The sequence below is a fragment of the Equus przewalskii genome, unplaced genomic scaffold (assembly GCF_037783145.1).
Source record: "Equus przewalskii isolate Varuska unplaced genomic scaffold, EquPr2 ChrUn-13, whole genome shotgun sequence".
Classification (NCBI taxonomy): Eukaryota; Metazoa; Chordata; class Mammalia; order Perissodactyla; family Equidae; genus Equus; species Equus przewalskii.
Window position 1 is genome coordinate 13946232 of NW_027228750.1, and position 144179 is coordinate 14090410.

General features: G+C 34.8%; 2 protein-coding genes across 9 annotated transcripts; both read right to left on the reverse strand.

The window, feature by feature from the left end:
* Positions 1-54618: 54618 nt before the first annotated feature.
* LOC103555033 (pancreatic alpha-amylase) lies at positions 54619-90641 on the reverse strand. 2 transcript variants are annotated; one of them, XM_070608074.1, is made up of 11 exons: positions 90504-90641; positions 62486-62699; positions 61981-62127; positions 60713-60910; positions 60080-60310; positions 59285-59418; positions 58390-58512; positions 58196-58295; positions 56405-56523; positions 56168-56293; positions 54619-54842 (listed from the first exon to the last, which is right to left on the reverse strand). In XM_070608074.1, exons 2-11 carry the CDS (start codon positions 62651-62653, stop codon positions 54653-54655), a joined length of 1536 nt encoding a protein of 511 aa, XP_070464175.1. In that variant the 5' UTR covers positions 62654-62699; positions 90504-90641; the 3' UTR covers positions 54619-54652. The 2 variants fall into 2 exon arrangements, with proteins under 2 accessions (XP_070464175.1, XP_070464176.1); XM_070608075.1 differs by lacking the exon at positions 90504-90641 and adding an exon at positions 70578-70916.
* RNPC3 (RNA binding region (RNP1, RRM) containing 3) lies at positions 63496-118088 on the reverse strand. 7 transcript variants are annotated; one of them, XR_011536809.1, is made up of 17 exons: positions 117499-118088; positions 116042-116089; positions 111356-111474; positions 110362-110445; positions 109854-109965; positions 108710-108778; positions 107409-107551; positions 103500-103625; positions 100379-100530; positions 97670-97828; positions 96498-96592; positions 96351-96409; positions 93990-94122; positions 93146-93217; positions 92041-92096; positions 91396-91467; positions 90361-90580 (listed from the first exon to the last, which is right to left on the reverse strand). XR_011536809.1 is itself a non-coding variant. In XM_008526368.2 (15 exons), exons 1-14 carry the CDS (start codon positions 117691-117693, stop codon positions 93158-93160), a joined length of 1554 nt encoding a protein of 517 aa, XP_008524590.1. In that variant the 5' UTR covers positions 117694-118088; the 3' UTR covers positions 90361-90580; positions 93146-93157. The 7 variants fall into 7 exon arrangements, 3 of the variants coding, with proteins under 3 accessions (XP_008524590.1, XP_008524589.1, XP_070464174.1); XR_011536810.1 differs by lacking the exons at positions 91396-91467; positions 92041-92096 and adding an exon at positions 63496-63513 and having other exon boundaries at positions 90504-90580; XR_011536808.1 differs by having other exon boundaries at positions 90361-91467.
* Between the last annotated feature and the right edge of the window lie 26091 nt (positions 118089-144179).

Genomic DNA, 144179 nt, shown 5'->3' on the forward strand with positions numbered 1-144179 from the left:
TAAGCTTGTTCACAGTGGAGCTTGTTCTCTCAGAGCACTTCTTGGAGCCTCACTTCAAACTGTTAAGAAGTCAAGACTAGACTAATTTGGAGGATGAGATCATGTAGCTGTTTTAGCCCCAGCTCAGCTCCCACTTGAATGAAGCCACCTGAGTGATATCAGTTATACCACATGGAACAGAACAGCCAATCAACTGATTTAAGTCTACCCACTGAATCATAAGAAATAAGTGCTTGCTCTTATAAGCTAGCAAGTTTTTTGGGTGTTTATTTCACAGAAATACATAATTGAAACAGAAATTGATAATACACGAAAGTGAGATGCTGTCATCATAAGAATATAAAATACGTATTGTGAGATAACAGAATAAATACATATATATGTATGAGTTTCTGCCCTCGGTTCCTGGCACAGAGCTCCTAAAACATTTGTAATTTCCTAAGTGGCAAGAGCACTAGGAGCATCTTTTTTGTTCTAATGAGGTGACTCTGAATGGGCTCCTGGGAGAGGGCTTACCAGAAAGACCAAGACATGATTAGAAGGTTGGAATTTTCGGCCCTTCCTCCCTCCCCACTACTTCATGGAGTGGAGAGGGGCTGAAAATGGAGTTAATAATTGATCACACCTGCATGAGGAAGCCTCAGTAAAAGTCCCAAGAACACAAGCTTTTGGGGAGCTTCCAGGTGGGTAAACACATCCACACAGGGAGGGTGATGCACCCTAGCCCCATGGGAACAGAAGCTCCTGCCCTGGGAACACTCCCAGACCTTGCCCTTGTGTATCTGTTCATCTGTATTCTTTATCACATCCTTTAATAAACTCGTAAGTGTACATAGGTGTTTCCTTGAGTTATATGGGCCATTCTAGCAAATAATTGAATCCAAGAGGGAGGAGGTCATGGGAACTTCTGAATTGTAGCAAGTCAGACAGAAGTGAAGGGTAACCTGGGGGCTTCCACTTGCAACTGGCATCTAAAGTGGGGAGCAGTCTTGTGGACTGAGCCCTCCACCTGTGGGATCTGATGCTATGGCCAGGTAAACAGTGTCAGAATTGAATTAAATTGTAGGACACCCAGTTAGTGTCACAGAGAAATACTCAGTGTGGGAAAAAATCTTCATACATTTGTTGACCAGAATTGAAGTGTTTAGTGTAAGTAGTAAAGGAGACTGACTGGAAAGAAAAATATAGGAGGGGAAAATTGGTTGGTTTTTCCTTCCACATGTGGCATTGGCTTTGGGACTAAGCATTAGACAAAAGCCTAAAGGGTAGAAAGGAGACTTTTAGCAGAGGCTGGAGGAGCAGTGAGAAAATTGCTATTGGAGGCTTGACAATGGTGGACTTGGTTTATGTACTAATAGAAAATTAATGAGAATAATGACCTTGGTGACTTGGAAGATAAAACATGTACCTAATAACTTTGTGATTATCGCTAGGATTTCCAGACAGGATGTTAAAAGTGCCAATTGGCTTCTTACAGGTGCCTCTGATAAGGTTTTGTAGGAGAGCGATAAATGAAAGAAGAAACTGTTTGGTTTTCAAGCAAAGCTTAATGAAATTATTTCCAACCCAAGAGTGGCTGACTGAAAATATAAAATTGTTTTTTATCCCCAGCTTCTCCAGTGGATAAAAGGTTATCAAAGTAAGAAAATGCCTCAGGTTAAAATAAAACTCAGGGTACTAACAGTAAAATGTGGTTTCAGAGTAAAGATTAAATCAAGGCTGTGATTGCAAGACCCTTTGTTAGGACCTATGAAAAATTCAAAGTGTTTCTTCTCAGATCCTCCCAGCTAGACCAAAGACTCCTAAGAATTTTAAGGATGTTGTCTCAAAGCACACTAACCCATATTTCAAATTAGAAAGGGATCTATCTTGAAAGTATATGTCCCTGTGACCTTTCTCTAATGGAGTGGATTACAATCTGATATATAGAAGGCCCATAAAATGTTAAAAGGAATTGTAGTACTGGAAGCACTATCAGCTTAGACTAAAAGGGGCAGAGACAGTTCAAACTGTTCGGGTTCTCAACTTTCTGGAGGAGGAAACAGACTGAGAAAGCTACTCAGCTATAAGCAAAGGCAATTTTTTACTGAAAAAGAGTGGAAAGTGAAGGGTCCAGAGAGTTGAGTGGGGAACAACTCCCCTATAGAAGAAGTGGACCTAATCAAGAAACATTCCCTGGCCCTGGAGCAGGACAACTGGTGGCACGTGCCTGACTACTGGATTTCAGAATTTCTATCTCATCATTTCCTCTTTTCTGAGTGGGAGTGTCTAGCATGATTATCTTCTTTCTGTCTAACTATTTTATGAATGGTGTATAGAGGGCAGGTAACTTACTCTTCCAGTGTATAGCCTCTGCACCCAACAACTTTATCCAGGTAACCGTACCTAAGAGATCACACTGAGAATTATTTAGATGTGGGCTCTTGAACTTCAGGCTTAGACATGATGACATAATGGCATGAGACTTTTGGAATTTTGGAAAGGGCGTGAATTTATTTCACATGTGGGAGGAATGGATGATCAGGGACCAGAATAAGTCATGGTAGAATGTTAAATGAGCCAGGATTCCATCCCTCATGTAGTCTCCTCCCACAGTGAACCTAGGCTTGGTCCTGTGACTTGCTCTGGCCAATGGGATATTTGCAAAAGTGATGCAAGCAAAGCATTGATAAGAATTTGCATATTGGAGGTTGTTGTATGGAATGCCCTCACTAAGAATTTTGTCACCTAGCTGTGAGTTAGTACAGACTAGACTGCTGAAACAGTAGAAGTCACAGGGAGATAACCCCTAAAGGAAGAGAAACCATCTTGGCCCTTCCATCCCAGACAAATGCCAGCTGAATGCAGCCACATGAGTAATATCAGCCATATCACATGGAGCAGTAAAACCACCCAGATAAGCCCAGTCAACACACAAAATAATTGGAAGTAATTAATTAGTGTTTAGTCTCTACATTTCAGAGTGGCTTGTTACATAGCAGTAGATAACTGAAACAATTTATTTTGAAAGACTCCTTACACGGAAATCTTGTTAGTCTCCTATATATTACCCTAAACTACTTTAAAGAAGTCAAATTAGGCTAATTCTTTTAGTTTTTCCTGCTAAGTTATAAGAAAGTGCAAGTGTAACCCCTAATGATCTAAGCAGGATTTTCCTGAGCTTTCTACATAAAGAAATTCATTGATAAATTGAATATCTGGCATGCAATATTTTTTGCCAGATCTGCAAATGATTTGTGACCCCTTTACCTGATAGAGGTGATCATTACAATACTGACAGTGTCGAAGTGATGTTAGTTAACTCAGAAAACGTGTTAGGCATCCTGCCAAAATACCAGTGTCTGACTAATGATTTTGATCATTTTTAAGTTAAATTGTATCGTCACCTTATGAAATCTTATTAGAATGTATTGTAAATTTCTTATTTTTAAGAGATTTCTTGTTTGAAAATTCTAAGTGTAACATAACTCAATGTTGGAAATAATATTAAAAAGCCAAATAAATTGCATGTTTTAAAATTTACGTTAATTTTATTCTAAGGATATCAGAAAACACTGAAAGATATTTTACTATGATCTTATATTATCAACTTGACATTCAATTTCATATAAATTCAGTTTTAACAGAAGAGTTATTTGAACTGTTTTAGTTTATTTGTTTGTTGATCTAATTGAGTACTAAGTCCCAGAAAAAAGCAAACCCAAGAACAATGCATCAGTTCAGTTATAATCCATGGAAAGTGTTATTTCGTGACTTTATAAAATAATGTGACCATCCACAATAAGAGATTCAGAGAATATTTGGTACACATTCCAAAATGTAAGTCTTTATGATTTTTAGTAAAGTATTGCTTAAATAAAAACATATTCCAGATTTAATATTTCATGTTAGTCTTTATAAAAACTCAACTAGTTGAAATTATTAATAAGGAAACAATTATGCCAGCTATCAAAATAAATCCTTCAATTATCTGCTGCTACTTTCAAAAAAGCTCAGTTAAGTTTAATTTACCTTCTAATTACAAATAATTTATTTTTAAATAATATGTTAATAAAAATCAGCAGATAGTTAAACAAGAACACAATGACATCTTGAAAATCTGTATCTGAACAATGATCTGAATCTGAACAAAAGCCTCGATGGTTATGCTTGGTATATATCTGAATGCTTTAAAGATGTGATATATTTAGATGTTTGCATTCTTATCTCTAAATTTGGAATAGCATTACCTGCTGTGTAATTACCTATGCTAGCTAATGAGATAAGAGAAATAGAAAAGTTTTGTATACCACAAAAATTCATTGTTCTTCAAATGTAAAATGCTATCATCATCACACACAATAAAACTCCTTAATAACTATTTCAAAAATGTTACTTGTTTGAATATTTTATAAGACTCTTATCTTTCTTTGTGTACCCCAAAGTGGTAAACACATCATTTTCTCTCATGTGGCAGTTTATCTTTTTTTATAGAAAAGAAGGGAGGTAGCATTCAACTGAAAAGAAGAATCAGACCCTTTGAAGTCAGAGAGCTCTGACACATTGATCTTGGACAAGCTTTCCACTCTTTTGAAGCTTTATTGCACCTACATAAGAAAAGAATGGACAGATAATGTCTATGAAGCATATAGCCAGCACCTGCTGGAAAGTAGGTACCCAACAATTATTAACACTTTTTCCTCATTTGCCTTTCCACATGAGATGCTGAGGGTGGATTTCATGAGTATCTCTACTCATATTTTGAGGTTGAGATGCAGCTAACTCATCCTGGTCAAGATGTTACCAAGAAACTAACAATGTAGGCCCTTAGGTTTCTTTAAATACATTTGTGAATCATCTATTCAATTCTTAGTAGTTCTTTCAGGACTCAAAAGTTTTTCTCTTAGCCTTCCCTAATGTCCAAGTTTGAGTTAAATATCCTTCTTTATATTTTCATATCATTTTGAGTTTATTCCTAGGAGAGCACTTTCAATATTGTATTGTAATTACTTGTTTTATTTCTCTGCTTCTTCCCAACTCTTATGTCTTATGCATCATGGTACTCCAGTGCCCAGCACAATGCCTAGCAAAGAGAAATACATATTTGTTAAATGTGTAGATGTTTAATTATTCTATCAGTGTTGTTTTCACCTCAGCATAAAGTCCAACTCCTCTCCTTCCATTTACATCCAAATACAGTCTCTGTGTAAAGAAAATTTACCCAATCTTTGCCTCATCCTACCTGAAGTGGTCAGGGCTTCTGTGGACTCCTTCTAGACTGCCCATGTTTGAATTTCAGATCTAATGTTTACTAGCTGTGCAAATTTGGGGAAGTTACTTAATTTCCATGTGCATTACTTTCCTCGTATATAAAATGATTGTAATTGTCATAGTAGCTAATCATAGGATTCTGTGAAAATTAAGAGACTTACACACACAAGTCAACTAGTACACTTAGGACACTGCCTGGTACAAAATAAGTTGGCTATATTTACTCCCATATACTCTTCTGATGTCACCAATCTTAATCTAAGTTAAATATAAGTGGGACCGTCCTACATTTAATGACTTAGTTTTATTTATAAGTCATTTAATCCTAAAGCAACAACAAGAGATATATTTTTGGCAAGAGGCTCCAGCAGATACAGCTTTTCTTGTGTGTATGTGTCTGTGGATCTGTGTATATATACATGTAGGCGCTTTTCAATCAAGGGCTTGGGAAATAGGATATAAATGTGAAAACTACTGTTCCAGAGTTGTAAAACTGTAGTCATGGTTCTAGGAGTCCTCTAATAAACTGCTATAAAACGTAGTTTTGTTTTGGACAAACCAACACAATTTGGAAATATTAATAAAATATATTTTTAAAAAGAGGGTTTAATTAAATCACCCCGTCGACTTAGTCTATTATAAATATTTCTATTAATCTCACTCTTACAGTGTTATGAGAGTGAGTATCTCTGGGGGAATTTTTATAGTATTATGATTATGACTTTACTATGCTTTCTACTTTTCTGTTTTAAATACGACTGTGTCTACACATGCAAAGTAAGGTGGATAACTGAGGCAAGTATCTGTATATTCTAGATTTAAAAACTCCTTTCACTTACATAGATCGCTGCACTTCAATGCAGGAGACACAAGCCACATGTGGCTATTGAGCACTTGAAATGTGGCTGGTGGGTTGAGATGTGCTGTAAGTGTAAAATAACTACCAAATTTTGAAGACTTAATACGAAAAAAGTGTAAAATATCTCATTAATAATTTTATATTGATTAAATATTGAAAGGATATTTCAATATACTAGGTTAAATGAAATACATTATTAAAATTAGCTTTGCTTTTTTCTTTTCCTTTTTTTGTGTGTGAAGATGATTGCCCCCGATCTAACATCTGTTGCCAATCTTCCTCCTTTTGTTTGAGGGAGATTGTTGCTGAGCTAACATCTGTGCCAATCTTCCTCTATTTACGTGGGATGCTGCCACAGCATGCATGGCCTGACGGGTGGTGCTAGGTCTGCGCCTGGGATCTGAACATGCGAACCCCGGGCTGCCAAAGCAGAGTGCACAAACTTAACCAGTACACCACGGGGCCAGCCCCTCTTTTTCCTTTTTTTGATGTGACTACTAAAACATTTGAAATTACATATGTAGTTCACATTATTTTTCTGTTGGATATCACTGATCTAGCTAGTTTAAGTGAAAAATTTTTCTATTGTTGGTTGAGAAAGAGAAACCGCCAATTATCCATTTTACCTTGTGAGTATAAACACAATCTGAACTACTATTGTATTTCTTTCTAAAGCTAGTGTTCGACACAGAGTCAAATAATTATACATGTTCTTAAGCTGTACTAAGTCTAAAAGGGCAAGCAGTCCAACCCAGATACTTTTATAATTATAAGGCCCAGTCTAGTGAATGTTTCCCAGATTTATACCCCTAATGTTTTCCTTTAATTTCTAATCTATGCTGTTATCAATCCACACATATATGCAGACATATGTAAATGAAGAGAAAAAGAAGGCTCTTCCTTCCATTAGAACGACAACTAATAAGTGTAGAAGAATCAGAAAAATCACCATCATTTTAATGGTTATTTAGGCAAGAATGAATCATCAATAAATACTAAAATGAGTGAGTAAAAATTTGCTGAGGACAAGTTATTTAAGTAGACATACAAGTGGCAAACTACTTACTCATTATAAAGGAAAAAATAGTAATTTTACAATGGAGAATCCTAATGAAACACCACGTTAGCCAAGTGATGAAAGCAAACGTCACCAGTAATGGAACGAATCAACATTATGTTAATATGATGCAAAGAAAAACACAGAATCTTTTCTGTGATAGCCCTGCTCAAGATGCAAAAATTGAATTTAATCATGAAGAAACATCCAATAACCCCAAAGTAGAAACACTCAACAAAAGAACTGGCCTATATTCTTTAAAATCTTAGAAGTCATGAAAGACAAAGGAAGGCTGAGTAATTGTTGCAAGAACCCAAGAGACATCACAACTATATGCAACATGTGATTCTGGACTAGATCCTGGACACGAGGAAAAACTTTTGTTTTTTTGGCTATGAAGTAAGTTATTGAGGTAATTGGTGAAATGTGAATGGAGTCTGAATTTGTTGGTAGTTTTGTATCAACATCAATTTTCAGATTTTAGTGCTCATACTGTGATTACATACAACTGTGTCCTAGTCTTTTAGGAAATATTGAAGTATGCAAGAATAATGGGTAAAATCACAACTTACTACTCTCATTTGCTTCAGACAAAAACATTACACACATACACATATATAGACACACACACATACAGAGAGAGACAGAGACAGAATGATAAGGCAAATGTGGTAAAATGTGGACATTTGACGTTTTACCTGGGTAAACTTTTTTACCTTTGCTCTTTATCCATAAGTCTAAAATTATTTCACAACAAAAAGTCCTTAAAGCACTTTAGCATCCAAGGTAAACGTTAGGAAAGTGGGAAGAACTCCTTCTCTGAGATAGGAGAGAAGTTCCATGGATAGACAGGAAGCACCTAATGGTATACAAATATTCTGAAAAGTATTAGATCGGTTTGATTTCCTTTGCTTAAGCTCCCGCAATGCCCTTAGCTCTCTTCTTGTCTGATCATATGCAAAGGTGGAAAAAGCTGCTCTTAAAATGCTTTTTCCTTGAGCTAAAAAAAGAAAGAAAAGTCCTACTGAGTTTTCCTTTTTGATCAGCCTCAGTCAGTTCAAATAAAAGCGGCTGTTTCCAAGGCAAATAGCTGACTCCACAGCCGTCCTCACTTCCTTACTGTCGCCACAGTGTTTTGCAAGGGCTTCTCCATGCTCTTCGTTCTCATCTTTTGAAAACATTTGTGGGATTAGAATAAATATGTAAGTGCTTTTGGGAGATTGTCTTTTGCTTACTTTTTAGATTTTGCATCTCTGGAATTATTTTACCTTTTTGAAACATACTTTCAGGCAGAATTTATAAACTCTGAACCAAATACCCACTTATTTTATCTTTACCTTTAGAGCAATCTTTCTTTGTTATAGTTCCATCACCATAAAATAAAGTTGCATCTGAAAACAGAAACTAAACTAACAAGCATGATAAAGTTATCAACATAACCCCATTAAACCTTTTATAAATTCCCTGTTATTTGAAACCAACTAGAATTCACTCTTTTGTTATTAAACATTTTATTCAAAATATTGCTCAACTTGCAGTATTGAGAGAAGAAACATGAAAAGTTCTCAGATGTACATTAAATTCTAATAAAACAACAAAAAAATCCAAAAATGATTCTAAATTAGATAATTCAAAAATCTGGGTCCAGAAATAATTCTAAAATAGATAATGAAAGTCCTGTGTCTGAGGACATTACCTGGCCTTGTGACACTAGACAGATCATTTGGCCTCTGGACCTCAAACATAAAATTAAGACGTGGGAGCAGATCTCATGCTTTGATTCATTGCTCTATACGTAATTTGAAGAGTCTTAAAATGTCTTGAAAAATTGTCTAATTCTAATTTATATTATTAAGGCTCCAAATGCTTTAAATTCCCAGACTTTACAATTCCTTTCCTCGCGCTTTGTTATTCAAGAAATAACTAATTATCAAACTATTTTATTTTAGTGACACAAACAGAATTTTGTGCATTGCTCTATACATAAAATGTAATGGAAAAGCGGCAGATGACTTACAGTTCAGTTCTGGAGGTACAGTATTCCCAGGGACCCATTTACTAAATCAAACTCTGCTGCTGTGATGTTTTCTGTACGGCACAGAAGACTATAAACCTTCAGTGTCCTTCATTTCTAATTCATTTGACTCACCGTTTTCTCACTTTTATTCAACAGGGGAAAACAAAACCCAAACTTCTTTAGTACTAATGTTATTCCTTAGTAGATGCAAAAATAGTTTTGACATTTTTACCCCATCAAGAGCGAGAACAAATGAATGTTACAGAATGAAAAGAGATGGCCCATACTATATAACTTCTCACTGAAAGGAAAACAAAGAAATCAGGTTTCATTTTCAAAGGGAGGGATTCCCTTTGGGGAAGGTCATAGTCAGGGTTTTTATTTTTTTAATTTGAAATAAATTTAAAATAAGTTAAACTTTTTATTTGTAGGTAACTATAGATTCATATATAGTTATAGAAATAACACAAAGAGATCCTGTGTACTTTTTATCCACTTTTCACCAAATATAACATCTTGCAAAATCATAATACGATATTACAACCAGAATATCAATATTAGCATGTCAAGAAGCAGAACATTTCTATCACCTCCATGATCTCTCATGTTGCCCTTTTATGGCCACATTCACTTTCCTAGATCCTTAACCTTTGGCAACAACTAATCTGTTTTTTATTCTATAAGTTTTGTCATTTCAAAAATGTCTTATAAATAGCTTTTTCTCACTCAGCATGATTCTCTGGAAATTTATCCAGGTTGTTGCCTGTATCAACAGTGTATTTCTTTTTATTGCTAAGTAGTATTCCAGTTCATGAACATATCACAATTCATTTAAGTATTCACCCACTGAAGGACAATCTGGGTTGTTTTTTGGCTATTAGGAATAAAACCGAGGTAAACATTAGTCTACAGATTTTGTGTAAATATAAGTCTTCATTTCTCTAGGATAAATGCCTAGGTGTAAAATTGCCGGATCATGTGACAGTTGCTTGTTTGGTTTTATAAGAAACTAACAAGCTGTTTTCAAGAATGGCTGTACGATTTTATATTCACATCAGCAATATATGTGTGATTCAGTTTTTCTGCATCATTGCCAGCATTTGATGTTGTCATTATTTTTTATGTTAGCCATTTTTATAGGTATTTAGTGATATCTATTTGTGGTTTTAATATACATTTCCCTAGTGGCTAATGATGTTGTACTCTTTTCCTGTGCTTATTTACCCTCTGTATCTTCTTTGGTGAAATTTCTCTACATGTCCTTTGCCCATTTTCTAATTGGAGTTTTTTTGGGGGGTGGTGGTGTTGTTCTCTTGAGTTTTGAACATTTTTTTATTTATTCTACATAATAATACTTTCTTGAAAATGTGGTTTGTAAATATTTTCTCCCACTCTGTAGCTTGCCTTTTCATTCTCTTAATGGGGTCTTTTCAGAGCAAAAGTTTTGAATATAAATGAAGCCCAGTTGATCAAATTTTGTTTTCATGGATTGTGCTTTTGATGTTATGTTTAAAGACTCTATGCCTGACTCTAGAGCCTGAAGATTTGCTCCTAATGTTTCTTTAAAAGTTTTGTATTATTTTACATTTAGATTCTTTATCCATCTTCAGATAATTTTCTTTTTGTTTTTTGTCACCTGTGGATGTCCAGTTGTTCCAGCACCATTTGTTGAAAAGGCTAGCTTTCCTCCATTTAATTGCCTTTGCATCTTTGTCAAAAATCAGTTGGGCATATTTGGGAGGGTAAATCTCTGGATCCTCTATTCTGTTGCATTGAATAGATATTAATTGTGTTTATCCTTCTGCCAATATGATAGAGTCTTGAATAATGTAGTATATAAAAAGTCTTGAAATCAGATAGATGATTTTTCTCGCTTTTTATTCTTCTTTATCAAGATAATTTTCAGCTATTCTAGTTCCTTTGGCTTTCTGTATAAATTTTAGAATAACATCATTATATCTATGAAATATGGTGCTGGAATTTTGATAGGAATTGTGATAAATCTGTTATCAATTTTGAGAGATGGGCACGTTTACTATTTGGAATCTTGCAACTCCTGAATACGGTATGACTTTCCATTTATTTAGATATTTTTTCTAGCTATTTTATTAGCACTGTGTAGTTTTCAGCACACACGTCCTGGACATGTTAAATTTACACAAGTATTTCTTTTTTTGTTTATTTTATAAGAATAATAACTTTATTATTTCATAATGTGTTATATGCTAATTATTAAAATTTAACCAGTACAGAAAAGCACAGAAGTATAGAAATCAACACATTGCTCAAAATTCTACCAGGCAGAAATAACCCAGTGTTAAGTCTTATTTAACAGTAGTCGAGGCATCTCTCTCTGAACAAATGTGAATGCAAGAATAGATATATACATAAAAAATAACATTCAATGTTACATAAACAATTCTATATCAATAACTTTCTAAGCATTTTACATCATCTCATTTAATCTTCACAAATGCCCAATGAGATTGGAACTATTGGTATCTCCCATTAAACAGTGAAATCGTAATGTTAAACTGAAAAAAGTTAAATAATTAAGGAAAGCGAGACTGGGAATGAATAGATAGTTAGTTAGGAAAAATTAACTTTATAAGAAGGAAATTACAACATGCATGCTATTTTACAATAAAAAGCATTGAATTTTACTTGAATTTAAAAAAAGAAAAAAATTAAATTGAATCAAAGGAGTTATTAAATTTCAGATAAGTATATCTTTGTCAAAAGAGATATTAGTTCCTGAAATATTGCTGTAAAGTTAAAGGAAGAAGATTATGAAAGTTGTTAAGTGTTTGGCTTCATATTTTTCCTTAACAGCGTGTTTTGGTTTGGGACAATGTATACATATGAATGATGAGGTGAATAGCCTACTTACATTTTCTCCTTCTAGCATGCTCCACTCCCCAGTTTTTGTTGCTTATTTCAGTTTTACTTGCCAAGATTTGCAACATTTACATTTTGTTCTGAAACTATGATTCCCCTGGAAGTTTAATCTTAATTACATGTTGAGATGGATTCAGATCACCAACATTTTTCTTTAACAATTACACATGGTTTTCCATTTTAAATTTTCTTGCCCACTTGTTCATTGCTACTACATAGAAATACAACTGATTTTTGTATGTTTATCTTGTTTTCCATGGCGTTGCTGAACTCACTTATTAGTTCTAGAAGCTTCTTTTTTATTTGAGGAAGATTAGCCCTGAGCTAACTACTGCCAATCCTCTTCTTTTTGAGCTAACATCCGTGCCCATCTTCCCCTACTTTGTACTTGGGATGCCTACCACAGCATGGCTTGCCAAGCAGTGCCATGTCCCCACGATGGATCCAAACCGGTGAACCCCAGGCTGCCAAGAATCGGAATGTGCGAACTTAATAGCTGTGCCACTGGGCCGGCCCCCTCTAGAAACATTTTTGGTAGATTCATTGGGATTTTCTATATAGACAATCATGCCATACGCAAATAAGGGCAATTTTATTTCTTTGTTTCTGATTTGTATGCCCTTTCTTTCCTTTTCTTGCCTTACTGCACTGGCTACAACTTTTAACACCATGTTGGATAAGAGTAGTTAAATGACCATCCCTGCCTAGTTTCTAATGTTAAGGAGAAAGCATTTCATCTCTCATCATTCTGTATGCTAGCTGTAAATTTTTGTACATGTTTCTTATCAAGTTGAAGAAGTTCCTCCTCTATTCATATTTTCTGAGATTTTTCTCACAAATAGGTGTTGAATTTTGTCAAATGTCTTTTCTGCATTGATTTATATGTCCTCGTGATTTTTCTTCTTTAGCTTGTTTGATATGGTGTATTACTGTGATTGATTTTCAAATATTGCACTAGCTTTGCATCCTTGCAATAAATCCCACTTGGGCGTGGTGTATAATTATTTTTATGTATTGCAGAATTCTATTTGCTAATGCACTATTAAAGACTTTTGTATCTATATTCGTGATGGATCTAGGTCTGTAGTTTTGTTCCTTTTTTTTTTTGGTACACTTTTTTGTCTGGCTTTGGTATCAGGGTAATATTACCTTCAAAAATAAAAATTGGGAAGTATTTCCACCTCTTTTGTTTCTGGCAGAGATTGTGTAGAATCAATGTTAGTTCTTTAAATATTTGTTAGAATTGTTCAGTAAATTTTGGAAGTTTTATAATTATAAATATAATTGCCATAATAGTTATAGGGCTATTCAAATGATCTACTTCATATTTGGTGAGTTGTAAATTGTTTTTTAGAAGCGAGTCTATGTTGTCTAAGTTGCCAAACTCATATATGTGGAGTTGTTCATTGTCTTCCCTTATCCTTTGGATGCCTACATGTCTGTTTCCTTCTCTGTTTGATTCCTGATATTAGTAACTTGTATCTTTTCTTTTTTCATTTTCAGCCCTGCTATAGTTTGTCAATTTTATTGATCTTTTCACAGAACTAGCTCTTGAGTTCTTTGATTTTCTCTACTGACATTGACTTCTGCTTTTATATTTATTATTTCCTTCTTTTTACCTGCTTTCATTTTAGTTAGATCTTTTTCTAGGTTCTTGAGATTGGAGCTTACATTATTGAATTGAGAATTTTACCTCTCAGCACTGACTTAGCTTTGTCCCATGAATTTTGATGCATTGTATTTTTATTTTCATTCAGTTCAAAGTTATTTTTAAATTTCCCTTGAGACTTTCATTTTGCCCCATGTATTATTTACCTGTGTTCTCTTTCCAAATGATTGTAGATTTTCCTGTTATCTTTCTGCTATTAATTTCTAATTTGATTCCATTGTGTTCAGAAAATACACTTTGTATGATTTCAATTATTTTAAATTTGTTGAGGTCTATTTTATGAATGACGATATGGTCTACCTTCCATGGACATTTTCAAAGAATGTGTATTCTGTTGTTGGTTGGGTGTTCTATAAAGGCTGATTAGAACATTTTGTATGATGGTGGTATTGAATTTTTCTATATCTTCTCCGATTTTCTGCCTATTTTTTCAATCAAGTGTTGAAGGAGGGGGTAAAGTCTACAACTGTAATTGCACATGTGTCTTTTTCTCCTTCAGTTATATCAGGTTTTACTTCACATATTTTGCAGATCTGTTCTTTGGTGCATACACATTTAGATCTGCTGTTTCCTCTTGGTGTATTGACACTCTTACTATATAATGTCCCTCTCCACCTCTAGTAATTTTCTTTCCTTTGAGGTGTACTTTATCTGATATTAATATAGCCACTCCTGTTTTCCTTTAATTAATATTTGCATGATATATATTGTATTCATTTTTTTTTACTTTAAGATACCCTGCACTTTTTATTTGAAATGAGTTTCTTATAGATAAAAAAGAGTTTGGTCATGTTTTTTAATTCATTCTGCCAATCTATGGCTTTTACTTGATATGTTTAGACTACTTACATTTAGTGTAAGTATTAATATGTTAGAGGTTAAGTTGGTCAATTAATTTTTGTTTTCTGATTGTTCTCTCTGTTTCTCATTTCTCCCAATTGTCTCAATTCAGAGACTCAAGAAATTGTTTCAATTTTTTCTCCCTTACTGTGAGTCATATGAACCTTTTTTAGAATTTTATTTTGATCCATCTATAAATTTTTTAGTCTATCTCTTTATGTAGTTTTTTGTAGTGGTTACTCTAGGTATTACATTTTATCAGTGCAGTATTCAAATGTTACCTCTTTTGTTGTCCCTTTACTCTCCTCCACTTACAATATAATTATTTTAAATATTCCTTCTACATATATCAGATGCAAGTTCTGCTAAAAGTATCCAACATAATTTTAAAAATTCAAAAGGAAAAGAAAAGCCTAGTGTATTTATCCTTATTTTTGACTTACTATGTTATTCCTTCCTTCTTGTTGCTCTAAGTTATGTTATTTTATTTGTGTTTAGAGAACTTCCTTTAGCTATTCTTCTAAGGTACATCTTCTGGTGACAAATGCTCTTAGTTTTCTTTCATCTGAAAATTTCTTCTCCTTCATTTGTGAAGGACACTTTTGATGGGTATGGGACTCTGGATTGTCAATCCTTTTCCTTCAGCACTTGAAAAATGTTGTATCACTTCCTTTAACCTCCATAGTTTCTGATAAGAAATCCACTGTCATTATAATTATTTTTCCTTCTATAAGTAAACTGTCATTTTACTCTGGCTACTTTCAAGATATTTTCTTTAGTTTTCAGAAGTTTAATTATGATGTGACTTGGCATGTATTTCTATGAGTTTACCTTGTTTGGGGTTCACTCACCTCCTCTAATTTGTAGGTCTATGTCTCTTATCAAATTTAGAAAGTTTTAAGCAAATGTTTATTTGAGTACATTTTTGACCTTTCTTTTTCCTCCTCTTCCAAAACCATAATGACACAAATATTAGATCTTTTGCCCCATAGGCCCCTGAGTCTCTGTTCATTTTTTTTTAAATCAGTCCATTTTCTCTTTATTATTAACATTGGGAATTTCAATTGTTCTAGTTTCCTGTCCTTTGATTATTTTTCTATCCTCTCCCTTCTGTTTTTTGAACTGATCCACTGAGCTATTTCTTTCAGTATTGCATTTTTCATTTCTAAAATTTCCTGTTGGCTTTCTTGTATAACATCTAATTCTTTGCTAAGGTGTTCTCTTTTTAGATTTTGTTGCTTTAAGACTCTTTCAAGAAAAGTTTTAGTTTTGTAGCAAATTAGAGAGGAATATACAGAGATTTCCCATATACTCGCTGACCCCACACTTGTATAGCATCCCCATTATCAAAACCCCACCAGAGTGTACATTTGTGGCAAGCAATGAATCTATATGAACACATCATAATCATTCAAAATTCATAGTTTACATTAGAGTTCACTCTTGGTGTTATACATTCTATGGGTGTGGACAAATGTATAATGACATGTATCCATCATTATAGTACCATACAGACTATTTTCACTGCCTTAAAACTTCTCTGTGTTTCAGCTATTTATACGTGCCCCTGCTGGTTCCTGGCAATCATTGATTCTTTTTTAATATTTTATTTTCTTACACCAATTTTAGGTTTATGGTAAAACTGAGGGAAACAGAGAGTTCCCATATACCCTTGTTCCTACACATGCATAGCCTCCTCTTTTATCAAAGTCATTCACAAGAACAGTACCTTTTTTACAAAGGCTGAAGCTACATTGACACATTATAATCACCAAAAGTCAGTAGCTTACCTAATGGGGTTTGCTCTTGGTGTTGTACATTCAATGGGTTTAGATAAATGTATAATGACATATATTCATCATTATAATACAGACAGCTTACTTTTACTGCCCTAATATTCCTCTATGCTCTGCCTATTTATCTCTTCCCACCCCCACCACTGGAAACCACAGATCTTTTTACTGTCTTCATGGTTTTTCCTTCTCCAGAATGTCATATAATTAGAATCATACAGTATGTAGTCTTCTCAGATTGGCTTCTTTCACTTATTAGTATACATTTAAGTTTCCTCCATGTATTTTCATGGTTTGATGGTGCTTTCACTTCTTTTTAGTGCTGCATAATGTTCCATTGTCTGGATGTACCACTGTTTATTTATTCACCAACTACTGAAAGCCATCTTAGTTACATCCAAGTTTTGGCAATTATGCACAAAACTGCTCTAAACATAGATGTACAATTTTGTGTGTGTACATAAGTTTTCAACTCCTTTGGGTAAATACTCATGTGGTAAGAGTATGTTTAGTTTTGTAAGAAATTGTCAAACTGTCTTCCAAAATGGCTGTACCATTTTGCATTCCCACGAATGATGAATGAGAGTTCCTGTTGCTCCACATCTGCATAGCATCTGGTGTCATTAGTGTTCTGAATTTTGGCCATTCTAATAAGTATATAGTTGTATCTCATTGTTTTAATTTTCATTTCCCTGATGACATCGTGTGGAACATCTTTTCATATGCCTACTTATCATCCATATATCTTCTTTGGTGAGGTATTTGTTAAAGTATTTGGTCCGTTTTTTAATCAGGTTTTTCATTTTCTCATTGTTGAGTTTTAATTTTTTTTTGTACATTTTGAATAATAGTTCTTTATCAGATATATTTTGCAAATATTTTCTCTCAGTCTGTGGTTTTTCTTCTCTTTCTCTTAACATTATCTTTTGCAGAGCAGAAGTTTGTAATTTTAATGAAGTCCAGATTATCGATTATTTCTTTCACGGATCATTCCTTTGATGTTGTACCTTAAAAGACATTGCCATATCCCAGCTCATTCCAGTTTTCTCCTATATTATCTTCTGGAGCTTTACACTTAGTTCTATGATACTCTTTGAGTCAATTTCTGAGAAAGGTGTAAGATCTGTGTCTATATTCACTTTTTTGCAGGTGGATGTCCAGTTGTCCTAGCACCATTTGTTGAAGAGACTATTTTTGCTCCAGTATATTGCCTTTGCTCTTTTGTCAAAGATCAATTGAGCACATGTATGAGGGTCTATTCCTTGGTTCTATATTCTGCTCCATTGATCTATTTGGCTATTCTTTCCTTAATACCACACTCTCCTGAATACTGCATCTTTATAGTAAGTCTTGAACTCAGGTAATGTCAGTCCTCCAGTTTTATTCATCTCCTTCAACACTGTATTGTCTGTTCTGGGTCTTTTCCTTCTTCATATAAGGTTCATATAAATTTTAGGGTCATTTTGTCAATATTCACAAAATTACTTGCTGGAATTTTGTTTGAGATTGCACTGAATGTATAGATCAAGTTGGTAAGAACTAACATCTTAGCAATATTGAGTCTTCCTATCCATGAACATTGGATATCTCCATTTATTTAGTTTTTTTTATTTTGTTCATCAGTTTTATGGTTTTCCTTTTACAGATCTTGTACATATTTTGTAGGATGTATATCTAAGCATTGCATTTTGAGGGGTGCTAATATAAATCATACTGTGTTTTTAATTTCATATTTCAGTTTTTCATTGTTGTTATATAGAAAAGTGATTGATTGTATGCATTAACCTTATATCCTGCAACCATGTTATAATCACGAATTAGTTCCAGGAGATTTTTGTTAATTCTATCAAGTTATCTACATATACAGTCATATTATCTGTGAACAAAGATGGTTTCTATTTCTTCCTTCCCAATCTGTATACTTTTTATTTCCCTTTATTGTCTCATTGCATTAAGTAGGACTTTCAAAACGATGTTGAAAAGGACTAATGAGAAGGGACATACTTGCATGTTTCTGATCTTAGTGGAAAAGCTTCTAATTTCCCACCATTAAGCATGATATTGGCTGTAGGTTTTTTCTAGATGTTCTTTATCAAATTGAAGAAATTCTCTTCTATTCCCAATTTACTGTGAGTTTTTGTCATAAATTAATGTACAACTTTGTTAAATACTTTTTTTGTATCTACTAATATGATAATAGGATATTTTTTAGCCTGTTGATGTGACGGATTAAATTAATTTTTTTTATTGTTGAACCAGCCTTGCATGCCAAGGATAAATCCCGTTTGGTCCTGGTGTGTAATTCTTTTTATACATTATTGGATTTAATTTGCTAATATTTTGTTTAGGATTTTCAAATCTATATTCATGACAGATATTTATCTATAGTTTTCTATTCTTTAATTTTTTCAGCTTTGTCTTATAACCCAGAATGTGGTCTATCTTGTTGAATGTCCCATGTGAGCTAGAGAAAAATGTGTATTCTGCTGTTATTGGATTGAGTAGTCTATGGATGTCAATTATATCTAGTTGGTTGATGGTGTTGTTGAGTTTAACTATGTTCTTACTGATTTTCTTTCTGCTGGATCTGTCCATTTCTGATAGAGGGGTGTTGAAGTTTTCAGCTATGATAGTGGTTTCATTTATTTTTCCTTGCAGTTCTATCAACTTTTGCCTCACTCATTTGGAGCATTCTCTTTTTTTTTAATTTAAGTATGTTTTATTATTTTGTTTAAGCATTTTTATCATGGCTTCTTTAAAATTTTGTCAGATGATTCTAAAATTTCTGCCATCTCACTGTTGACATCTATTGACATCTTTTTCTTAATTAAGTTTAGGTCTTTCTCATTCTTGGTATGCTGACTGAATTTTTGTTAACCTAGATGTTTTTGTATTATGTTATGAGACTCTGGAATTTACTTAAGTTTTCTATTGTAACTGGATTTTCCTGAGACCACTTTGACAGGTGAAGAGGGAGTTCTACAATGGAATACCCACTGGAGTATCTGCCCTACTGGCAGATGGAAAGAGTTTGGTTTGATCATCCTGAAGCTGGGTGATAGTATATAAGTATTCCTTAGATTATTGTCTCTGTTTTTGTTTAGAATTTTCGAATTTTTTTTGAGTTTTTGAATATTTTAGAAATTTCTATACTAAAAATTTTTAAAAATAAAGAAATAAATTAGAGATAAACAATGAAGAATAAAATTAAAGAAATAAAGAATAATATCTACATTGAAGTATATTTTGTTTATCAGAACCTAACATATTCACTGAACACTCAAGGAATAACTAAATAAAATAAAATGTCTACACCCAAAAAATATTCATATTGGAATTTCAAAGTGAAAACCCCATAAATTTTTAGGCTATGTTGAGAACATTAACCTCATAGAGAAGCTTTAGTAGATAAGTTTAAAAATGATAAATCTTGACCTTCAAAATATGAAAGCCTAGCAAGGAGAAGAAACCTCTTGGTTTTTATGTAAAAATCATCTTGTTCTTTAGTTTAACTTACTTTGCCATAATTTCTAGGGGTGGGGAATGTCAGTATGACAACATAGTTAAGATGTACTTAATGCAAAATGAAATTGTCTGGTTTTTGTTCTTTCTCTTATTAAAGTTTCATATTAATGGCCTGTCACCTTAAAATATATGCTTAAAAATGACACATTTTAGTCTTGAACTTTGGATAAACTCATATTACAAGACACTTTACTACTTATTTATAGTTTCTCCTGCCCTTTCAAAGTAACAAATTTCCTACAAGCATATTTAGAGACTTTGGATTAGGTATATATTAGGAAGTAGAAGGTACCTTAGCAATTATGTCATTCAAAGTCTTCATTTTACAGATAAAATCATTTAAATCCTACAGAGGATGTATCTGTGATCATTTGTACAACTTCCTCTTTCCCAGCTTTCCTGGGAACTTTTCATTCATTCCATCCATAAAATTTCTACTTCCGTGTTCTTAAATTATTTCATTTTATCCTTGGCCACAGTTGATTGTTCCAGAAGTTGGTATCTTTACAAAGACTGTTAGATTTTGGTAAACTCTAAGTTATAAAACTGTTAGCAGCTGTGTTTTCTATAATTTAGTAAAAAACTTGTTAGCATTAAGAGAGAAGACAGAAGCTGATAAAGACAAACAGAGATGGGAGCCCCAACAGGACTCAAGTCTCTGACCTCTAAGGCCCTGAACCTCTGTCCAATGCTTGTTTATTCCGTTAGCTATCCCAATATCCCTCAAATTATTTCCTCTTTTGCTTTGACTAATCTAAATTTAGTCTATGTCATTGCAACACAGAGAAACCTAATTAACATAATGCTATGAAGTTTAAGTGACTTACCCAAGGCTTCAAAACCAGTTCAAAAGTTGTTTTGGAAGCCAGATATTCTCCCAGCCCAGTAATAGGCACTAATAAATTCTTGTGGGATCAAATAGACTGTAATATATTAAGTTTTCTAGAAGTAGTTTGATACACTTCATATGTATTTATGACTAATATGTTTCACTGTCTTCGGTAGAAGTTTGTCTCAATGAAATAATATACCATATTTGTAAATTTTTTTTTTAAAGATTTTATTTTTTCCTTTTTCTCCCCAAAGCCCCCCGGTACATAGTTGTATATTCTTCGTTGTGGGTCCTTCTAGTTGTGGCATGATGGGACACCACCTCAGTGTGGCCCGGTGAGCAGCGCCATGTCCGCGCCCAGGATTCGAACCAATGAAACACTGGGCAGCCTGCAGCGGAGCGCAAGAACTTAACCACTTGGCCACGGGGTAACTTTTAACAAAATTGGGCAGCTGAAATGACATTATGTCTGGAATTTGCTTTAAAATACTGCAGCACAAAAAAGTGGAGAGGTAGCAATATATAAAAGAAGATTAGCAACATAATAACGATTGTTAAAGCTGGGATATGGGCAAATGGAATTCATTATACTATTTGTTCTTCTTTTGTGCATGTTGGAAATGTTTCATTATAAAAAATTATAAGAAAAAGTATATCACAGTATCTGGCATATTATAAGTTTTCATTAAATACCGGCTATCTCTAGCCCCCAAAGCCCAATTTTAAGGAAGAAAATAGACAGAAATGAGACTAGTCAATAGAGGTAGGGGTCACACTTGCCAACTCTGAATACATTTATTTCCTGAATTGTAAGTGATAGAAGGAATTTTAAAGTGCAGATCTCTTAATAGCTAGTTCCAAAATCTATCCACTTTTCCCTTCTCTTTTACCATTTGACCATTTGACAATTTGACAACTTCTATGATACATTTTTATTGCATTTTATTGCAATTTCACTTTTTGACTCACATTTTTATGGGTATAGGAAATGAAAACAGTTTATTTGTAAAAATGGGATTCTTATCCCTTGTACTTTGGTACATTTTAAGTTTATGGATTTTTCTTCTCAAACTTCTTTGTTGTAGCTAAATTTAAATGAAACTGGGGAAATTCTCAAACTGTATTCACTTGGGAAAAAGATGTATAAATGCATATGCAGTATATTTTTATTTTTCTTCAGAGTTTTGTTTTGCTTCTTAAAAAAGCCAAGAAAAGAAGAAAAACCTCAAATGCTAACAGTAGGTATCAATCTAGAATACCAAATTATACAATTCAAGGAGCCACCATTCAGACTGTGTGACTGGATAGTAGAGCTATATTGATTTCTATTTATTTGTGTATCCTTTTGTATTCTGTACACATGTTCTTAACTAAACAGGTATTGCTTTTGTAATCAGAAAAAATGTATAAAATTTTAAGCGAAGATTTCTGCAATGTATTTCTTAAAAACATATTCCAATCTGGGTAGCAAGATAATTTTGATTGGGATAGAAAATCATCCAAACAGATCTGAGAGGAGATCAAAACCAGTACAGAGAGGACAGAAATCTATTTCTTTCCTCAAGAAGAGAGATGGCAAAATTCAATGGAATCCCATAAGAATGAGAACTTAAAGACAGTTGAAAAATTCCTCAAATGCCCCCGAGTGACAACAGATAAAGGGCCTGGCCATGCCATCTGTGAAATTGCCCTGCTCCCATCATCTGCTACTACCGCTGTCGCCTGACAATCAAACTGAATTTATGATCTTCCCCTCCAAACTTGTCCTTTTGTCAAGCAGTGGGGGGAATAGGAAGAAAATGGCACCAACTCAGCAAATGCCACCAGCATCCATCTTGTACAAGCCAGAAACTTAGGAAACATCTTTCACAACTTAGGAAAGAATCTTTGACAAACATCTTTGACAACTCACTTGTCTTTATCAAGTCTTCTACCAAATCCTGCAGATTTTATTTCCTACATACCTGTCCTTGAATCTATGGACATCACACCATCACCAGCTACTGCTATTCTCAACTAAACCACTATCAGCCCTTGCCTGGACCACTAACTCGTCTCCCTACATTAACTCCAGCCCTCTTCTATTCTGCAACCAAGGTAATTTTTCAAATACAAATCTGCTCTTGTCACCTTCTCAGCTTAATACTCTTCATTGCCCTCATAATAAAGACCAAAGTCCTTAATATATTCCACAAGGCTCTGTATGGCCATATATTGAAGTGATAAAGAAAAGAAACAGACAACTTTATATAAAATGATCTCAGTTTTACAAAACTTTCTCAAAAATTATATACGCACACACGTATATGTATATATATGCTCAGGAAATTCTGTCTGTGTATGTGCATGTGTGTGTGTATACACATATACATTATACACATATATATGAGCGTGAGAAACATGAGCATGCAGAAAAGTGTGCAAGGCTATTTGTTAATTGGGCTGAGGACAAGGAGATAAGGTAAAAGGAAAAAGTTAATTGAAAAGAACATGGGGAAAATAGAGAAAAGAAAAAACTTGAAAGAAAGCATATTTTTTTAAATAAAATAACATTTGTATATGACCCCACTTAAACAAATGGATACTTTCATGTATATGTTGAGGGAGTCTTGCCAAAGAATGATCACTAAATTGTTTACAGTGGTGGTTGTTTGTTGATGGGATTTCACTAATTTTTATTGTCCTTTATACTTCATTGCCTCTCTTTTTTACAATTGGCATTTAGTATATATATAAAATTAGAAAAATGTATGTTATTTTCATTTTCAAAAAGTAAAATACATGGAGTCTGGAATCAGAATATCTGGATTCTCATCCCAGCTCACTGTGTGCTATTGGACAAATCATCATATCAGGATGAGGGCTGAAGCTGATTCTGCTGGTTTTCTCTTCAGTAAAATGAATATAGTAAATAGTATCATTGAAATGGGGTCAGTGAGACAACTGAATGATATAATCCAGTATATCTCAGTCCTGGGTGTTGAGAGTGATCATTAAATAATAATTACTATTATTATTTTAAGATAAGAAAGAATTTGGGTTCAGTGAGAGAAGCCCAATAGAAGTGGCCGCACATGGTGAGACACTGGTACCTGCCAGGGAGGAGTAGAGGTTAGTCAGCTATTCAGACTGGTCTTCATGATTGTGTTGGTTTTCTGTTGCTGTACAACAGATTACTACAACTTACTGGCTTAAAACAATGCTCATTTATTATCTCACAGTTCTGTAAATGAGAAGTCTAACACAGTGAGATTGGGCTCTCTGCTCGTTGTCTCAAATCAAAGCTAAAATTAAGGTTTCATTTGAGCTGCATGCTCATCTGGACCTTAGGGCTCTCTTCTGAGCTTATGTGGCTGTGACAGGATTCAGTTTCCTGCGGTAATGGGACTGAAGTCCCTGTTTCCTTGTTGGATCACCAAGGCACCACTCTAAGCTCCTAGACTCCACCAATATTCCCTGCATATGGCCCTCTCAATCTTGGAAACCAGCAATAGAGGATTTCCCTCACATCAAATTCCTCTCTCACATCAAACTCTTTCTTCAGGAAGAGCTCAGTCCCTTTTAAGGGCTCACCCAATAAATCAGGTCTACCCAGGATAACTTTGCTTTATTAAAGTCAACTGTGCCATACAACATAACTTAATCAGGGAGGTGACTATCCCATCGTATCCGCAAGTACTTACGTGAGGAGAGAGAATCTTGTGGGACCATCTTGGAATTTGGCCCAACACAATGATATTCCATTGTCTTAGACTGTTTTACTTATTTGAGGGTCAGATATTGAGATTTTTCTATTCTAGTAATTCTTCTGATGGGATGATAAGCCATTTACTAGGGTTTGGTTTGGGGCTTGTAAAGATAATGTAGTCTCTTGACAGCACTCTTGGTCACTGTGACTACATCAGTGTACTGGGGGAGACAGGTGGGAGAAGAGGTAGTTACTTCCGTCTAAGCTTAATTGTATGCCTTTTATCTTGGCTTACAATATCTTCTATGTTTATAACTACATAATATATACACAAGTACTGACAATAATTTCAAGAAACAGCAATTTTCCAAATTTCAATATAATTTTACTTACCTCCATGTTCTCCTTTCTCTCCCTCACTTCTTCCACACAGAAAGATGCAGATAAGAGGGAAGTTTTTGAAAGGTAAACATATATTAATGTTAACAGCGACAAATATAAGCCTGGTATATAGAAGCATCTGTAAAGTGCTCATACAGGACTTGAAAATAAAGAAAATAATTCTAGCCTCTGAAAGTTAAACTCTATGATCAGAGGAGAGATATAATCTTGTAAAATAAACATTTTATCTGAGTTTAGATAAGATCATCATAATAGGTGGCTGAACACATGAATGGATGAGCAATGGCTTAAGCCATACTCTTCAAGCTGAGTGCCCTGTTACGGGCTATGTGTCCGTGGTATATGAGTCCATCCAAGAGAACAGCAACCCAGAGCGTGGATATATTATAAAGTAAACTATAAAATGTGTAAACATATTTAAGTTATATTCCTAGAATTCAAGGTAAGTTATTTCATGCTATATCCCCAAACTCTGTCTATAGAAGCATGTAGAGAAAAAGTTTGGAAGCCCTGCTTAAGCCTAGGCCCAGACTGATGCTCTCTGCCTCGCCCTATCTGTACCTATCTGTGCTCACAGAAGTACTTTGGCTGTGTCACTCAGCCAGCTATCCCCAGGGGGCAAGCACACCCCAGCGTGAGAAGTTAGAGTAGGCTAAATTATTACTCTGAAAATAATGCAATCTCCAATATTAAGAAGATTCAATGTTTGTACATCTAAGGCTGAAGTCAGACCTAAAATATGCTGAATTTACCAAGCTAATGCTCCTTGGTGAATAAATCCCCTTAGTGGCCACAGTCCAAATATTCTGATTCCTCAACTTCTACGTATTTCTTAGATGTTCTAGGTTTTAAATTGATTAATGAAAAACAGCACTGGGCATCCAAAAGTTTTAATCAGTTCGGTAAAGCCAGATTTCAGGCATTGTCTAATAATAGCACCCCAAATTCATGTTTAGTAAATATCTACTACAGGTTGCTCATTATTATGAAAAAAAAAGCAACTACCTCTCTATATCCACGATGTATAAAAATTCATTCATTTCTTGAACAAATATTTCTTGAGATACCAATTATGTGCTGAATGGTTGAGACACTGAAGATGCAGCAGTGAACAAAACAATAATCTTGCTCCTGTGGAGTTTGTAGTCTAGTGAGGGAGACAGACAGCGCACAGTCCACATCTGCCATGCCGGGGCACCGGTAAAGGGTGAGGAGTAATCAAGGAAGGGGCTCTCCGACGAGATGACTTCGCGCAGGAATTTATAACTTGAGGATTTTGTCTTTTCATTTATAATATACACTCTTCTTCTCTTCCTCCTCTTCCTCTTCCTCCCTCTTACTTCCAAATGGCTAGTAAAAGAATATTCAGAGGACTGGCTCATTGCCGATTAACTGCTGCAAGTATGCTTATGCAACTGGCACCCTGTCCATGCGTGCTAACCTGACCAAATCATGCGTTAAATCCCAAGACAGATATGCAAGCTGTTTATACACGGCAAGCAGGTTTGCTCAGAGTTTGAGATCTAACTTAATTATTCCTTAAGAATACATAATTTGCTAAGCTTAAAAGCTGCTGCACTATTCTTTCTAAAACTGTGTTTTTAAACTAATTGTACTCTCTTGGAAACTGCAGGCAGAAAGGTTGTTTTTAGTAGTTTTCTTTTCTTCTTAGACTTGTGAAGATGACTGTTTGCCTTTAGCCAACTTTTATCCTTATTAGTCTTCCTGGCTTGCTTAACGAGCATCACCTCTCACCTTTTGGCTTCTGTAGCTCAGAGACTTTATTCTGAGGAGTACTGTGTTCATGTAAAAAATGATACACTGTTATTATAATTATAGCTAAAGGAAAGATGATAATATATACGGTGAAAGGTAAATGAACATTTCTCACAGAGAATATAAGAGCGTGTGATGTTATGTTACTCGGTTTTGATTTCGACTCTGGGCATATGAGATGTACCTTCGTAGTAAGTTCTATAGCACTGACTTCTTTCCAAAATACGTTTGGAATCTTATGCCTTTTCTTTTTCCTAAAAATAATAGTAATTATTAACCTCATAGACAAAAGTTGATTGTCACACCCTAATAATGACACTTAGTAAAACTGAATCAATTATTTTTTTAACAAGTCAATAAAGAAATGGAAATCAAAAATAAAAGTATTATGGTCGAGGGGCTGGCCGGTGGTACAGCGATTAAGTTCCCATGTTCCACTTCAGTGGCTGGGGTTTGCCAGTTTGGATCCCGGGGGCATACATGGCACCTGTTGGCAAGCCATGCTGTGGTAGGCGTCCCATGTATAAAATAGAGGAAGATGGGCACAGATGTCAGCTCAGGGCCAGTCTTCCTCAGCAAAAATAGGAGGATTAGTAGCAGTTAGCTTAGGGCTAATCTTCCTCAAAGGAAAAAAAAAGGGATAATGGTCTAAAATATGTCTGACAGCTCATTATTTTCCCTAAGGACATTAGATTAGGTTAGGATATTTAAATTCAATCAAAGCTGGATGGTTGAGACAGGGAACTTCACAGACTTTGATGAAAAAAAAAAAACCTGCAAAAAATTGTAGCTAATAGGCAACACTAATTGTGGATGCTTCCCTTTAAAAGTTTATCTGAGATCTAAGATTCCTTAAGGTAGTATGAAATATTTTCAAAACATTTTAAAAGTTCACCCAAAAAATGAGAAACGGTGGGTATAGTCTCATATTTGAAACAGCAGCGCCACCTTGTGACAAGATATTTCAATATTATTCTGCTCCATATTTCCTTATTCTTAACCAACTCTGTTGACCTTAACATACAAAAATATGACGAGGAAAATAATGTACTTCGTTTTCTTCAGGACATTTTAAAATCACTTATTAAAGAAAAAAATTCGGTTTTGCTTTATTTATTAACCAGTAGCTAACATCATCATTTTTAAGCAGCTACTATATTTAAAACATTTTCCTAGTCTTTACAGAAATTTGTAAAAAATAGTCATCAGTTCTGACCACTGCTGTTGAGAAACGCATAACCAAATAGAAAGAGTGACAGAACCAGGCTCAAGAAACATTTGGCAAAAAAGTTAAATAGCAGAGAATGGCGTTTGTCAGCGTACCGCAAACCAGGAAGGCATCCTGGAGAAGAGAAAACATTTCTATTCTCTCACAATTCTTTGCTCAGAACGGAACAAATATTTTCACAGAGGCTAGTTGGAAAGAACATTCCCTTTATCGTATCTAACGTTTTGTTTTGCTCTATATTCCTACTTCACTTTTCCAGAGATAAAAAGTACAAATTTTTTTGAAGATTTAAATCTTTATTAAAAAAATATAAAAAGGACCAATACAGCGGAATTCTTTTTGTGCTGGAGGCCTACATTAATGGCCACTATTGAAACTTAGTATTGAATGCCTACTAGACAATAAAAGGAATACCAGGCATATTTATCTTCCTCATGTACAAGTTATTTTCACAAAACTTGAGCTAATAAGCAAGAGAAATTGCCCATTCCCCCGTCCTAAGCTCTGACTCTATCACTCTCCTCTCTGTGGCGCTAGCCTAGACTATTAGTCGGACTGCAGAGCCCTAATTCCAGAACACTCAGGAGAGAGGAAAAGGAAGCGAAACCAATGAAAACCATGGCTAGTTCTTCTCTTCCACACCCCACTTAACAGTATTGTAATTTAATCTTTTTCTACAATATCTAATTTGGCAAACAAATCATCATTATAAATCAATCAGCAAGAGTAAAGGAGTAAGAAAATTGGGCAAAGAACTATTTTTTTCTTTAAATTTTAAGCACTTTGGAAACAGAGAACCTTGTTGGAGGCTTAACAATGATAAATATTCATTAAATTAAATTTTTAATTATTTTATCCAGGCTCTTAATTGCAGTATATTTCAAAATTCTTGGAGTCCTTTTATTACACTGGCAATAGGAAAGTTAGCTATCATTAGCCCTACAGATAGTTGAGTGTCTCCTCTAAATCATTCTTTTATGGCAAATAGATATTTTTCAGACATTGAATTGTCTTGTAATTCATGTCTCATCATAACTTTAAAATAATCTAAGAGGACATTTCCCCCCTAAAGACTGCTAAATATAAACCCCTTTCCTAAATCTACTGATAATTTAACACAGAAAATTAAAGACAAGTGTCTTTTTCCCCTAGGCTAGAATAAGTGGAAATGAGAGAGATTAAAGAAGAAATTCCTCATTACATAAGTTGTAAGAAAATAGAACATTTTTCCCCTGGAAATTGTACGTTGATGAGCCACTTTCCCTCTTGACAATAAAAGACATTCATAAATCAAAAGCATAAAAAAAAAAAGCCAATATACAACCTAAGAAGACAAGAATGAAGCTGAAGAGTGAAGAATTAGGGCTGGTTAGAATTACTCCAATTTGAATTTCCCTATAATTTGTTTTTATTGGTTTTTACTTATACCAGAAAATATAATATATTTACTTAATATCTAGCTTTTTTCCCGTCAATATAAAAATTCAAATGTAAAAGGGTAATGTATAAAATTCAAAAATTTAAGGCTAAAATAAAATTTCAGCTTATTTTTAATGTCTTTTGAGAAAAGAAGTAGAGAAACTTTTTTTAGCAGTTTAACGTTAACAAAGATTTTAGATTTCTATTTCAAAATTTAGCCATGAGCAATCCGATGTGTCACATATAATCCTTAAATATATTTTCAGGGTGAACATAATATCAAATGTAAAGACGAAAGTAAGAGAAAAACTTGGACAAAATCAATACAATTTTCTTTAGTTTTGAACCCTTTTGTGTGTGCAAATATGTACTTACAAACATAAAAGAATATTGTCTCATATATATTACATATAATTCGTTATATAAATAAGTGTAAGATTAAAGTAAATGAAATTAAAGTGAATAATCCTGGACACATTTATAATGCCAAAATAACATTAATATAAGAAAGCAGTACGTAATAATGATTATAGCATAAATGAACTTTTCATTATTAAATTAGTTATTTTTCTATGAAAAGTGTTATTATGCAACATGGAGTGGGATGGATTGAAATTGGCAGAGTTAAATAATGAGATGGAGCTTCATACAATGAGTTATAAGAATGCTGGAATCTATCACGTTAATTCAGTGCTCTGTTTAGACAGTGCTGACCATCTACGTTGTCACCTAAAGCAATCCTTTTACGAAATGGTAATCAAAAGATAGCTTCTGGGGCTCGGCTGCGTGTCCGAGTGGTTAAAGTTCCATGTACTCCGATTCAGCGGCCTGGGTTCGTGGGTTCAGATCCTGGGTGCAGACCTACTCCACTCACCAGCCATGCCTGGAGGTGTCCTACATACAAAAAATGGAGGAGGATTGGCTTAGATGTTGGGTCGGGGCTTATCTTCCTCAAGCAAAAGAAGAGAAGGATTGGCAGTGGCTGTTAGCTCAGGGTAAATTTTCCTCAGCAAAAAAAAGTAATAATAAATAAAAGATAACTTTTGCTCTTTGTTCTTTCTGAATGTCAACGTAACTTTTACCAGCTAAAGAGGGTAAATATTCACTACCAGATTAACCTTTAAGATATGTTAACAGAATGATATTTTAGATTCATGGTAGCATACTAAATACCTTTTATAATTAAAAATAGCCATTCATAAACTTCCTACACTTCCGCCAGAATATGAAAGCTACTTTCTATGTAGCACAGTATAGATGTTGTTGAATAATAATCAGTAAACTTTAAACATGAGAATTCTGTGTGAAAGCATATGAATGTGTGTATATATTTGTATTTATATAAATATATGTACATCAACTATATATTTATAATTTATAGGGAGAAATGGTGGGGGTAAATTATTTGGAGAAAATACTTTTTTTGGAAGGTAGAGATGACATGTGGAGGAAGGTGTGACAAACCAAAGAAAGAGAATAAACCAAGACTGTATGCAAGAATCAGTATTTTTCAATGTGGACAAAAAGTACATGCATCTTTTCACTAGATTTGTCAATTTTTGAATTAACTAACAAATTTCATCTTAAAATTTCAGAAATTAATCTATAAATTTAACCTAAATATTGAACAGTGTCATATTAGTCATATCGATATTGTCATGACAAAACCCTTCATCAAGCATTTTATGGCAATATTTCCTCATGTGAATGGCTCCGATCTTACTTTGTTTCACTTTACATACTTAAAAAGTGTTCAGTTAGTGCTAACAGTTGAGAAGAGCACCACAAGTTTTGTTAAAACTTTCCTTCCTCTTGTTTGCCCCCTACGTATTACACTTCAGATCACTCTTCTCATCTTCTCACTGATTCACTTATTCCCTCAACTTGACAAACAATTACAAAGCACTTATGATTTACAAGACAAGCTCTCTAGGTTTGAATAGGTGTCCAATTTACCGGGAAGCCAAAACTAAACAAGTAATTACACAATCAATTATTTCCTACTGTACAGAGAGAAGGAAGGGGGAATGGGGTGGGTGGGAGGGCATGTGAAGACCATGCTCTGCAGAGGGAGAAGCAAGTATGAAGGGCCTGAACTGGGAAAAGAAAAGGGTCTTTTTAAGTAAATAAATGAAAGCCAATGAGACTGAAACATTAGAGGTAACCTGGTCGAGATTGTAAAGAGCTTGCAGTTGTACCGTGGGTTTACGTCTCTATCTTAACAGCAAGGGGAAACCACTGAAGATCTTCGAGCAGCAAAGGATACGGCAGATTTACGTTTCTGAGGCACATCAGTCAAGTCTTAATAAAGCCAGGAGGCACCACTTCTTAATCATTAGACTGAGAACAGTCATGTCAGTGTATGAATAGGTACCGATTTGATGTCTCTCCCAGAAATTAACTCGAGATAGCATTAGTTAGAATTATATAACTCTAGGTTATAGGTGTTAATCAAAAAATTATTAAAAGTACACTATAAGAATAGAATTAAAAGGAAATGTCTCTCTCCCATTTTCATATTTTCCATATGTATTAAGCGCCTACTAAATCACTTAGAATAAGACTAGAGGAGGAAGAAATAACTTTCATTCTCCCCCTCCCCACCCCCCACCCAAGCCCGGTTCCCTGTGCGTTCCCTGTGGCAGCATTCCTTGTGGCAACGAGATGCTCTTGTGGTTTCCAGCAGCCTCCAGAAATTTTCTTCTTGGCTGCATTGGTAGGCAGCTCTCATGTTTCGCTGAGCGGCCTCCAGCAAGCCTCTTCTTCACGGCAGGGCAGACGGGGATGGCGAGCCTGGATCTGCAGCAACTGAACCACCTCCTCCGAGGAATGAATCTCAGCTTTGGGAGAGCGGGGAGAAGGAGAAGGGGCTCCTTAAATTCTGAGTTTATTCACAGTCCAAATTTCCCTCAGTCCTAGGAGTGGCAGCATATCAAATTTGCCCTGTGGGAATCACTTCTGTGGTTACCGTCTCCTGACTAGAGCCTGACTGATACAGGTGCAAAATGTAGTAAAAGCAATAAACAGCCATTGTTTGAGGGAAGTTTAAAAGTTGGAAAATAGAGGGGGAAAAAGCATCAATATTAACAAGTGGAATCATAGAAGGTTATTTTTAACTTTTAATTTTTCTTTTTCTGTATCATTATATACTCACATTTATATTATATTAATTTAATTTAATCATCTGTTTTCTCCTTATTATACATTATCTTTGCCCACAGACATTGTATATTCTTGAATCCACTTTTTGATGACCGCATAGTGAGTCATTATAAAGGTAGATTTCAATTTATTTAACGAATTTTCTCTGTTCTTTTAAATTTAGTCTGCTTTCAATTATCTTAAACTTTAAATTGATCCTTTAAGAGATAACATAAGTATCTTTATAACTGTATTAATTTATTCTTGGATAATTATTTCTCTCTCTCAATTTGACAACAAGTGTTTTAGTGACTACTGTGTAATTTTAGGTAGAAGAATGAACTCTATGAGCTTTGGCATCTATTTTTAGTAAGAGATAACATTAAACACTTTTTTCTCAATATTATAACCTGAAATATTTAAAATCTTATAAAATCGAATAGTTCTAGAAAAAGAGCTGGCATTCATCAAACTGGTTTCTAACATGTGACCCTATCGCTGATGGAGTTGCTTCTGTTATAGCTTTGCAGTTTTTTCATGGTACTTGAGCTTTGTCTTTGCTTTCATTTTCTATCCCATCTCCCCTTAAGGCTCATCATCCACATCATACAGTTACCGATCGACGGAAAGCCAACATTTATTTGTTCCAAGTCTTCTACTGAGGTACTTTGTGTAGACCTGCTTTCCTAGGCTTTTTGCTTCTCTTTAACTTTTTCAAGCTATAATTTCTTCACTTGAAAAACAGGAGTTTGGGGCTAATAAGATGATAACCAGTATATCTTCCTGTTCTAATATTCCATGATTCTAGATCCTGGCCTCCTGCTGCAATCAATTTCTTACCAGAATTAAACATGAAATCGTCTAAAATTCAAGAGATTATAATATAGAGAACTCTAATAGATCTCCCTGCCACTTAATAAAAATATCTGGCTCTGAAACTAAAAAAAAAAAAAAAAAATCAACCCTGAAAACTTGTCTTTCTTTTTAATTAAATTCTATCTGTAATAAATAGTTGCTGCAATTTTTCCTGTTGGAGCAAAGGGTTATTTGAATATATCAAATATTTAAATCTATATTAGCATCCTATATCTAGGCAAACCAGTTCCTTCTACACTAACTTATCCAGGTAAGAGCAAAAAGTAATTTCAAAAGTCATATTTAGTATAATTGGATGTATTCACAGCACAGCTGCAAATCTCTCGAAGTTGTTATAAACCATGCAGAACTACTTCCTTGTGACAGTTTGTTGAGCATTTAAATGGAAATCAGAGAACCTAAGCTATCTATTTCAATTCAGCTAGCAATTCTGCAAAGCTTAAAAATCTAAATGCCACAGAACTGTGAAAACACAACTACCAAAAATTTATACAATTAAATTGAAATCTATAAAAACTATAGTTTACAAACATCTACTAATCTCCTTGTAAACATACACTTCTTTTCAAAATCATTTAAGCTTTAGAATGCCCATATTGTGCATATTGTCTTCAAATTGATGTTCTGATAGAATTTAAAGTTGATTTTTAAACATGGGTATTTGAAATTCTTTATCTTTCTCACGTGATTCGATTCTCAGATAGGAGGTTTCTGGTTGCCACGCTCAACTGACACTGCCAACGTCACCAGTTGTCTCTACAACCTTTCTGCCCCAAATGTCTCCTTTGACTCTTTTTCCTTATTTTAGCTTTTTTGTTTTTGTTACACTAGATCCTAGTTCTGACCTCCATAGCCATTTCTTATCCCCTTTATTTCCTTACCCTTTTCTTCTCTTCCTTCCCTTCCTCTCCTCTCTTTTCACTCTATAAACATAAGTAAAACTCCACATTAGGCCTCAACTCCCACTTATACATTGAAAACTCTCAAATACATATATACAGTGAAGATTTTTCTTATAAAGTCTGAATCTATATTTCCCACTGCTCACTGAATATCACTACCTGGAAACTCATGTGCTCAAATCTAAATTAATTGTTATTTTTATCCCATTTCATTCACCACCAATTCTTTAGTCTTTATTCAATTCTTTATTCACCTTCAATTATTCTTTACTCATATTCGCCGTGTGGCACCATGTATCTCCTAAGCTAACTCAGAAATTTAGAGATCCTTCTTAAATCCTCTTCTCCATCTATATTTCATTCATCAGAAAACACTCTCATTTCCACTTCCTGAATACCTTTAAGATCATTTCCTTAATTTCTATCATCACAACACTCTCTATATTCAAGTTGTCTCCATCTTTCACTAGCAACATCATGACTAGTTTCTTCATCTCATCAAAATCAGCTTCCTCACTAAAAATACAATAAAAACACAATACTTTCTCTCTCATGCCTTTTTTACAATGGTTCCTTGTAATCTCCCTTAACAAGTCATAGATATAGTAAATATCTATGAAAACATAGAAGTCTCTCCAGAACTAAAATATCATTTGTTGAGATTTTTTATTATAAAAGTATATTAAATTTTGTCAAACGCTTATCTGTGTCTATCAAGATGACCATATGGTTTTTATCCTTCATTCTGTTAATGTGGTGTATCACATTTATTTACTTGATACGTTGGATCATCCTTCCATCTCAGGTATAAATCTCATTTGATCATAGCATATGATCCTTCTAATGTACTGTTAAATTTGGTTTACTAGTATTTTGTTGAGGATTTTTGCATTTATGTTTATCAGGGATATTGACTTGTAATTTTCTTGTCTTGTAGTATCACCTGGCTTTGATATCAGAGTAATGCTAGGCTCATAAAATGAGTTTGGAAGTGTTCCCTAATCTTCTATTTTTGGAAGCGTTTGAGAAGGATTGGTATTAATTCTTTTTTTAGTGTTTAGTAGAATTCACCAGTGAAGTCATCTGGTCTTGCGTTTATCTGTGTTGGGAGATTTTTGATTACTGATTCAATCTCCTTACTTGTTGTTGATATAATCAGATTTTCTGTTTCTTCATGATTCAGTCCTGGTAGGTTGTGTTTCTAGGAATTCATTAATTTCTTCTAGGTTATCTAATTTATTTGCATGTAATTATTCATAGTTGGTTTTTATGATCTTTTGTATTTTGTGGTATCAGTTGTAACATCTCTTTCATTTCTGCTTTTTTTGTTGCAGTCTTCTTTTTCTCTTAGTCTAGCTAAAAGTTTGTAAATTCTGCTTATCTTTTCAAAAAACAGCTGTTAGTTTCATTGACTTTTTCCTATTGTTTTTCTAGTCTCTATTTCATTTATTTTTGCTCTTATCTTTGTTATTTTCTTCCTTCTTCTAACTTTGGACTTAGTTTGTTCTTTTTTTTCTAGTTCCTTGAAATGTAAAGTTAGATTGTTTTTTGAGATCTCTCTTTTTTTCTTAATGTAGGCATTTATCACTATACTCTCCCCTCAGAATTGCTTTTGCTGTGTTCTATAATTTTTGGTATATTGCGTTTCCTTTTTTGTTTGTTTCAAGATATTTTTGATATCATTTTGATTTCTTTTTTGACCCACTGGTATGGTATGGAACCACAAAGACCCCCTAAATAGCCAAACCAATCTTGAGAAAGAAGAACCAAGCTGGAGGCATCACACTTCCTGATTTCAAACTATACTACAAAGCTATAGTAACAGTATAGTACTGGCATAAAAACAAGGCCATATACCAATAAAACAGAATAGAAAACCCAGAAATAAGCCCACATATATATGGTCAAAGGATCTTTGACAAGAACACCAAGAACACACAATGGGGAAAGGATAGTCTCTTCAATAAATGGTCTTGGGAAACCTGACATCCACACACAAAAGAATGAAACTGGACCCCTATATTACAGCAATCAAAAACATTAATTCAAAATGGGTTAAATGTAATTAATTCAAAATGATCTCAAATGTAAGACCTGAAACCACAAAACTTCTAGAAGAAAACATAGGGAAAAGCTCCTCTATATCAGTCTTGGCAATGATCTTTTGGCTATAGCACCAAAGCACAGACAACAAAAGCAAAAATAGAAAAGTAAAGCTAAAACCACGTGAAACTAAGAAGCTTCCGCATAGCAAAAAAAAAAAAAAAAAAAAAATCAAGTAATAAAAAGGCAACCTACAGAATGAGAGAAAATATTTGCAAACTGTATATTTGATATAGTGTTAATAACCAAAATATATAAGGAACTCTTACAACTCAACAGCAAAGAAATAAATAACCTTGTTAAAAAAACGAACAAAGGACCTGAATAGACATTTTTCCAAAGAATATATACAAATAGCCAACAGATACATGAAAAGTTGCTCAACATCACTAATCATCAGGGAAATGCAAATCAAAACCACAATGAAATATCACTTCACATCTGTAGCATGTGTATTGTCAAAAGAAAAGAGATAACAAATGTTGGATAGGGTATGTAGAAAAGAGAATCCTTATATACTATTGATGGGAATATAAATTGGTACAGCCATTATGGGGAACAGTATGGAAGTTCCTCAGACAACTGAAACGAGAACCACCCATATGATCTAGCAATCCCATTGCTGGCTATACATCCAAAAGAGATCAAATCAGTATCTTGAATTGATATCTTCACCTCCCTATTCGTTGCATCTTTACTCACAATAGCCAAGATATGGAAACAACCTAGGTGTCTGTCAATGGATGACTGGATAAATAAAATATGAGATGATATGAGATATATATATATATAAAGGATTATTATTCAGCCATAAAAAAGAAAGAAATCCTGCCATGTGTCCAACACTTTGTTGCTGCTGGCTCAGTTTAGGAGTGGTGATTTATTTCAAGATGCAGTGGGCTCAAAAGACTTTAGTTCACACGATCTTGAATAGGCTACCAAAATGTGGTCCAGATGTCATTTTGGGCTTTCCTGCCCCTTGAGAGCTAGATAAGACTTGATAAAATTCTCAACCCTACTTACTTTGGAAATCCAAAGTCATCAAGGTTTCTGTTGATGGGTGGTAAGCAGAGAATAGGTTCATATCTCTTGGTCATCTCACAATGTTTCACTGGATTTTCTAATTCTCTTCCCTCTTTAGTCCCTAGTTTTATTTCCTTTTCTAGAAAAAAAAAATCCTCTCCTTAGCACAGATCTAAAAAATCATGTTTACCCTTGAGGTCTTGTCTCAGAGTCTCACTCTCTATCCATCAGTGGCTTTTCAAGAAATCTTCTGAAAGAGGAGCATTTTATCTGATAGAATTCAGATGCCAGATGCTAAAATAATATATTTCCACCTTCTCATAACTGTCTTATTACTCAACTTCTATGATTTATTTCTTATTTTGTAGCTGTAAAGTAGGCTCTGTGGCAGACCCTGTCAGGTACCATAAATATCATCTTGTCAAGCATCCTGAGACCTATAGAGGAAAATGACTTTTCCAGGATTGCACTATTAGTTAGAGCCATAGTGTAACTTGAGCCTCTGAATACTCCGAGCTGCACTGATATTCCAGATAAATGCAATCATTATTTAGGCAACTTACGGAAAGAATTTTCTTCATTTATTCAAATGATAAAGATTCAAAAATGTAATATGGGAAGATTTTAAATGTATATATTTCATTTGAATATTGCAACCGTGATAGTAACCACTCGTGGACCAGATATTCCTTGTGAGTTTACATTAGAAAAGTATTTATGTATGCCCACAATTTATTACTTTTTCAAATTATAGATCAAAGTGCCACATAGTAATACGATTGCTAAATTAAATTTATCAGTACTGTGAAGTCAATTTTTATATGTTTACATTTTTCATGCAATATACATAAATTCAATTTTATAAAATCAAAAACTTAGAGATGTTTCAATGCAGACCATCCATTGAAGTAATTAAATTAAATTGGTTTGTGTCTACCTAAACTTACACAATTACATTATTTACCTATTCTTTCTAGTCAGATAAGAAGGTTTTATTAGAAAACTATAATTTGTTGCACATTTGTCGCAGGCACTGTACCCTATATGTTAGCACAGTTTTATAACTTCTCTGTGAGTTAGCTATCGTTTACCCTTATAAGCCAAGAACACTAAGGTTAAGTAAACTTCCCACAGCCACACAACAAAGTAGCAGGTATTGAATTCAAACCCAGGTCTATCTCACTCCGAAACCCAGATTTTTACTAATGCAAAAATTGATTCTTTCTTTTCAATTATCAATATTCTTGTACTATTTATATCTATTTGCATGTAGGTTGTTTTCCAGAGGTTGCATGCTAGTATCCAGTAAAGAACTACATTTTCTTTCAATTACTCACTCATCAATTCATTCAACAAATATTTAACACCTATTTTGTATCAGAGAGTATATCAAGTGCAAAAAATTTAATGTATTCTTATATATAAATAGATACGTGAAAGATTTGTCTTTGTAATAAGATTTTATTATTTTATGAGCTTTTCTCAAATTACATATTTATTAAAATAGATAACTTAAAATACTATTTATGCAGGGGCTGGCCTGGTGGCATAGTGGTTAAATTTGCCTGCGCCACAACAGCAGCCCGGGGTTTGTGGGCTCAAATCTCAGGTGCAGACCTATGCACTGCTCATCAAGCCTTCTGTGGTAGCATCCCACATACAAAACAGAAGAAGATTGGCACAGATGTTAGCTCAGCAACACTCTTCCTCGAGCAAAAAGAGGAAGACTGGCAACTCAAGGCCAATCTTCCTCACAAAGGAAAAAAAGAAAGAAATATTATTAATGCAATAATAAATTTTGAGAAAAATCATTCTAAGCTGTCTGAGATAGTTTCCCCCTTGGAAACATTGCCAATTCCTCACTTAAAATTTTTCCTCCAAAATCTCTGGAATAATGAGAATACAGCCTTGCCTGGCCTGTACATGGACTTGCTTTCCCAATTACACTAACCATATTTTCTTAGCTTTTTTGACTGTCCTTAACATATTGTTTCATACTTGCACAGTATTCATCTTGAAGCAATAAAATCTAGGACAAGGGCTGCAGGAAGACTCACCCTAATTGGCAATATGTCAGCATTTTTCTGGGTGACATGTAAGGATGGACTTGGCAGCAATAAAAGTATGAGCATACCTGATCAGCAACATGTAAAGCATCCACATAACACAGATGATTTAACTCTATAAACAACAAATATTCCTAGGATAAATCTTTTTCTCTAAATAAAGCTGCCATTTTTTTTCTTTTGCTGAGGAAAGTTTTTCCCTGAGCTAACATTTGTGCCAATCTCCCTCTATTTTTTACTATGTAGGCCACCAGCATAGCATGACCGCTAACAGAGCGGTGTAGGAGCTGAACCCAAGCTGCCAAAGCAGACCGTGCTGAACTTAACCGCTAGGCCACTGGGGCTGGCCCCAATGCTGCCATTTTTTTAAGTTTAAAGCTTACATATTAAAATACAGGGGCTGGCTCCGTGGCTGAGTGGTTAAGTTCGCGCGCTCCGCTTCAGCGGCCCAGGGTTCGGATCCTGGGCGCGGACATGGCACCGCTCCTCAGGCCACGTTGAGGCGGTGTCCCACATCCCACAACTAGAAGGACATGCAACTATGATATACAACTGTGTACAGGGGGGGTTTGGGGAGATAAAGCAGAAAAAAAAAAAAAAGATTGGCAACAGTTGTTAGCCCAGGTGCCAATCTTTAAAATAAAATAAAATAAAATACAGATTTGACTTTAATAATCTACCAATGATGAGCTAAATGATATAAACCTGTTCCAAAATGTGTTATGCCTTCAACTAATTTGATGGGAGAGGGACAGTCAAGAGCAACAGACACCTTCTTGGACCTGCTTTGATTTGTGCCTAAACTTTTAGGAGTTTTCAGAGAAATGCTTGAATTTGGGAATGGACTAGAACATACACTAGGGCCTCCATATTGGCCTATACACCTCCTTATACTCAAAGACAAAGTGATATAAGATATTACCTGAGACATTTAAGAGAAAGGGAGAATACAAAATCCTTATGGGGATAATTCTAAGATATCTCCGAACATCAGTGTCACCATTTTATATGGAAAAAGAACAATTATATGGAAAAAGAAAAAAGTTATATAAAAGAAAAACAGTTATATGGAAAAAGAACAGTTGTCTCACATCTACCCCTGGATGATCCACCATGTAGATAATCATCCTCGCTGCCTCTAACTCTGTTGCAGTCCACTACTCATATCCCTGCTTGTTACCTTCCAGAATTCTTTCAAAAACTGCTATCCCATCCACCCAAGTGGGGGGGTATGAGAACTAGCCACACTTGCCTTTTACTCCCCTGAACATTTATCCTCACCATGTATATTTCAATCATTATTGATGGTTGGGAGAACTGAGTCAAAAATAGGAGAGGAGAAATTCAAGACAACGAACTTGATTTCCCACATAGTCCATGGAAAAAGCACAGAACAGATAAACACAATACAAAGTTTCCTCATGGACATACCTCATACCTAAAGACTATGCCTATCACCAAGTCTACTCTTCTCTGGGAGTGCATATTTCTTCAAAGTGCCGTAGTACAGATCTATAACACTCATGAGTAAAATTCAGCTCTGCTCATCTTGTTGGTTGCGCTGTAGAATACATGTGTTTCCAAATCCTCAATGTGCGGTGGGACACCGATGCCCAGAATTTTCCGAAGTCTAATTGTAACATTGTGGGGAGACTACAGCAGGATTGCCTAGGTTTTAACCTGAGATGGACTATGCAATAGGCAAATCAACCTATGCTTGTGGCTTCAGAAAAGCTGAAATGGGGAAAAATATATTTTGGAAAAATATTATATTTATATTTTTAAAAAGAAAAACATTGAAATGTCACAATACAAAACTTGGAACTCTTGAAATTCTTTGCTTTTATATTCAATTTAGTGTTTTGTTGCTTTATTATTACAAAGGTAGGTGGGTTTCAAAATGGTTTTAATAGTTAGTGACTCTAAAAGCGGGAATCTACCACTAGCTTTGGCACTCTAATTCAGGTGACCTTTGATGTTTAGAAATAAATGTGAGGTAAAAAATAAGGATTCTTCTATTTTTTGCTAGGTGATAATCTGTTATGAAACCTTTCTCTTTCTTTCTTTCTGTCTGTTTTAGATATTATGTATTGACTTCTAAATGTAAAAGATTAAAATTTTGCACTCTAATACATCCCTTACACATGCACATTTTCCATTTCTCCTCCTTCTAATATGGTTTTGTTAGTTAAATCAAAATTTATTGTTTTCAACATTTATGCCTATGTAAACATTTTTCATCCTGAGCCAAGTATTATACCAACATTTCATTGCCTTTCTTAGACAATGGTTTTTACTTTTCCTCAAGTTAATTTTGTGCTTATTTTTATTTGCCTGACATTCTTCAGATATCTACTAAATTCTTCTGAAAGCTCCAACAGCCCATTAAAATGCTTTTTAATAAAAGGATTCACGTGGTCAAACCTGTCAGATATCAACTTGATTTTGTTTTTCTAAAAAGCCCTTTCTCATAAATCCCACTAGCATCCTGACCTATAGTTTTTGTTCTTATTATTTTCTGTTTTCACTAAGGAGGGATTGGAGTAGAAATACTTTTATTCTGTTGTGTTCAAACATAGGAAATGAAATATTTTTTAAGGGCCTTCTACTGCTGTAACTAAAATTTCTGTAATTTGAAGAATTTTACAGAAAAAGATTTGCTTCAAACTCATGTGTTTGATATTTATGAAAGAATCAGTGTTTAAAAATTTAGAATTAACGAAGAACCTCCATACACTTTGAAAATATGTGAGAAGATTTTGAAAAGTAAACGATTAAATTTTATGATAATTGTTTTAGATGCTGAAAGTATATAAGTGACCCAGGCAAATATAAGGGCAAATAGAGGAAAAACAGAACAAAACTTTAGATTCACTTTCAACTATTTTAACTCACTCTCTACAGGATCAGATTTTCTCGGCAGCAATAAAGAATTTAACTCATTTCAAGGATACAGTGGAAAATATTGTATTATGCATAGTTCTTCTTTTTTTCTGTATTTTGGAGGAAACTTTTTATATGTCTTGGATTAGCAAGAGAATCAGATGCAAAATTCTCTGAGCATATAGTTTGGGGAATTTACTGGCCAGTTGTCACTAAACGATAGGTACTCCAAAACAAAGAGCACACCTTGTTTGTCTTTTTACCTCTCATAGCATTTTGCGTTGCTGGCACTAGTCACTCTTCAAATGTGGGTGCATTATACTGCTGTGAATAATGTGATAGAAATATTTAAACAATATCCTTTTATTATCATTCTCCTAATTATTAAGATATGTCAATTAAAATATTGGTGTTTTTTTCATATGTACCATCTCATTTATCTCTAAATATTCTTTTCAATGAGTTAAAAGAAAACAAACTATTCTGTATGGGAAGGGGAATAGCAAATCTTCAGCAAAGTACCACTTGTCAAAAAAAAGAGAGAAAAAGGAATATCCCAGTCAAATTAAATTACAGAGAGGATTGACATTGATAAAATACAAGTGTCTAAGATAGAATTGTGCAGAATTCCTAAAGTAACACCCAATTCTTATAAAATATACCACTAGGAAACACAGGTTCCATTTTATATCTCATTGCATCTGAAAAAGCAATTTTTTTAGCAGAGTTCCAATATCCCTCTTCAATTTCAATATGACATTTTCTTTTAAGGTTAATAGATATTAGTAATACATATGACCACAGAATATCAGCTACAACAATACCCTAAACATACAGAAGGTAATTCTGTGGCTTCTGTGCCATTAGACACCATCACGGGGCCCAAATCTGACTGGATGTAAGCTCCTTATACTTTAACTCGTTCAGTCTACTATGGCATCATAGAGCATCTGAGCAAGCCTCTCAGTGACAGTGTTTTACCATAACATCTTTCCTGACTTAGTTTCCTCTGTCATAGGATCTCATAGCAACAAAATTTTGGAAACTGTAGGTTTAACCATCAAAAGCAGTGTCATTGTGAAAGACTTTGGGTACTAAAGTAAGATATTAAATGCTAATAATGATCACAGTACTGAGTTAAGGCATATATCAAAATATAAGCTTTGATTAACTTAAATATTGTGACACTTGGATTGCTAACCTAATCAATACATTAGGGTGACTAAATGAAACAAGAAGTCAACTCCCATTTGAATTATTTATATGTGTGTGCTGGAGTCTAGGGGACAGGGAGCAGAGTTAGATGCTAAAGTGAGTCCAAAGTGACAATTCCAGATAGTCAAAAAAGAAGAAAATAATAGGTCTGATGATTGAAACAATTCATATAGCTCTTTAATTTTTAATAGGAAATGACAGATCTATTGAGAATTCTGAAATGCTTCTGCTTGCCTAAGGAGTCTACTCCGTTCTGTTTTAGTGTTAAGCTTCTGTGATCTTACTCTGCAGTCATCTATTTGTTTCTTGTTCTGAGGATAAGAGGAGATAATGAAGTTATATTTCAGAACTCAGCCTATAAATGTAATGCCTGTAAGAATCCACGAGCCCAATAAGTCCAATCGGACGTGTTTATTTTTTTGTGGAGGGATTCTCAACAGGATCAGAAGCTGTGACAGTGATAGAATTTCACCAAGGAACGACTGCGAGGGGCAAGACCTCTCTCTTGCCCAAGAAATCAGAGAACTTTGAGGGAAAAATTCATAAAGAAAGAAAAGCAAAACTTGATGAAAGGATTAAGGAAAAGGAGTGATTCCGAGTACTGTAATGTTCCCTCTATCCCTCAGATTTTTCCTTGTTGTTTACTTGTTTTTGTTTTGTTTTTCTCTATTTATTATTTTATGTTGTTTAGTAAGATTTTATAGTTTTATTCATGTAGGTTTTGTACAGTCTGTGTTAGTGGCTTTTTAATTGAAGTATAGTTGAAATGCAATATTACGTTTCAGGTGTACAACTTAGTGATTCGACATTTGTATACATTACAAAATGATTGCTACAGTCTAGTAACCATCTGTCACCATATAAAGTTATTACAATATTGTTCACTATATTTCCCATGCTGTACATTACATCCTCGTCACTTATTTACTTTATAACTGAAAGTTTGTACCTCTTAATCTCCTCACTTATTTTGCCCATCTCCCACATCACTTCCCTCTGGTGACCACTAGATTTTTCTTTGTATCTAGGAGTTTGTTTCTCTCTTGTTTAGTTTGGTTGGTTTTATAGACTCCACATGTAAGTGAAATCATATAATATTTGTCTTTCTCTGTATGACTCATTTCACTTAGCATAATATTCTCTAGGTCTATTCATGTTGTTGCAAACGGCAAAATTTCCTTCTTTTTATGACTAATATTCCATTGTGTACATATATATATATATATATATATATATATATACCCAGAAGTGGAATTGCTGGATCATATGGTCGTTCTATTTTTAATACTTTGAGGAGCCTCTGTGCTGTTTTCCACAATGGCTACACCAATTTACATTCCCACAACAGTGTACAAGGGTTCCCTTTTCTCCACGCTCTCTCCAACACTTATTATTTGTTGTCTTTTTGCTAATACCCATTCTGACAGGTCTGTGGTGATAGCTCATTGTGGTTTTGATTTGCGTTTCCCTGATAATTAGAGATGTTGAGCATTTTTTCATGTGTCTGTTGGCCATCTGTCTGCATTCTTTGGAAAAGTGTCTATTCAGGTCCTCTGCCCATTTTTTAACTGTTTTTTTTTTTTTTAACATTGAGTTGTATGAGATGTTTATATATTTTAGATATTAACTCCTTATTGGATATATCATTTTGCTAAAATCATTTCCTCTAAGATCAGGAACAAGACAAGGATGCTCACTTTCACCACTTTTATTCAACATAGTATTGGAATTTCTAACCACACCAATCAGACGAGAAAAAGAAATAAAAGACATCCAAATTGGAAAGGAAGAAGTAAAACTGTCACTATTTGCAAGTGACATGATACTAGATATAGAAAACTCTAAGGACTCCACCAAAAAAATATTAGAACTAATAAATGAATTCAGTAAAGTTGCAGGATGCAAAATCGGTATATAGAAATCTGTTGTGTTTCTATACTTTAAAAATGAAGAATCAGAAAGAGAAATTAAGAAAATTATCAAAAAGATAATTTTACAATTGCATCAAAAAGAATAAAATACCTAGGAATTAATTTAACCGAGAAGGTGAAAGACCTGTACTCTGAAACCTATAAAACATCACTGAAAGAAGTTGAAGATGATATAAATAAATGGAAAGAGAGAGCATGCTCATGGATTGGAAGAAATAATATTGTTAAACTGTCCATATTACCCAAAAGAGTCTACAGATTCAGCACAATCCCACGGCAAATATCAAAATACCCATGGCAATAGTTTTCACGGAACTAGAATAAATAATTCTAAAATTTTCATGGAATCACAAAAGACCCCAAATAGCCAAAGCAATCTTCAGATGGTTTTTTTGACAAGTTCCCATATGTTAATAGTTAAGGCCTAGAGAGGAAACTATGCATAGAAACCGAAACTCTTTGTGATACATTTGAATTAAAAGGCAACACTGATTTGAGACTTATGTAACATATCATTGTTGGAGGAAACAGATTCTTCCCAAATAAAAAAAAATCCTTTGGCACATCAAGATCTCCTGCCCATCCGTAAGTACATGAGCTCTATTAGTAGCTTTGGCACGGAAGTGTGGCTTCAATAGAGCATGGCCCTTTTACAAGGAGAATTAGCATCAGCAGGGAAGGGGCTGGTGGTCTATACTAGTCAAAAGACAGTTTCACATGGTGACTTAATAGGCATCGAGGAAGTCATAATATAAAGGAGGAAAATAGCAGGTGCCACATGGTTCAGAAGAATACATTTATGCATGAGTTATGGCATAATGCCTCCAGATAGAGAATTTGGAAGACTTTGAAGGCTAGCTGTCAATGCCACAGTAATAGGTGTTTAGAGTCTGAGACATATAATGAAACATGTAAAACTTGGGATGCATTTTCACTGAGATTTGGGAGTTAATATGAACACCAACTAAGGAAACAAAGATTTTGGCTAAAGAACCCATTTTATTTAGCAAGTCTGTACCTTCAGGAAAAATAACAAATGAATTAATTATGAGTCCAAGATTTGCTGAAAAATTAAGATCACAAGGAAGTAGATGACTCTTAACAAATGAAGGGATATGTATGTGCCAGCAAGGCGACATGACAAATGAGTCCAGAGAAAGAGAACTTTGGAGAAAGACTGCAGAACAAAAAGAAGCAATAAGTATCAGTATGAATGCTTTGGATTTCAAGTGACAAACACTATCCAGCGGGCTCAAGCACAACGAAAATTTGTTAGTGTTATAATTGGGAAGTAAGGGATGCAGATGGCTTCAAACTGGAATTAGGAGCTCAAAAAAAAAAAGAAAATCTCAAGGCATTTTCTCTCTTCATCTCTTGGCTCTGCTTTCCACTGTCTTGGCTTCATTCTCAGGTAAACTTTTCCCCTGCAGTGGCAAAGCTGTTCAAACAGTGTCAAGCTCCCTTCCTATCAGATTGGCAAACTCAGAGAAGAAAGTAAGCATCTCTTTCCCAATAGTTCTAACACCTCTTTCCCAACAGTTCAAGCCAAAGACCCAAGGCTGACTCTTAACTGGTGTGGCTTAGTTCGTAAGCCTATCCCTGAACCAAACATTGTGACAGGGAAATGGAATGTCTTGATTGTTCCACATAGATCACATGCCTGCACCTGGAGGTGAGAAGTGAGGTCAACTTTGCCTTCACAGCAAGGGTGAACCATGGTCTCTGGGTAGTTTCTTAACGGGAAAGTGATATACTGTTACTATACTGTTACCAATAAAGGAGGAAAGGGTGCTTGACAAGTATAAATAGTAAATATCCATCACATGCACATGTTGAAAACTTCTGGTTCATGCAGGCCTGTAAAATATTATCAGTAAAAGTTATTGCTAACTATAATAAAGTATAAACAGAAACTATGCGATCTTAGAATTATGGTAGTGGCAAGTGTGCATGTGCATGTAGGTGTTTTGTCTAACACATTGCTGATTCAGTATACCATACTTGTTCTGAAGTGTCCATGATAAAAGCTGGATTTGATTTTTGTTTTTATTTGCCTTTGATGTTTTTGGTTTGGATTATTATTCAAAATTCTTTAGTTTGCCAATATTAAAGAAATATACATCCATGTCTTTTGCCATATGACTTTGCAATTCCTCCTAGTAGAGTAAAGAGTACGTTATCCCACTCAAGTGATACTGGGCTTGTCCATGTGTGTTGGTTTTACCCACGGAATGTTTGCACATTGAGGCAAGCAAAGGCTTTAAATGTTCTTTCACAATTAGACTTGGTCCCTTGTATTTCTGCTTTGCACCATGAAAAGAACATGCCTTGAGTAGCCAGTGATGGAAGAAAATGGATCAGGCATGACTCCAACCCACAGCCTGGAGTCAAGCCCAGGCAAACTCAAGCATAAAGCAGAGCTAGCCCAAATAACCTGCAGAATTAGGAACAAGAAAAATAAACGTGTTATTTTAAGTTCCTGAGATTTTGAGGTTGTTGATTATGCAACATTATTGCAGCAGAAAACTAAATATTAAAATTTTATGCTTCTTGTGCATTAGATTCCACTTATTTTCAACTTGATATATTGTCTAAAAATAGTGCTGTTAAAAATACTAAGAAAATTTTGACATATCACAGGTTATTTCATAATATTCTTTAAAACAATTTCACTTTTAAACCTCTCAAAAACATTTCCCATATAAGATATTGAAATAAAAAATAAAGCATTTTAAAGATTTCTTCCCAGACTTTAGTTTAAAAGCAAAGCATCATGCCCCTAGAGATACTTCCAAGTTGTCCTGGACAGGGACAGAGAAGGTGAGGGCAGGCACTCCAGCAACCCCATCCCATCCAGTGCAGCTTCGAACAGAGCAGCCTCATCACTAGATTTTGATACATTGAGATTCCGTAAGATTTCAATTTTTAAAGGGATGGGGGAGGGGAGTCTTCTAATTTAAAAAAGCAAGTTTGTAACCTATTTGACTACACAGTCATTTTACCTAGAAAATTACAGATTTTCTCCTTACTCCTAATTTGTTTAAAAGTTTTATATGACATATAGTCATACAAAAGTCTGCAGTGAGGCCTGACAAACACATGTTCAGGCAAATCTGAAACCATTCAAAGATCGGCAGACCTGTGGGCTAGTGGACTGCAGGGGCAATCAGTTTCGCTTTTTAAACTACACAGCTCAGGGCTGGTAAAGAAGGGAAGCAGACCATACAGGTAATGTACACTAAAACTTAATTAGCTAATTCTGTATTAATATCAGTATAAGGAATAATAGTTCCTAGAGTTTCCCAGTAGGAACACATGATTATCTTGCACAGATAGGGATATCTTTTATATCCAGAAATGCCATTGCTGGTATCGGTACATCAAACTTAATAAGAAAGTCTTGACAGAAAATGTATTCTTCTGTGTTTAGCCTCATTCTACCTTTCCAACTGATTTTTCACCTATAAATCCCCTTCTCCAGCCTCACTAATAAACCCATCTATTCACCACCGCACAGTCTCTTTCGTTCCTTTGTCCCTTTGTCACCCCTTTTCTTCTTCTTGGAATATCCCTCCCTCTTTTCTCTTTCTTACAAATCCTTCTTATCCATATCAAGACTTTCCTTTTCCACAAAGCTTTCTCAGACCATTTCAACACATGCATTATCTTCCTCTTTTGAAATCAAACAACCTACTATCCATACTTTATTATACATAACTTTAACTATTTTCCTTTATTTTCATTAGTGAATCACATAGTTATATTTTGCTTTCCCAATTATACTTTGTACTTAAACATGGGTAACATGTTTCAAAATACCTAAAAGAGTGCTGTGCACTTAATAAATATATGTTGGATTTATTGATGTGCATTTTCATTGTAAATACAGACTGATTTAATCTTTACTTGTGGCCCTTTAGCACATAATATACATCATAATATACAAAGCTGAGGCTGAAGTTTCCGATAGAGGTATTTCCACAGATTCTATGACCTACAACTGAATTAGAAACACTAAACTCAAGACACAGATTTTCTGTCAACTAACTTTCAGATAAGGGCACACAGACTGAACCTGGCAAGATTTCAAATTAGAGTAAAATACTACTTTCTGCTCCAATTCCAATCCTTTGTGATTTTTTCTTCTTTGAGTTAAATTTTAGGAGAATATTAGGTTGCCCACACTCAGCATTAAGAATTAGAAGCACATTTTTACTGAGGAGATGAAGAAGTATACATTTAGCCAGAAATAGTGAGTAGTATATTAAATACAATTTTTCTTTAATACACCACACTAAATAAGTAGATACCACTTTTACTTTACAGATGAGAAAACTGAGGTTAAGGGAAGTTTTAATGTCCATTGATTGAATTAATTATGAAAATATAATCCTTTCATGATTCAAAAAAATCTTTAAAAGTATCAAAGAAAAAATAATGAGTTGAATTTGACAGATTTGTAATTACAGGAAATGATAACTGTCATCTTTCATTCTAGTGAAAGTGATGCTTTTTGTACCTAAACTCTTCCAACATGCTTGTTTCTATGTAAAAACAGATTATGTTGAGTGGCTCTGAGCCACACTTCTCTATACAACAGAACCATTTTTAGTCATGAAGATCACTTTGGGTAGCATGGACATTTTAACAGTATTAATTCTTCCAGTCCAAGAACATAGAATATCTTTCCATTTATTTGTAGCTTCTTCAATTTCTTTTTTCAACGTCTGATAGTTTTCAGTCTACAGATATTTCACCTCCTTGGTTAAATTTATTCTTAAGTATTTTATTGTTTTTTTATGCTATTATAAATGGGATTGCTTTCTTAACTTCCTTTTTCAATGGTTTGATGGTAGTACATAGAGACACAGCAGATTTCTTCGTGTTGATTTTGTATCCTGAAACTTTACTGAATTTGTGTTAGTTCTAACAGCTTCATGGTGAAGACTTTAGGAGTTTCCATATATGAGATCATGTCATCTGTAATCAGAGACAATTTTACTTCTCCCTTTCTGATTTGGATGTCTTTGATTTCTTTTACTTGTCTAATTTGTCTAGCTAGGACTTCCAGTAATTTGTGAAATATAAGTGGTGAGAGTGGACATCCTTGACTTGGTCCTCATCTAAGAGGTAAAGCTTTCAGCTTTTCACAATTGAGTATAATGTTAGTTGTAGGCTTGTCATTTATGCCCTTTATCATGTTGAGGTACCTTCCATCTATACCTAATTTATTGAAAGTTTTTATTATGAAAAGATGTTGAATTTTGTCAAATAATTTTTCTGCTTCATTTGAGATCTTATGACATTAACGACCTGAGAAATCAAGGTTAACCATGAATTAATTAAATTTGGGAAGAATTAGAGAGAGAATGAGAGAAATTTCTCTATTCCAAGGGCATATGTTTACTAATATATTTCTCTGTCAAAAATTGATATACTTTTATTTTCTTCTCTTTCATTATCTCAATCTATTTTACAAATAATTATTGAGCTCTTACACAATATGTGCCAGACACTGTCCTGAGACTAAGGATTCAACAAGGAGCAAAACAGACATTGTCCCATAGGACTATTATTAGTGATAAGAAGGAAAGTACAGAAAATCATGACAATAATAGGAGGACTTGGCCTAATCCTGGGTAAATGTCCATGTAGAAGTGGCCTTTGAACTAAGATTTGAGTGATGAATAGGAGTTAATTAAAAGAACAAGTGAGGGACTGGCCCAGTGGCGTAGGGGTTAAGTTCTCACATTCCACTTCGGCGGCCTGGGGTTCACCTGTTTGCATCCTGGGTGCGGACATATGCACCACTTGTTACGCCACGCTGTGGCAGGCATCCCATATATGGAGTGGAGGAGGGGTGTGCATGGATATTAGCTTGGGGCCTGTCTTCCTCGGCAAAAAGGAGGAGGACTGGCAGCAGATGTTAGCTCAAGGCTAATCTTCCTCAAAAAAAAAAAAAAAAAAAAGAATAAGTGAGTAAAAACATTCCAAGTAGAAGCAGCAGAATGTTCCTTGAGTTGAACTTGAGAAGATAAAATGAGCTTGGTGAGTTTGGAGAAACTAAAAAATTAGTATCGCTAGAGAAAAGTTAAAGAGGAGAGTTCTCTGAGGTGAGGCTTCAGCTGTAGACAAGCCTTATAGTCCTGTTAAGAATTTTGGCCTCTTATCCTAAGGTAAGTGGTAATCCATTGATAGGATTTTGGAAAAGAGGTGGTGGTGATGGTGGTGGTTTTCTGATTTAAAGAGATCACTCTGGCTGCATGGTAGCAAATGGAATCCTTGGGGGCAGTGGAGCTGATGCTGCAGTAGCCCCTTCATAATCAACAAAGCATGAAGTTCTGTTACTCAGATATCCCAAGGTTAAAATTTCAACTAAGACATCCTTGATGTTTTATTCCCCTGGACAAATTCTTTAACCTCTATACAAATATATTGCCTTGTACAAATACTGTTACCTCATTATTGAACTCCTTTCTAATATACTTTTTGAGGTTTTCTAGCTTATGTCCATAAGGTTCATCCTCCAATCCCCTGCTGGGGTAACGCATACGTCTTCATCATGACCTGAACATCGTGAACATCTTGCTCCCCTGCTAACCACCAGGAAATTCTTAAAGGGGTTCTCTGGGTACAATCTTAAACAAAAGAAAGCATGTAATTCTGATATATTACAAAACTTGTATGAGGTGGTCCCAGCCCCTGGTTTGTGATTACTTTCCCTGCTTCCAACGTGGAATGCATTTGTTATAAATAATAAAATCTGGCTTTAAATAGTGAGTCTGTGGCCTTTTACATTCATAATAATGGAGATAAAATAAGATATTTTTGTCATTTAATAAAAAGATGACTAGATAGTGGCAGAGAAGAGAGAAAAGAACATGGTCAAGAAGTATTCAGAAGGTAAAATAAGAATGTGGTGTTTGATTGGACCTGGGAAACATAAGAAAAGGGGGTTTCAAAGATGAGATCCAGTTTCCTGGCTTGCAGAACTGAACGAATGGTGATGCCAGTCACTGAGTTAAGAAACACTTATAAAGAACAGGAGCTGGCCATACTAAAAACTGGGTGAAGAGGATTCCAAAAACTGTGAGGGCAAACTATAAAAAAAGTCCCCAAGATAAAAAATAACATAGCATCTTCAAGAAAACGAAGAAAGGCAGCGTGGCTAAGGGTGTGGAATTGCCAAGGGAAACAGCAGAGCACAGGTTGGAGAGCTAGGTTCATGCCAGATAATGTGTGATTGTAGGCGGTCATGGATAGTTGGGATTTTACTCTAAATGAAATAAAAATTTAAGAGTTTTAGGTGTAAAAGTTTGTAATATGAGTTAAATTTTATGAATATTATGCTGTGATTTTTATTAAAATAAATTGAGGGTAAAAAAGAATACAAATAGGAAATTATTTGTTTGGAAATGCAAGCAAGAGATAATGGTGACCTGGATGAAGATGTGACAGAGGATACAAAAGAAGTGCAAGGAATCAAGAGATATTTTGAAGATAAAATTAATAGGTCATGCTAAGCTTTATATGAGGGGATAAAGAAAGTCACTGAGAGAAAAGAAAAAATCAAGGAAATACCCTTAGTTTCTAAGTGAAATGGTGAGTCAGGATAGCAGGGAATACCAAAAAGTTTGTTGAAGAAAGAAATGGAAGGTCCCATTTTGGATATGTTAAATATGAGATGTCTGTGAAACAGTGAAGTGGAGATGTCAAGCATCTGTTGGAAATGTGAGGTTGAAGTCCAAGAAAAGAAGTGCTTTAGGGACACAGGTCTCCGTGCAGAAGTGTGTGTTTTAAATCCATGGAAATGATTGCAATCGCTTAGAGGAGGGAGGATAGAGACAAGAGAATTAAATGCAAATGAGACCTTACGTTGAACAGAAGACGAGTTAGTAAAAGAATCTGAAAAAGAGCAATCAGTGAGAGAGAAAGAAAAGCAGGAAAGAGTAGAATCACAGAGGCCAAAGGAAGAGAGGAGGAGAGAGTGGCTCAGCATATTGATACTGTTGTGAAGTAGAATAAGTACATTGGATCAGTAACGGAAATGTTTTTGATGATGTTGACAAGAGCAGATTCAATGAAGTGATAAGGGAAACTAACAGTAAAGAGATGAAAAATGATTATTTTTGTGGATGTGGAGACTGTGTGAAGAGAACACAGAATTTTGATTAAAACGAGGAGCAGAGAATGGACTGTACCTAGAGGACAATGGGTTTTTTGGTTGGAAGATCCTAACACATGTAATCTGAGGAGAATAATCTGGCAGATAGGGAAAGATTGTTAAATCTGAAGAGAAAGGATAATGTAAGAAATAAAGTCCCCAAAAAGATAAAGATAGAATGGTATTTTTAACACAAGTAGAGGGAATGGCCTTTGGTAGAATGAGGTGGACTGTCTTCAATATGACAGGAGGAAAGAAGAAAATGATAGAGGCAAGTGTAGAATCATTTGTAGGTGAAAAGAAGAGAGAGTTTCCAAGTTATGGCTTCTGTTTTCTTATTCAAGCATAAGAAAAACATCTGAGAGATATAAGAACTGCTAGATGAGAGCCTCAACAAATTCCACACTTAAAGCCAAGTGAAGAAAATGAATAGGCAAAGGATGAGGAAGAAAACTTGGAGCGTGTGGTGCCTAAATAAACATCCATCCATCTTGGGGATGAAGAGATGGGACTAAAAGCCATACAACAACATCGAGTTAAAGCCCTTAGAAAGAGAAAGAAAAAAGAGCAAAGGATATAGAGAAAGTAGGAAAAGATTCCTGGGAGCTCCATATAATTAAGACAATATAGTTTGCATAATTTAAGGGTTTTATTTTAAATTTTCAATTTATTAACAGTAAAAGAGTATTCACACTGTCAAAAACTACCCAAATATTATAATTTTGCATGGGAACCATCATTAAATCAGCTAACCCTAACTAATTGTTAGAAATACTCAGTGGAAGAAATTCATTAGAGATTCACAGCTGGGCAAATGCTGTTAATGGCAGCAAGCATATTTGTCAAGATGCCTCTCTGAGTTCTTAGAAATTCCTCTGACAAATAGGTTAATGTAAGTCACTAGAATATAGAAAAATGTTGATTGTTATTATCTTATAATTGTATAATTATATGTGATTTACGCTTCTCTGAGTTTTTTAAGTTGATTACTTATGATAGATTTTACAAAAATTAATGAATTATAAGAATTAATGAACATAAAAGAAAAGAAGAACACTTGGTTATTTCTCAGGGTGAATGTATTTAATTCAAATTTTACAATTTTGATTCAGCATGAATAGCAATAAATGGATCTTCAGCAGTGTTACTAATAGAAAAGTAAGCACTGCCATCACTGGAAACATAGATTTTAATTCCTGTACAATTGCCATCAACTTTATCTCCAGAAATAACGTCACAATATGTGCCCCCAGGAAGACCAGTTTGCAAAGTTGAAGACAATGCCCTGCAAGATAAAATTTAAGATTAACTTGAATTCAACACAACTAAAAGCACGAATACAGACTGTCTCTAAAACAAACAGCTTCACTTTGTGCTGTAGAACTCTAAGCAATCAAGGTCTCAGTGAGAAGAAAATTCAAACACAAAGACCTCCCCAGTGAGTGTAAAAAGTATTCTTAGGACCAGAAGAAATCCTACAAAAGACTTAGCAATTTCCTAGGCTTTTATGAATTTTACCAAAAACTTAAAGCAGAGGAATATCACTGAAGATTTGAGTGAACTGCCACTCTTAGAAAAAAGTATATCCTATGGTAAACACAAGTATTTTAAATGTGTCCTCATTCAAATGTAAGAAAATACTGACTGCTTTCATGAATGGAAATTGGATTATTTCTTGGAAAATCTCTTTCTTCCAAGAGGCATTTGGGCTGGAGATAAAAATAATCTAGGATTTCTGTGAAGAAGTATATGGTTTTAAATATAAAGCTGTCTCATAAATTTACGTTGGTTCTCCCATCCACAAAAGACAGAAATTGAAGGACTAACCATGGATACTTCTGGCAAGAAAGAGATATATCTGATTTATTTTTTGTCAGTAAAATATGATTTAGGCTAGAAGGCACTAAGCAGGAGTGAAGTTGGCCTTGGACTGAGACATTTCAACTGCTTGCAAAGTCTTCTAAGCTATCGTTCTGCATCTGAGGGAATCTGTACACTAGAGGCAGAGGCTACAAGGATTTTACAAATGAAAAGCAGGCAGAGAAGTCTCAGAACCAACACCCAACAATCTCCTGAGGTGAATCATTGACCATAAGAGACATATTCTTTATACATATGCTTAAAAAATGCTGTTTGTCACAGAGAGAGAGGGAAATGCAGAAAGAAGACCAAAGAACCAGATACAGGAGTAGTTGAGAAAAAGAGCTAGAAGGAGGATATTTCAACTCTGAGGCAGTATTTTTCCACTATAAAAAAAAACAATGGGTGTGTAAGACATGTTCTTCTAGTGACTTCACAACATTTATACTAAGTATGCTGTGTATTTTGCATGAGGTGTGCATGTGAGCATATACATGAGTCATATCCGTATGCACGTGGTATGAAAGTGTGCATAAAAAAATAACTCTACTTAGAACAAAGTCCTTTAAAGAGGAGATCAAAAGAATAAGAGCCATCATCATTTTTCTTCTCGGCCTTTTCTGATCTCTCTGTTTTCTTAATCTACTGAGTGAAGAATTTTTCAGATATGAAAAAAGTAAATGAGCAGGAAAAGAATAAACCAAGAACAAGTTAGTATAAAATGTAATTTCTACTATTACATCTACTTACCAGTCATCATTGTTAAAGACAATGAATCCTCTGTTTCCTCTTCCAAAAGCTACTTGGTTGCTACCATTATCCCACCAGTTTGTAAAAGCTTGGCCATCAACTACATTACGGAACGCAACCATGTTCCTAAAAACAACATATCATATCATACAAAATGCTCACTAATAATTCAACAGTTTACAATAAAATGTTAAGGAAGTTTATCATGAGAGGATATCTCTACATAGGTCTTCCTACCTTATTTGACGCCATCGGTGTTCACAGACCCAGTCATTGCCACAAGTAGTGTCTGGATTAATAGTAACTTCTTTAATCACACCATTATGATTTGGTGGCCCAATCCAATCATTAGCATCCTTAATCAGCACAAAAAGAATTTTAACTTAAAACGTTCAGTTTTATAACATTACATGTGTTTGCTTCTTCCTTCTCCTGTACACCACACCCAATCTGCCCTGCTATTTGTGTCTCTGCAGTGTCTTTATTTAGAATGCAACTCCTGCAGTATTTTTACAGCCCTCTACCAAGGCCTCAGCATCTTCTCCCCAAATTCTCATTCTCTAGTGCCCTATTTCAAACAGGGGGAAGATATTTTTACTCTCTCATTTTCTTTCCAAGGAATTGCAATGGGTTCTTAATATCACTGTAGGCAGCACAATGTCATTGAAATGGCAAGGGCTTCAGCGTCAGAAACAGCAAGATTAAAACATGGGCTCTATTACCACTTGCTAAGAAAACTTAGACAATATGCGTAACTTATCTGTGCCTCATTTTCCTCTTCTGTAAAAGGACCATATTGCTTAATTGCTATAAAAATTAAATAACATTTGTGAAAATGCCTTGAATATGATAATTGCTAAATAAATGTTAGTTCCCTTCATTCTTCCTTTTGGATAACTATACTAATCAACACATCATAATGTTCTTTACTAAACTGACCAAATTTTTAATATTGTGTCTTTCTGATTTGTACTTTTAAAGGTAGTCATAGAAAAAGCAGATTATATCTAGAAAGGTTCTATGTGTCTCTTAAAATCATGTCATGGGATATCTAGTGGACAAAACTAAGAGTTTTCAGCATGCAGAAGTCTTGGGAAAGTGGAAAAGTTCTGAGGAAAAGGGAAATGGTCATAGTCCATGACTCATGACATCAGACATAAGACCAACTCGTGGAAATTAGAAGTTGGCTTCCTATAAAGGGACATTTTCTAAATATCAAAGTTGCCTAACAATAGAATGAGTTGCTGTATAAAGTAGTGGATTTCTCAATTTGAAAGGACTCTAGAAGAAACTAATTAAATACCTGTCTGGCTTGTAGTAAAGAGGGTTTTCTACTTTAGGTGTGAAATTGCTGTATGACGCTCCATCTGAAATCTTCAGTTTAAATAAAAATTTTCCAAATATTTTCATAATGTTATTGCTCATTTCCCTTCTAAAAGAATTGCTACTCAGATTAATGTATTTACCATATCACAAGTATTTTTCTCATCCTTATCTTTCCCAGAATAATCTACAAATTTCTCTTCTTTAATACATATAATTTCCTTCCTCTTATAAGATACTTCCCCTATTTAACCTCAGTTCAAGTGAATAATTTCTGTGCATTTCATAGAACTTTTTAAAAAAGGCATTTAATGAATATTTATATTGCTCATACTTTGGGCAGGTACTGTCTGAAGTCCTTTACAAGTGTTAACTTATAAGCCTCATATCAACCCTCTGAAGTAGGTACTTAGGAGAAGTACATATTTTACTCAATGTATTCTTATTTTTAACTGTTTTCTTTTCACGTGAGGCGATATATTTGTCATATTTCTGAAGCAGTTTGCATACTCTTTGACAACAGAGACTGACTGTGAATTTTAATTTTTTAATATCCACTTCATTGCTAAAAGGGTCCTGCATAAGGTTTTCTCTTAATAAATATTTGATAAATAGTAAATGTAATAGCATCATGTGAAATTAAAACCAAATTTCCTTCCTTTTCTTCCTTGAGAAAAAGATATTTCGTACAACAACAAAACTTACTTGTCCATTCTGAAAATTTCTTGCCCAACGGTAGCTTGACATTATTCTTGTAAATCCATAAGGATGAGCCAGCATAAATCCAACTGCCATTTTGTACAGTCTGAAAGTTACAAAATGACAGCACCATAGAAGAAATGATATTTTTAGTATCATTAAAAGGTAGGTAAAAACAATTGGGGAACTTAGTTTCTTACCTAGAGTCCCAGAATGTAAGAATAGACGCTCCTCCAGCTCCATGTCCTCGCTGATTGTCATGGTTATCCACAAAGACAAGTGCTCTGTCTGAAGGCATGAAACCCCAGCCTTCTCCCCAGTTCCTATTAAAAAAAAATTATATATGTATATATATATACCTTTTAAAATAGCTTTAAAGTAACCTAAATGTGTATTTCTTTTAGTATACCATCCTCAAAGGAAATTCTCTCTCTAATTAAATGGTTATTCTATAGGGTTTTTTAGAGAAACTATGTAGGTATATTATCTACAAATACATCTCATGTATGTATATGTGTATGAATTACTTGTATTACTTTCATGTTACAGGTATAAGATTTTTGTTGTAAAAAGTCCTTTTAGAGGTTTCAGTATATTATAATTTAGATGGATTTCAGAAGTAGCAACATGCATATCATCTTATACAGAATGGCAAACTGGGCTAAAATAAGGCCTCAATATTTTATTGTTATAATACAAACATTTTAATATTTGAAACTAATTAATTGATATGATATATGTAAATTCCACAGTATGGCCACATGGTAGGCAGTTCATAAATGATAGAGTCATTTTAATAACAATCTGACCATCACAGATTATATGCAAACATTAGTCAAATCTAGTAAAGTCATATAATAGGTAGATTAAAATCTCTAAGTTTCGTTTTCGGTTTCTAGACATACTTTCTTGTCATTGACATTCTAAATAATAAAGATGATCTATTGGAGTTTGGACCTCTATACCAGTTATTACTGGCAACAGAATCTTTGAAAGTTTTCTAATTAAAAAGGTTCTAAGAAGATAACTCATACTGGGGTAATATGACTAATAAATCTATGAAATAATTCAAAAGATAAATCATATTTCATTTACTTTAAGTATGCCATCTTCTCTCCATCCCACCTGCGCAGAACTGTGCCTAGTTTAGCACCATACTTGAATTCTGTCACACGGCCATTTCCAAAGTACTCGCTGCCTTTAATTGGCTCAGTACCCAGATCAATTACCTAGTAGAAATAACAGAAGAATATATAATTTTAAATAGGAGCTTTAAAGAATTTTAACCATCACATTAATATTTATAGAAAATGGCTTTAAACTATATTATTTGAAATGCTCAAATGGTTTTCCTTATACAAGATTTTTTAAAAAAATTTTTTGCTGAAGTATATGCAGCACTTAACATCTGGCAGACAACATTTCTACATGCTTGGTAAATATTAACTCATTTAATTCTCCAAAGAAAACAAAGACGTAACCATTATCATTATCTCTTTTCTTCACAAGAAAAAATTGTTGCACAGAAAGGTTAATCAATTTGCCTAAACGAACACAGTGAATAGTGCTATAACCAAGATTTAAACTCAGATACACTGGCTTGAGACAACAACTGTATTATTATCTGTCTTTTATAATGGTCTCTGGGGAGATGGTAAATGACATAGAGATGTTTGCAGCTTAAATAAATTCTTTGCTCTTCCATAAAACCTCTTGGAACAAAGAGTTTGCTGTGTTGTCTCTGAATAAAAGGAGGTTAAAGAACACTGTTTGATAAAAATGGTTCAACCATTAACCAACAGAAATTGTATTTTCAACTAAATCTGCCATTTATTTTCTAATGAATTAAATAATATTATTTTATATGCACATATATATATATTGACGTACCTCCTGGTAAATGAAAGGTTTACTTCCTTGAGGGAACCAGTTTGTGTTTAGATTATGCAGTTTATCCAAAAAAGCCTTTATGTCTCCAGGCCACATGTGCTTAGCAGCATCCAATCTGAACCCTGCTACACCCAAGTCGATGAGATGATTCAGATAGTCAGCAATCGTGGAACGCACATAATCTTTCTCCAGCGCAAGATCAAGAAGACCAACCACGCGACAATCTCTGACCTGTAGAGGCAAAAATTTTGTGATTGATACATAAAACATCATCTTTACTCGAGACTTCATGTGATTATTCATTCATTTATTCACTAACAAATATTTCTATAGAGCCTCCTTTGCATTGGCACTACAGGGATGCTGACATTCTGATATGGACATACCTTTGAAATATTTTCTAGTACTAGAAAAACGGAGAATGTAGGAAATAAAGTGGGTGAGTTTTTTAATTGATTGTGGAAAATGTTTTAAATATTGATTCGAGTTTCTTATTTTTAAACAGTCAGATTTGGAATCCTGTTTTCCTAAGGACTCTAAGCTAATATTTAAAATGGAGATCAATAAACCACATGTGGATAATTAAACGCATAGATGGCTCTTTATTCAGATTACTGTTTTTTTTTTAATTACCTGGTAGATATCATTATAGTTCTCAACCTCGCCACTTCCAGAGTTACATTTACCATCATTAAAATCCCAACCAGAGTACGGGACTGCTGGAAAGTCCCTACTTCCAGCATTGTAGTAACTTCCACAAGTACTGCTCGTTCCTGCACCGCCACCACTTCCGCACATATGATTAACTACAGCATCCACATAAATACGAACCTGAAAAGCAAAGTTTCTATTTCAGTTTGACTTATGGAAAGGTAGAAATCTATAATATTACTGATGAAAGTTTACAGCATGTAAATATTTCCTTGCCATTTTATAACTTATCTTCCTAGAAGACAAAAAAGTCAAGTGTGAAAGGAAATCAATGTGAACGGAAGACCTACAGGCATTCTAGCCACTTGCATTGAGAGAACCAAAAACTACCACAACTGTGAAAAATGCAAAGAGCACTTGGTCAGTAGGTTACAATGAATTGAGACAGGAGAGGTTGTTGGTTTTTGAAATTTCCATGGGCCATCCTATAAAAGAAGTAATCAGCCTCTACTATCTACTTAGCATCTGTAGAGAGGAAGGTAGACATTGTCTCTCCTTATGCTCCTCATCAGAGAGAATATAACTATTTACCATCAAAAAACCTATGGGGAAAGAGGCCCGCCTGGTGGCACAGCAGTTAAGTTCACACGTTCCGCTTTGGTGGCCTGGGGTTTGCCAGCTCACATCACTGGTACGGACCTATGCACCACTTGTCAAGCCATGCTGTGGCAGGCATCCCACATATAAAGTAGAGGGAGAGGGGCACGGATGTTAGCTCAGGGCCAGTCTTCCTCAGCAAAAAGAAGAGGATTGGCAGCAGATGTTAGCTCAGGACTAATCTTCCTCAAAAAAAAAAAAAAACCTATGGTGAAAAAGACCCAGGAATTATGGGTGGAGATACAAGTCACATAAAATTGACAGCAAATACTGCAACTGGAATTTCCAATTCCTAACTAGAAAAGAGTTCCCTGGAAATGCGTATAATTACAAAGGTTAAAAGTTGATATTTTGCTTTAGAAATAAGTTCAGATTAAACTTTGACTTAACATCTTCTTAGTAGATAAATGACGCATATACAAAGATTTACCAAAATTGAACATAAGGCAATAATTAAATTTTAATTATAGCTAAAGTACGAAGTAAAATAAAAATTAAGAAATACGGAGAATATTATGCTCAAAAAGCAAGAAACAGGAGAGTGAAAGGATTTTCCCATATAATATTTTGAAAGGCAATTTTCATTCACTTACACCGACGTTGTTACATCTGGTCACCATGTCTCGAAATTCATCTTCATTTCCAGATCTTGTACATATCTTGTAGCTAATTGGTTGGTATCTTTCCCACCAAGGTCTTGAAGGGTTATTAACTACGATATTTTCATTGGGTGGAGAGACCTATAAATAGAACAGTCTTACTAAGTATCAAATTATGGCTTACTTTATATCATTGGATACTCTAGAAACTAATTAATAATCTAAAATTATTTCTGAATCTTTGTATAGCAGCTACATTACTTTACAACCATTTGAAAATATAATAGCATATTGTAAATGTCCTACTGAAGAAAGATTCTATCAGACACAAAACATAAAGTTGCCAATAGTACTAAATGTTTTCTTCCTTAGAAAACTGTTTTACTCAGAGTACTTATTATTGAAGTAAAATGTTGCCCCAGCTTCACAGATACAGATCATTATACAATTTACTATAAGCATAGCACATACTGCAGTGTATCCTATGAACAATACCCACCTGAACCCCTCCAAATCCTTTGGGAGCTAAGTATCGCTCACATTCAAGAGCAATATCAACCCAGCGCCACTCAAACAGATGGACAATAGATGTCCGTCCACTTTGGGTATGTGGGTCATACTGAGCCCAGCAGAACCCAATGGCTGAAAGTAACAGAAGGAACTTCATTGTGCTTTGAAGTTGTCAGGGTTCTTTGCAGCAACTATTTATATTCCTGTAAGAAGCATATTTTTCTAAGTAAATATTTACATGAATAGGTACTTAGAGCACAAGCCCTTTATTTATTCATAATCTGAAGAACATTATCAATAATAATGTTAACAAGTGAAGAACATCCGTAAAATCTCCCAGGAAAACAATCTAAATGACCTCTTAGAACTTAATGTTTTCCTTATCGAGGGAATATTAACCTTTTTAAACATCTGGCATTATATATATACACAAAGAAAGCTTAATCGTGTATTATTTAATTAGGATTAGATCTTACTTCTGAGTCCCTCACTAATCAAAGGAAAATAACAATCAGAGACAACTGAATTCATAGTCAAAATATGCCTTAACTATCTATTTGCAAACATTTGTAATGTTTCAAATTCAAAAAGAGACAGGATATTTAATTCAGTTCTGTTTTTCACTCCCAATCCAAATTTTTATTTAAATTTCTACACTAAGATTTAAGAAACTATTTGTGAGTTGAATGTACATGAATTGAGGAAACGGACTGTTTTTCCTCTCCACTAAGTCTTATGCTTAATTCAATGGCTATAGCAGTAGAGTGGAGTTTTCTTTTCTTCTTTATAGCAAATATCTCTTGTACCTGATAAAACACTAAATTAATGAATTCACAACCCTTTCCTTCTTAATGTGAGCGAAATCCTATAAAAAATAGTACAGGTCAGAAAAACTTAATCCATTAATCCAACAAGTATTAACTGAGTGTCTGCTTTTTGCTAAGCATGTGGATGATGTTCAGGATACGATGAACAAGACAAGACAGACAAGTTTCTTGGTCTCCGGGAGCTTACATTCTAGTGGAAAGGAAAGAAAATATATGAGTAAATGGTAATAATCATAACAAAAAAACAAATTAAGATAGCAATAAAAATTAGTATGAAATAACAGGGTAATAAAATAGAAAATGACTTTACCACCAGGGTATTTTAGACTGGATAGTAAGGGAAAGCATCTCTGAGGAAGTGATTTTCAGCTGGGATTTGAAGGATTAGAAGGAGCCATTCATTTGAACACCAGAGAAAGACAATCTACACAGAGGAAAACATGACAGTAAAAAGCCAAGGAAGGAAAAAGCTTAAAATATTCAAGCAACATTTAAAAAAATTGTGCAGCTAATCAAAGTGTGATACAGTGGAGGGTACAGTGAGATGAGGTTGGAGAGGTAGGCCAAATCATGCAGGACCTTGTCGAACATAAAGAAAGAGAGAGTCATTGAGACTTTAAGAGGGGGAGCTGAGAAACTCGGATACACTATAAAAAAAAAAAAATCACTTTTGCCTCTGTGAAGAAATTGTATTTTAGGAAGACAAAGTGGAGGCAGGGACCTCAGTTAGTCTTTTTCACTGGTCCAGGAAAGCACTGCTTGGCTTGAACTAGGGTACTGACAGGATATATTTCAGAGGTAGCAATAGGCTGATGGATAGATTAGAGCTGAAGAATGAGGGAAAGAGAAAAATTTTAAAAATAGATATTTGGTGGTGATACCATTTATTTATTTATTTTTTGCTATGGAAGATTTACCCTGAACTGACATCCATTGCCAATCTTCCTCTTTTTTTGCTTCAGGAAGATTAACCCTGAGTTAACATCTGTGCCAACCTTCCTCTATTTTTTTGTACATGAGACACCTCCACATTGTACCTGGTGAGTGGAGAAGGTCTGCACCTGGGATCCAACCCATGAACCCGGGCCTCTGAACTGGAGTGTGTGAAAGTTTAACCACTCAGCCATGGGGCTGGGCCCGATACTATTCATTAAGATGAGGAAAAATTAGGAAGTACTTGCTTTGGAGAAGGTGACCAAGAGTGTTATGGTCAGTAATATTTACTCTATCAACCCTTGCTCTCCTTTGGTCTTTCCTCCAACACCCCGTGTCAACACTGTGTCCTATTTTCTTATTCAGTTTGAGCTATTATAACCAGAATACTATAGACTGGCTGGCTGAAACAACAAATATCTATTTCTAACAGTTCTGGAGGCTGGGAAGGACAAGGTCAAAATGCCAGCACAGCCAGTGTCTGGTGAGAGCCCCCTCTAGTTTCGCAGATGGCATCTTCTCCTTGTATCATCACACGGTGGAGAGTAGAGAGAGCTCTGGTCCCTTTCTCTTCTTGTAAGGACACTAATCCCATTAGGGGGTGCTCCACTCTCATGACCTTGTCTAAAACTGATTACCTCCCCAAAGCCCCACAGACTAATACCACCCCACTGGGGATAAGGGTTTCACATATGAAGTTGGCAGGGGTGAGAGGACCACAAACGTGCAGTCCATAACACTTATCCACTGCAAAGCCAAAGGTTCTTGTATGTTACAAGCAGTTTCATTCCCCTGTGACTTTCAAAGTGCTTTGCTTCTTTCTATGATCCCCTTCTACCATCCTTGTGTACCTGGTAACTACTCTTCTTTCCAAATGCAGTTGAAGCAACATCTATATGAAGCTTATTGCAATATTTCCAGGCATAGTTACTTATTCCTCTGCATTATAGCTTTTTCACTTATGTGACCTTATCAAATTAAATCTGATTTATATTGTAAATAATTGTAAATAGCTAAGTATTCACACATGCATCATTCTGGGCCAAGCTTCTTAAAGGTAGATTTCATATACAATATTCCTAGAATCTAGCAAAACAATTAGCATAATCGCTTATGTGATCAATAAATGGTTGTAGCATACAGACTCTAAGTTCCAGGTATTTTGCAAGACATTGGCATAACTGGGGTTATGTCCTCATTGATTTTATAAAATAATTGAACACTATCTCGAAAATTGTATAATGCAATCTACTCTAACCCTTGCAAAAACTTAGCACACATGAAGGAATTAAGGCCCAGGGAGATTCAATAAATTGTCCAGGCTCAAATGGTAAGTAATCAGATTTCGATAATAGGTCCTACTATAAGTGAAAATTCTCTGTATTACACCAATGTTTTCCATAGAATTCTAGACTTCATGTATAATATTCCTAGAATCTAGAACAATTAACATAATGGCTTATGTGATCAATAAATGGTTGTAGAATACAGATTCTAAATTCCAGGTATTTTGCAAGACATTGGCATAACCAGGGGTATGTCCTCATTGATTTTTAAAGGATTGTGTGTGTGTGTGTGTGTATGTGAGAGGAAGATTCAACCTGAGCTAACATCCATTGCCAATCCTGCTCTTTTTTTGCTTAAGGAAGATTAGCCCTGAGCTAACATCTGTGCCAATCTCCCTTTGCTTTGTATGTGTGTTGCCTCCACAGCATGGCTGATGAGCAGAGTAGGTCCAAACCAGGATCCAAACCAACAAGCCCTGGGCCACTGAAGTAGACCCCACAGAAGTTTAACCACTCAGCCATGGGGACAGCCCACTCACTGATTTTTTTAAAATAAATGATCACTATATCAGAAATTGTGCAATACAGTCTACTCTAACCCTTAAAAAAATTTGTACACATGAAGGAACTATGGCTCAGAGATTGAATAAATTATGCTTTCTTATAGGGTAAGTAATTAGAATTTGAGATTGGTCCTCCTACAAATCAACATTCTCCGTATTATGCCAACGTTTCTCAAGAATTCTAGACTCGTGATGCCCAGTATGGTAGCCACAAGCAATATTTGGCTACTGAGCACTTGAAATATAATGAGTCTGAACAGAGATGTGCTATAAGTGTAAAATGCACTCTAGATTTGGAAGACTTAGTGTGATAAAAGAAAGTAAAAAAATTAAGAATTTTTTTGTCGTTCACATGTTGACATAATATTCTGTGATACATTTGACTAAATAAAATGTATTATTAACATTAACTTCCCATTTCTTTTTATGCCTTTTAATACGACTACTAAATTTTTGATATTATTGTCATGGTTTTCATTACATTTATTTTGGACAAGACCATTCTAGACACCACGTAACGTCAGAGAAGGGACAAATCCATGCAAAAAAAACAAAAAACAATCACAAAATGAGGAATATGTTCACTGTCTTAAGAGTAAAGTTCTTCAGCATTTCATTGATAGGAAAATTCATTTGTGATGAATGGGAACTGAGGAAGATAAAATTGATTCAAAGAATGGGTTTGACATTACTAAAAGAGATAAGGTGAAATGGCTTTTAAGGAAGAAAAAATAGAATTATTCAATGTAGGAAATTGGCAAGGAGGATGGCAAGAAATCAATACACTTTTGTAGAACATTAAGTTTGCTGTGGAGGAGCCATAGGAGTTAAAGTAGGAAGTTATATTGCAGTCTCTCAAAGTCAGGGAGAAGAAAGTGGAGCTTCTTCCCAAAGTTATAAGACGCTATAAAAGGTTTTCTTTAATTTGTTTATTTGTTTGTTTTTAAACAGGAAAGTAATGAGAGTAGAGCTTTTGGAGTATATCAGATGGATTGAAAGGCAAAGAGAACTGAGATAGAAACAATTGAAAACTTGTGCAGTAGTAAACAGAGTATTGATGAAAATCTAAACTAGTATTATCGCAATAAGAATGAAAATTGGGAGAGTATGGTAAATTGTTACAATAAGATACACTCAATGAATAGCATTTGCTAATATCAACAGCATCCCGCAGTCTCTTCCAACATAGGCTATGGAATTGGTATACAACTTTGTAGACTACAGAGAGAATAATTGTCCCTAGCCATTCCAACCATCTGAGCTGATAGCCACTAACCGTAGTTGAATAATGACACCAAGGCTAAACTAGCTGAAGAACCATCTAGAATTGTGAAACATAAGTTATTGTTATTAAGCAATAATTAACTAATACAGAGAGGAGAGACGTAATAGATTCAGTGGAGACCTATTCTACAGGAAATGGCTGCTAAGCAGATGTATGGAATAGAGAAAAGGAAGAGTCAGAGGGGACTGTGATTTAAAGTTTAGTGAGTAGAAGAAGGACAATGCCATTATCGTTCATAGTGCAATCTAAAGACAGACTTGGTTTAGAGAAACTGAAGAGCTGATTTGGGGATATACTGAGTTTGAGGGATAAAAAAGCATTAGATATAAAGAAAGAAGCAGGGAGATTTAGGAGCTTTCGACAAGACAATGATAGTTTCAGAAATGGCACACAAAATACTTAACAACTGACTTAGCACAGATACTGACCAGTCAGAACAGATGCCATTCATGAGCAACCAGTATGTACAGGCCAAAGCACGCTGTCTGCATTATTGGGCCTGGAGAGCCGAACCCTTGAGAACTGACAAGGTACCAAGAGAGATGCTGAATCTAAAGTTACAACTTTGGGCAAGCCCACCAATCGATATGATGGGGCTGATAGGAGAGCGCATATAAAGAGGTGTCTTCGATTAGGGAGAGGAGTTTCATTACTAAAGAAATATTTTCAAAAACAGATCTAAGGAAAATTTGCAAGGATGAGAAGAGACTAGCTGGATGAAGACGAATATTAGAAAGAGAATAAGAGAGAAGACTAACTAGTTAGTGGATGACATAGGGCTGATAGTGATAAAGAGCTGGAAGCTGGAGAAGAGCATCATTTGAACTTCATACTTGACTTAGGGTTCCAAATAGCAAAACGTAATGGTTAAGAACATGACCTTAAGAGTTAGGTAAACTGTAGTTTAAATCTTTACCTTGCCATTTATCAGCTGTGTGATCCTGGAAAGTAATGATTTACTAATTTATCTATGAACTAGAAAAGGTAATATGTACTTCATAGAGTTGTTATGATGATTGAATACATTTATACAAATAAAGCTGTTATCCCAGTGCATGGATATAATAAAAGCTCAATATTTGGTTGCTGTAATGTTGTCATTATTGTATTGTGATTTTTACTGCTGGTACTATTCAAACTCCTATAAACTCATGCTCTCTTCCCACCTTCACTTATTATCACTTGGACATTCTCTCTTTCCATTCCACCCTTCCCAAATTCTAATAATACTATCTACTTTTCAAAAATATCTTCATATTCCCCGGAAGAACAGATGGTGATAAGAAGGAAACAGCAATGTTTTCAACCCCAATTTTTTCACATTTTCTTTCTTTATCTTTTTTTTTTTAACCTCTTTACAGCTTGTGGCAGATTACGTGTTGGTTTTAAAATACACTTCTCGTTTTTGGCTCATCAGTTAACTCTGAAATGCTCTTTTAATAACAAATAAGTTTTTTCACAATGCATTCTAGGATGTAATTAAAATAAAGGATAACTTGTGGACATAATATGGGGAAGCTTATTAACCTCCCAGCATAGATGGAGATATACAAGCACATTATAAGATCTACCAATGGTCAGGCATTGTCATATGTTAACTCACTTAATCTTAATTTTCATCTCAATCAATCTAAAGAGCTATAAAACTCCATAAGAGAGGCATTCAAATATATTTATATCTTGTGAAATAAAATCTGCAAACAAATCCTTGATGTCCTTGGCATCAATAACGTAACAAAAAAATAAGAACTTAAAATCATTGTTATGACTAATTTCTGTTATAGTTATCCTAAAATGGTTCTCCTCAGAAAAGATATTCACAGTTATTAATATTAATATCAATGCTCTGTTGCCCACATCTCATATTTCCTGCATTGACCTACAAAGAGGAAATTTCCCTTTATCCTAAAGCTCTAATGGTTATTATAAAGTGCCAAATGAGATGTCTTGGAAATTCTTTAAAAATATGAAATGGGACATTTGATAATGTCCTAATAAGTAATATTCCCTAATATTTGAATTACCAATAAAACATGTCCAATTTTATGAAGAAAAAAATTCTAACTCAGAATCATCCACAGGGTTGCTAGTTTCTGATGTTCTCATGTGTTTTTCTCACAATCAGTAGTAGTATATAAAAGGCATTTGTTATTTTATTTAATGTCCAGAATATGAATGACATTATAGGGGAAAGGCACTAGTACAAATTTAGGTTTTCTCTTAACAGATCAAATGCCATAAGTTCAGTCACTTAGCTTAAAGTCTACTTACATCACATCGAAGTCATGATGTAAATGAAATGAAAGAGCTGTATTAAAATGTTAAGCATAAAGCAGTAGTCAAGAAACTTGTATCTACTTCCATAGATTCCTTTCTGCCTATATAAGTATCAGTTACCTATACTGTATAAGTATCAGTTATGTACAAATGTCTTTTCCCCTATTCAAAGCAGCCTCACATCTCAGGCAGATACTGAGATATTTTTTAACATGTAAATAAACTAGCATTAATGAAGAAGGGACACTTTTTCAACTTTTATCCTTTATAGTTATTTGCCTAGATCCTTACAGTTAAATATCTTTATAACAAGCAATTTAATAAAAGTATCCTTAAAAATTTTAATGGAAGTAGCTTCAGTGTCACATCTATGCTTGTTATTTTGTCACTTATATTTATCTCTGTTTTTATTTTTTATTTTTTATTTTTTTCTATTTTCCCAGCTTTCAATATTATGGACTTTTAGGTAGTGTTATTATTATAGTACTTGGTCATTAGTGGTTTCTCTTACGGAAAAAAAGTCATAATTACTCTAAATTCTACATTGAATTATGTACAATTTTCTCACAATACTATCTCAACATCCAAAAGCCCTCCTTCCCAGAAAAAGGAAAAAGAGCCTGAACCCACTGTAAGTCACATGTAAAGGTTAGAGAAAAGAAGGAAAAGATAAGCAAGTTTGCCTACTAGATTTCTGAAATGAGACAAACATTTTGAGCCAAAGTTCACACACATTTCAAACATAAGTAGTATATTTGTGCTGCTAGAACCTGAAACTTGAGTTGTCAACAAACCTAAAATAGATTGGGCAACCCTGAACCATATCAAATCATATGACAGAAACTACTTATTTCAAGACAAAAAGCGGGGCAGGGATTATGCGATACTCAAGAAACATTAAAATACTTACCACATCAACTTTCTTATATCAGCAATCTCTAAAATCCACAGTTCAGTCTTTTTCAATCATAAAATCACAAAATCACATAGTTCTGGCTTTGCTTTTTCTTTAGCTAGGAAAAATAATCCTGGATATAAGACTTTATAGATTTTCTAGAATCCTCTTACTTTCAATATGTGTTCTTACAATCCTGTTCCAACTCTCTAAATCTAGTTTATACAAAAAGACTAATCTGAGCTCCACAGTGAGAACAGATTGGCCACTGTCACTGCTTCCCGAGCAAACCACTGTCTTCCCCCCCTGCTCAGCTGCTGCACTGCCCCCTCTTCTGAACACACTGCTCCTTTTCAGTTGTTTGCTTTCTCTTTGTCTTTCTTTCTCTTCCTACAAAAACCTCTCTCAATCTCATCTAGTCTTTTATTTCCTGAACTATTCATTTCAATCTATAGCAAAAATTTTGCTAAAATAATCTTAAAGACACAGATTAGAATATGATTTTGTCAAATTAGTTAAATAAAGTGTGTGTCTAAAAGGTCAACAAAAATCGCTAAATTGAAACCCTAATTTGAATCAAAGCTTTGCCATCCACTGTGTGAACCTTAGAGAAAACATGAAAGTTTGTAGATTGCATTTTGGTCCTCCTTTAGAAAATGGACATAATAGTATTGTTGATAAATGTGATAAAAACCAGAAATAACTAACAGCAACTAACAATATGCATTGAGAGCTGCTATGTGCCATTTCCATGTATTAACACTTTCATTCTTCACACATACATAAACGCAAGATAGAACTACGACTATACCCAGTTTTAAAAGGAGGAGACTGAGGCACTGAGAAATTAAGTGATGCAATTTGTCCATGGTCAAAGTTCAGTAAATGCTGAGACTGAAATTCAAAACCAAGCATTCTAACTTGTGGTGAGCTCTTAGGCATTACTCAGTCCTATCAGTCTGCCTCAGTGGGTTGTTATAAAAGTCAAAGAAAATATTGTATGTGAAAATATTATGGAATCTGGAAATTTCTGTTTAGCTAATATTAACATGTTTAGAAGACTGCAGAGGTGGTAAAGTTTATTCTCATATTTCTTATTTTTTAAATTTTCACTCGAATCTAAATTAATTTTCTCTAGCACAGTTTTTATTCCTGATCTCATACTCACCTACAGAATATACAGTTATTCACAAATATTTGGTGCTTCTCCCTGCAGGTGAAATATACACCCCTGTCCTATTGTAGTCGGGAATGTCCATGTGATTTGTTTTGGCTATGAAATGCAAACATAAGCAATATGTTCCACTTTGTGGCCTCTGTGATAGTTAAAGTATGTGTCAAAATGATGTTTCTGTGACAGATTGTAAAGTGATCTGATACAAAGAGTGTCCTTGTTGATCTGAGATGAACATGAGAGATAAACTTGGCATTTGTAAGCCACTGAGAAGTTTTAGTTTTTGTTACTTTCGTATAACCTATTCTATCCTGATTGGTACAACCACTAAGTACCCTTAAGCTCTTTGATTCATAAGACATTCCATATACATTTCCTTTCTTTTGGGATGAAGGAAGTCAAGGGAAGAATAGATCATAGGATCAGAGAACGTTAACATTGAAATAGACTACTGGAATAAACTAGGCCAGTGGTTTCCAGGATTTCCAGATTTCGAGTCTAACTAATCAGTATAACTTCAAAAATTTTATAAACATATTTTAACAGAAATAAACATTAAATTTAGCTTTATAAAGAAATCTACCATTTGTACATTGTTCTGGACTTTTTTTGTCATTTGGAACCCCTTATCTAAAGCTAATCTTATTTTATTGATATAGAAAACCAGATCTAGGAATGAGACAAGTAGAATTACATTTAACAAATAATCACTTTAAAAAGTAACAAAAACGTTTTTGCCTGGTAAATAGTTGTAAAAATTAAAGCAGATACGTCTTTGGCACTATCTTAGTTTTTAGCCACATCTATGATTTCTCAAGACTGGAGAAGCTATTCAAAAAACAAGTGACAGTCTGAGAGAATGTACTTTCTACATACCACAAAGAAACTATAACAAGAACATAAAATAAACTTCAAGTAATCAATAAGGAGAAAAAACTTTAAAAAACAAAAATAGATAGAAAAAGCAATATGCAAATCCTAAAAAAGGAAACCCAAATGGCCAAAAAAGCATGTGAAAGAATGCTCAATCTTGATGGTAATTTGAGAAATGCAAATTAAAATAAGAAATTATTTTTCATCTCTTAAAATGGCAAAAATGAGAGGCTTTATAATGTTAATTTTTTAGTGAGAGTGTGGTAAAGTTATTCTGAATGCAGTATTACTACTAGAGAGAGTACAAATTGGTACTATTTATGGGCAATTTTACATAACATCAAAATATAAAAATGTGCTCAAAATTCCACTTCTACTTATCTAGCCTACAGAAATATTCACCCATGTGTACAAAGAGATATGTACACAGAATTTCATTACAACATTACTCATAACAACAAAATCTTTGGAAATAAATGTCCATTACATGGGGAAATGGCTAAATAAAATATAGTATAACCATACTCTGGAAGATAATGCAACAGTTTCTTATTTTTATTTTTTTAAAGAGACAGATTTAGTTGTAATAACATGAAAAGTCATTTTGAATGAAAAAACACTTTTATAGTCATTCCAAAAATATGTACAACATTCTATATGAGCACATGTATGTATGGAAATAAATTGCATGTAAATTCACAAAGGAAATTAGTAACAGGTTCTTTCTGGTGAAGTAGGGATGAAACTCAACGGAATTGAAGTTTAATGTGTAATGTTTTAACACTTTTGAACAACAAAAATATACACATATTACATATAAAATATTTTTAATTGGGAAAAAATACTTCCCCGAAAATGTAGCAATTAATTTCATAAGCCATTTGATAAGAGCCTCTTATGTGATCTTAGTACAGTTAGTATATTCTGTAGTATTTCAATCCTTTAAAAGGCTTGCAGGGGCTGGCTAGTGGTGTAGCAGTTAAGTTGGCGTGTTCATTTTGGTTCGCCGGTTCAGATCCCCAGTGTGAACCTACGCACTGCTTGTCAAGCCATGCTGTAGCAGGTGCCCCACATATAAAGTAGAGGAAGATGGGCATGGATCTTAGCTCAGGGCCAGTCTTCCTCAGCAAAAAGAGGCGGATTGGCAGTAGTTAGTTCAGGGTAATCTTCCTCACAAAAAATAAATAAATTAAAAAAAAGAATGTTGAAATGGACAGATTATCCTGGATCATCCAAGTGGGCCCTAAATGCCATCACATTTATAAGAGAGAGGAAGAAGGAGATTCGATACACATATATAGAAGAGGCAATGTGACTCAAAAGGCAGAGAGTGCAGTGATGTGGCCACAAGTCAAGGAATGCTGGTGGCCACCAAAGCCGGAAGAAATAATGTTTCGATTTTTCCTTTGAGCCTTTGGAGATCACATGGTCCTTTTTGACACATTTTTGCTCAGTAGAAGAGATTTTGGATTTCTAGTTTCCAGAACTGTGAGAGAATAAGAGTCTGTTCTTTTAAGCCACTAAGATTGTGGAAATTTGTTACAGTAGCCATAGGAAACTAATACAAGTATGTAGTCTTTTGTATATCACTAGTTGCTTTAATCATATCACCATGGGTTTGGTATGGTAAAGCCAGGCTCAGATCAAGAGAGAGAAATCAGAAAGTTTTTCAGTTTGTTATGATCACAGTTCCCTGAGGGGAAATAGGATACCACACAGGGCCACTCAAGGGAAGCCACAAGGCAGAGGGAGAGCAGGAAATTATGGACCAGTGCCTTTTTTATGGTGTCTGTGGGGAGGAATGGGTGAGGCAGGGGAGGCAGATTTATGATGGCTAGTTTTAAGAATTTCAGTGGGCTCTGGGGTATAAGGCATTTTCTTGGTTGTCTAGCACCTAGCCCTTGGGCAATTGCAGCAGGTATATAGTGGTGTAGAGCAAGAGAGTTAACTAAGGGAGATGGTTTAGAGCATGAATTTAATCAGCTGTTCAAAAAGGAGAACCAACTGGCCTCTAGTCAGGGCCTCAAAATTGGGTCAGACAGCATTTGTAAAATATGTATTACAGTAGTCTGCTCCTTTATATTGCTAGGTGGTATTCTATTGGATGAGTGTACCATCGTTTGTTTATCCAACCACATGTTGATGGACATTTGGGTTGTTTTCATTTTTGGGTTATTATAAATAAAGATGTGAACAAGGATGAACAAGACATTTTATAGTCTTATGTTTTCATATCTCATGGGTAAATACCTAGAAGTAAAATCGTTGGTTCTTATTGTAAGTGCATGTAAAGTTTATAAATATTGCCAAACTGTTTCCAAAGTGATTATACCACTTTATACCTCCACTAGCAACCTGAGTGATGCAATCGATCCACGTTTCATACACTTGTCATTATCAGCCTTTTTAATTTTAGTAATGCCACTCTTCTGTGAGTGAAGTGATATTTCATTGTGGATAAATTTTCATTTTCCTGATAACTAAGGAGATTGACCATCTTTCTCCAAGCAATGTCCTAAAGTGTTCAGTGTTTTGATCTTACATATAGTTTGCTAAATTTATCACTAATTAGTTTATGGGTTTTGGTGCTATTTTATGCTATTTTTCAAAATTTCATTTTTCACTTATGACTACTATATAAATATATATCTTGCTAAATTCACTCATTAGTCTTAGCAGTTATTTTTTAAAGTTTCTTCATGATTTTCTGCATAACCATGACACCTGAGAATGAAGATATTTTTACTTCTTTCTTTCCAATCTATGTCTTTTCTTTTTCTTGCCTTACTGCATTGGCTAGGACTTCAAATAAAATATTAAATAGCTTGCATCCTTGCTTTTTTCTTGATCTCAGAAAGGAAATTATTATGGGTTAGACTGTGTTTCACAGCACCCCCCCAAAGCCTAATTCATATATTGAAGCCTCAGAATTGTCCTTATTTGGAGATAGGCTCTTTACAGAGGTAATCAAGTTAAAGTGAGGTCACCAGAGTAGGCCCTAATCTAACATGACTACTGTTATTATAAAAAGGAGAAATTTGGACAAAGAGACACACTAAAAGGGAAGAAAATGTGAAGGAACATAGGGAGAAGATAACCATCAACAAACCAAGGAGAGAAGCCTGGAAAAGATCCTTTCCTTTCAGCTCTCAGAAGGAACCAATTCTGTCAACACCTTGAATTTAGACTTCTAGCCTCCAGAATTGTGAGACAACAAATTACTGTTGTTTAAGCCACTCAGTTTGTGGTACTCTTTTATGGCAGCCCTAGCAAAGTAACACAGGAACATTCAATGTTTTACCAATAAGAATAACATTAGCTACAAGATTTTTGCAAATGCTTTTACCAGGTTGAAGATATTTTATTCTCTTCATGGCTTGCTTTTGAATATGAATGTGAGATAAATTTTGTTGAATGCTTTCTCTGTATCCTTTGAGACAAAGTTATTGTGGAGAATTACATCAATTGATTTTTGAATGTTTAAAAAACATTGCATTCCTGGAATAAACCCCATTTCATAATGATCTAGTATTCTATTTTATATACTGCTGAACTGAAATGTTCTCTTCAAATTTTGATATACTCTAACATCACTATTTATTTTTTTTCTAATTTCTCTTGTGATAATTTTCACCCACAGGTTACTGAGAAGTATATTATTAAATCTGCAAACATCTGGGGCATCTTTTAGATATCTTATTGTAATTCCATTTTGGCCAGAAAACATAAATTTAGTATTTGGATCTTTTGATATTTATCAACACTTATTTTATTGCCCCAAATCTGTTGACCTTGGTGTGGTAGGCAGAATAAGGGTTCCCCAACGACGTCCACGCTCTAGTCCCTGGAATTTGTGAATATGTCATGTTAAATTGCAGAGACCTTAGATGTAATTAAGGTTATACCTATTAGAATGGGGAGACTATTCTAGATTGTCCAGGGGGTTTCAATCTAATCACATGAGCCCATAAATAAAATAACTTTCTCTGGGGTTGGGGGTAAAGTGATATCAAAGAAGTTGGAGCAATTAGACTTGTTATTGCTTGGGGGTTAAGGCACACTTGGAAAACAAGAAGGAATGTAGGCAGCCTCTAGGAACAAAGACTGGCTCCTGACTGACAGTGAGCAAGGAAATGAGGACCTCAGTTCTACAACAGCAACTGAATTCAGCCAATAACCTGAATGAGTTTAGAAGCAGATTAATCCTAAGTCTGCAGGAAGAGATGCAGCCAGACTGACACGTGGATTTTGGCTCTGCAGACTCTAAGCAAAGGACCTAGCTGAGTGGCACTGTATCTGGACTTCCGATCTATAGAACTGTGAGATAATAACTGGTCATTGTTCAGAGGCAAAATTTATGGTAATTTGTTACAGCAGCAACAGGAAGTTAGTACACTTAGTTAACATTCCATGAGAACTTGAAAAAAATGTATATTCTACAATTGTTTGGTGTAGTGTTCTGTAAATGTTAATTAATGCATTAGTTTCCTATTGCATTTGTAACAAACTATCAAAAACTTAATGGTTAAGGGGTCAGCCCCGTGGCTGAGTGGTTAAGTTCGTGCCCTCTGCTTCAGCGGCCCTGAGTTTTGCCGGTTCGAATCCTGGGCGCGGACACGGCACTGCTCATCAAGCCATATTGAGGGGGCATTCCACATGCTACAGTTAGAAAGACCCACAACTAAAAATACACAACTATGTACCAGGGGGCTTCGGGAGAAAAAGGAAAAATAAAATCTTAAAAAAAAACAACGATTTAAAACAACTATCCTGAAATCTCCCTCTGCCTCCCTTTTCACCTTGAAGGATCCTTGTGGTAACAGTGGGCCTACCCGGTAATCCAGGATAGTCTCTCCATCTTAAAATCCTTAACTTAATCAACATGTGTTGAATTCCTTTTGCCATTTATGGAAAAATATTCATAGGTTCTGGGGATTAGGATATGGACATCTTTGGGGGCCATTTAACTGACAATGTTGTTTAGATATTCTATATTCCTACCAATTTTTTGTCTATCAATTACTGAAAGAGATATTTTCAAACGTCTACGTATGTATGTCGATTTGTCTATTTCTCCCTTTAATTCTTTCAGGATTTTGTTTATGAATAAGTACTTTTTTATTTCTCATAGTTTTTCTTTATGAGTTTTGACGCTATTTTGTGGATTGTATTATCTAAATATATATATTTTATGAGTATATACAATATACAAATACATATATATTTCAACTGAATTATTCATTTTATCATTAATTGCTCTATCTCGTTATGGTCTTTGTGTTGACCATCATTTGTCTGATATTAATATACCCAATGCCTGCTTTCTCATGCTTTATTTTTATGTTGTCTTTCCCATTCTCTTATATTCAATATGTATCTTTTCGCTGATAAGATGTCTCTTGTGTATAGCATGTAGTTGACTATTGGTTTTTATCAGTCCATTAACATTTCAAGTAATTATTGATATGGCTGAGCTTAAGTCTACCATTTTGCTACCTGATTTTCGTTTATCTCTTCTGTTTTCTGTTCTTTTGCTATCTTTTTCCTATCTTCTTTTGGATTTATCAAAATTTTTTAGGGTATTCTTTCCTCTATTGGATCCTTAGCCTATGTGTTTTTGTTATTTTTTTACTGGTTCCTCTGGGGCTAACATTATGCATTTCTAATTATCAGAATCTACTTAGTATGTTTTGTACTTCTTTCTAACATGTCAAACATCCAATTTTATTCTTTCACTTTCTTCTTTGCAGATGTAATAAACTTACAGCAGTATAATTCCATTTCTGTGGTTCCTGTCATATCTTTTACTTCTATGAATGATGTCAATCCATCTCTCAATGTTATTAGCTTTGTATTCAACAATTATCTTTTAAGTAAATCATGAGAGGAAAATAAAATTCTTTAGCCACTTATTTACCACTTTCCAATGCTCTTCATTCTTTTCTGTTGACCGGATTAACATTCATCAAATTTAGGATGTTTTTGGCCATTATGTCTTCAAATACTTTTTTCTGTCCCCTTCAGTCTCTCTTCTTGTCCTGGGACTCCCATGACATACATGTTGATATAGTTGGTGGTGTTTCACATATTTCTAAAGCTCTCTTCATTTTTCTTCAGTTTTTTTTTTCTTTCTGTTCTATACATTGGAAAATTTCTATGGATCTATTTTCAAGTTCATTGATTCTCCTTTTCCATCACAAATGTGCCATATAGCCATCTAATGAATTTTTCATTTTGAGTATTGTGCTTTTCAACTCCAGAACTTTGTTTCTTTTTAGTTTCAGCTTAGCTGGAATATTTTGTGTGTTGAATCATCATCATATTTTCTTTGGATACTTTAAACGTTGTTTCTTCTCATTCTTGAACATATTTACTATAATCGTTTTGAATTTTTGCTGAATCTAACATCTGTGCCCAGTCAGAGTGAGTTTCCAGAGTACAGGTCTCACTTTCCTGTTTCTTAGTATGTCTTACCATTTTTTGTTGCTATCTAAACATTTGGTTTAGGATAGAGAGTACAAAGTTCAGGGAATTCTCAAATCTGCCTTAGCATTTTCTTTCCATAGGGCCCTTTTCATTCTGTCTGGAAAATGGATATAGTTTCCTAGTCAGGCAGAAACTTGTATAGACCTCATTTCAGACTTTCCATGGCTCTTTGATTTCCAGCACCTTCCCATGAAATTTCTAGCTGGTCCACCACTTGCCACAACGGGGACCACAACATTGCACTAGCAAAGCTGTTTCCATAATATTTCCTAGAGTGTTTGCTACTTTTACTGACACTGGTGCCATAGGTTTTTCAGCCTCCATATAAAATCAATTCCACTCCAGCAGAAAGGCTGCGGGTTACCATGGCCAGGCCCACACTAATCAAGCCAGAGGATGAGATTGGTAGCAACACCAGGCAAGAGGTCAAACTCCAACTGTTCTTACGTGGAGTTATCACAGCTTCTCATTAATATACACTTATCAATTTGTTGTTATCTTGTTCAATATCCAGGATCCTGAGATGGTGGCTTTTGATACTGTGTCTAGTTTTATGCTTAGTTTTTGGACATAGAATTTGCTGATCACTTCAGACTGCATTGCCAGAAATATCACCCCTATATTTGTTTAAAAATTTAAAAAGTTTGACAAATCCAAGGTGTCTAGATAAACTTGAATCTTGATATCATGTATAATACCATGATATTCTTAATATATTTCTGTAAGCTTCATATCCTTTGTATTTGATTAAACTCCCATCCATGCCATAATACTTTCATAAATTTATATAAAAGAAATTAAAATTTATTTTAAAATGTTAAAATTGATTTCTTTACAATCAAAAAGTAAAACTTCTAAATTATGACTATACTAGTCATTGCCCAATTTTTTATTAATAATGCATACTACAAAATTCATACTAATCTAAAGAAGCTTAATGTCACTGATTCAGTTATTTCTTGCCCCACTTACTCAGTAATTGTCTTTCTAAAAATACAAAGCTTGACATGTGTTTGTTTTCCAATGATAATTTGGGAAAGTGATTATAAAACATACAGTTTATAAATTACCTCATCTCCTATCATCATTTACCCATCCAGTACCTCAAACAGTAAACCACCTCTCCCTGAGGCAAGGTCTACAGATTCAGCTGCAGAATAGGATTGTTTTGGAAGAAAGTCAATGTCAAAAGTGATCAAGCTCTTATAAAGAAACTTAGTTTGCCACACAGTCCTCACAAAGACTTCATCTTTCATGATAACATTGGAGCAGTAACAAAAAATTAGATTCCTTATTATAGTCTTTCTTTTGTACTGCACTAATTTTAGTTTCCCTAAATCTAAAGTGGGACATAGGTAACCCATCTCTCTCATAAAAATGGCATGAAGATTTTACATAATATATATATAAAATACTTTGTAATTTACCACACACACAGAGCTATAATATATAATATAGATGGCAACTAATAAATACCAGTAGTAATAGATACTTTATGTATGTGCAGGTATGTGTGCACGTTTATGACTCCTAAGCAATACTGTTGGATTGATATTACACCAAATTATAAATGTGAAAATCAAGGCTCAGAGAGATGAAGGGATTTGCTAAAATCAAGGATTCAAATCAAGACATTTAACTTCAACGCCAAAGTTCTTTTTATTACAATACTGCCTCCAGATACACGTAAAATTTTCCTTTCTACTCACAGATGTAGCCATAGTACTATTTAATATCCTTGAAGAATGGTAGCTGGCATTCACAAATAAAAATTACTGAAAAACTAGCCCTTCATCAAAGCTGACTGAAATGTCCAGAAACTATTTATACATTTTGGAAAAGATTATAGGCAAAGTGGAAAAATCCTTGAACTCCATGCGTTAAGAAAAAAAAAAACAAACTTCAAACTTAAGGGAGAAAACAGCATGCGTAACACAAAATAACAGTAATACCTCAAAGATATCTCAGTTAGAATAGAGATTAGATTTACCACCATAAGTTCTATCCTAGTTATATCATCAAGCAGATACAGAAATTATGAATGATACAGACTAGGAAAAAAAAGAATTTTTTTTATTATGCAACTTATTTACATAATGTTTTTTCTAATTATAAATCTGTATTTGGATAAATGCACAGTGTACGGCCAAGTACATTTTTAACATTAATCGCTCTAGTCTTTTTAATCACCTATTGTTAGACTAACAGGCTTGTTCATCCTAGAACCAAATCTTTTTTCAGTAAAAGGTTAAATGTTTATACTGTCCCATTTTCTTCTGTTAATACTTATGATAATATCAAACTGAGCCTCACTCACATTAAACGATTCACTTGAAACATACGCAGAAGTTGTAATTTGCTTTTTATTATTTTTAAGGGGCTTATTAAAGCAACAGTTTTCCACTTAAGTAAATTTATAGATCCTAAATTCATGCACCCCTTAATGGGAGCTAAAGATTTATCAAAACGAAACAAAAAAAAAACCCCACAATATACAATATTTCCATCACATCCCCAAATTCCCATTTCTCTTTTTAGTTTTAACCTGTCCACCCACACCTGGCCCCTGGCAACCACTCATCAGGTCTCTTTCCTATAGTTCTGTCTTGATAGAGATTCATGAAAACGGAGGCACACAGTATGTGACTTTCTGAGTCCGGCTTCATTTACTGATCTGATGCCTTTGAGATAAATCCATACTGTCACATGTATCAGTCATTACTATTTTGTACAGATTTACTACAATAGTTAAAAAAAAAATTGTGTTGTTTCCCCTTAGGAGGATGATGAATAAAGCCACCATAAAAACTCACATACAGGTTTTTATTAATCAAGTATTTATATATGGTAAAATATACACACGTAACCAAATTTACCCTCTTAATTTTCTCAGGTGTACAGTTCACTGGTATTAAATATATATAACGTTGTGCAACCATCACCATAGATCTCTATAGCTCTTTTCATCTTGTAAAACTGAAACTGTGTATCCTTTACACAATAACTCCCCACTCCTCCCTCCTCCCAGCCCCTGGCAACCATCATTCCACTTTATGTCTCTACACTTTTGACTACTCCAAGTACCTCATACAGATGGAATCATACAGTATTTGTCTTTTTGTGACTAGCTTATTTCATTTAGTATAATGTTCACCCCTCAAAGTTCATCCCTGTTGTAGCATATTGCAGAATTTCCTTCTTTCTTAAGGCTGAATAACATTGTATTGTACACATATACCACGTTGCTTATCCATTCATCTGCTGACGGGCACTTGAGTTGCTTCCACTTTTGGCTATTGTGAATAATCTTCTACGAATATGGCTGTACAAATATCACTTTGAGACTTTGCTTTCAATTTTTTTGAGTATACGTCCATAAGTTGAATTGCTGGATCATATGGTAATCCCATTCTAAATTTGCTTAGGCACGACCATACTGTTTTCCACAGCTGCTATATCATTTTACATTCCCAAAAACAGCACATAGGGTTCAATTTCTCCACATTCTCACCAACACATTATTTTCTGGGTTTTTTTGATAGTAGTCATCCTAATGAGTGTGAGGTGGTATTGCATTGTAGATTTGATTTGCATTTCCCTAATGATTAGTGATACTGAGCATCTTTTCATGTGCTTATTGGCCATTTGTATATCTTCTTTGGAAAAAAGGTGTATTTAAGTCCTTCGCCCATTTTTGAATAGCGTTGTTTGGTTTTTTGTTGTTGAGTTTTAGTTGTTCTCTATATATTCTGGATATTAATCCCTTAACAGATATATGATTTGCAAATATTTTGTCCCATTCTGCGGGTTGCCTTTTTCCTCCATTGAGGGTATCTTTTGGTACAAATTTTTTAAATTTTCATTAAGTCCAACTTGTCTATTTTTTTTCTTACCTGTGCTGTTGGTGTCATATGCAAGAAATCACGGCCAAATTCAATGCCATAAAGCTTTTGTCTTATGTTTTCTTCTAAGAGTTCTATTGTTTTAATTCTTAAATTTAGGTATTTGATCCCTTTGGAGTTAAGTTTCGTACATAGTGTTAGGTAAGGATCCAAATTCATTCTTTTACATGGGGATATCCAGTTTCCCCAGCACTATTTATTCAAGACTGCCCTTTCCCTACTGAATGGTCTTGGCATGCTTGTCAAAAACCATTTCAACGTTTATAAGTGAGAGTTATTTCCGAGTTTCCCAGTCTATTCCGTTGATTTACATCTGTCTTTATGCCAGTACCCCACTGTTCTGATTATTGTACCTTTGTAGTATATTTTGAAAATCAGGCAGCGTTAGTCCTCCAGTTTTGTTCTTCTTTCTCAAGATAGTTTTGGCTATTTGAGGTCCTTTGAGATTCCATATGAATTTTAGTATGGGTTTTTCTATTTCTCAAAAAAAGTCACTGGGACTTTGATAGGGATTGCATTGAACTTGTAGATCATTTTGGGTAGTATTGACATTTTAACACTATTAATTCTTCCAGTCCATGAACATGGGATGTGTTTCCATTTAGTTATGTCTTTTTCAATTTCTTTCAGCAATATTTCATAGTTTTCATTGTACAAGTCTTTCATCTCCTTGGTTAAGTTACTTCCTAAGTATTATATTCTTTTTCATTTGATAGAAAATGGAATTGTTTTCATAATTTGCTTTTCAGATTGTTCATTATTAGTATGCAGAAATACAATTTTTTTTTTCTGTGTTGACTTAGGATCCTGCTACTTTGCTGAATTCATTTATTAATTCTAACAGTTTTTTGAAGAATCTTTAGGGTTTTCTACATAAAAGATCATATCTACAACTCTATAGGAAAAAAGCCCAAATAAATCAATTAGAAAATGGGCAAAGGACCTGAATACACATTTTTCCAAAGAAGACGAACAAATGGGCAACAGATACATAAAAAGAGCATCATGATTAATCACAAAGAGAATGTAAATCAAGACCACAATAAGCTATCCCCTTACACTTGTTAGAATAGCTATTATTAAAAAATAAGAGATAACACTGGCAAGGATGTGAAAAAAAGGAACCCTCGTACACTATAGGTGGAAATGTAATCTGGTACAGCCACCATGAAAAACAGTATGGAGGTTTCTCAAAAAATTAAAAATAAAACTATGATATGATCCATCAATCCCACTTCTGTGTTTATATCCAAAGGGGGTAAAACACATTCTCTAGAAGAGATGTCTGTAATCCTGTGTTCAGTGCAGCATGATTCACAACAGCCAAGGTATGGCCTGCTTTGCCAGGGCAGGGCAGGGCAGCTGGATAGTGATTCCTCCAATAAGAGACACCTTGGAACCTTGGTTCTGAAGAAACTAGGGACACCAGGCAGCAAGTCCAAATGTGGTCTGATGGTCACCAGTGTGCGGCTGCTGTCTTTTCAGGATTTTCAGGAGGTGGGTTCACTCCACCATGGAGGTTATGTACATGATTGTGGCCAGGCCCTAGCACCCCAGGCCTGGAAGGCTCCAGCTGCCCAAGGTCTGCTGAAGAGGAGCCTACTGTGCATGTGCATCAGCATACTACATGGTTGCCAGGGATCTGAACAGGACAAAGGCCTAGACAACTCCAGGTCACAGGAGCCAGTTTTTGCCTTAAAGGAGTATGCCTAATCACAAGCCCTAGGATGCACAAATGTTCATATTTCCCCTGAGAGCACAGCTGGGTGATACAAGACTGCCTTGCCAGGGCAGGGTGGCTGGCTGGTGATTCCTTCAATAAGAGGCACCTGGGAACTTGGCCACATCCAGGGTAAAACCAAGAAATAGGTAAATGCTTAAAGCTTGTATTTAAAAAGTACTGTAGCAGTTCTAAGCAGTTTTTGCTTGGCTCTATGCTGGGCAGTGAAGAAGCCCCCTTAATCCCTGGCCCAAGGACTGAGCAGATGTTCCTGCAAAATCTGTGGTGAAAAACCAGAACTTACTTCTGTCATTTTGCTTATTTGTTTTCCAGTATGCCTTATAGATTTTTTTGTCCCTCATTTCCTGCATTACTGTCTTTTGTTTACTTGATTTTTTGTAATGAAATGTTTAAATTACTTTCTCATTTCCTTTTCGTGTATTTTGTAGCTCTTTTCTTTATGGTTACCATGAGGTTTACATTTAACAGCCAAAAGTTATAACATTAATTTGAATTTATGCAAGTTTAACTTCAGTAACATAGAAAAACTCTGCCTTTACAGTTCTGTTCCCACTCCTTTTGTTTGCTGAAGTCCCCAAAATTATATCTTTATACATCATGTGTGCCAAAACATAATTATTTTACATGCATGTCTCTTAAATTATGTAGAAAACATGAGGAGTTACAAACCAGTTACAATAATATTAGCTTATAAGCTGATTTTTAAAATGTATTAGTCTCTTAAACCAGGTAGAAAACAAGTGTAGGTACAAGTCACTATTATAATACTAGCTTTTATAATTCTTGTATAGAATTGTTGGTTTCTTCATTTAATTTTTGGCAGAATTTACTAGTGAAGCTATTTAGGCCTTAAATTTTATTTGCAGAAGATTTTTAAGTACAAAGTATATTTATTAAATAGATATAGGATTGCTGAGGTTATCTACTTCTCAAATAACCTTTGGTAGTTTGTCACTTTCAAGAAATTGGCTCATTTCATCTAAGTTGTCAAATTTATGGCAACAAATTTGTTCAAAACATTTCAATCTGATCGTCTTACAATTTGGGGAGACTCCTTTTTTCTTTGCAGTCTGGCTAGAACGTTTTCAATTTTACTGATCTTTTTTAGAAACTAGGTTTGTTTATAATATTTGCTATTGTTTTCTGTTTACAAGTTCACTGATCTATGCTTATTTTTATTATTTCCTTTTTCTGCTTGCTCTGGATTTGCTCTTCTTTTCCTAGTTCCTTAACGCGGAAGGTTAAATCATCAATCTCTGATTTTTCTTTTTCTAATATAAGCAAATTCCGTTTAAACACTCCTTTAGTTGTATCCCATAAATTATGTTGTTCTATTTACATTTTCCTTCAATTCAAACATTTTCTAATTTCTCAAGAATTCTCTTTTGACCCATATATTATTTAGAAATCTATTTTTTAATATCCAAAAATGTGAAGATTTTTCATTTTTTTCTGTTACTGATATCTAGTTTAATTCAGCTAAGGTCAGAGAATATACTTTGTGTGATTTGTTAAGGTTTTGAATTTGTTAATGTTTTGTGGTACAGAATCATGTCTTCCAAATGAGTCACTGTTGCTTACCTGGGGGGTGGGGGGGTGGGAAGAAAAATCTTTTTGCACACAAAGACAGATACAGATATAGTTTAGAAACAGACATAGTACATTGTGGTATTAAAATTTCATGTGCGGTGATTATGGATAAAAACGTCTAAAAATGCTCCTTTGGTAGAGGGGTGAATAATGAAGAAATGGCTGAGAAACATTCAATTAGAGATGTTCCACTATTTTATTTTCATTTAAGTTGTAATATATTTGTCATTTAGGAAAAAAAAAAAAATATATATATATATATATAAAAAACAGACCCCATGTCCCAAGGCCCATATTTAACAGATGTTAACATTTTCTAAAAATATTCTTCAAATATCTTATTTAAAGAAAAATACAATATATACAGTGCTACCCACTCAAACCTCAATCTTGTTCCCTTCCATCTTTTCTTCCAAAGGAAGATATTCAATATCTTCATGAATATTACATAATAGTATTTTGTGTATATATTTTTCTAAGCTCTTAAAAGTTTCATATTTGAAGAATATATATATATCAATTAGAAATAAAAAATGGTATTTGATTACACAGAAGAAATTTTAACCTTTTAAATTATGACACAGCACCGATATACCACTTATGATACTTATAATAATACCAGGTGCCTAATAGATACTGATTCCTTTCCTTTCTGTTCAAACACTTAATATCTCTCAATATTGATTTTGGAAGAGTCTCATTTGCACAACAAATACTTTCAAAATCCTCTAAAATAGCAATTTGAATGCTACTCCCTTTTGTTTGGATTTATCTAATTAGGATTATGCTGATTCTGTTAATGTTACTAAAAGTAGGAACCAGAGCCATGATTGGACTGAAGTGAGGAGCATTTGCATTACTCTGAGTGTCTCCTTAAATTTTCCACCCTAGGTGCCTTACTCGCCTTAAATTAGTCCAGCCCTTGTAGAAGGCATAAATGGAAAAGCACCACATGGCAAGAAGAGTTTTACATATTGTATATTGTAGTAAAACACTTGTTTTTGGCTGCCAAGTACCTAGTTTCTCTCTTGATTTTACAGCGCTATGCTTTTCCTTTAGAGAACAAGCCCTTTCTCAACCCTCATGTCATGTAGTTTATATAAAACTTCACTCCTCACCTCAGGGGTGACATATTTGACCCACATTTGGCCAGTTAGTGCCAAATCCCTCCAGCAAAATAAAAAGGAAATAAGTACTTTATTGTTTAAAGTAACTGAAAAATTCAATGATAGACAGCTGTTAGGGCTGCTTTTACTATAGGCTCAAATTATCAGTACTCCATCTCCATGACTCTTTTCTTTAACTCATGGATCATAATGAGCTATCATCATGATAACTGTCAGGATAATGATTACCAGCTCCAAATACAGCTCCACCCAGGAAAAAAAAACAAAAACAAAAAAATTTCTGTACAAGCCCAGGAAACCCTTCTAATTGAACTCACTTAGGTCATACGCTCAATTTATGAAGTCGGCATGAGGTTGGGATGGTTGCACATCATCCATAAAGAGGTTAATTCCTAGACACCAAAGTTCCTAAATTTGTCAAATAGTCTCATACTTCAAGTGCGGCAATGAAGCAATAGAAGCGCCGAGCATCTCAGTCATAATCAAGGTGATAAGATGACTCAAGTTTTTTCTAAGACCTCAGAATCTTTACATCACCTTGGGGACTGAGGTGAGTTGAAAACCACCACAAGAGCTAATGCTTAATGGTTACTGAGAACTTGATTTTTTATATATATACACACACACATACACAGACTTGTTTTAAGTATTTTATATTCATCAAATCATCTTTATAACAAACCTAAGGTAGCTATTATTATTATCTTCATGGAAACTGATAGAGAAGTAAAGAACTTGTCCAAGTCCATAAAGCAATTAAGCCATAGACACAAGACTTGAATCTAGAACCTATACCTGGTAAAACCACTATAATACACCGTTTCTCAGTAAACTATTTAGGCTGCATTTCCTGTCACTGTGACAGCATGGGGACTCAGAGTTTTATCTGTCGATTTTTAAAAACATTGTGTTTTTGCACACCTAATAATTAGCTATTGGCTCACTACTCCTGTCATAATTCTTGATCATTTCAAAATCCACTTAGACGATCCTTTCAATACCCGAGTTTCTCAATTTCTTGAGTTCATCTCTTTCCATGACCTCTCTTTCACTCAAGTATCATGTTCATATCCTAGGACTTAGTCACTTGTTACTGTACTCTCTCTAATATTGTCAATTTGTCACCTTACCGTCTTATTTCAACCTCCCAAATCTCTAGTTCCTACTTCTAGTAAATAACTGCAACTCATCTTTAACCATACTGCAATCTACAGTTGATCATATCATTTCTCCACTGTCTCAACGTCCTTCATTTTCTCACTTTGCTTTTTACCCAGATTTCTTTCCATGTCACTCCTTTATAATCATTCCCCTGAATATACCAACAACACCTCTTCCTTTCCCCTCTTTGTTGTATTCATCTAGGAAAATTCCAACTCTGGTTAAATTTGACTCTGTGTCGACTCAGTGATAGTACCAAGGCTAAACATAACTGGAGAAAAACACAAAACCATGTTGACTGGTCTCACTTAAATTAACAACCATGGACTTGAAGTGGGCACTTTAAGTACTGTCTAGTAATCCTTCTAAGAGTCTATTCACTCTTCCACTTTCCTAAATGTCTATTTTACACCTTCTTTTCTTTCCTCAATCCAACACTTTTCCCTCTTCTTTATGACCTTGCTTCCTATTTCACTAAGAATATATAACAAAACTTTTAACATTCTCCTACTATATATTCCAAACTATGAATCTCTAGACCTACACAATCAGCCCTCCTCCTATTGCTACTAATGAGCTATATGCATGTACATCTTTAAAACTAATCCTTTTATTTGGACACCAATGTATGGCTCCAGTAATATCCCTCTCCTTCCTGTATCATGTGCTTTTTTTCTCTACTGGATATTAGTTCTATTAGCATACAAACCTGCTCTATCCTCAATCTTTATAAGACCAAACAAAGTAAAAACAAAAACCTTCTTGATTCTATACCCTCTTGCATTAACAGCCCATTTCTCTATTCCCCTTGAGAGCAATATTCCTTAACAGAGCTGTCTTCAATTCTCACTACATTAAATTCCTCTTTACTATTCTCTTGAATACCTCCTTTCATTCTTTCCATCATCAGATCAGTTGGTCAAAGTCAAGGTCACAAATGTTGCTAAATCCAATGTTCAATCCTCAGAACTCATCTTTCTTGCATCATCAACAGAGCAGACATATCTGATCACCTCTTCCAACTTGAGATCTTTTCTTCTTTTGGCTTCTACCTATTCCTCCTCAGTTTTCTTTAATGGTTCCTTACCTACTTGACATCTATAAACATTAGCATGTTCTAGGGTTCACTTCTCCATACTTCTAATTCCTATCTTTAAAACTCTCATTGTCCTTATTTCACAATGCTAAGAGTAAAAGATGGGAAGTTGTGACTTACAACAGCATTCCAACAAAGACCCACGTCTTTGGGCAGTGACTCTAAGGGGAAGCTGTTATTACATACTCATAGGAGAATATCAATAAGAATAAATTAAACAAAATACATCAAAATGTTCCTGCTTACATACAGCTGAAACTAATTTCACTAAGAGAACAGAATAATTTTATATGGAAAATATTTACACCTTTGAGTGATATTTTGAAAGATTTAAGGGCACAAAAATGGAAGATTAAATTAGAGCAAGGATACAAATTCCCTAAACTGAGAAAAATCCTCCACTGTTAAACACACAAAACAAAAAAAACAAAACTCAAACAAAACCACTCCTAACATAATCAGAAGCCGTAAGATTACTATTTAAAAAAGTACATAAGCAACTGCATTGGTATCCAGATAAGACTGAAAAAAGAGGAGTACTTGTAATCATAAAGGAAATTTATATTTAGCATTATAAAATTACCTTAATAAAAAAATCTATGTAATTATCAAGTTATACTTTTCTAGATGTATAAAACAACAATAAAGAAAAGTTAGGAACATTATTTTATTGGAAAGAAAATAATTTATTATATATGAGATGATTAAAATACATGTAATATATCTCCAATAAACTGATTTAAATGCATATAGATTTAATTTTTAAATACACTTTAAAAGCTGTTACGCACAGTTCCATAGTCCAGGTGGTCATTTTTATCTCCTCAAAGTTGGAAAGCACTTGAAAGATATGAAATTCAAAAGGAACCTAAAACATCATAAAAGTTCATTAAAAATAAGCATGATTATATAAAACAGTTAATTTAAAGCAACTAAAAGCTAAAACATTCATATTTAGAAAATTAGTGAATCATGTCAGTACAAAATTTTAATCGTCTAAGTAAACAGCTTATGCAGAAACTGTAATTTACAACATTAAAAAATAAAAATTTTAACAGTGCCTATAGGAAAAAACAGCAGCAATTTCAATATCTATAACTTTTTGTACTCTCAGGGTGATACCAATTAACAGAATTTTGAAATGTTTCCATAGGACTATTAATAGCAGGATTTTCAAGAAAGAAATGCAGAGCCTCCAACACCTTATTTTCCTATTTATATAAAAGGTTAGATGGCTAGGCTAGTATTAGGCACCTAACCATTTTAATCTAACAAAGCAGTATCCAAACTGGTCAGTCCTTAGAACTACCAAGGAAATCTGTTCAAATTAGATTCTTGGTACCACTCCCAGAGATTCTGATTTACTAGTTCCAGGATAGAGTTCAGGAATGTATGCATAAAAGTCCTTCCTCGATGGTCCTCAACCTTGAATGCACATGAAAATCAAAACTTTCAGAGGTTTCAAAAATTCTAGTATCTCTGTTATACTCTAGACCAATTAAATCAAAACTCCGGGGAAGGAACCCAGGCATCAGTATATTTTTTTAGCTTTCTTTTTTTAAAAATCAGTATCTCTTTAAAAGTTCCATAGGTCTTTCTAATGTGCAGCCAAGATAGGGAACCACTGCTCTGGGTGGTTCTGGGCATCAACTAGTCTGGAAACCACTGTTCTTACATACCTACCAGGATTGTTTCTTTTCACTTAATGTGCTATACTGAGTCAACATTATGTCTTCTCCCCTCTGTTATTTATTTCTTATTCCTTTTGTTTAGAAAAAGAAAGGAAAGAAGATACTTCTACTTGCTATATATCTCAAAGGAGATTTCAATAAGACGACCTCAGAAGTAAGGTCTGCTTACTCTTACTTGGAATTCACAAAGAAAACCAGCTATTTAAATTTTCAATATACGTACTTTTCAAAAAGAAAAAACTGTTTCCCCAATCAAATTTTACAACACGTTATATAGAACACCTAACCAGATACATCATAAAACAGAAATTACGTGTTACTGAATTAGGTTTAGAAAATACATAAATAGAAAAAAACAAGACTAAATTCTGTGTCAAAGCAAATGTTTACATTCTTCAAGTAAGTTGACCTGATTCACTAACTTTCCTTGGAAAATTTACATAATCTAAAGCACTGCATAGAAAAGTCAGCAACTAATCTTTAAAAATACATAAAATATTTGTTCAATCAACAGATAATTTTAAAAATATTTCATTTCAAAAAATTGTAAAAAATTATTGTTTAATCTAGATCAATGGGTGGGGGAGGGACAAAACATTTCTAGGAAAAACAGAAAACACTGCCCCAAAAAGGATACAAGAAAGGATACACTTTGTATGACAGTATTACAGCAGTATTTACGCAGGAATGCTTCTAAAGAAGAACAGCAGAACGCAGTTTAATTTTTTTTCTTATTTTTCACATTAGATTTGCAAATAAATTTTTTTTAAACACACACTGAAAATCGTTTATTTTTAACTATTCTTCTAAGGTACCTGTAAAACTTCTGACTACACCAGTATAGATACAACAAAATTCAAATGTTCATGGCATCTCCCAAAAGGAATAAATATTAAGCAAACTTCTCTTATTTAGTTATATGATTTTTTTTCAGCTTAACAGCAGTAACTCTGACCCATTTACTTCATGTTCTTCCAGTTTACAAAGGCAGAAAGATTTAAAATAAACGACAAAAGAAATACATTTTCAGTCATCTTTCTTAAATCAAACACTGTGAGATAAACTTTAGAGTTTAAAGTGCTTAAATCTACCATTTTTAATCGTTAAATTACTTAAGTACGCATTAAAATTACATATTTGAAAGGTAAAATATTTCATTCCACAAAACAATATGTATATACTTCTGTGAAGTGTACAATTAGTAATTAGCAAAGCAAATTCTCAGATGCCAACAAGGGTAACCAACTTGTCCTGGCTTGGCAGACACTGAAAGTCCAGTGTCCCAGAAAACCCCTCCTAGGAAAACTGGGATAGCTGGTTACCCAAGGTCTCCAGTCCAGACCTACTGAATCACAAACTCTGGGTGAGAGTAGGGGGAAGCCTAGCAATCTGTTTTTTCAAGCCCTCCAGGTGATTATAATATATGTTAAAGTTTAAGAATCACTGCTTTACTCTAGACAGAAAAAGTAAATAAAAACTAACAAACATACATTCTCTTTATAAATGTCATCTCCAAGTTCAATTTTTACAAAGAAATGGACTTTATTCTGTAGTTACAATTTGAAGTTTAATGGGAATTAACTGCATAGACAGAGAGAGAGAGGGAGGGATGGATGGATGGATGGATCAATCTTTTACAAACCTCAGGAGATACCCAAATTATTATTCTATCAGGCTTTTATCCTTCCTTAAGTTTATCTCAAGAAAGTCTTGTCCTTTGAATATGCTATATCCACACTTACCTTCATTAATTTTTAACACTTTCTTTTTCCTTCTTTAGAATCTTGTTTTGGTCTAGCAGATCGAGCAAATTGCTAATATTGAAAAATTAAGGTTTCTTTCACAAACATGAAGTAATCTTTTCTAAATAACTACAAAGAACTTCCTAATGTAGGGTAGGAGTATAGTTTTTTAATTTATCTTTTATACTTGTCTTCTCATTCTGTCATTTGTCAAATATTTTGTTGAGTGCCTCCGACCTGCTGTCCACAATTTGGGGGACAAGTAAAAACGTACTTTTTCTTTACAGTCATTTTTTATACCTGACCTTCACTCCTTCACCTATCCCTCCTATTTCTAGTTTGCAAACTGCATTAACTACTAAAAGCAGGATCGTTATCAATGACATATTCTGGTTATTAAAATTCTCAAACAGAAACATGAATTACAATATATACTATAAAATAATTTTTTTAAATAGAGATATGAAATAAACAAGAGGTTTCCTTTATAACATAAATATATAAAATATAAAATAAAACTATAATGAATCCTACCTTTAACAGCTCCAAATATATTTCTGGATAATGTAGTCTCAGGCTTAGCATGAGTAGGGACTTTTGAGCTGTACAAGTGAAATGATTTTTTATAAACTGAACTCTAATAACCTCATGACGCTGAGATTCCTTTATTTTCCAATAAAAATATAAATAATACTATCCTCTGACTCAGCTAAGTATGTTTATAACTATCTCAAGTTAGAATGCCAGTTGTTGAGATTTCTAAAAGAAAATATAAAAATTAGTTTCAATTATACTCTTCTCCTCAAAACTACATAGTGTTGGAACAGATTGACTTAAAGGATACAACCACCATAGGTTTTCCAAAAAGAACATATCCGTTAGCTTCCTTTAAGGCTTTTGCTGCTGCTTTTTCATTTGGAAGTCCAATGAAAGCTTGTCCTTTCATACGACCTTCTTTCATCAAGCGTATATCAAACCTAGAAGTCAAAGAAGAGTGGTTTTGATTCAAAGAATGCCAAACAATTTTGATGAAGTGAATGGGAATGTGTTGAACAATTTAAAATTTTGCTATTTCAGAGTAAAAATGACTACGCTGTCTGATTAACACATTAACTACTCAGGCTTTCTAAAATTATATTTTGTATTCTGTTCTAAAATGGATTCTATCTTTTTTTAGCTATGATAAATAGATGTGATCTAAAAATTATATTACTAGCAAGCATAAAAGCAAAGCTCAAGTTTTTATCTCATATCTCTATTTAAAAAAAATTTCATGCAGCCAATTCAATACTATCTAGTGAAGTGACAAAAAAACAACTATATAACCAAGAATAGAAGGGCTGACAGGAACCATAGAAAAGTAACGTAGGATTTCAGAGTAGGAAAGGACCCCACTGATCATCTAGTCAAAACCATCGTTTTACAGGTGATGTCTACAGAGACTGAGTGACTTTTTCACGGTCATGCAGATAACTAAAGTTAGAGACAGAAACACAAACCAGATCCTTTTATTCCAAGTATAGTGTTCTATTATTTCCTAGTGTACTAATTTTTCAACATTTTCAAGAAAAAAAGTATATTGAAAACTAATTAAAAAAATCAGACTGTAATTACAACTAAAGTATTGCCTACCATTTAGATAGTCTATATGACTACCAAAGCATATAAAATATTTAAAAGTATCAATTAAAAAACTGAAATTTTCTTTTTTTAAATTCACATGACTAGTCCCATGGGAAACATTATAATTTATTATTTTGATATGTACAGCTTTCTCAATACAGAATCATTTGTTCTCCTCAAACTCTAATTGCAGGCAATACTGGAAATAGAGGGAAAGGATGTATACATATATATATATATAGGTATGTATTCACATACATGAAATACATATATGTTTTTCTTATAATTGTAATTCAAAGGCAGTAACAAGAAAAAGGATCAGTATTTTGCATGGCATGCAAAAGCAGCTTTCGGTATCCTCATCAAAAGAGATATCTGCCACTAATGAAGATAAATAGAGAATTTTAAGACATGGTACTTTACTCCTTGTGCATACCTATCTAAAAAGATACACAGGACAGATAAGACTTTAAAAGTATTGATTTCACATGAAGATTAAAACAAAATTAGTCTTGAGCCACTTCTCTATTTTACCTCAAGAGTCTCTCTCCTTACCTTTTTTATTATTCCCTACTTCTAAGTTATACGGCCAAAGGTCTCATATACTTGGAGCTAACTGACTTGGAATTTTAAAGAATGAAATTCTAATTCTAAACATTAGCTCTTATATAATTTACAAATCATATTCTTCTCTTTTGCTCTCACAAAATTGGGAGCCTTGCTTAATGCAACCCAATTAAAAGAAGAGAAGTTACAGCCAGGGTAAGAATCTAAAAGAAAAATTTGCCTAACTGCTCTATATTCCTGAATGAGTTATTAAACAGTAGCTCTCCAAGCGTAACCTTTGGGCCAGCAACTTTGGCGTCATCCATGAACTTTTTGGAAACACAAACTCATGGGCCCAACCTGATCCTAGAAAATCAGACTGTCCGGGGAGGGACCCAGGAAACTGTTTTAGCAAGCTCTCCAGGTGATTCTTAAGCAGGTTAAAGTTTGAGAACCATTGCTTAAGAGCTGGGGATCAAGGCTAGAATCTATGATGAAGCTTGTTTCTATAAATAAAGTTTTTAATGGAACTCAGCCTGAATATTCCTTTATGTATCATTTATGGCTGCCTTCAAGGTAAAAAGACAGAATAGAGTACTTACAACAAACACCATATAGCCTGCAATAAAATAAAATTATTAAATTTTTACTACCTGCCCATTTACAAAGAAGTTTTCAAACTCTTGCTCTAGATGACTAAAAGATTAATTATGCAACACATAAGAGAAATTTCTTCATATAATTTTTATCTCTTAAGGGGAAATGTTGGAATAAAAGGGGGTTAATTTGTAATGGATAAAAAACAAAACACAAGGCCAGCCGCAGCGGTGTAGTGGGTAAGTTTGGCAGGCTCTGCTTTGGCAACCCAGGTTCAGCTCCCAATGCAGAACAATGCCACTCATGGCGTGCTAAGGCAGTGACCTACATACAAAATAGAGGAAGACTGGCAACAGATGCTAGCTCAGGGAAAATCTTCCTCAGCAAAAAACAAGCAAACAAAAGAACCCCATAATTTGAGAATACAACAGCCACTTACATTATTCGTTGTGTTTCTGATGAAAAGTCAACATATCTTCCAAAAATAAATTTAAGGTCCTAGAATTTCAACAAGAAAAAGACAGATAAGGAAGTCCAGAAAAAAAAAAAGTAAAACAATAAAGTCAATTTATAAATTTAAACTTACCTTTTCTTGAACATGTTTAGCTAAATTCTTTACATAAATTCTACAGTTTGGTTCACCAGGCTCATAACTTCTAAAAACCGGAAGTGTTTCCATTTCTTATTTAAAAAAAAACCAACAAGGATATAAAATTAAGATATTTTCATCAATTTTTTAAAGAAAAACTATAACATTCAAATATAAATGTTAAATAGACAAAATAAGCATTATGAAAATGTTAAAACCACAGAACTTAACAGCAATGCTATTAATAGTATGAAAATACTCATTAAAAATCTGAAGTGATAATATGAAAAGTTAAAAATTTTCAGATATCTGGAAAAATTAAATTTATGCAATAAGGTATTTATTATTAAAGCTTCTTTAAGATGAGTTACTTTATGAAAAAGACTGAAGTCAATGAAAATGTCATCAATCATTTGTGCAACTGTTTTGCTTAAAGTCAATTTCCCAAACAAGGCACCAATACGTTGAAATGTACCAATGAAATATACAAATGTAATAATCGAGTATTTCAGACAAACTATGGCTTCTGAATCCCTATACAGCTATTCCTATTTAGTGTCAGTAATCTGCTCCTGACAACTAGATGCTCTATGCAAAAATGCTAGTTGGAAGTTTATTTCCCCTTATTATGGGAAAAATTATTATGTGTTATACATCCATCTAAACCCCTTAAATATTTTCCTAAAACGTATTAAAACAGGAATAATCCATTTGAAATAAAAAACTATCATGTTAGGATACAAAAATCCTTAAACCAGACTACTAATCATCAAAAAATTAAAACTGAGTATTTTTTTTTTTAAACAATTAACTTGCAAGCATCTCAGACACAGTAGTGTGATGGTCTAGTAATTGGTTTTGGAATACAGAACTCCTGACTGTAGGCCTCACTGATTTGTTTAAGATGTCATATGAAAGTTTTAGAAATGAAAATAAAAATTTTTTCCAAACAAATACAGACTGGAAACATTGTATTGTGAGAGATACTTCCCTCTCTATAAAATATAGTTACTAAAAACCAAAAGTGGTGACTAAAAACAGTGACTGGAGAGATGTTTTGAAGTATGTGCCTTAATTAAGGTAAATAACATGAAGAAATTGGTGTTTTGTTTCTGAAGGATTAAAGAAATGTAAAATGAAATAAGCGTTGGTTTATTTCATGAAATTACCTTCTCTAGAAATTCTGCCCTTTTCCAACTCTCTTCTAGAAATACATTCTGATGGCATTTCATCAGAGTCTTCTTTAATCTCCTCTGCGATGTTCAAATTAGGTTTTGGGAAGATTTTTCCAAATCCGGAATTGGCATCAACTTCAGTAGTGGATAAATCTAAGAGTTAACATTTAAACATCAGACATTAAAACTCCCTCCCTTCAAAATAGTTTTTGTTTTCCATTTTTAACCTTTAAGATATCTTTTGGCACTAAAACTCTTTGGTGATTTTTCTCAATGATTTAGAACAGGGATAGGCAAACTTTTTCTGCAAAAAGATTCAATATTTTAGGCTTTGGAAGCCATATAGTTTCTGTCATGACTATTCAACTCTGCCACTGTACCATGGAAACAGCCATAGACAATAGCTAAACAGCCAAATGGTTGCTTTGTGGTGCCATTTAGAGGGTCAGCAGAGTGGAAAGAAAATGAATTTATTTTCAACATACTTCATTTGAGGTGCCAGAGGGGCATCTGATGAAAAGGTTTAGACAGGAAGATGTGTGTTTTGGGGGGCAATAATCAACATTTTGTTTAACCTTCCCTCTCTGAACTATTAATAATTAAGTGAAAAGAAATTTGCAATTTATTACATAAATTACATAACTACCAAAGGCATTCTGCTAATGAGATGTGGTCATTCAAGATTATTTATACAATGGGTATAAAGACTTCATAACACTACATCAGAATATTGTGAAACAAACAACCTTTAACGGTCTCATGATTAAAAGATTAAAATTAACACATTATGCTGGAATAAACTTCATAAAATAAGACACTTCCATTTGAGGATATTGAAAAAAAAATACATTAAACATCCCTCCATCAAAAAAAAACGACCAATCCTAATCTTGGCCCTATAAGAAGTAAAGAAAAATAAGTATTTGCACACTTAAGAAATTATTCGTTCAATTAGAAAAATTAAGAAACATGGTGAATTTTTTATTTTAGACAGCAACAGAATAGATCTCAGAAAATATAAATTTTAGCTTCAGCAAAAATTAAACTTGCATGGGGGAGAGGGCTGGGAAGGATAGGGTTAAACATTCACTAAAAAATTTTAGTGATATTTAATAAAAAAGAAACCAAAAAAACCTCTAGGAAGCTGAGATGATGATGCAAAGAACATGCGACATTTAGGATTATAAATGTCTTTTCGGTATGTAGAAAAACTATTGTATAAACAGACCTCCTGTGTCCTCAAGGCATCAATAAGAGAAAAACTTTTAAAACTGCTTCTACTGTTTTCAGTATTACTACTTGACACTGATGTAGAATGAGATGACTGTCCCCCTCTCATATACATCTAAACCTTTGAGTAAAAACTAAGCTTAAATAAAAATTTGTGTCAAGGGGTGACTAGCCATGAGATAAGAAAGACACACATACAAAAAATGTATATAAATATTGAAACACACAAAAAAGGACCTGTGTGGAAAGGGAATGCATTCTCACTAACCATCAGAGACAGGAACTAAAACCAGTTAGTTTTTCATTCACTACATGTGCAATACTTACTATAATTCTATATTCACACAAGTGTTCAAAGATATATATACAAAAATGTATATTGTAGTATTTTCCGTAACAGTAAAAAACTGGAAACCACTTCAACTTTTATCAACAGAGTATGATTAAATAAAGATTGATATAACTATATTACAGAGTATTATGCAACCACAAAAAAAGTAAAGTATATATTTTTATGTTGACACAGTAAGCTACTCCTACTAGACTTTAAACTCCAAAAGATCACAGACTATGTCTAACTTGTCCTCTAGGGCCTAGCATAAAGCCTGCTATGCTCTATGCTTTCCCTAAGTCCTTACTGAGTCAATGACAAATCCTACATAAAACATAATGCTCACTTTAAAAAAAGACAGAGAAAATGTGTTTACACACGTATATGATACGGCCTGAAAGGCTATCTTTACACCAACTTATTAACCATAACTATTTCTAAGTAGTGAGATGGGAACAGTGGGGTTTGAGGTGTAAACTTCCTAAAATTTTACTTTACATGCTCCTGTTTTGATTACATTTTCTGTAAGCTGGTATTATTTCCAAAATTAAAAAAAAATTATTAAAGAACAAAGGAATACCATTGTATTATATTGATGCCTAAAAGAAGCAGAAAAAATTCGGTAATTTCAATACATTATCTTTAAATTTAAGAATAGTATCTTGGTAAACAACCTTCCATGTGTTCTGGAGGAAGAAAAAAGTACATGACATCTACAATTCACAAGATAGTCACTCTGCTTATTTTCTAGCCAATAATATAATTATACTAATAAAACCACAGAACATCACATTTAACAATCAATAAATAAAATAAGTCAATACAAGAAAAATAAGTCAATACAAGAAACTCTTCTATTTATTTTTAGTGTAAACATCAGCAAAAACCAGACTAAATTTCACCCCAGATTTCATTACTAGCAAAAGGCAACTGTGACAATCTCACCATTAAGCACTCATTTTACTTACATAAAAAAAGTTCAAAATGGACAGTATTCCATGATGTCGAGAAGACCTAACTGCATATTTTAAATATACTTCACAAATACTAAAATAGAGAAACATTATACATAGAATTCTAACATAAAAAGCTGATTGAGAAGAATTTTTACATAGCATATTAAAGAACTAGAATATGCTTACCACACTTCTGTTCGTCGTAAGTTTGTTCCTTTTCTAAATCTTTCTTAAATGCAGCCACCATGTCAGTAGATATATGGAATTCAATTTTTTTACTACCTACAGGTTGTGGTTGGTCAAACACATCTGAAGGTAACAGCACTGGATGTAAATTGCTGTTTATAAACAATTACAGCATTACTTTATAATTGCAAATAAAATCCTAAGTAAAACATTATTTCATATTTACTTTAAATTTAAAAAACTAACACTGATAAAGCACTCACAACACTATAGGCACTGCACAAAGTAACTTACACTTAATACTTCCATAAACCCTAACAAATGTTCTAATACTATTAAATTCCTATTTTAGATAAATAAGGAGACTGAGGTTAAGGGATGTTAAGTATTGCATAAAGTCATTCAGTAAATGACACAGACAGGACTTGAGCACTATTAAATCTATATTTACTAATATGCAAAAAAGCTCATTCTATGTTTAATATAGGATTATAAACTATATTCTGTATACTATATAATAAAGCTATGCTGTCCAGTAGAGTAGCCACCAGCCACATGTGGCTAATGAGCACTTGAAATGTCGCTGTACAAATTAAAATATGCTGTAAGTATAAAATACATACCAGACTCTCACAACTTTGTATTAAAAAACAAGGTAAACATCTCAATAACTTTTTATATTAATTGTATGCTGAAATAATATTTTGGACATAATGGGTTAAATAAAATATATTATTAAAATTAATTCCATCTGTTTCTTTTTTACTGTTTTAATGTGGCTATTGGAAAAATCTAATTTGGTTCACATTATTTATTTAATTTAATTAATTAATTTACTTTGGTAAGGAAGATTGTCACTGGGCTAAATTCTATGCCAATCTTCCTCTATTTTGTATGTGGAATGCCACCACAGCATGGCTTGATGAGTGTTGCATAAGTCCGCACACAGGATCCAAACTCATGAATCCTGGGCCGCCAAGTGGAGTGCATGAATTTAACCACTCAGCCACCGGGCTGGGCCTTCATATTATTTATTTTTAATTGTTCAGTGCTGCCACAGAGATTAAAAGCATGGGACTGTGATGTCAAGACAAGTAACATGGGAAATACATCGTATTATTTATACTTAATGTGAAATAAGAAAAAAATTAAAGACCCAGTCTTTTAAAAATGGGAAAAAAACAGTAATTTTAACAAACTCCTTTCTCAACTTATAAAGTTACTTACAAGTTCAAGGAAAATTTACCTTGTAGAGTTAAAACTGCAATTGATGGTAATTTTCATTGGATAAAGGTATTAAAACACATAGAATTTTACGGCAAAAAGGCAAGTAAAATTTCTGCCATAATTTCAACCAAAATCATGTTAACGCAAAATGTCAGAAAATCAGTCAAAAGGAAAAAACGGGCAATATATTTCAAACAAAATACACATAACGAATATCATTTCATTGGCAATTTCTGTACTACAACAAAATATTCAAGGAACAGTGGAAAGCTGATTTATATCTAATTAAATTCTTTCATATTCATAGCCCTGACCTTTACCCCAAATTTGCTTACTCACTGAAAAGTTTATTATAAGATAACATAGTCTGAAAGAAATTTTTTTTAAATGTCAATGGCATTACAATGGCTCCCTCAATAAATTCAAACATCTTAGCCTAAGACTTAAGGCAGCTCTCTCTCCACATCCTTCTAGTTTTCATCATTTCAATCTCTATCCAATAAATTTTCCTACCTCTACAAACTTTCCTTTTACTTTTTCATTCATACTGGATATCCTTTCCTTGACTAATTTTTGCCTCTCATCTTTCAAAGCCCAGATGAAATGTCTCCTCTCTCTTAAAGTCTTTCTAGATTTCTTAACTAGCTGTGACCTCTCCTTTCTCACAACCCTTCAGTTCTTAGTTTATATCTTTTTCTTATGTCATTTATTATAACTTCTAATGCAATAGTCATCTATGCATATGGCTTACTGCCCATAAGACTGTGAACTCACTCTTTGAATAGATAGCACTAACCTTTGGACACATGCTCCAAATCACACATGATATTCAGCAGAGAACTTTATCACACATTCAATAAATATTTAAAGGCACTTCGGTAGGTGCTGTGTGCTAAGCTAAGATGTGCGAATTTTTATCCAGTTGGCTACTTTTAAGTCAAAAAATGTTTCATATTGGTAGTGGAGTCAGGAGGAATGAATATAATTTCATATAAACACACTGGTGATTCCATTATCAAAACTGAATGCAGAAGGGGAAAAAGACAGTGAAAGGACACTAAAAGAGTATTGCTTTGGGGGCTGGCCCCGTGGCCGAGTGGTTAAGTTTGCGCACTCCACTTCAGTGGCCTAGGGTTTCACTGGTTTGGATCCTTGGCACAGATATGGCACGGCTCGTTAGGCCATGCTGAGGTGGTGTCCCACATGCCACAATTAGAAGGACCCACAATTGAAAATATACAACTATGTAATTTGGGGATTTGGGGAGAAAAAGCAGAAAAAAACAAAAAGAATATTGGCAACAGTTGTTAGCTCAGGTGCCAATCTTTAAAAGGAAAAAAAAAAAAAGAGTACTGTTTTGAAGAATATCTTAAGTGCCTACAGGATACACTGAGCAGGCAAAAAGGAGGAAGCTGGAAAAGAAGACTTCAGGTCTCAGTAGGTTAAAGCTAAAGATAGAGATTTGGTATCTATTAGCTTCAAAAGGTGAAACGAGAAAAATTAATGAGATTAATAAGGAATATAAATATATGAACAAAAGATCATGGACAGAAGCACATGGAATCCAATATTCAAAAGAAAAAGAGCGAGCAAGAGAGAGAGAATGACACGAAGGAAAACAGCAAGAGAGGCAGTAAGATGGGAGATTAAAAAAAAGAGAGAATGATAATGTAAGATTAAGGCTGGACAATTTTGAGACCCAGGGTAGTCAAAAGCATCAAATGCTGGTCAACCGTGACACAATTATGAATATTTGTGAATCTGGCAAATAGGAAGTTACTAGTGAACCAAACAGATGAATATGAAATAAAAGCCAGACTGAGGAATGACATGAGTTAAGCAAGTAGGCAAAGAACATACAGAACCTTTATTTCATAATTCAAAACAAAGTTACCTGTGTGAAGCAGGTGAAGGTGTAATCAACATATCCTTTATTTTTTGCTTTTTTCTCACGTGGCGCTGCTTTACTGTTTTTGGTCTTTTGGGCTGAAGATTTGCTAGTTCCATTAGTTTGGTCATTCTACATTGGAGGAAAGGCAAGTGAAAATAAAATTTCTTATGGAAAAGCATAGCTATTTACCACTGTTGTCTGCTAAGCTTAAATATGCATTTGGGCTTATAAATTATAAAATGATTTGTGTACAGACTAAGCGTAATTTCTAAGTCATCAATTAAGATATAAATTTGACAAAAGCTCAAATTCTAAATCTCCTTGCTCACCTTTCATCTTACTTTGAAGGAATCAAAAATCTATTCAATTGTGATTTATCAACTTTTAAAGATACGTTTCATTATAAAAATTATTATTTGCCCAAATAAGAATGGTTAGACTTAATGCCAAAATATTGAACAGGATACACTAATACAATCTATGTAACTATTTTGCTCTTTTCTTGACTGATATTCAAAAGACCTTACGAACACAGTAAAATTACTTCCATTTATAGTCTAATTATTACAGAGCCTGGATTGAAGTATTTTCATTTAAAAAACCTTCTGTGGGGCCAGCTGCATGGCCTAGTGGGTAAAGTTCTGCATGTTCGGCTTTGGCAGCCCAGGTTCTCAGGTTCAGATCCTGGGTGCAGACCTACACCATTTGTCAGCCATGCTGTGGCAGTGACCCACATTCAAAATAGAGGAAGATTGGCACAGATGTTAGCTCAGAGCAAATCTTCCTCATCAAAAAAACTCTTCCTCACCAAAACAAAAAAAATATTTGCACATAATTGTTGCAAATCAACACTTATGTAAACAAGATAACTTACTTGAGAACAAAATTTTCAAGTCCTATACCCTGAGCAGCTTGTAAGTAACAATCAAGGTATAACAATTGATACCTTGTACATAGCTTGTCTCCATTACCAGTATGTGTAATATCTGGAACAGATCTTTTCAAAGCATTTTTGTATCTTCCACAGGATCAGATACAGTGTTTCCACAGAGCAGGCTCAAAAACCACTAGTCACAGCTCTACTTCTCTAGCTATATTTGTGAAACTTGAAAGCAAAACAAATACAATAAAATGCAAAGGAGGAGGAGGAGAGTATGTTTAAAATAAGTTTTAAACCTTCCCTAAGCAAGGAAAAATGAAAACAAATACTGTAAATTTTTAAAGCCTCTTTACAACCATGGCTTGCGAAAAATTTTATGAATAAATCCAGTTATACAAAACATGTCTACATTCACAAATTGCTCACCCAAAGTATACTAAGCCTCTACAACAGTGTCTGGCATATATTAGGTAGGTAATCAATATATATTTGCTGAACAAATAAATAGTACCATTTTTTTTTTTAACATTTCTAGAAGATAACAGAGAAGCATGAAACCAGAGATTGATTCACGCAAAGGCTTTGTTCTCATGACTCAAGATGAATTATTTGCAGAATTTCTTACTATATCCCTAAAATGGAAATCTAAATGAACAAAACAAAAACAAACAAAAAAGGTTCTAGCTAGTCTAGATAAAGTATTTCTTATTGCTATCATTATTTTTATTAAGAAAGTAAGATTTACAGAGGTTAAGTAATTAACCTAATGCAACACTCTGCAGCATTGTTCTTTATTTAGCACTAAGTTACAGTCTATTGAGAACTGCCAGCCTATCTAAACACCTCTGTTCAATGCACTCTATTCACTCCCACTTTGTAGTTTCAGCCCTGCCTACATTTTGATCTTAACTCTTTCCCTAGAAAAAGAACATATATTGAGCCAGTACTTCAGTAACCACCCCTGGTTGTCTAGCAGTTAAGATTAGGCACTCTCACCGCTACGGCCCGGGTTCAATTCTCAGTCAGGGAACCACACCACCTATCTGTCAACTGTCATACTGTGGGGGCTGCATGGTCCTGTGATGCTGAAAACTATGCCCCTGGTATTTCAAATATCAGCAAGGTCACCCATGGTGGACAGGTTTCAGCTGAGCTTCCAGACTAAGACAGATGAGGAAGAAGGCCCTAGTCACTCACTGCCAAAAAACTGCCCATGAAAACCTTATGAACAACAGCAGAGCACTGGCTTCTACAGCACCAGAAGGTCAGAGGATGGTGCAAACAGACCAGGTAGAGTTCTGCTCTGCTGTACACAGGGTTGCTAGGACTCAACAAGCACTAACAACAACAACAAATTACTTAAGTGGACACTGAGTCAACAGATGTCAAATTGCTGCTGATTATTTGTATATGTTTCCCAGTCTGGGTTTTGGTTGACTCATGTCAACGACTCCTTCTGTATCTTGACTCTTCTGTGCAGTTACCTATTCCCATTTGCCTATATGGGTCTTTGAGGCTCGGGGCTGGCAAATTAGAGCCCAACAACCACATCAAGCCAACTGCCTGTGTTTATAAACAGAAAGTTTTGTTTGAACACAGCCACATCCACTCATTCAGGCATTATCTATGGCTGCTTTCCCACTCCAAAAGAACCCTTTGGCCCTATACAGAAAATGTTTAGCAATTCCTATTCTAGGTTATGCTGTGGATTACATACCTGAACCTTATTAACAACTTACTGTTTTAAGACAGTCTTTAAATAAAATATATGTAGATCATCAAGAATAACCAATAAAAAGAATAATTTATCTGCAGTAGTTACTACAAATAATTTTGTATTAAATCCTACAGAGTTGCTCTAGAAATTTTTCTGAGGTGAGTAAAGTCCAGGAGAAGAAGCTGACAAAATATGACAAAATATGAATACAATTTACTTCTGTTCTCATTATTTGAAAGTAACGAGAGTCCCATAAAGCCTCCACAAACACTAAATTAGAGAATGATGAATCATTGTCTACAGGGGAAATTCAGGATTAGGTTCCCGCAAGCTCACATTTCATCAACTGATCAACACATACCTTGTTTTATGTGTGTTTCTGTTTAAGGACGCTTCATCTAACACACACAGTTATGTGCTACAAAATGATCCACATTTCGGTCCACAATGGACCACATATATAATGGTGGTCCCATAAGATTAGCACGATATAGCCTAAGTATAGCCGTATTATCTAGGTTTGTGTAAGGACACTCTGATGCTCACACGATAATGAAATTGCCTAACAACGCATTTCTCAGAACGCATCTGTCATTAAGTGGTGCATGACTGTATGTTGTCGATTCATTAACGGTGAACTCACAGTCAATAGCACTATAACTCATTCCTGAACAAAGTTTATCTAACACATGTATTTTCTCCATAAAGCACATCACAGTCTTCCTGATCTTGAATTGAATACATTTCAACACTATGCTTGGGGACTATTTTAAACACCAAAATCACCAACAAACAGCACAAAAATGTGAAAAACATGGTACTAAAAAAGACCATAGAAAGGACAAGGAGCTACTGAAACAAGAAGGCAGACTGTCACCTTGTTCTACCTCATCTAAGAATGTGCAAGTTGAGCAACTCAAATTTTCCACCATCTGCATATGCCTATGTTCACAAAAGACCATAAATGCAGTGCAAGTATTGATTTTTGGGTTACAACTAACTTTTACCAAGCTAGCCACATTAAAAAACATAGAATCCACAAATAATGAAGATCAACTGTACTTTATGATACCATAATCATTCATCTAAAAAATTACTCACAATACAAAAATTTTTCCTTAGGTCTTGATATCTTCTCTCAAGTTTCAATCTATACCGACTACATGTTTGAGGGGTTGGGGGCTAGGAACAGACAAATTTTAATGATCCTAAATTATGAAAGATTATATGCAAAATTTTAAAAGAGCTAGAGAATCACTTTCCCAATAGTCTACGTTTCTTGGAATCTAAACAAGTATTATTTAACATTACAAACCTTTGTCGGTCTTCATCATCACTGCTTTCATATTCTGATTCTTTACTAGATAGTTCCTCATCCTCATCTGGCAAAGGAGGTTCCTCTGGTGGCTGAGGAGATGTAGGTGGAAGAGGTGCGTGTAATGGCATATAGTCTTCATACTAATTAAAAGAACAAAACGAAAATACTATAGCAATCTATGTTTATGGAATACAAAAACCATCCACCCAGGCACAATTCTCATATCTCTCTACCTCATGATATTCTTTGACACATTTAACATATATTGAGGGAACATCTGCTGTGGCAGACTGCTAGCTGATCATAAAACTTGTTTCTTTTTCCTTGGCATCTAGCTGGACTAAATTTCCAAACTACAAGATCCCTTGTAGTTAGATCTCACCATGTAACTGCGTTTTAGCCAATGGAATGTTAGCATAAAAAACTTCCATACATATAATCCTCTCTCCCTTCTTGATCTGCAGGTTGCATGGTAATGTCCTCACCAAAACCTGAGAATGCACATAGTGAAGATAACTTAGGTCTTTTGAATGACTCAGTAGAGCAGAACATCATTCTGCCTTACTTTTGGAATGAACTTGACATGAACAAGAAATAACTCACATTGTTTTAAGTGACTAAGATTTCAGTTTTATTTGTTAACAGTAGCTAACATAGTCTTAACTAATATCCCTGCAATGTTCCAGGCATTGAGGTCTTGGCTTACAAAGAAAAATTATGAAGCCAACAGTGTACACATTAGAAAAGCAGCCAAAATACAACAGAAAAGCAAATTTTCCATTTAAATGTTAGTAGTCAAGATAATTTCTCATTGCTATTATCTAAAAAACTACTAAGAGTATCATAGCAAAATAACTAAAATTATTCAAGAGCAGACACAGGCTACTAACTAAATTGGTAGATTTGCATAGCAAATTCTAATTTAAAAAATTAGCAAACTTTCTTGTCTTCTGCAAATGAAGTTCTATATGCAATAAAACCAGAACAGAAATTTTAGAAAATTAAGTTTGTTAAATGCAATTATCTTATAGAATGGCACAACTGTCTGGATCAAAAGATTGAACAATAACACTGGTAGAAACAATGGCTTCTATTACCAAAAGCACCTCTTTCATGTTTTGGCTTTCTTCCACTTTCAGCTCTCCACTTGACTATCATCACATTAACTTTATATTTGTTCCTTCTTTTCAATGTGCATTAGAAGTCACTAGCACAACATTTAAAAATGTTAGCATCAATATTCCCACCTTCAGAAGAGAAATTTAAAATCTTAGAAAAAATCCTAAGAGCTTTCTTACCATGGGAGGTCGTGCAGTAATTGGTCCAAAAGGTGTGGGTAAATTCATTTTATTCATAAGATGAAGCACCTTAAAGTAATTAAACATTTAAAATCACATAGTGAAATGATGATTTGACTCATCTTATATTTTACATAATTAAAAACTTTGCAATAACACTATTGAGTAATTTTTTGCCTTTATAATCCCTGGACAGGGCTAAAACTAGGCCCTAGTATATCTCATATCACCCTTCCTAAAATGTTTGTCAATTCTACTAATGCTATTATTCTCATTATTAAAAATGTCACTTTCTTGCAATGTTAAATCTACTGAAATGTTGTGTCTTTTTCCCTGATTACTAATTATAAAACAGAGAGAAGCAAAATAAAGGAAATAAACATCCATATTTTGTACTTCAAAGAAGTATCTTATTACTGTCAATACTTTGAAGCATTTGCTGAGGGTCCACTATGTCTTTTCCTTTAAGAAAGAATCTCTACATTAAACATGTATGCTAAGGTAACAAAGAATTACCAGAAATTATATTTCCCAAATTAGCTTATGTTTATTATACTAATACTAAACATATTAGTATGTTTATATTATAGTTTACAAAAGGCTTTACTTGAATGTAGAAATATTTCATTCCTTTTTGCAATGGACTGAGTGTTTGTTGTGTCCCTCCAAAATTCATATGTTGAATCCTAACCCCACAATTTAATAGATTAGGAGGGGAGCCTTTGGGAAGTAACTAGGTCACAAGGGTAGAACCCCCATGAAAGCGATTAGTGTCCCTTATAAAAAGGAACCCAGAGAGCTTTCTCACCCTCTTTCAGCTTTGTGATGATACAAAGAGAAAACAGCCATCTGCAACCCAAAAGAAGGCCCTCACAAGAAACCAACCATGCTGGCACCCTGATCTCCAACTTTCAGCCTCCAGAACTGTGACAATTTTTGGTTGTTTATAAGTCACCCAGTCTATGGCACTTAGTTATAGCAGCCTGAACTGACTGACATATCTTTAAAATATTATAGTATCATTGCCTGTCAGAATTTGTCTGATTAATACTATTATGAAAAAGCATGAGAATTAGCATGGAAAATAATTTATCAAGTTATATAAGCACTCACTTTGAGGAAAGTAAAGTTTTATTCTACTTACCTGTACATAGAACTTAGGCACACTTGCCAAAGCATTTACTATGTTTGCTAGGATTGTGCTGGAAGGTGGTGGGTACATATACTTGAGGCATGAATTGAGAGGAAAAGTCAGCCTAAAAAAAAATTTTAAATTCTTATCATGTCTTAATACGCTTCATATCAATAACTTGTAACCTGCTAGCATACAAAATTGCTCAAATGATTCAGTACTCTTAGATTAACCTTATTTCTAGTAGATCCAAATAAGTACATTTAAAAATAAACTTGCCTTGATTGCATTAAAGAAAAATAAAGTATTTCTTAGAGCTTATCTTATAACCCTGCACATGTTGATGGAACCAAATTTAGCGACAAACTCTTATAGCTCAAAATGTTTAATCAACACATTAAAAATATTCATGACATACCCTTTAAAAGAAAATTTATCTTATTTACTATATATATAGTATATATATGTGTATGTATGTATATATACTCAGAACAACAAAATACAAACAAAAAATGCTAACCCATGGTTTGGTGCAATTCCATTTTCTATGGTTAAACAACCAAGTTCTTTCTTTTCTTTATCATCTTCCACAGGATCATCAGACCTAAGAAACACAGAATCAAAGTTGATCTGATCTTTAGAAACAGAGTGAAAAACTGCATACAGAAAAGACATTATCTTTTCAAACATGGCATTATTAAAACAGTCCTACAATATGTAAAAATTTGAAGTATTTCTCAAGCAACCACCAATGAAAAGGAAGGGAAACAGAATCAAGCTTCAGTAAATACCTCCTCTATTCCAATACTATACAAAGTATGCCACATTTTCATTTACTCTTCACAGTACCACTGTGAAGATGGTATGATAAACCTCACTGACCAAAAAAAACACCACACCTGAAGTTTACATGGCATAAAATCGTGACACTCAAATTTCTTTAATGTGCATCACAATCAACTAGAGGATTTGTTAAAACTCAGGTTGCTGGGGCGTTATCCTCCCCACAACCTCAAATTTCTGATTCAGTAGAACTGGGTTAAGACCCAAGAATTTGTATTGCCGTCAAGATCCACGATGGTGCAGCTGGTCCAGGGACTACACTTTGAGAACCACTAACATAAAGCCAATTTGCAAGGCTGTATAACTACAAAGAATTACAGCTGGGAACCAAATATTAGTCTTTGATATCAAAGCATGCCCATTCATGACACCCTACTATCTCTAGTACAACAAAGACTTTATACTAATTACCTTCCATCCACTTAAAGTGGAATGCTTTTCACCATCTCTCTTCCCACTTCACATTGATTAATTCCTAATATTAAATCAACACTCAGGTTCCTACTGTACAATTAGGACAAAAATAAATAGACTATTTTAATGTACAGATTCAACAGATGTATCATTTACTGTTTTAGATTATTTACTTGCTAGTCTGAAAACAATCCAATAGCAATACAACTGATTAAAAAACACTGTAAAATGTTAGGAAAACTTAACTATCTACATACCTTTTCTTTTTCTCACTGCCTGAAGAGGGACATGGGGAATGAACTCGATCTTGCTCTTTTGCAAATTCAACAACTAAAGTATGACCTAAAAGTTTCAGCTGATGGAGTCTTGTCAGTGCCTTCGGTTGGAAGAACAAAAGAGTAAAAATTTGCTAACTGTACCAAAAATTATTTGTTAGAGATCATATACAAAATAACTTATATACAGTTTTTGTTAATGCTGCTAACATTTCTTCAGCTATTTCTTACACATTTCTAAGTTCAGGCTGCCAAGGCTTTAATGATTATTAAGGGACTAATTCCCATCACTTAGCAAAACTAAAATCTGCTTGAATCCAACTCTGTCTATACCCAGGCAGCTGAAAATGGTTAGAAAAGCAAACATAATGAATTGGCCTGGTCTCATTTAAATTCATGACCACAGACATAAATCTGGGGGTTGCTCTTAATGAAGGCACACACTTACATATTACGTACCACATTCTTAGTTCATTTTTTTCTATCAATATCTTAGAGAGTATTTTGTACTTTCTTCTTGTTCCTCAACCTCACAATATTCCTCTCCCATTCTTTTAGCCTATGACCTCGCTTCCTACTTTAAGAAAAATGAAGCAACTAGATAGAACTTCACATTCCCAACATAACTCCCCACCTACCAGCATCTGTACCTACATATTCTACCTTCCATCTGATAACACATATTAACTATCCATGTTTTTATCTAAATCAAGTTGCTTCACTTGTATCCTATATCCCACCCTCTCTAATCTATTCAAGAGCCTCACTTCTACTCTCTGGAATTATGGGGGTGTTCTTACCTATTCTGCTAATTTTCTGTCCTCTACTGGATTATCTACATCCGAGACAAACATGCTCTTATTTCTCCCATCCTAAAATTTTTTCTTCTTCATCTATTGATCCCACTTACCACTGCTTGCTCCCTTTTTAATTACTCGCAGTAAAATTCCTTAAGAGTTATCTAAGTCCTCTATCTAAAATTCCTCTCCTGTCTTCCAGCTTCAAACTCACTTCAATCAGGCTTACATTTAATCTGTCCACTGACACTGCTGGTCACAGGCAACAACAAATTCTATACTGCCAAGCCAATGGTCAACTCTCAGTCTTCAGTCTACTGTATTTTTAACACAGCTGATCACTCCCTCCTTGATATATGTTCTTCACTTGGGGTCAAGACACCATACTTTCCCACAGTTTTCTTCCTAGCTCACTGGTTTCTACTCCTCAATCTCTTCGGCTTGTGCCTTCTGTAACTCTTAATGTAGGCATACTCCAGAGCCCTATTATTGGTCTTCTCTATCTAATCTCTTGGTGACCTAATCCAGCATCCTAAATTTAAATACCATCTCCATGCTAATGATTCCCTACTTTCTAACTTCAGCCCAAACCTCTACGCTGAAGTCCAGGAACATATACCCAAACTACTGGATAGCTCCTCCTAGATGTCTAACAAACATCGTAAAATCAACACTTCAGAAACTGAACCACTAATCTCTCCTCATCCCCCTAAATGTTCTCCATCTGGAACCTTTCCCATTTCAGTTGATGGTAACTCCATTCTTCTCCTGACTCATGCCAAAAATCCTGGAATCATGCTTTACAACTCTTTCCCACATTGCATATGAAAGCCATCAAGAAATCCTGTTAGTTTCTACCCTCAAAATATATCCACAATCTAACCACTTCTTACTACGTCCACTGCTACTACGGTGGTCCAAGTAACCATCATCTCTAGATTGAATTACCAGAATAATCTTTTAACAGATCTCCTGTTTCTACTCTTTCTTGCCTTTCATCTATTCTCAACACAAAGTGATCCTTTTAAATATTATTAAGTCATATTATGTTACTGATTTGCTCAAAATACTCCAATGGCTCCCCATTTTACTCAGAGTAAAATCTAGGGTCCTTACAAAAAATATAGGTATGAACTCTATTAATACTCTGACCTCAAATCCAATCATCTCCCCTCAGTGCTTCAGCCACACTGGCTTCCTTGAACATAACAGGCATGTTCATTCACCTCCTAACTTCTTTCACTTCCTTCAAATTGTTGCTCAAATATGACCCTAACCACGTTAACTGCAACTTAACCCTCCCCAGCCAGCACATTCCTGATTCTATTGCTCTTTTTCTTTTTTTCCCATAGCATTTATCATTTTCTAAAATAATAAACAATTTATTAAGTTTATTATTTATGGTCTGTCTCCCCTTTTGAGAATGTGAGCTCCAATGAGGGCAAAAATCTTTGTTTTATTCACTGATGTATCCCAAGACCTAAAGAAGCATCTAGCACACAGTAGGCACTTAATAGTTTTTGAACAAATGTAGGCCTTAACTGGGACTACAATTTTATTCTGTCTTTAGGCATCCTTATTTGACTCCATTATACAAAGCAAGTTTTAAAATACTTCAATAATTTTCCAGTCCCTAAATCAACTCTAGACCTCTTCACTATCAATGGACCTTTGATTATCTGAAACACAAGTCATCTAAACTGAATTACTTCAACTTTCTTCCTCTCAAAATTGTATCACACACAGTCTCTTCTTTTCAAAGATTTATGGCTTTTCACTTTTAATGTTAACTAATCTCCCTATCTAGCTCAGTTACTTTATTCTTAAACATTTCTCTTCCTCTTTTTTTTTAAATCAATCAAGTGCACTCTAGCCTAAAAGTCCTATCACTGCTATTATTTTCTCATTCCTTCTCTTCAATACAAACATTTCTCAAAGACAATGACCGGCTCCATGTCCTCTCTTCCAAGTTATTCTTGACCCTAAAACAATGTGGTTTTCATTAACATATTTCATTTATAATTTCTTATGCTATATTAAAAAAAAAGTCTTCTGAAAAAAATTTTAAAAATACATATAATGTGAAAATCTTCTGTAATACCACTCTCAGAGAAAGACATTAAGAATTTGGCATATACCTCTACTACATTTTTTTCTATGCATAAATTAACAAATATACCATTAGTTTTCCATAAATTAAAAGTTATGTCATACATAATGTTTTGCAACTTTATTCATGTACTCTATCTGGGCTACATGCTTTATTAATACATATTCATTCGACCTTAATTCTCTGACAGTCAAGTATATGGATATACGACAATTTAAGCTGTCTCTTCTCCTTACTGAGAATTTGGGTCATTTCTATCATTTCATAATAAAAAGTCCTTTACTAATAGGCTGTTCATTCCTCATTTTGTGTCACCACAGGATCTCATCTTCTTGAAACGCTCTTCTCTTTGCATCTATGATCATTTTTTTTCTAGTTCTGCTTCCTTCCTAACTTCTCCTTTGGTCTTCTTCGCTGGCTTGTCTTCCTGTGGGTAACCATATCCATTCACTTGATTGAAGAAACTCCATTTTTCATCTTGCCTCAGCACTAGACTCATATTTTTAAATGTTTTTAAAAGATTTCCATAGAAGTAGCACATTGACTCCTCAGAGTTAATAGATGACATTTGAATTATCTACCTTGCAAACATCCTCTGAATCCTGCCTCTGTCAGCTAATGTAATAACCCGATAACTAAGTCCAAAAATCTTAAAGTATTCCTGCTCTCAACTTCTACATCTATAGGGATCATAAGACTTACAAACTCAATCTCTACCAAGTATTTACCTTCTTCTTCCTTTGTCTTCTTATTGCCTTATTCAGATCCTTTCTCTTGTCCTGGCCATTATAACATTTCTCTTGTCTTGGCTTTCCATTTGGTCTTCTTACCTCTAACCTTTTTCCACATCTAATCTATTACATAAACACTACCAGATATCTTTCACAGACCTGACCATATTACTGGCTAACTCAAATGTATCAAGTGTCTTTAGAATACCTACTCAACAAAATTCAATCCCTCCCTCCCACCCAAATTTAGACTCAATCTATTTTCCAAGTCCTATTTCCATTTCAACCCTTAGGTCTTGATCCACTTACAACTTTCCATGCCCCATAGCTTTACTAAATGTTCTCCAAACCTAGATGGTCCATCTCCCTTTGTTTTCTTCTCAAAATCCAACTAATCATTAAAAGTCCACATCAAAGGTCACCTCTTTGCAATTGATTCCCTAAGATTTTTAAATATATATTTTCTCCCTTTAATACTTAAAATATCTTACTTTGCAACAGCTACAGAGGTAGTTATCAATCTTTGCATCCTTTAGAACTTATTTTTAATTACATAACATTACACTTCAATTTTAATTCACTTTCTAGTAATCTACTATTCTTATGTTTAAATACGTAAATATTGTGCAAGATCTGCCAACTGACAAACCAAATGTAGCCTGTAACCAAACTCCTGAAATACAAATGCTTTCACTTTTAAAAAGTGTAGTTTAAGGGGCTGGCCCCGTGGCTGAGTGGTTAAGATCGCGCTCCGCTGCAGGCAGCCCAGTGTTTCGTTGGTTCGAATCCTGGGCGCGGACATGGCACTGCTCATCAGACCACGCTGAGGCAGCGTCCCACATGCCACAACTAGAAGGACCCACAACGAAGAATATACAACTATGTACGGGGGGCTTTGGGGAGAAAAAGGAAAAAATAAAATCTTTAAAAAAAAAAAAAAAAAGTGTAGTTTAACATTATGTTTCATTTTCAAACCAAGATTGATAATAGAAAATTGTTGATAACTCTAATGGCAAAGAAAAAGTCATACCTTTATAGCTGCTTTTTCATTAGCGAAAGTAGCAAAAGCTGTATGTTTCTGAAAAAGAATTAAGATACACATTATTTCTAATATAATTTCAATTTCTCATAAAAATGTCTGATATTTTACCAGTTGACAGTGATGTGACACATTAATAAAATCATGGAAAAATCAAGATCTTTTAACTGTTTATTAATTTCAGTACAGCGGTTCTCAATCTTTTTTGAATCAAACTTCTTTGAGATGAAAGCTATGTAGCCTTCTTCATATACAGGTGTGCACAGGCACACAATGTTTTATATATACATTCAAATAGTTCAAGAGACCAGAATTTAAAAAACTCCTACTAAACACAGAGGATCACACTTAAACCATGCAAAATATAAAATAGCTCCCATTTATAACATATCTAAAGATCTAAATTTTCCTCTATCCGGCCAAATGCAAAGCTTAAAAACGTGCCTAATATAAAATCATTCCTTAAGTGTATGTTTTCTTTGTGTTTTATCTTTTTAATAAGGGTTCAAAAGGAGAAGTCATTTTTAAATATAACCTGTAAATATCTTTTAAACCATCAGAAAAGGAACATAAGTCAAAAGTACATGAATCATTATGCTAAGGAAGAGTCCTTGTCAGTGCTTATTAAAGTATTTGTAAGTTGTTTGAGTAACCATATCACACATTCTAATTTTTTCCTTATCTGATCCAAGACGACCCAATTAAGTGTACTTAAACTGAATCACATGAATATTTGTATTTGCTGATATACATGAAGCTTTTATCAAAATCGGTCTTTCTTCTAACTCAGTAATTCTCAACGCTGGCTGCATATTACAGTCACCTGGGAGAGACTTTGAATCCATTGATGTTTTACCCCATCACAGACCATCTCCCCATTTTAATGGAGAGAAATCCATCTAAAACACCTTCAGGTATAAAAACGAATAATTACATTCCTGTAATATTGTTCCCTAAAAGATTCCTTAGGGAAAATTTTACGAAGAACTTCTTCGTCAAAAACCTAGTTGAAATTCTGTAACTAGTTTACTCAAGTTACTATTGTAGTTTCTCCTCTATTTTGATACGTTTTAACACTGGCTTATAAATGAACCAAGATCTTTAAAAAGGCCTTTATTACACATTTCTGACAGTACTCTAACAGAAATACCCCCAACTTCAGACAAGTTTTGAGAGTCTCAGGATGAGTCGCAAAAGGGAATTTACGCTATTTTCCACTCTCCTGCCTTGCCTTTCTCACTTGCCCTTTTCCGCAGCCCTGTGACTAACCTAGGCTCGAGCCAATTCAAACTTGACTTGGCACGCAAGATACTTAGATGTGAAAGAGGAAAGATGGGGAAGGGCCTCTTCCTACTCGTTTCTGTCTTCTTCCTTCTGTCAGACCTGCCCCTCCCTGGGTCACCAGCCAAGGGCCTTCCCGGGAGGCTGAGGACTGGGCACGCCCTTACCAGTCGCCCCTTATCGGACAGGACGCGCACCGACTGTGCCCCGAAATACTTCAGCAAGTCCTCTTTCTCCTCCGCGCTCAGCTCTGCTGGCAGGTGCCTCACCAGAAGGGTTCGGTCGCCCCGCGGCGGAGAAAGCGAAGCAGAGCTCTGGCATCCTCTCGACATCGTCGGCAGCGGCTGCTCGGGGGCCGCCATCTCCCTCGCGGAAACAGCAACAGGAAAGCCGAAAAAAGAGCCGCAGATAAAATGCGGCAATCGACGGAAGCTGAGAGAAAGCCGTATTTTTCCGCCTCGCGCTAAGGATTCTGGTTAACAAAGAAATACCGCGAAAAGTAGTCAGCTTCTCGCGAGACCTTTGCCACGGAGAAGTGACACCTGTTCAGAGACCCGTTCCTCAGACAGCAGGGAGAGGTTTTACAGTGACGGGAAAGCAAAGTGATTTAAATTCCAGGTAGCTGTTGAAGGTGTTAAGAGCAAAAATTCGCCCGAGAGAGGCGTGAGGATTTAAAAAGTTGTCAAAGAAGGAATCTCAGGCCGTGAAGGAAAGAGGCTGTAAACCCAGACAGAAGGAGTCACTGCTACGCATGGGCGGGGAGGGGGGGTTGGGTGGAAGGAGCGAGTCTGTGCTGGCGCAAGCGCAGTGTGGAGCTGCACTGGCAGGGCTCCTGATCCTGGTGTTTGGGAAAATACACCCGAAGCACAGGAGGGGAGGGGATCTTGGTGTAGGAATGTGAGGTGTGTATTTATAGTCTGAGGATAGTAAGGCCTAAAGATAGCAAGTTCTTTCTTCAGCTAAGGGTCCGGGTAGGTGGACAACTCAGTTTAAGGAACAAAAAGTTGAGACAAGAAAGTGTTTTGTTTTCTTGACTCATTTGCATATAACAGCCTCATAGGCTCTGGGGTTCATTTCACAGAATTCACAGCCCCTAGGCAGAGGATGTGTGTATATGCACAGTAGTGCCTGTTGTCCATGGTTGTTTTGCTTTCTCCATTTCAGTTACCCCCCCATCCAAAAATATTAAATGGAAAATTCCAGAAATAAACAATTCGTAAGTTTGAAATTGGGTGCCATTCTGAATATCATGATGAAATCTGCCATTCTGCCTGGGAGGTGAATCATCATTTTATCTAATACGCTACCTGCCCGTGTCAGTTATCAGATAGACTGTGGTATCGCAATGCTTGTGTTCAAGTAACCATTATTTTACTTAATAATGGCCCTAAAATGCAAGAGTTGTGATGTTGGCAGTTTGGATATGCCAAAGAGAAGGCCTAATGTGCTTCACTTAAGTGTAAAGATGAAATTCTCAATAAGGAAAAAAAATCATACGCTGTGTTAAGATCTATATTTTATTAGAGTATGTTATTGTTCTCTTTTATTAATTTTTGTTAATCTCTTACTTTGACTAATTTATAAATTTTTATCATAAGTATGTACGTAAAGGAAAAGGTATAATATGTGTAGGGTTTGGTACTGATGTTTCAGGCATCCACTGGGGGTCTTGAAACGTAACCCCCACGAATAAGGGGGACTACTGTATCTTCACATATTTAATCCTGACAACAACCCTAAAGGGTAGCTACGCCTCCCCATTGTACAATTGAGGACACTGATATACAAAGACGTTTAAGTCGCACAGCTAGTAAATGGCGGAACTGGAATTTGAGGCTATTAGTGTGACTGAGCTTTATACTCTGATCCACTATTCTGCCTAGTTTCTGAACACAGTGAAGCAGAAATGTCTCCTTCACTTCATACAGTGAGGGTCTTGAGGATTCTAGAGAGAAGTGTTATTTTAGGTGCAGCTGCTACAGTCTCAAGGTCAAAGGTGCTTCTTACTGCTCCTTTTGCTGCTTGATTAGATATAAAGACATAGCATTAAACAATACATCAAAATTTGGCTCTCATGGAGCATTGGTTGGGTAGCAGATGAGGGACAGACATTAGAAAAAACTTGGGGAAAACCCCCCAAAATGTCGGGTATGTAGAGATTCATGTGGGCCCTACAGATTTTTTGGTGGAGTCTTGATATGTGAAGAACAATTGGAAACTGGACAGATTTTTTTAGTAGGGATGTGTGTGTGTGTATGTATATGTATGTATAATGATTAAATTTTGGATATGAAAGTTTCTCTTTGGTTGCGGTGTGAAAAATAGATTAGAAGCAAGAAGACTAGTTGAGTTACCGCAGTAGCCTAGGCAAAAACACTGCTTGAAGTAGTTCGATGAAAGCAGACATGGAGCGAAGGAGCTGGAATTAAGATGTATTTTGGAAGTAGAATTGGTAGACTTGCAGATGAAAAAGAGTAATTAAGGGAAAATTCTGAGCCAGCCTTGATGGCCTAGTGGATAAAATTCAGCACACTCCACTTTGGCAGCCCAGCTTTGGTTCCCAGGTGCAGAACCACACCACTCATCTGTCAGTGGCCATGCTGTGGCAGTGGCTCACATAGAAGAACTAGAAGGACGTACAATTAGCATATAGGACTATGTACTGGGGCTTTGGAGAGAAAAAAAAAAGGGTAAACTCTGGGGTTTTGGCTTGAGCCTCAAACTGTCCACCATCTAGGTGGATGATGATACCATTTAATGAGCATGAGAAGAGTGACAAAAGTGTAGCTAGGTTCAGGTCTGGTGGAGGGACAGGGAGGCAGGAACACATTAAATTTAAGGTATCTATTCAGTTTCCATGTTTCAAGTAGGCAGTTGGATGCGTAAATATGAAATTCTGGACAAACATCAACACTGGATACATATGTATCCATGGATACATATATGGCATCAACACGTATAATAATTATATGCAAGGGTAGGTAGAGAGAAGGGGGCCCAGTATTGATCCATGGGGTGTGCCAATGTTGAGAAATTAAGGAGAGGAGGAATAAATAATTCTCTCTTGGTACTCACATTGTAGTAGCAAAGACAGACTGAAACATGTAGATAAGTAAATAAATGAGTTCCTTCTGGAGAGTAATAAGTGCTTTGGGGAAAAAATAGAGACAGGTAGAGGGATAAACTGTGATTAGAGAGGGCATGCTACTTTAAACGCTGTCCTTTGCAGGCTTTTTCTTATGTCTTTTTATGGTTAGCAAAATGATTTGCACATAGTAGTTATTATATAAATATCTGTTCAATGAATGAATGTTTGAATGGGTTAACTTTAGTATTTACTACTGCCGCCTATCATCAAGAATTGCTGCATGGGCCAACAAGATAAGGTTAATTGTCCTTATCTACAATAATTGAGATATCGCAACTCAGTAGGATAATAACATGACAGAATTTTATTTTCTCTCCTCTTAATTGCTTTTAGTTGTACGCAATTAAATCTGCCTTATCCTTCCCTTGACAATAGCTTAGGCAGATTTCATAATTTCTTGATCACTTTCAGTTATTAACAGTCCAATTTGGTTTGAAATGACAACCTCAAACTCCATTAAGATCTCGCTTCTTACACTTCCCTCATATTAGGCTTTACCAGATGGAGAGGAGGAAGATAGAATTTGCTTTCATCTATTCTGTGTTTGAGTGGAGTTGGGTGTGATCTGCTCTGAGTTGCACCTTTCTCGTTTTCTTTTCTTGGTATAGTCCAGAGGTTCCCAAACTTTCTCAGCTCATGGTGCCCTTACTGTCTCAATAATGTTTTCACAGCATCCCTAGGTGCCACTTCATTTCCTGTTGCACTCTAATTTTCAAGGGGCACTTGTTCTTTATCAGAGCAGTAGCCCAAAACCCACCTTTGCAAAGATAGGACATTCTCAAAAGGAATTTAACAGGATCTAATTTTGAAATGGAGAAATATCTCAAGCTGATATTTCATGTAGTGTCTGGCAGATATCTAGGATTGCCATGTTTCCCGCAAATATTTAAAATATTCCATAGCACCCCTGTGAGGTGGCCAAAGCACCTGTGACACCTCAACACACAGTTTGAGAACTTTGGATGAACTTTGTTTTTGGTTTTGATTTTCTTTGTTGGGGGGATGGGAGGTTGGAAAGTAGTGGAGGTTGGGAGTATCTTACTTCATTGGCCAGTTGTTGGTGTTCTTTATCTCATTCTGATTCTCTCTGGTTCTATCTGTTGATGGAGGCCTATGGTAATGTGATTTTTTGGGATTCATCTTCATCAGATCCGCCTCTGTCACTTTGTCAGACAGGTGTAGGGTTTTTTTTTATTTGTCCCTTCCTTTGGTTTATGTTCCCAGTTTTCCTCACTTGGCCATGTGTCTCTTGAGCCTCCCTGTTACACCTTCGTTTCTATTTCCAAACTCCCTATTTTTTCACATGAAGCCAGGAGAACTACTGGGCTCTATTTCTGAAAGGCCTTGCAGAACTAAAATGGAGAAAGATGCTTATTCCATTTTTTTTCCTGAGTTTTTTTTTTTCAATTAAGGTATAATTGACATATAACATTATATTAGTTTCAAGTGTACAAAATAATGATTGGATATTTGTGTACATTGCTAAATGATCACCACAATAAGTCTAGTTAATATCCATCACCTAACGTAGTTACAAAATTTTTTTTCTTGTGATGAGACCTTTTAAGATCTACTCTCTTAGTAACTTTCAAATATTCAATACAGTATTATTAACTATAGTCACTGTGCTGTACATTACACCCCCATGGCTTATTTATTTTATAACTGGAAGTTTGTATCTTTTGATCCTCTTCACTTATTTTTCCCGCTCCCCACCCCCTGCCTCTGGCAACCACCAATCTGTTCTCTGTGTCTGTGAGCTTGGTTTTTTGCTTTTCTGTTTGCTTTTAATTCCACATGTAAGTGAGATGATACCATATTTGTCTTTCTCTATCTGACTTATTTGGCTTAGCTTAATGCCCTCAAGGTCCATCCATCTTGTTGCAAATGCCAGATTTCATTCTTTTTTATGAATGAATAAGATTCCATTGTATGTATACACCACATTTTCTTTATCCATTCATCAATCAGTGGACCCTTAGGTTGTTTTCATATTTTGAATATTGTAAATAATGCTGCAATGAAATGGGAGTACATATATCTTTTTGAGTTAGTGTTTTCATTTTCTTCAGATAATTACTCAGAAGTGGCAATGCTGGATCATATCATGGTTCTTTTTTTATTTTTTTGGGAGGAAGATTCTCCCTAAGCTAACATCTGTTGCCAATCCTCCTCTTTTTTTTTTTCTTGAGGAAGATTAGCCCTGAGCTAACATCTGCAACAATCTTCCACTACTTTGTATGTGGGATGCCTCCACAGCATGGCTGATGAGTGGAATAAGTATGCACCTGTGGTCTGAACTTGTGAACCCCAGGCTGCTGAAGTGGAGAATGTAAAATTTTAACCACTTGGCCACAAGGCCACCCCTGGTAGTTCTATTTTTAATTTTTTTAATTTTTAATTTTTAATTTTTTTTTTTTTTGGTGAGGAAGATTGGCCCTAAGCTAACATCTGTTGCCAATATTCCTCTTTTTACCTAAGAAGGATTGTCCCTGAGCTAATCTCTGTGACAATCTTCCTCTATTTTGTATGTAGGATACTGTCACAGCATGGGCCGATGAGCAATGTGTAGGTCTGTGCCCAAGATCTAACCCATGAGCCCTGGGTCACCAAAGTGGAGTACACAAACTTAACCATTATGCCCATTATGCCACTGGGCTGGCCTCCATTTTTAATTTTTTGAGGAACATCTATACTGTTTTCCATAGTGGCTGCACCAAGTTACATTGCCACCAACAATGCACAAGCGTTCCCTTTTCTCCATATCTTTGCCGATACTTATTATGTCTTGTCTTTTTAATAGCCATTCTAACAGGGATGAAGTGATATTTCATTGTGGTTTTGATTTGCATTTCCTTGATGATTAGTGATGTTGAGCATCTTTTCATGTACCTGTTGACTGTCTATATATCTTCTTTGGAAAAATGTCCCTTCAGATCTTCTGCCCATTTTTTAGTTGAATTGTTTGTTTTTTTGTTATTGAGTTGTATGAATTCTTTTCCTGACTTCTTGCCAAAAGCATTCTCTCCCTTCACAGCCAGACTTCAAGAGAGAGACATACAATATACTAATTTTTTCACCTTCTACTACTCCAAAATGCCTTTCTATCTGGCTTTTGATCCCATCAGTCCAAAGAATAGTTTTTGCTAGGGTCAACAGTTACCTCCAAGTTGCTAAATCCAGGGAACTTTTTCAGTTCTCATTTTAACTTCTCAGTAGTGCTTGACACTTTTGACCACTTTCTTTTTGAAATACTATCTTCCCTTGGTTTTCAAAACACACTCTCTCTCGTACTGTTCTAGCTCACTTTCTCTCCAGCCTGACTCCAATAAATCTTAGATTCTATATTTTCTCCTCTGTCCTCTAATCTTGAACCTTCTTCCCACCTTTCCTCTTATAGAATAACCTTGTTTCTTAAACTCATTAAAAAAAATTGAGGACTCCCATACTCATAAACCCTACCTGCCTCTCTGCTTCTTGGTTATGCTAGTCTCTCAATTGGGAAGTAGGTCTGCTTTCTCCTGTACTCAAATGAATCATTCTCAGCCACATGTGACTACGCTATTATTTATCCTTTTGTTAAAAAAAAGCAAAGAAAATAATTAAAATTGTTTAGTACATAAATTAAAATATACCACTCCATCTCTTTCTGTTTATAGCAAAACTCCCAGAAATAGTGGTTTATATTTGTTGTCTCTGATTTTCTTCTCCCATATTTTCTTTAGTCTATTCTAATCATTTGCAACCCCACTGCTCTGTTAAAATTGACCTTTTGAAGATCACCAATGACCTCCACATTGCTAAATCCAATGGTTATTTCTTAGATCTTATCTTACTGGTTCTATCAGGATCGCTAAACACAATTGTTTACTCTCTGCTGTAAAAACAACCAAAACAAAACACAAGCAACTCAAAAACCATGCTCCCTTCATTTGGCTTGCTAGGCATCACACTTGCCATGTTTTCTTCCTATCATTCTGGTCATTCCGTTTGTTTCTTTTGCTGGTTCCTCCTCATCTCCTTAACCTGTACATATTGGAATTTCTCAAGGCACAATCTTTTCTTTTTTCTCACCACATTCATCTAGAGGTAATTCATACAGTTTCATGGCTTTAAAAATTATCCATATTAATGACTCTCAAATTATATTTCCAGCCTACACCTCTTCTCTGAACTCTTCAGACCTTTGACATCTCCTTACTGCTGAATTTGACATCTCCTGCATGTTGTACAATAAGTGTCTCAAACATAACATGTCTAGAACTTAGCTCTTGATATTCTTCAAATCTTTTCCTTCAGTTTTTTTAATCTTTGTTACTTTTGATTCCCCTTTATCTTTTATGCCCCATGCCTTTTCATTCAGCAAATCTTTGTTTTACCTTCAAAGTATATTCAAAATTTGACCATTCTTCTCCATCTTCACTCTTACCACCCTTGTCCAAGCAGCCATGAACCTTCTGAAATACTGCAGTAGCCTCATAGCCAGTCTCCTGCCTTTGTCCTTGCCCCTTGGACAGGCACAGTAAGGCTCAGCAATTATTCCATGTGTTCCTCTACATTCCCAAACTCCCTTGGTGTTAGGTGGGGTGATGCATTTCATTCTAATCAATAGGCTGTTAGTAAAAGCAACATGTGTCAATTCCAGACTGTGTCACAGAAGAGTGGATGTGAAAACAATGATCATGGTGGTCACATTTTGAGGTCATAGAGCTGCAAATTAAACACAGCATAGAATGCCTAGTCACCACATCAGTGACAACGGCCCTATAAAATTGCTTAACTCCCACCAAACTTTTGCATAAGTAAGAAATCTTTTATTATGTTAAAAGCACTGATAATTTAGGATTATATTTTTTTTCCATAGCAAAGCCAAAGCAAAAATTTACCCAAGCAAAGATCAAAAATACACTATGTGATGGTTCATTTTATTTGTCAACTTGACCAAAGTGTGCTCAGATTAAACAATATTTCTAGGTGTGTCTCTGAAGGTGTTTCTGGATGAGATTAACATTTGAATTGGTGGACTCAGTAAAGTAGATTGTCCTCTCCAGTATTGGTGGGTGGGCATCATACAATCCGTTGAGAGCCTGAATAGAACAAAAAGTGGAGAAAGGAGGAATCCACCCCTTTTCTTCCTGCCTCATGATTGAGTTGGGATGTCTCACCTCACTTCCTCAGGCCCTTGGACTGGGATTTACACCATCAACTCCCCTCATTCTCAGGCTTTCAGACTTGGACTGAGTTATACCACCAGCTTTCCTGGGTCTTCAGCTTGCAGAGGGTGGATAGTGGGATTTTTCAGCTTCCGTAATCACATAAGCCAATTCTTCATAATAAATATTCATATATATATATATATATATATATATATATATGATTCTTAAAATTTTTATTTTTATTTATGTTTTAATTTATTTTATATATATTGAAGAAAAAATATATATGTAAAATATATTATTCAATATATTTTTATCGCAGCACCTAGAGTGATTCTGTTAATCCTCAAAACTCTCTAGTGGCTTTTCCTCTCAGACTAAAAGCTAAAGTTCTTCCTTTGATCTATAAAAGCTCACATGATCTGGCTCCCTCAACTTATTATTTTTCCTACTTCATCTGTTCTTTTCTACCTCCATCACACTTTACTATAGACATATTGTCCTTCTAACTGTACTTGAATTCTTTAGACCCATGACTCAGATCTTTGTACTTGCGAAAACTTTCAAAAATGCTTTTCCCACAGCTATCTCCATGTTTAGCCCTAACTTTCTTCAGTTGCACAAATGTTACCTTTTCATTAAATTGTTAATTATCAGTCAACACAATCTCTGCCTCTTCCTTTACGCCTTCTGTGTTACAGGGGCTGAAAGACTAGAAATTAGATTTTTCAGTGTTTTGGTTATCTATTCCTATGTAACAAACCACCCTAAACTTAGTAGTTTAATACAACCACCATCCATGACTTTTCCTTTTCCCAAGGCAGAATTTATGTCTTCTTCCATTTATTTTTGCAGTAGAAGTTGTCATATATAGATTTTATTATAATTAATTGAGTGTGTATATAATTTCCTTATTATTAGTAAGCTCCTTGAAGACAGGGGTTGCTATATTCATCTCTGTATCTTCCGAGCTTTAACATAGTGCCTTACAAATAGATTAATGGTCACTGAATGTTAAAATATGTAAATAAATGTTTCAAGAAACTAAAATACATCCTGCCAGCAGCTAAGGATTACATATTCATTGATTTGCCTGATGACTTTAAGAAACCAGGCTAAAGATTTCGTTGCAAAATTATCACACTGGTCAAAGAAAAAATGTCTGTATTATTCTGTGTTACTTACTGAGAGTTGATTATGTGTAGATCCCATGCATAGTCATTTGTAGACTTAGTCCATGTGTGAAAAAATAACATTTTACATAGCCATAAAATCTTATGTTGGAGTGCATATGAAGGCAAATTTTTGTCACAAGCTTTCATTAACCTTAACATTTATTTAAATAAAATATAAACATGCCTTTTAACCCAGCAGTTCTGTTTTTCAGAATCTGTATTAGTCAGTTTGAGCTGCCATAACAAAATACCATAAACTGGGTGGCTTACACAACGGGAATTTATTTCCTCACAGTTCTGGAGGGTGAAAGTCCAAGATCAGAGTGTCAGCATTGTCAGGTTCTTGTGAGAGCTCTCTTCCTGGCTTGCCTTTTAACTGTGTCCTCACATGGTGGAAAAAGAGAGAAAGAGAGACAACAAAAGATAGAGACAGAGGAAGAGAGTGTTCTGGTATCACTTCTTATAAGGGCACTAATTCCATCATGAGGGCCCCACCTTCATGATCTCATCTAAAGCTGATTAACTATCTCTAAGTACCATCACGTTGGGGGTTAGATCTGCAACATATGAAATTTGGGAGAATATAATTCAGTCCATAGCAGAATCATTCTTATAGAAATAAAAGCATCTGTATCTAACCAGTTAGCTCAGTGGTTGAATTAGTTGGATCTCATGGAGCTACCAAAAACAATCTTTATTTTACAGCTTCAAACATGTTTTATTGGCCCTTCTTTCTTGATACATCCCTTAGCTTTCCTGTTCATTTAGATTTTTAAAACAAGCCATTATTTATCATTAAGATTCACTTTCAGTCCATTTAAAATATTAATCTCACTTCTAAGTGTATACTCTTCCCTAAGGGAACCTGTAGAGGGGAAGCTGGCATAATCTTTTCTTTCTGTGTTCTTCACCTCCTCTTTCTGCTTCGGGCTCCTCTGGGAAAAGAGATATTACTCTCTTGGCTGTTCATTTCCTCTCATGGCAGACACGCAAATATATGGGGCACTTTTTTGGTGGTCCTTTAAAGGGCCCTGCAAGATCTCTGCCATACAGTTTTATGATACTGGCAAAGTGCTTTCTGTCTGACCACATATCATTCTCCTTCAGTTATTGCTTCTAATCGCTCAGAGCCGTTCAACGAAGCAAATAACCCTTGAGTAGGACCCTATCCACAAAGAGTCTAGCTAACCCCCTCAGTGATTTGCTGGCCTAGATGTCAGTCACTTTCCAGGAAGGCTCAGAGCTCTTATGACTAGTTCCCAAAAGTGACCTGGCAAATGGCAGTTTGTCCCCACTAACCTCTCTAAGCTCCTCTGTTCTCCTCCTCATTCATTCCCAAGACAGACATGCTCCTACTTCACAGCCTTCTTAAAATGAACTTCAACATTTTAAACAAAACTAGGGTTTTAAAATTGTGCTTAAATAAATCAAACATTAATGTTAAAAGTTGTGGTGATATAAAACTGTAAAATATTTCTTTCGTTAATTAATTCCAATGGCAAAGCACTGAAAAAACTTTGTTCCCTAAAATCTTGGACTGTGAGAAACTGTGCTTTTTGGAATTATATTGGGGCGATGGGAACACCTCCATATTGCCTGGGGAGCTGAGCTATGCAGCCACTTTGACATAGAGAAGCAGACTTGATTTCCTATCCAGGTGCAAAGCTTCAGATAATGTATTTTCCTACACAAGATTCCACATTCAGTTTCACTCTGTGGGAAGATTTAACTTTTACTTTTAACATTGTAACGTCCAAGGAAACAGGACCCAAGCCCACTTCTCAATACAGCCCTGATGCTATCACAGCTCTGCTTTGTTTTCAGCCTGTCAGAGAACTATTCATTTAAACTACTTAAACTCCACTCTCCACCTTGCCCCCAAACCAGTAAGAACACTCGCTCTTCCTCACTTTGTTTTGGTAAAATACTCCACAGTTCTGCTGATGTGGAATCTCTGATTCCAGCAAATTAATAAAACTAACTCTGTAAGACTATGAATGTGCCACAGTTTGGTGGTCTTTGAGCAGATTTATTAATCATTTCCAAATAACATTTTCTGTGCCCAATACTCTCAATGACATTTAAAAAGACATACACCAACCACATTGACAGATGGAAACCAGCATGTAACTGAGTTGTTATAAAGCCCACCTGGAAGCTGTGTAAGACAGCAGAGAGAAGAAAAACAAAGGAGAGATTAATTTTTATCTCCCCAATCCTTTGAGTCCCATAGGATCCATTAGTTGATTCTGATTTATGTTTCACACTTACATTCACTTTATGCTGCAGTGAAGTTGAACTACTGACTCTTTCTTGAAGACACTTACATATTCTTTTTTTTTTTTTTTGAGGAAGATTAACCCTGAGCTAACTGCTGCCAATCCTTCTCTTTTTGCTGAGGAATACTGGCCCTTAGCTAACATCCATGCCCATCTTCCTCTACTTTATATGTGGGACGCCTACCACAGCATGGCATGCCAAGCGGTGCCATGTCCGCACCCAGGATCCAAACAGGCAAATCCCAGGCCACCGAAGGGGAATATGGGAACTTAACTGCTGCACCACCGGGCTGGCCCCGACACTCACGTATTCTCATCTCTGTATACTTAGATGTGCTGCATATGCCACCCCCTTAGTAATAATTTTCTTGATCATCATCCAAATGTGACCATTCTTTTGATTTCCTGTATACTTTGTACCTTGTGTAATGACTCATATAGTTTCCTTTGCATTATAGTTATCTGTAAGCTTGATTTGATTGATTATTAGACTTCATCATTATCTCTCACTGCAATGTTGCAATAGCCTCCTAATCAGTTTCCTTGTTTCCACTCTACACACCCTCTGGTCTACTCTCCTCACAGCAGCTAGTGTTAGCTTTAAAAAAAAACAACATAAATTTGATCTTGTTACTTCCCTGTTTGAAACTTTCAGTTGATTTCCCATCACACATGGACTAAAATCTAAAGTTCTGTTCATGTCGTCTAAAGCCTTTCTGGGCACTTCTATAATCTCATATTCTACTACTCTGCTTCTTGCTGCAGTGGTGGGGTCGGGGGTAGAGGCACAGAATGGAAAGTAAAATCCCTACTGATGGCTTTTGTCTTTGCTCTCTCTCTGTCTAACATTCTTCTTCCAGATGCTCACATCGCTCACATTTATTCAATCTCTATTCAGATGTCCTTTCCTCAGAGGGGACTTCCATGACTGCTTTGGAAATAGAGGTGCACCTCCTCACCTGCCCATCACTAACCACTTATCCTGCCTTATTCATTTCTTGGCATATAGAAGCCTAGAAATTATATATTAATGCTTATATGTGTATGTGTGTGCATGCACATGAGTGATTATGACTTAAGCTCCATGGTTAAGATGTTTTTCTTGTCTTTGTCTTTTTTGCTTCTTTATCCACAGACCAAAAATAGTAGCTGCACATTGTAGGATGTCAGTAAATGTTTATTGAATGATGAATGTTGTCCAGTCATATATTTATCTTCATCAGTATATCAAAGTTTCAGTTTTATATTCAGAGAAGGTTAAAAGCACAGATTTGAGAGTGAAACTGACAATGTTTATATTCCTATTCTGTGTGATCTAGGGGAAGTTACTTAACCTCTCTGCCTCAGATTTCTGATTTGTAAAATGGAGATAATGTCTTTCTCATATGATTTTTATAAGTATTATATGAATTAATCTGGCACAGATCGGTGCTATAAAAGTTGTATTATTTGTTATTTTTACATTTAATTGGTGACTGAGTAAGGTCTATCTTCCCCATGGACTTTTAGGAACCATATTAATTTTTTCCCAGCATTGTATCTCCAGACCCAGCTCATAACAGGAACTCTATAAATTATTGTTGAACAAAAAACCCAGAATGGTGTAAGTTTTGAGGTAATGCATGTGTGCCCTGAACAAGTTCTATATTCTGTAGTTACTAGTCATTGTCACTAGATGGCAAGCTTGTCCTAGACAAAGCAAGTGTTGCTGGCATTAAGCTCTTGAACTGAAGAATGAGGTCATGAGATGGGGGAAAAGTCATTTATGTGTTTTTTAGGCTGGTAAGATAATAGGAAGATGAAAGTTTAATCATAAAATAAGAAGAATTGCCTATATTTTATTCTGCTTCATTCTATCTTGTGCTCTATCCTTCTGACTAGTTCATCTTTTGCATAGTGATGCATTTTAGCATTTCTGGCATTCTTCTAACCCCTTGTTACATTATTCATAATTTTGTTAAAAAACAATGTTTAGAAAGGTCTCCTATAGTATTCATTATTAACAAGTGTTTCCTCATTATTTCAACCTCAAACCCTTTACCTGCTGGTTCCAAAATTGTTATGATTTTGGCTGGGACATGAGTTACTCTATATCTTATATCCTCTATTCCTTATTCTGGAGCAAGAACTTTGTGTTTTTTTCTGATTGTTGGTCACTCACATTGATGTGAAGCCCATGTTGTTTTTATTTTCTTCCAACTCTTTTTTGTTTTGTTTTTTGTTTTTTGTTTTTAAGATTGGCACCTGAGCTAACAACGGTTGCCAATCTTCTTTTTTTTTCTTTCTGCTTTTTTCTCCCCAAATGCCCCCAGTACATAGTTGTATATTTTAGTTGTGAGTCCTTCTATTTGTGGCACTTGGGACGCCACCTCAACATGGCCTGATAAGCCGTGCCATGTCTGTGCCCAGGATCTGAACCAGGATCCGCTGGGCCACCGCAGTGGAGTGCGAGAACTTAACCACTCGGCCACAGGGCCAGCCCTCTTCCAACTCTTAATGTACCATTTTTGGAAAAGAAAATGTTAAGTTCAATGCTATTGTGCCTGTCTAACTAAACCTTTGTTTAGCAAAATTAGCAATAAGCACCTGGTATAAAAGAAAGAAAAGAATGGGGGATTGTCCTGGTGGCGTAGCAGTTAAGTTTGCCTGTTCTGCTTCAGTGGCCTGGGGTTTGCAGGTTCGGATCCCAGGCACGGTCCTAGCACCTCTTGTTGTCATGCTGTGGTGGCATCCCACATCAAATAGAGGAAGATTGGCACAGATGTTAGCTCAGTGACAATCTTCCTCAAGCAAAAAGCAGAAGATGGGCAACAGATGTTAATTCAGGGTCAATCTTCCTAACAAAAAAAATAAAGAAAAGAATGTGTTGAAGAGCCTACAAATTAGATAATCAACCTCTAAAGGATCAAGTTTTTTGGATTCTGGAAATTAATTTTATAAATATCAATTAATTCAAATGGATGAAATGTATGTATATACTTTGGTAAATTAAATTTACCAAAATATATTCAAAATGTGTACATGTAAAAAATGAATAATAGTACTTTGAGACAGTGGTAATAGTTTTCATTATAATAATATTTAGAAAGTATATTTTTTCTTATTTTTTGAAAAAATTAACTACTGAAAAAATAGAAAAACGATAACATATTTCTTTATATTCTTTCTCACTTTGTGTGTTGATGTAACATATTATTGGCTAAAAGAAAGAAACCTGGTTACTTTGTTTTCAACTGCTAAAGAAACGATATTTTCCTTCCTTCTTTCTGCTTAGTAAGAAAGGTGATTATCTATTACTTAATTCTCTACTTGGTTAGAAAGGCTTAATATGAAAGAAATGTAAATTACTTAATTGTAAATTTTTTCAAATTAACCCAGACCTTGCTACCTTAGCAATTTTGGCAGGGATTCAAACTTGCTGATAGTCTTTCTCAGGTTAAATGATTCGAAGTGGAAAGAAAACCTTCAGTGACAATGATTTCTTATACCAATGGAAGACCTACAGTATGAATTCTGAATATTGCATTGACTTCTACCTCATATCTATTCCCTCCGCCCCATTCCCAACTTCTCTTTCGAAGCTGACTCATAAAATTATTTTATATTCAACTTGAAAGAGGATTCATGAGTTGAGCTGTTATAGTGAGACGTCATCCTCCAAGTAAATTTTTCAAATATATTACTGTCCCAAAAATATCTCAGATTTAGTCACCCTAAGAAATCACACTTTTAAAAACAACTATAACCTAGATGAAATTAATACATTACTGTTTTCCAAAAGTAATATATATTTACTGTTGAAACTTTATACTCATTAGCAAATGAAAGAAAGAAAAAAACAAAACCCTATCATCTATTGATAAATTCTGTTAACAATTTAGTATAATTCCTTTTACTCCTTTATCTACCTATATTATACATAGGTGTTTGTAAAAACTGATTATCATTCATATCACTTTGTAATTTTTAGTGATGTGTTGCAAACACCTTTTGTGTGATTATACATTGTTCTTCAAATCACGTTTTATAGGATCCCAATATATGGATTTAACCAATCTCTTCATTATTTTCCTTTATTATATCTTAAAATATAGTATTAGATAGATATAAAAGAATGTATGTAACATAAATGTTATAGAGCCTAGTGATAATAAAAAGAACACCCACGAACCCACCACCTCACTTCCAAACTAAAATATTGCCTAATAGTGATCATTGTACATTGATAAATTTCCCAGTGTAGAATGATAGCATGTGAGGAAGTTACAGCTGAAGAATGCAGGTTGGGCTCCGGCACTCATAGTCCTGCCCCTATAGAGTCTCTCCAACTGCTTGAGGTCAATTTTTTCCTTCTTGTCTTTATTTAGCGTCTTGTATTGATCGATCCCTTATAAGTAACTGTTTGAATAAGGATAGGCAGACACACATATATCATATCTCCCCCGAATAAATAGTTTTTAGAGACTTTATCTTAATCCAGATTTAGCAAAGATCCGTTTTCATAAAGGAAACAGTCAACACTAATGCCGATCCTTTCACAGTAAAGTGTTTGTAATATTATACAAAACAACTAATTCTTTATCTTTTTAAACTTTTCATTTCAGAATAGGATCTTTGCTTTACCTTTTTATAATCAAAAGACCTGTTAAAGTAACTTTTCTTGTAGAAAAAAAGAAAGGCTAGCTTAAATGTTTCTTGTGCTTCTGTCAAGTTTTAAAAAGCTTTAATGATTTTTAGGTAGATAATTTTAGATAGTTTTAGCTAGATTATTACAATTTATTAAGTCAGAGAAAATAGCTATTTCTTAAGATCAAAAACAATGTCTTATTCTCTTCTGGGTAATTTTTATGGTATACCTAACCAATAGAAGTCTGGCATTTAGTCAATATTTGCAAAATGAATGATTTTGGTCAGTAGAATTATTCAGTAATACTTCAATTATCTAGAATTAAGCAAACTGGCAACCTATTTTGTGTAAAATAAAGCCTAGCTCCCCCTCAAAAAAATATTTGCAGAAGTTTCTTAACACTCATATGGGGAACTTGCTCCCCACTCTGTTATTTCTCAGCCATGAGGTATGAATTGAGTTACCCCTCTCTACTTCAGGGCTGGACTCATGGGCTTGAAGCTATCACAATTTGGCCACTGTTCCAGGGGTAAGCAAAAGAGCCGGTCAGTTCAAGTACTCTTAAGGACTTTTGCTGTGAATGCCAGGGCAGATCCTCTCTTCAACTCTGGACTTGATGATATGACAATAATTGACTTGGAATTGGCAAGGTATTTTGTTAAGCAGAAGGGCATGGGCTAAGATCAAGGCCTCCAAAGGGAACAGAGCCTGAAAATTGATCCTGGTGCAGTTTTATTTCCGGCCTGGAGATAGATCAACCCCTACGTTGTTCCTTTATGTTAGCTGGTGTCCCTCCTTTTTTGTGACATCCAACTTTGTTGAATTTCCTGTTGCTTTCAACCAAAAGAATTCTGATTGATTTTGTTATTCATAGATGATTTCCTTAGTTCTTTATTCAGATATATATCTTTAGTTTATGAACAATTTTAAAATCCTCCATTTTGTGGTTTTCAAGCAAACAGTAAAGGAACAAAAATGTGAAAAGAAAGGGTGGGTGGGCCCACTGCCATTAGTCAGCCATTCAATCAGTCAGTGCATGTTTATTCAACCTGTCGGACTAAAAGATTCATGAAGTTAATGGACCATGTCTTCCTTTTTATGTTTTGTACCAATTCCTAGGGTAATTTCTCGCACATTGTAACTGCTCAATTAATATCTAATGAATGGATGAATAAAGTAATTAAGGGCATTATAATTTAGTAGGAAAAATCTAGGTTCTTATTGTTTGAAATATTTGATAATTGAAGAAAAGTAGATTTATGCTTAAGATATTATGGTACAGATAGGCATAAACAAGTAAGGAAAGACTGTTATTATTATAGTACTCTGATCATGAGAAATCACTTCTCTGAACCTCATTTGTAAAATAATGATTATTTCAAGCTCAAGAATTTCTATGAGGATTTGATGGAATAATGTATGTAAAGTGCCTGTAAGAGCTCAATGAATGTTAGCTACTATTATTGTAATGAATGAACAACTTGGCCATAATTTAATAATGTTTGATTATTACTGTGTTGTTATAACTTTTAAATTTTGTTGAAAACTAAATCTTGTAGTTAAATTTGACACTAGGCGTATCTAGCCAAGTTTGGATTTACATATTTCATTAAGTAATCACTTATCAAATTTTCACATCAAATGCCTCAATTTAAGAATATTGCTGGCAGACACTTTTATAGAATGCTTACAGCAAGGAAGCTGACAATCCTCGCTGGCTTATCCAACTATACTAATTCTTTACAGTGGATTAGATGTGTTAGAAAAGAATTAGAGCTATCACTCATGATATTCAAGAACATTCTTATAATAGAAGAGTAAGAAAAGTAAATTATTGAAAGTCTTTACTTCTAAGTAAAAATCAAGGAGAGTCTGAAAAGCATCTCATTATGACTTTTCCAAGTAGAAAATTCTACTAAATATCCACAGAATCATTGCAAATTCTAATGAAATAAAAAATAACCTGCCTTTTAACTTACCCAGTTCAAATGTGCTTTAAACATATTCACTTAGTGCATTTTTTATTTTATGTTCAAAGTACATATCAGAAAAATAAGTAGCCAAGAACTGAGCACTATTTTCTCCAGTTTACTTGCTTTCTTCATTTCTTTTCTCTGGAGCTCCAAAACCCAAAACCAGTGTTTCTCAAAATGTGTTCCAGGACTACTTGTGTCTCCTGACTGCTTTTAAACAATATAGATGGAATAATTCTACCTATTTGTATTAGATGTTCTTGAGCCCATATGAGTACATACACCACCAGACTCTCTTGGAGTGAGAGCTGAAAATCTTTGTTAACAAACTATCCTTGTGATGCAAAGACAATGTCTAAATTCTCTGAAGAACTTAAAACACACACACAAAAACATACACACTTAACACCTGTTAGTTGCTGTTAATGGTCACTGTACTTTAATAAGGCCAGTCTACAAAATTGAGTTCTATATTACTATGTTTAATAAAATTTTAAAAAATCCGTCAAAATTGCTACTGAGAATTTAATAAAGGTTTTAATCGATGTGTCCATATATTTGTATCACAAATTAATTATGTGAAAATATAGAAAAATGGCATAAAAATTATAACTAAACACTAAACAAATGTTACCTTTGTTATCATTATGGACCATGGAATCAGTGAGTATTCCCAATGCTGTAGGAATTAGTGTAGTGTATATTAATAATACATATTTATTAATGTATTCAAACATATACCATAGTGCTTATCACATGATATGGACTAAATCACATGATATGAACTAAATGCATATTTTTAATGTATTTGCATACTTTATTTTTCCATTTGTTTTAAGCTTTAAATATAAATGTATACATTTATATAGCTAGATCTGTACTTGTAAGAAATAAAGTTTTTGGCGATTTTTTTTACTTGTGTGGTGGGCTGAATTATTTGCTTCAATTCCTTTTCCCTCTCCCTGTAATCATTTACCCTTTAACCTTTCAATTCTGTCCACACACAAAAAAAGGAGTATACTTCCTTCTCTACCGCTTGACGTTGAGTTCAATCATGTGACTTGCCTTGGCCAATGGGATTTTAGAAGATAGAACACAATGTGTTTGTGCATTCAGGCTTTCCTTCTAGCTCTTTGCGATCACCTATGAGAAGAATATACCCCAGCTAGCAACTGATTCCAAGAGGAGAATGAAGAACATGTGATGCAGAACCTCTCCAGCAAACCCAAAGATGTGAATAAAATTCCTCTTAGAGTTTTGGGGCATTTTTGATGTATCAAAAGATAACTCATAGAATTTAATTCCTTTTTTTTTTTTCACAGTGCTTTTCAAGACATCTTTTCCAGAAAAATCTTCCCAATACTCTTCCCTTTTCTCTAGGCTGAAATAGATGCCTCTTCTCATATCTGTGTATTGCCTTCTCCATTTTTTTGTCACTCAACTTACCACACTACAGTGTAATTCCTTTTTACTTTGTTGTAATCTTTCATCAGACAAATTTTCTATAAAGCAGGAAGTATACCTCAAAAATTTTTGAAAAGAAATTTGTACATTACACATAATAGGAGCCAAGTGAATAAATTAGTTTATGGGAATAAGTCTAAAACGCAATGTGAAATTACATTGACTTTGGAATAGTACAATACGATCTTACGGTAGATTGACTTAGTGGTCTAAATTTTTGCTTCCTTATAGTAGTAATGGATATCTACATCCTTGTCCTGTCTCAAGGTAAGCGGGAGGTACTTCATCAGTCCTTAATTTTGGGCTTGAACAATTGACTAACAATGGTCTATGAACTGTTAGCAGACATGAAGTCCTAAAAAAATAATGCAGCTGTTGAGTTTGCCTTCTGTGCTTCTGTTATTGTCATGTGAAGAACATGTCCCAGGTAGTTTACTAGTCCCACTAATCCAAGAAAGACATATAGAGCAGACTATGACCTAATCTATAGCTTGAAGCCAGGTTCAGTCTAAATCAGCCAACCTCCAGCCAGCACACAGATGTATGAGCAAGAGTAAATGATTCTTGTTTTATGCTTCAGAGTCATCAGGTGGTTTGTTAAAAGCACAATTGTGCCAGTAGCTGATGCTTACCTATGAAGACTTTTTTTGTCATGTGACTAATTAATGAATAAACCATACAGTTTATTATTTATCCACAGAGAAGTTTTGCAGTGCTTACAAATTTTCATAATCAAAATAAATCTAGTATGCCTTATGACATAAAGCAAATCTTTATTGACAGAATTGAAATATATCATTCATGATATCAGCTGGATGGTTACAATTTTAATTAATTTCAAGCTATGAATTACACTATCTACCTTTTCCTCTAAATATGTGTATATGTATACATGCACACACATACCTGCATACACATACATATCTATGTAATTATTAAACTAAAGTTTAGATATGTGGTCAACACTTCTGGTTATTTATGCCCTATCATTCATTTTCCCCCTTTCTTCTTATAGTACCAGGCACAAGATCATCTGGACTAAAGAAGATTCCCGGTCTCCCTTCAAGCTAGGTGTGTTTGTGTGCTGGAAAATGGCATGTGAGTAGATATAAATTCTGCCACCTGTAAGTAGTACCCATAAAGGAAAAGGAAATACCTGTCCTTCACTTTTTCTGTTTACTGCTAGCTAGAATTTATATAGGTGGTAATGAGCCATCTAGGAACCCAGAGGTGGACAAACCACAAGATAGACGGAAGCTGACCCTCTGATTACTTTGTATAGCATAACTGCCATACCAGCATGGGCCTTTATCTTGTGTGAGAATAAGTGTCTGTCTTGTTTAAGCCATTGGTAATACTATACTTGAAATGTAATCATAAAAATGCATAGTTTATATCCTGTTTATCTAAGTTACTCTAATTGGATGGCCTAATTTTTTTAATTAAATATTTTTTAAAGTTACAAAATATATGTCTGTTAATGCACTTTTGCATTGAGTAAGAAACCAGAAATTTTCCCATCTGCACTCTCCTGTCTAGGTAAGGTTATCTTAAGAGTTTGGTACTATTATTGCCCTTGCCTGACTGGGCCAGTTGTCATGTCTGCATTCCCTCTTGTGTAGGGTATTGGATGTCAAACACACCTCGCCAGAGCCAGTGATCGCAAGTAATTCAAAGGTTTATTACTCACTTAAGCGTAGGCAAAGTGAGGGAAGTCTGACTCGGAGACCTCCAAAGAGGAGGGAAGCAGAGGAGAGGAGGGGAGAAATACAGGACAGGATACCTCCTGCCCACATTGTTGAATAAGGCTGAAGACAGACTAATGTTGGTGGCTCCTCCAAGTAGGCGTAGGAGTTAGGGAGTAGGAATGGAGATCAAAGACAAGCAGGGTGGCATGGCTTGCACACTATTTATCTATCACAGCAGAAGTGATTGAGATGGGGATGGACATCTGACAGTGTTTTCCCTGGTAGTGACTTTTTGCACCCAACTCTATTGCTCACAGGTGTGCATCCTTCCAGTCCAATTTTAAAAGTTGCATTAAACTTGATTACAATTCAGGAAGGGTATGATAACTAATATTATGTGTCACTTTGGCTGGGCTATGGTGCCCAGATATGTGGTCAAACATTATTCTAAACGTTTCTGTGAAGGTGCTTTTGGGTAAGATTAACATTTAAATTAGTGAATTTTGAGAAAAGCAGATTGGGCTCCGTAATGTGGATGAGCTCATCCCACTTAAAGGCCTGAATAGAACAAAAGACTGACCTCCCCTGAATAAGAGGGAATTCTGCAGCAGGCCTTTGATCTTCAGCTGCAGTACTGGCTGTCCCCTGGGTCTCCAGCCTGCCTGCCTACTCTGCAGATTTTGAACCTTCCAACCTCCATAATCAGGTAAGCCAATTTCCTAAAACAAATCTTTTTATATACACAGATCCTATTGATTCTGTTTCTTTGGAGAACCCTGACTAATAACAAGGGCATAACCAAAATAGTTACTAAATATGAAGTATGTTCATATTCATTTTCTAAGAGAAACTTCTATTCCACACGAAAGTAAAATGATCATGATGGTGATGATGATGATGATAATTGCAATATAGCTATACAAATTATATCATAATCCACTTTATTTAAAACCTCGCAGTGTTATATTATCCTTAACATATTACCAACCATGTATTTTGGCCCCTATATGTTATTTATTAATTTATTTATCAAACAAAACTATTGTTTATAGTGAACTAGTTCAACTATTAATCAAATAATTTACCATGACAAGTAAACAGGAATGTTTACCCAGTAAATTTTACCTTAGATTTGGTCTGCAACCAGTGGAAAATGCTCCCTTGTACTAATGAATAGATTCAGTGAAGCTAGCCAAAGCACCTGCCAAAAATACCTTAAAAATGTTCCTTTTACAGAATCCAAAAAATTAAAAGTGTTCAAAATGTTAATTCAAAGTACTAAAGGAACAAGCACATACCTTGTGTTAACCGGTGTTTATATGAAGTGGGAATTCAAATTACAGGGGCTTAATTGTATAAAGATATCTGGGACCCAGCAATAATTTTTGGGTAAGGTGTTTGGTTTAGGCACTACTCAAGTAAGTAAATATCTTTCTCTCATTTTTTTTATTCAATAAAATACCTTTATAAATTTCCCTTTTTTGCGGAGGAGGAGATGATTTTATAATATACCAAAAAAAGCAAAAAATGATGATGATGATAATAATGGCTGCTTTCAAACTTGTGGATAAAAAATGAATATTCTCCAAGCTTCAGGTGGAAGTCCACTCAAGGTGGGACATACCAAGAAAATCTTTGCTTAAAGTTTTGGGTTCTCCATATTGATACCTATCCCTACTTTCTGTCTCATGGGAAAGATGACTAAGATAAATGCCTCTCCTGTGCTTTAGAGCCCATCCAATCCTGTTTCTTCAACGATATTGTTTCACAAAATGATCATTATTTATTTCTTAATAGCTTCATTTTATCACTCTTCACTATTTCCTTCTTTTCAGAAAATCAATTTTTATACTCGATTTCTCCTATCTTGAAAACACCCTGTCTTAGTTCTGTGCACTTTGATCACACTCACTTCTTTATTTCACAGCCAAGCTTCTTGTAAGGGCAATATAGGCTTGCTCTCTCCACTCCTTTATTCAGTAATTCAGAAATATTTCTAAGCCAAGACTTCGAGCTTGGGCTTTGCATAGATTATCAAATTTAATTCTTGGGGCTGGCCTCGTGGTGGAGTGTTTAAGTTCACGTGCTCCACTTCAGTGGCCCAGGGTTCACAGGTTCTGATCCCCAGAGCAGACCTAGCATCACTCCTCAAGCCATGCTGTGGTAGCATCCTGTATACAAAACAGAGGAAGATGGGCACAGGTGTTAGCACAGAGCCAATAGTCCTCACACACACACACAAATTAATTCTTAACTGTCTGACAAAATATATGTAGATATCCCTTATTCCCAATTTACAGATGAGGAAACTGAGATTGAGAGAGGCTAAAGGCCTTGCTGAAGGTAACCTAAATGCAAAGCCTGTCCACTAGAATATGAATATTTTCATTCTCCCCTAAAATTGTTAACTGATGTTCATTTATTGAGTGCTTACTCTGTTACTGTGTATCAGGAGCTGGTCAAGATCTTTACCCACATTTTGTTGTTTAGATCTCACGACATCTCTATCAAGTGGATGTTTCCATTCATTCTTCAATCGCCATGGATCTTCCAAATTCACATGAAATGTTCTTTCTTAAATTGTAAATAATCCATTGAATGCCAGATCAGGTGAACACTTATTTCTCCTTCTTATTTATTTCTCTGTGGCATTTAGTATTTTTGAATACTCTTTGTAGAGGAAGATGTCTTCATTAATTTAAAGTGTAAAAAACTTGGCTTATACATATTTGTAATAGGAAAATTGGAAGATACTAATAAAAGGAGAAAAAAATCAACAGTATCCTACCATTCAGAGATGATTCTCATTACCATTTCATGGTATATACTTTAAGAATTTTTTGTAATATGCACATTCATATATATATTTAAATGCAAATTCTATGAAGTTTCATACTCTGTTCTTTTCACTGGTCAAGGTTACTCTCTTTGCGTTTTACTAAATGCTCTTTTACAAAATTGTGTGTGTGTGTGTGTGTATGAAGGAGATTGGCCCTGAGGTAACATCTGCTGACGACCTTCCTCTTTTTGTTTGAGACAGATTGTCGCTGAGCTAACATCTGTGCCAATCTTTCTCTATTTTATATTGGGATGCTGCCACAGCATGGCTTGATGAGGGGTGCTAGGTCCACACCCAGGACCCAAACCTGCCAAACCCGGGACACCAAAGTGGAGTATGTGAACTTAACCAATAATACCACTGGGCCGGCCGCTTTACAAAATAATTTTTAATAGTTGCACAGTATGGCTGTGTCATCATTTATTTAATCAATACTCTATTGCTGGATTTTTAGGTTGTTTTTGAATTTTTCTTTGGCTGTTAAAAAAATACTGTGATTTTCCTTAGGATAATTTGCTAAAAGTATAATTACAAATTAAAATATACACAGATTTTTAAAGCCTGGAAGACATATTGTCACATTTGTCACAAGCAACTTTCTGGCCCCTCCTTGATTATTTATTTGCACGAGTCATTCTTGGTCCTCTGCCTACCTCCTCCAACATTACTTGTCAATCTCCGTTACAGATAGCTTCTTTCTCTCTGGACCCCTAAATGTTTCTGTTTCCCAAGGATCTGACTGTGCTATTCTCACTATACATACTCTTACTGGGATATATTATATAAGCAAATGGATTCTGCTTCTAGCTTCCTACAGCAGTTTCATCACCACTTTTTCAGCCTTCACTAACTGTGTCCCCTCTACTTTTCAAGACTCCACCCTTTACCCAGTCTCAAAGCCAACGCCATTTGCTTTAGACTTTTAATACAGCAGACTTCATTTCTCAGTACTTATTTTTGTATTAGTTATTTATTACTGCCTAACAAACTATTCAAAAATTTGGTGGCTTAAAATATCAAATGCATCTGTGGATCAGCAATTGAGCAGACTCAGCTGGAATCCTTATGTGGCTGTACTCATTTGGCGTTAAATGGTCTAATATAATGTTTTCTATTGCTGCCGTAATAAATTAACACGGATTTAGTGGCTTAAAAGCACACAAATTTATTATCTCAATTTCACGTCAGAAGTCTAGATTAACTGAGCTGGTTTCTCTGCTCCGGATTTCGCAAGACCTAAATCCGTGTGTTGGCTAGCTGGATTCTTATGAGAAGGCTCCAGGAAGAATCCACTTCCAAGCTCATTCAGGTTGTTGGCAGAGTCTAGTTCCTTACGGTTGTGGGACAGAGGTCCTCATTTCCTTATTGGCTCTTAGTTCCTGGAGGAATCTTTCTTTTACATCTCAACCAGCATCAATGTGTCGAGTCCTTCTCTGCTTGGAATCTCTTGGACTTTCCTTTGTGCTAATTTCTCTAACTCATTCTTCTCCTTTTAAGTGAAACTTCAAGTAGTCATATAAAAGAAAACACATTAACTGTAGAACTCAAAATAAAAACATCACAGGGACAAAATTGAAACTCGTATTTTTCTAGCTGATACTCCTATTCCATTTTTTTCAGAAGAAGGGGAGCATATTAAGGTGTTCTGGCACATTTCCTTTGCTTTATTCTGTCAAATTCTTCTCATTTCAAGGTACAGAAAACAGCTTAAACTGGGTTAAGTAAAAAGTTGTTTATTATTAAAGCCATGGATGCCTCAGGATTCCAAAGAATGGAAATGAGTAATATACGGCCTCATGGGGTCTGGATTTGGGATTCCAGGAACTGAGACCACTCTCTGTTATTCGCAGGAGCCCTAGGGAGTCTAAAATTTGCTTTATAGCTTTCTATCTGCTGCTGAGCTACTCTGTTTCTCTCTTATACCTTCTTACTCCCTTTGTACAATGCCCATTAGAACCATCAGCAACATCTCTAAATTATAACTGCTCAGCATCTGTTTTTATCAGTTATTGATTATGATCTCTCTGTCTCTCAGTTCCTTTCTCAAAAGATTTGTATTTGACATTGGGCTGCCAGTACCTTGACTGGCTTTGGCTAGGTGATTATCCATGGTTGGACATGAGGAGGCGGGTGAAAAGGTCATAAAGGTTTGCCTTTCTAGGGTCTATGATTACAGTAGATTCTAGAAAATGAGTGTCTAGGAGAGGAAATGATAGACATGTCTAGTATACTTGCTAAAAATTTGAAAAGAAAAGTTTTAAGGAATACTTAAAAAATATATCATTACTACATTTAATATCTGTGATTAACATTACACTATATTTCTCTCCAGTCCTTTTATATGCATTTTTATGGTTATAATCATATATGTCTGTATACCATTGTTTTTGCTTTTTTGTTATTTCTTGATATAGCATAAAAATTTACTTACATCATTAAAAACATTGAGACACATTCTAAATGACTGTATCATATTTAATTATTTGAGTATATAATTCA

Excerpts from the sequence above, each read along its gene's own strand:
- LOC103555033 (XM_070608074.1), bottom strand. The coding sequence starts at position 62,653 with ATGAAGTTCCTTCTGTTACTTTCAGCCATTGGGTTCTGCTGGGCTCAG. Across the intron at positions 62,128-62,485 it reads AAGGATTTGGAGGGGTTCAG|GTCTCTCCACCCAATGAAAA; the intron begins GTGGGTATTGTT and ends TTCTATTTATAG. Across the intron at positions 60,311-60,712 it reads ACTATAATGATATCTACCAG|GTCAGAGATTGTCGCGTGGT; the intron begins GTAATTAAAAAA and ends TTGCCTCTACAG.
- RNPC3 (XM_008526368.2), bottom strand. The coding sequence starts at position 117,693 with ATGGCGGCCCCCGAGCAGCCGCTGCCGACGATGTCGAGAGGATGCCAG. Across the intron at positions 97,829-100,378 it reads TTACGACGAACAGAAGTGTG|ATTTATCCACTACTGAAGTT; the intron begins GTAAGCATATTC and ends GTTAACTCTTAG. Across the intron at positions 96,593-97,669 it reads GGGCAGAATTTCTAGAGAAG|AAATGGAAACACTTCCGGTT; the intron begins GTAATTTCATGA and ends TTTTTAAATAAG.